The sequence below is a fragment of the Camellia sinensis genome, chromosome 7 (genome assembly GCF_055761805.1).
Source record: "Camellia sinensis isolate YWXY chromosome 7, ASM5576180v1, whole genome shotgun sequence".
Lineage (NCBI taxonomy): Eukaryota > Viridiplantae > Streptophyta > Magnoliopsida > Ericales > Theaceae > Camellia > Camellia sinensis.
Window position 1 is genome coordinate 129295705 of NC_138967.1, and position 126946 is coordinate 129422650.

Below are 126946 nucleotides of genomic sequence, written 5' to 3' on the forward strand. Positions count from 1 at the left end.
ATCTGTCTAAGATTTCATTCAAGCGCTCCTTTTCGAGTGGGAGTTTGAGGGGTGAACTTCATCCAGATGTTTGGTGATGTCTCGGCGGTTGTTCGATGTTTTGGGTTGTCAACACCGGGGCTTTTGCAGTGGGCGTGTTCGGAGTTTGGAGCCGGAAAGCTGTGTTCGACCATGGAAGTGGAGATGGCAGTGGGTCTTGGTCGGTTGTGGTGATGGTTGTGAGTCTTGATCATCCTTGGGTGTGTTCGATTGCAAGGAGTGCCCGGTCCCGACCATGGAAGTGGAGCTGGGTGTGGAGTTTCTCCAGCCTTGGAGCTGTTGGCTATGGAGTTTTCCGGCCAAGGAACTGTCTCGGCAGAGTGTTGTCAGGTGTGGGCTGCTGAAAAGCTTTGGTTTGGGTGGTGCAGAGTGCTTTTCATGCCTTGGTAGAGTGTTGTCAAGTGGGCTGTTGATAAGATTTGTTTTTGGTGGCATGGGCCTTGGTTTTGGTGGGCAGCAGAATGGGTGAATAAAATATTCGGGTTGATTAGTAGTGTGTGGTCTGTTGTTAAGAAGAGTTAGCTCTTAGGTGTTGTTAAGAGGTGTGTAGCAGCTTGGGTGTTTGGTGTTGGTTTTTTGTTTTTTGGGTTGTGTGGGTTGTTTTTGTGGGGATTTTTTTTTTTTAGTTAAGTCCTTAACTTTTTTGTTTAAAAGAAAAAATCGTGAGGCCAAGGGGTTGGTTGTATGGGTGTGAGTAGCACTAGTAGGGGTATTTTGTACTTTTCGAATCTCTCTCGATGCATGTCATCTTCCTGTACCTTTAATTTCATGCTGTTAATGAAATTTTTCTTTGCTGATCAAAAAAGTGCTCCAACGGAGGTTTTTGAAGCTTCATCAGAACACCGGTCTACCGGGCGGACGACTGGGCGGATGTTCGGTCAGTTGACCAGCCAATGTAAATTTTGCAAAAATTTTTGCCTTGAGGTGGTCATCTAGGGGGACAATCGAGTGGATGTCCAGCCAGTGTAAATTTTTCACAATTTTTTTCCTTGAGGTGGTCATCCGAGGGGACATCCAGTGGTGAAAATCTAACGGCTATGACTAGTGATTTGTTATTAGGCACATCCATCCTCAATCTAATGAAAGATTTGAGAAATCCTAGATTTGTTGAAAGATTTGGTGAACTATTGGAGCGGCAGAAAGTAAGTTTTTTCATCAAATTTAGATTTGATGAAACAGTTGGTTAACCATTGGAGATGGTCTTACAAAATCTAAAAGAGAGAGAAAGAGAATATTATATGTATATTATGTGTATACTTACTATTATGTATCTTACAATACAATGAAGATACCTACATATAGGTTAGGTAAGAGTGGGTAACAAGAAAGTTATGGAAATATCCTAATACGGTAAAACCTAACTACAACATCTAACATATATAGTGAATATATTTTTTTTTTTTATCAACCAAAGAAACTTCCTTAATGGTGAAAACCATACAAGAGTACAAAATACATCAGTAAAGGAAAAACAAATATAACTGCACAAGCATCACAGCAAGCCACTATAGATCACAACAATGTTAACACTGCAAGGCACACCAACTCATATGCACTGCAGCTACCCACTGCTAGTGAGATACCAACAGCGCAACAACCACAATAGCTATAGAACAAAACGTACCCACCTATCCTCAGTCAGACAAAATCAACACCAACCATTACAAGCAAAATCTGACCTCCCTAATGTTTGAGACAAGGTCATGAACAGAAAAATGGACACCTTTCAAACTTGATTTCGCCCACATTGTCACCCTTACCTTCACAAGCTCCTCAACTTTAGCAAAGTTTGGTATATGGTCATTAAATACATACTCATTCCTTACATTCCAAATAGATCATAACATGGCAAAAGGTAATATCTTCAAAATCTGTAATTCCAATTTTCTAAACTTCACCCTCATCCACCAATTCAACAGGCCCTCCACATTTGCAGGTGGTACCCAACTAATTTCCCACCAATCCAATAGGGTTGACCACATCTTCCATACTTGGGGGTAGTGAATCAGCACATGAGATCTTGTTTCCACCTCAGATTTGCAAAAAGGGCACATGCTATCTTCACTACATCTAATGACCCTAATGTTGGGTAAGAAAACTGTTGTTTTGACCCTACCTTTCCAAGCTAACCAACCAAAGAATTGTGCTTTTAGTGGAGCTGCATTTTGCCACATCCACTTGGCTACTTTTAGCCTAGGTCCACATTTGGCTTCACACAAATTCCTGACTGATGCAATAGAAAAAAGACCTGAAGAAGCAGCCTCCCAAGACAAGTTATCAAGGCTATTTAAGCTAAGATCTGGTGCTTTTGATAGCCAGCCTTGTAATCTAGCAACCCCCTCCTCTTCCCAAGCTAGAAGAGTCCTTCTAAAATTAAACACCCAACCTGTAGATCTCTATCTTCTTCGAACAAAATCCTTCAAGGTTCCTTCTTTATCCACAGATAAGCTATACAACCTAGGAAATTCCTCCTTAGTTTGAATGTTCATATGCCACATGTCAGACCATAAATGAATTCTACAACCATCCCCAATCCCTATCTTTATATTACTTACATAAAAATCATGAAGGGAAGAGTTAGACCTCACTACTTGCAATATGTCACTCCAAATCCTAGATACCTTCCTATCTTCTTCAAAATTTCAATCAGGTAACCATCTTCCCCCTTGTGATCCATACTTGCTAATTAACACTTGTTTTGACCAAGCTTTGTCATCCACCCCATACCTCCACCACCATTTCAATAACAAAACCTCATTCACCTCCTTAATTCTCCTAATGCCTAACCCTCCTTGCTCTTTTGACATTGACACATCCCCCTATTTAACCATATGCACCTTTCTCTTTAGATTTGACTCTCTTTCCCCCCCCCCCCAGCGGAAAGAAAGAAGCTTGCAACCTATCGATCACCTTGGCCACTCCTTTTGGAATTAAATATAAAGACAGATAATAACATGGTAAATTTGACAATACCGACCATATCAAAGTCAACCTACCAGGAAAAGACAAAAAAAAAATTTCCATGATGCCAACTTGAACCTGATCTTATCAACCACTGGATTCCACATCTCTTGCTTTTTGGGCTAGCACCAAGAGGAAAACCTAAATACTTTAGAGGTAGCTTTTGACTTGTACAATTTAGAATAGAGGCAAACTCCTAGATCTTCTTACCATACATTCCCACACCACACACTACACTCTTGTGAAAATTAATCTTAAGCCCTGATATCACTTCAAAACATCTAAGTATCCTTTTAATAACTATAATTTCCTCCACCACAACTTCACAAAAGATTATAGTATTGTTTGCAAACTGAAGATGAGAAAGTTTCAACTCAGATGGCCCAATAGAAGCACCCTTTAACTGGTCTATCTCCTTCACCCTTTCTAATAGAATGTTGAGCCCTTCAGTTGCTATGTTGAAAAGAAAAGGTGACAGGGGATCACCTTACCTAATCCCTTTTTGAGGAGAAAACGCATATGTTGGAGACCCATTCACTAATACTAAAACTCTTGCCTTGGTTACACATGAAACCATCCATTTCTTCCATTTATCACCTAACCCAATGTTGGACATCATATAAAATAGATAGTTTCAGTTCACAGAGTCATAGGCCTTCTCAGAGTCAACTTTCAAAACAACTCCCTTCTTTTTTGTATTCTTCCACCAATCAACCACCTCTTTTGCTATCATCATCCAATAAAAAATATTTCTATCTCCTAGAAATGCTGATTATACTTTACTAATAACATCTGGTAATACCTTTCTAATTCTTCTTGAGAGCAATTTAGCCAATATTTTATAAGCAGAACTAGCCAAACTAATCTACCCATAATAACTCAAACCATTGTGACTATCCTTTTAGGAATCAAAGTTATAAATGAACAATTCAAGCCTTCACAATCTTCCCATTAGAATGAAATTCCTTCACAAGTTGAATCAACCCACCCTTCATGAACTTCCAGCGCTGTTAAACACATGACAAATTAAACCCATCTAGCCCAGGTGCTTTGTTTCCATCGCAATCCGTAACTGCTTCCCAAACTTCCGTATCAAAGAACTAAGCTTCAAGTATCTCCACAACCTTTGATCTACTCACTATTGGAATAGAACCTACTAACTTTGGCCTTGATGCCTAGTCTTCTTTGAACAACATAGAAAAGTGCCTTAACATTTCCTGTTTCACTTGATCAGGTCCCTCAACTCTAACCCCATCAACCTCTAGTGAATCCACCAGATTTTTGGTGAATCTTTTGTTAGCCATTAGATGGAAAAAAAAACCTTGTGTTTTTATCCCCATTTACTGTCCATTACAATTTTGACTTCTGCAACCATACCCACTCATTTTTCTTCCTCAAATTCCAAACCAAACTTCTAACCTCCCTTCTCATTGACACCTCTTGTGGTAGTAATTCTCTTCATTCAGGTCTCAAATCAAAATCACGTAATTCATCCTATGTTATCTTAAGCTGGTATCCACATTTCCAAATCCTGATTTCATCTTTTTAGATCACTCTTTGAAGAGTTCAATTTGCTGACAAATCTATACCTAACCCAACCATCAATCTTTGAGTCTGCCTAAGATTTCTACATTGTTTTAAGGAAATTAGGATATAGGGTCCAAGCATTCAAGAATCTAAACGGTCTAGGACCCTAATTCCTACCATCCTTCCTAAGTAATATAAGGTAATGAACTGATACATCCCTAGGTAAACCCCACAATTGAAACTTAAACTTCTCCAACCACCTTGGATCAATTAAGAATCTGTCAATCCTACTCCACCTCTCCCCATCAAGTGAATTGCACCTTGTAAAGCTTCTCCCTACCATTGGTAAATCATCCAATTCCATTTTTTCAATGAAGTTACCAGACTCTCTCATCCCTTTATCCCTTCTAGATACTCCTTTTCCCTCAGATAAATACCTGATTTCATTAAAATCCCCTCCAGCACACCAAGGTTTTTGGAAATCATTTTTAATCCTTACAAGTGTATCCCACAACTTACCTCTACTATCAACATCATTGGGTGCGTAAATATTTGAAGTCACACACTCAAAAAGATCAGAAGTCATACCTAAGAGCACTATGAAATGCTTGCTGCAGCAACACTCTGACATCATAAAAACTTCAGGGTTCCAAACACACAATAAGCCTCCAACACTCCCATATATAGTGAATATATATATATATATATATATCATATTCACTAACACATTCTAGGATCTCTTTCTATGCAAGTATCTTTTTTATGGCTAAATTTGTCGCCGATCTCCATGTTGAGTCTCAACTAACATGGACTGACAATATTTCTCCCTGGCCTGGCTTGTTTACCCAGCCTAATCATAAAACCTATTTATCCATGTTTCTTTCAAAAGAATTATGTTTATGAAATCCCAACAAAATAGCTTGTGTATTTGCTGATAAATAAATAAATAAATACCCTGCAAGTGCATATCCCACATAATTAGCATACCTAGCATCTAAAATCATACAAATTCTATCTCATCAACAAGTCCAAGAACCAAGATAGAGTAATATGACATTACATTTAGGTTTATTACTACCACACACACACACACACACACACACACACATGTATATATATATATATATCATTTCTTATACAACTATAGGTAGCTGAATAGTTTTGCAATAAACACACTAATGTAGTAGTATATGACAACGTAGACATAAATGACGGGAATTAGAAATCATCTAAAAATTTATTTTTTATTTTTTAACTTATTGGAAGAAACAATAAGTTTGCCATTGACTGTAGGAGGGTAATCCAGCATACTCCAATCTCAACAACTTGAACTCGATCATATCTAACTGCACACAAAATATTGATGGAGTCAAAGTAAAACAAAATATACAATTCCTTAGAAAATATTGTTGGAAGATGCATGGAGATTTTATAATTACAAAAAGCATTTTGAATTTAATCATTTAAGAAAACAAAATTCAAAATTTTTGATATGGACTTTTAGATTTTTCATTTGAGAAGTGATTTGTGAAAGAGACTAATGAATAAAATAAAAATTCAAATAATTTCTCTTATTGAATTAATATGTACAGGTACCTTTTGATTAGTTTTCCTTTTCAAAAAATTTTTAGTAAAGGGACTCAAATCTTAACATTATGTTTGGATTTTGAATTTTGTTGTGAGGTATCTATTATATTTGACTACATGTTCAGATTTATTGTCAAGAGTTTTTTTATGAAGGGAAAGAACTAGAACGTATCATGTCTATCTTATGTTATGTGTTTTGTTATGTTTTCTTACTACTACTACTACTACTACTTCTTCTTCTTTATTATTTTTTTATTTTTTAATGATTGGAATGATTAAATTTCTACATAGCATATTTGTCAAGAGAAAAAAAATAGATTAAATAAATTTAGTTTATTTTACTTCATTTTCTTCTTCTTCTTTTTTTCATTTTCTTTTTATTTGAATTCACAATCCCTCCACAAATTCATGATTTTTTAGCATAGCCTACACTGAGAGAGTTAAACCTGAACTCAAGTTGCACCAAGGTAGCAGAGAGTGTCCTAATAGGAAAATGGTTTGTTGCCTACCAATGATTCTACCAATTACTTGTCTAGATATATATAAATATACATTAAAAAGTTGTTAGTGTTAGGAATTTAGCAATATTATAATAGGGTATTTGATACAAATTATTTGAGTTATTTGCAATATACATATTTTTTATTTTAAAAATGTGATAGATTATTTAGTGAACATTTTATTTATATATATTACAAAACCAAAATAATTTGAATAAACTAAAAGCGAAAGAAGACTATTTAGGAGATGGAAGAGGGACCCTCCACAAATTCATGAGTTTTTTAACATAGCCTACACTAAGAGAGTTAAACCTGAACTCAAGTTGCACCAAGGTAGCAGAGAGTGTCCTAATAGGAAAATGGTTTGTTGCCTACCAATGATTCTACCAATTACTTGTCTACATATATATAAATATACATTAAAAAGTTGTTAGTGTTAGGAATTTAGCAATATTATAATAGGGTATTTGATACAGATTATTTGAGTTATTTGCAATATACATATTTTTTATTTTAAAAATGTGATAGATTATTTAGTGAACCTTTTATTTATATATATTACAAAACCAAAATAATTTAAATAAACTAAAAGCGAGAGAAGACTATTTAGGAGATGGAAGAGGGAGTGCTTTTTTATTTTATTTTTATTTTTTGTTATCAACTTTTAGCTTACCAGTTACACCAAACATACAGAATAAAAGGAGCTTCTACAAAACTTCTATTTTGGAGTGCACCACATGCAAGTTAAGTTATTTTTGGTGATTTTAATACAACTTTCAGTCATAAGTAGATGGGCCACGATAAATCATAATTAAATATCACTTTAGATATAACTAATAAATTTTCCGGTTAAACCAAAATAACAATTACAGTAAGTCATAATTAAATTATAGCCAACATTACAACGAGTTATAACCAACACCAAAACGCATCATAATCTAATATCACTTGAGGTATTATCAAAAATTTCTTCAGTTATAACCAAAATAACATCTATAATTAATTATAAGTAAATAAGTCATAACTAATGACTACAAAAGTCAGGCATATAATACATCATTTGTTAAAGTGTTATATAGAATTCCGTTATAAATATTATGAAATATGTATATATATATATAATATTCGGAAATTCTATGCTTTGGTTTACACTTTTGTGTCTTTGATTATGACCTGTTATCTTGTTAGTTATGACACATTGTGATATTGGTTATGAAATTATTTCGGTGATGATTTAAGAGTTGTTTGGTTATACCTAATGTGATGTTTGGTTATAACTCAAAAGTTTTTATTTATTTATTTTATATATATATATATATATGATTCCCATAGTATTGAGTTATGTCGTTTGTGATAATCAAACTCACAAATAACATAACTTGTATATGGTAGCATTACCCTATATATATATATATTTTGGGTAAATTAAGATGGTAGTCCCTGTACTTTACCTCTTGCGCCATTTTAGTCTTTGTATTTTCAATTGGCTCGATTTTGACCCTAAATTTATGATTTTATCTCAATTTGATTCAATTACAACTCTTAGCATTTTTTAATGAAAAATACACATATAAGTATCACGTGCCATATTCTTAAGGGTAAAATTACAAACTTACTCAACTCATTTAATTAATCTCAATCAATTTAGTGATTTTCCTTATAAAAAAAAAAAAAAAAAAAAAAAAAAAAAAAAAACTAACAATATTATTAATTGGGCCAAATTAAAATAAAATTTAAAATTAGGAGTTAAAATTGAGGTAATTGAAAGCGTATAGACCAAAATGACACAAGTAAAATATAGGGACCACCATCGTAATTTTATTTATTTATTTTTTTTTAATAAAGGAGGATATCAACTAATTACATTCAGCTTATAAAATCATAACTAGACATATGATACACATTTTTTTTAACGTGTTTATTATAAATTTTTCTTATAAATATTATGAAATTTATACATATATATATATATATATTTATAATAAAGGATGATCAACTTACTTTACTCATCTAGCCAATAAAGGTTAGAGAACTCTTCTTCTTCGATGTCAAAATCACTTTCATCCACGGTTGCGCATTCCTAAAAGAAAAGAAAGTAAAATACATATAAACAAAAAATAAATATGAAGCACTCCAGTTTAGTAGCCTCTTGTAAATGTTCAAAGATAAAAGAGTTCATCAACTGACAAAAATAATTAACCGTAAATCAAGTTGAAAAAGAAAGTCAACCTCTCCTTTCAGAAGTCGTTCCTCTAAATACTTATTGAGATCTTCTGTCCAAAGGCCTTCATTGCCACGTGTACTTACAAATATCTGTGACATGCGTACTTGTCCCAAAGTAAAGTTGTGCATATCCGGACACCTCTTCAGAACAACTCTGTTTAATGATGGCAAATTAAAATTATAGTTTGCATTACAAAAACTGTTGAGGTTTGGTAGATCTTTCAGTATTAGCCACACCAACTTTGGGAATTCAATCACATCAATCACTTTCTTGAGCCCATCCTCTGTTGCTGCAATAACTTCTTCCATCACTGGACAAGACTCCAAATAAAGTACTTTAAGTTGTTGAAGAGCCATGGCGGTGGAACATGTGAATAGATTTCTCAAGAGGGAACATTTCTTAATTGTTAGGTATTGTAGGCTTTGAAGGCCCAGAATTCCATGGGGATCCTTGTTCCACAAACATGTCAATTGAGGTAATCCATCCAATTCCATCATTCTTACTTCAATTAATGGCCTAACATGTTGTCCTTCTCTAACATTTAGCCCCTCAAGTTGAAAAACCTCTGCCACCTCACTACAATTTCTCACAATTAACTTGTCCAGATTCGCTACGTCCAAGAATTTTAAACTTATTTTGCTAGCCTGAAGATTCCAAGGATGTATCTCCCTTGAGTTTACACAATTATCGAGAACTAGTGTCTTCAACTTTGGGAAAGAAACCTGCAAAGATTCATTTAGTCATCTTGTTTTATAACATAATGAAATAGGCTTGCATATTGGAATTCAACGTCAGTGATGATTGATGAGACATGTTTCTCATATTGATGAGCCAAAATTTTATTTTATGTGTGGATTATGAATTTAAGTAAAGATTTTAAAAAAAAAATTGTAAAAGCAATGTCAACAAAATATAATTTTTTTTTTATTTCCCATTGTCTTTCCAAATTTCTATCCAAATTTATGATCAAAATGTTCAAAATAAATAAATAAATATATATATATATATATATATAGATTTGTATATTAAAAATGATAAATCATGTAAATAATGATTAGCAAGTGACACACGCAATGCGTGTGCAATTCAGATAAGTAAGAATAAAAATAAATAATAAAAAAATTAATATCATAATATTTATGTTGCCTAAGTGGTAAGATTGTTCTTAATGAAACTTAAAGTCTTGGGATCAAACCTGGGTCATGCTTTTGAATTACAATTTTTTTTTTTAATTTTAGGCTAGATAAAGCTACCACAGCATGACTTGAAGGCTTGACTAAACAAGACAAAAAATGAGATACAGATATCTCATAAAAGGTAGGTCTCACGTATATTTGGAGGTGTAAATCCTTGTTATTTTTAATTATTTTAAATTTTCTAACATAATATATGATATTTTCTAAATTTTTGGGAGTGTGGTCGCCTCCCTCTACACCCCCTAGATCCATCCTTGGGGATCTCACCCTTTGTAAGATATCTATATTTCATTATGTGTTTAGTTTTTTGAGTATTATTGCTTTATTCCATTTATAGATTAAACTTAACCTTTTGTCTCCTAAAACATTGTATGGGAACCGAGTTTTGACGATTGCAGAAAGACCAAGTACATACTTGGAAGCTTATTATGTGAACATCTCATTCGCCCCATCTTGCATCACTCGGAAGCCGAACATCCTAGTCGGTCGCAGAACTAGTTAAGCAAGGAGCCAAGTGGGAATTGATTCATGACGGAAGAAGCCGAGTGAACATTCACAGGGTGGATTGAAAGTGGGCCAGACCCTGAGGCCCACAGAACAAGTATATATAAAGGAAGGACAGCCAAAATAGAGGTATGGGTGACAAAATCCAAGAAACTTAAAACTTAAGCAAACGTGAGATATATACTGACTTATCCGTCGAAGTGCTAATTCTGACACCACCGACCGGAGTGTTCATTCCTTTTCAGGTGATTAGCTGAGGATTTCGAGTGTCACATTGGATTCAAAGAGTATTTCCAAACCACATCACCACAATTGGCGCCATCTGTGGGAATTACTCCAGCACATCCATGGCGGGCGTGAAGGAAGATCCTCTAGCAGTCGCTGACGACCTTAGACCACAAGTTGATACCACTCCAAGCAACCTGCTTGGACCAGAAAACGTTAACGCACGAAGAGCTTTGAACTTCGACTCAGCTGCCCTGACCTCACCCTCGACATCAGCACGTGAGACAATGAAAGAAATTATGGATCAAGAGAAGCAAAACGAACAGAGGTTGGAGAACATGATGGCAGAGAATGAGCGCCTTCGACAAGATTTAGCCCTAGAGGTGGCAAAATCCCAACAGGTTATGAGCCAAGATCCGGAACGACCTCTGAGAAAGGATCATCGATGACCTCGAATTCGGAGACAAGACAATAGCACTGATTCTAACTCGTCATCCCTAGAATCCAAAAAGAAATGACGGGTCATGGTCTCCAGTTCTTCCGAGGGGAGTCCGCGTCCAAGGACTAAACGAAGAAGAAATGATTCAGACGAAGAGGATCAACATGACCCCTTTGTGAGACGGATCGCAAGGGTGGTACTACCCAAAAAGTTCAAAGCTCCTTCGTTCACCCTGTATGATGGCAAATCAGACCCCACCGATCATATCCGTCATTACAAGCAAGCCACGACACTGCATGCAGACGACGAGGCCCTCATGTGTAGAATATTTCCCAGCAGTTTGGGACCATTGGCCGTCAGATGATATTATAAATTGGAGCCGGCATCCATTAAGAGCTTCCACCAGCTCCAAAAATCCTTCAAAGCAAGGTTCATCACCAATGAGGTCCAGCCGAAGCAGGCCGATTCTCTCTGGGCAATGCAAATTCAATCAGGGGAGACCCTACATGCTTATTCGGCGCACTATTGGGAATGCTTTAATCTCGTAGATAATCCATGCAACGACTCCATGGCCATCACCGCCTTTAAAATGGGGTTACACCCTGATAGTGCCCTCCGTAGCTCCTTGACCAGAAGGCCTCCAAAAACAGTCTGGTTGCTAATGAAGAAAGTAGAGGAATACTGCAAAGTGGAGGATGACGCCCTGCGGGTTAAAGCCGGGCACAAGGCAATCAAGACGGCCCCATCTGAGATCGTTTAGCCGATAAGTTCTGTACCCTCGCAGAGCCCTGAACGACGGAGTCGGTCTAAACGTGACAGAAAATGAGATTCACGCCGACCAAACGAACAATGTCCGCCATGAGCTAGTGAACAACTTCAAGTGGATAGCAGGCACACCAGGCGCGCGGAGAAGAAATATACAGAGTTGTTGGAGCCGATTAGCACGGTTATGTCTAAAATTCAACATCTTTCGTTCTTCAAATGGCCATCCAAGATGGCCGGACCACCTGACACGAGGAGACGGGATTGACGGTGCGAATATCATATAGACCACGGACATGATACCGACAGGTGCTATGCCTTGAAAGATCATCTTGAGGAGTTAGTACAAGACGGTCGGCTTAAGCAACACGTCCGGAAGAACAGTTCCACCAACACAATTGCTTTACGACAAGAATCACCTCCACTCGGTGTAATCCATATGATTTACACCCTACCAACAGCTTCCGCGGTGCGTACAATTCAGTCGTATCCCGACCGCCTGAGGCAACTCACACCAGCGAAACGGCCCCATGAAGCACTGAGTATTTCTTTTGATGATGCTGATTTGGTCGGCATAACGCTCTAGCACATTGATCCCTTGGTCATTGAACCACGCGTAAACCGATTCACCATTGAACGTGTTCTCATTGATATGGGGAGTACTTCAAAAGTTATGTACTACAAGACTTTCATCAAACTCGGCTTCACTGACTCAGACCTGTCCCTGACTCATTACCCGTTATTCAGTTTCAACGCTAATTCAGAATACCCATTGGGCAAAATCACATTACCAGTTCGGGCGGGCTCCCGATTAGTGGATGTTGAATTTTTGGTTGTCAAGCTTCCCTCGCCGTATAATCTCATCATGGGACGAACCTGGCTGCACATCATGCAAGCTATTCCAAGCACCTACCACCAACTACTTCACTTCCCTATTGAACACGGCATTGAACACATTCGTGGTTCCCAAAGCGTGTTTATCTTCTTGTCGCAAAAACACCAAGAGAGCTAGAAGTGAATTCTATTGAGGTATTGGATTGGGAGAGCCTCGACAATGTTGGGCGGCTCCCAAGTGAAAAGGCAACGGAAGCCTTGGACCGAGTTGATGGGAACCCTGACAGGTTCTTCATGGTCGGCGCCTCCCTAAATAAAGTTGACAAGCAATAGCTGATTTCCTTCTTACTCGGCAACTTGGATGTATTTGCATGGTCGCCGTATGAGATGTCGGGGGTGGATCCGTCCGTCTCTTAGCACCGTTTAAATGTTGACCCCAAAAGTAAGCCGATTATTTAGAAAAGTCGGCGGTCCGCCGCAGAGCATGCTGCTACCGTTGTTGAAGAAGTTGACCGGTTGCTTGATGCTGGAGCAATCCGGGAAGTGACCTATCCTACATGGCTGTCAAATACAATGGTGGTAAAGAAGAAAAATGGGACTTGGCGCGTTTGTGTGGATTTCACGGATTTAAACGAAGCTTGCCCCAAGGACTGCTTTCCCCTCCGCAGAATAGACCAACTTGTGGATGCCACGGCACACCATCAACGTATGAGCTTCCTGGATGCCTACAGGGGCTACCATCAAATTGCCATGCATCTGGAGGATCAAGAAAAGATTGCATTCCTTACCCCAAGAGGAACCTACTACTATAAGGTTATGCCTTTCGGGCTGAAGAATGCAGGGGCAACTTACCAAAGATTGGTCACTACCATGTTCAAAAAGCAACTCGGCTATACTATGGAGGTGTACATTGACGATATGGTGGTCAAGTCCAAAGAAGAAAAAACTCATCTAGCCGACCTGGAAAAGACATTTGGTATTCTGCGCAAGTACAAAATGAAGCTAAACGCCTCCAAGTGTGCACTTGGGATCGGATCTGGCAAATTCCTTGGCTACATTGTTAACCACCGTGGAATCGAAGCCAACCCGAGGCAAATCACAGCAATTCTAGAACTTGGCTCTCCTCGGTCGATCAAGGAGGTTCAAAAGCTGATGGGGATGGCTACCGTACTCAACAGGTTCATCAGCCGATCCACAGATCGCTGCCGACAATTCTTTCATACCCTTCGGCAAACCAAGGCTTTCGAATGGACCTCCGAGTGCGAAGCTGTTTTGAGCGGTTTGAAGACTTACCTCCGATTAGTTCCACTTTGGACAACACTTTGGCAGGTGATCCTCTCATTTTATATTTGGCAGTTTTCGATCAGGCTGTCAACGCCGTACTATTAAAGGAAGAACTTGGGGAGCAACGGCCAGTGTATTATGTAAGCAAAGCAATGGTTGACGCCGAAACACGTTATCTTCCATTGGAAAAACTCATCCTTGCTCTTGTCATGGCAGCAAGAAAACTGATGCACTACTTTCAGGGGCATACCATTGGGGTATTAACGGATTACCCCCTTCGGTCAGTACTTCAAAGTGCAGAGGTGTCAGGGCGCATTTCGAAGTGGGCTCTCGAACTCGGCTAGTACGATATTCAATTTCTGCCAAGGACCTCAATCAAGGGACAAGTGCTTGCCGACTTTGTCGCCGAATTCACTGGAAGCCTTGCCGAATTTCAGTCTGATCAAATTCAACCTAAGCCGAATTGGAGGTTATACGTCGGGGACTTATGGCAACTGTACTGTGACAGGGCATCCAACTAACGTGGTTGTGGGGCTGGCATTGTGATCATGGCTCCCGACGGGTCAATAATTGAACAGGCAGTCAAACTCGGCTTTGAAGCATCAAACAACGAGGCCGAATATGAAGCCTTGCTAACCGGCTTACGAAATGCACATCTCCATGGTGCTCAGTGGTTACTTGTCTTTTGCGACTCAAAGTTGGTCATCAATCAATTGAAGGGAGAGTATGCGGCCAAAAACGACCGTATGGCAGCTTACATGAAAACGGCAAATTCCTGGCTGGCCAAATTTGACCATCATGAATTGAACCAAATAACTCGTGATCAAAACACACATGCAGACGCCCTGGCTTGCTTAGCCTCTGCCATTAACTCAGAGATTAAATGGACAATTGAAGTGGGATTCATCCCTGAGCTGAGTATTGGCCCTTCTGAGGCAGTCCAGGTCAATGTCATAGAATTAGGTCCGAGTTGGATGGACCCTATCGCTGCATTCCAATCTTCCGAACAACTCCCGCCAGATAAGAAAGAAGTGCACAAGCTGCGAAACAAAGCACTGCGATACTACTTGGATCCGCTAGGAAAGCTCTACAAAAAATCCCTCTCCGGTCCATACCTAGAATGCGTCCATCCAGATAAAGTCAAGGAACTCCTGGCTGAAATAAATGAAGGAAGTTGCAGTGCCCATTCTGGCAGGCACTCTTTGGCTCATCAGGCTGTGACTCAGGGCTATTATTGGCCGAAAATGAAAGCTGTAGCCGAATGTTATGTCAAGAAATGTGAACAATACTAGAAGTTTTCCCCTTTAACCCATTTGCCTGCTAAAGAGTTAAACTCTATAACCAGTCCTTGGTCGTTCGTCCAATGGGGACTTGACATCGTCGGACCATTGCCTCGCACCCCGGGCAACAAGCGATTTTTGATTGTCGCGATGGATTATTTCACAAAATGGGTCAAAGCGGAGGCATTGACACACATTCGAGATAACGATGTTAAGTGTTTTGTATAGAGAAATATCATAACACGATTCAGCATTCCAAGGGAACTTATTTCTGACAACGGTACCCAGTTTGATTGTGGTGTCTACTGAGAGCTTTGCAGTAAGTACAGAATTCGGCCCTATTTCTCCACCCCGGCTTATCCACAGAGTAATGGCCAAGCCGAAGCCTCCAACAAAACCATTTTGGACGGCCTCAAGAAGAGGCTGGAGAAAGCTAAAGGCAGATAGGTCGAACAATTGCCGAGTGTATTGTGGGCTCATCGCACTACTCCGATACGGTTCACTGGGGAAACGCCATTCGCTTTGTGCTTTGGAAATCAAGCAATCATCCCCTTGGAGATCAGCCTCCCAACCTTGAAATCAAAAGCTTTTGATATGGGCCGAAACGACATGATGTTGGCATTGGATCTAACTCTGATTGAAGAATGAAGAGATCGTGCCCTTGTGTCCATGGCACGATACCAGCAGCAACTCGCTAAGTCATATAATCAACGAGTTCAGCTACGCCGCTATGTACCAGGCGAATTGGTTCTGAAGAAAGTGCTTCCAGTTGCCAGGAATCCGGCTGATGGAAAATTGGGTCCCAACTAGGATGGCCTCTATCAGATCGACTCAATCACGGGAACAGGGGCATATCGGCTCAAAGACATGTCTGGGAGGAGTCTGCCACGCCCTTGGAATTCCTCGCATTTGCGTAAATTCTATCATGGAACCCAACTTGTGGGGCATGATACCTGTTTTGAGTGATTCACTATGTATACATTTCGCTTTTGCAATACAAAGTTTTCTATTTACTCATTGTGAAACTCAATTCAAAAGTCTCCCGAATAAAGACTCCGGATTCGGAGCGCCCTTCGTGCATGACACAATTGGCCAAGATTAAAAAGCCTTCTAATTCGGAGCCCCATCCATGCAGGTCACGTTTGAGCCAAACAAGACTACGGATTCGGAGTTCCCTTCGTGCATGACACGATTGGCCAAGATTAAAAAGCCTCCGAATTCAGAGCCCTGTCCGTGCAGGTCACGTTTGGGCCGAATAAGACTCCAGATTCAGAGCGCCCTTCGTGCATGACACGATTGGCCAAGATTAAAAAGCCTCCGAATTCGGAGCCCTATCCGTGCAGGTCACGTTTGGGCCGAAAAAGACTCCGGATTCGGAGCGCCCGTCGTGCATGACACGATTGGCCAGGATTAAAAAGCCTCTGAATTCGGAGCCCCATCCGCGCAGGTCACGTTTGGGCCGAACAAGACTTCGGATTCGGAGTGCCCTTCGTGCATGACACGATTGGCCAAGATTAAAAAGCCTCTGAATTCGGAGCCCCATCTGTGCAGGTTAGGTTTGGGCTGAATAAGACTCCAGATTCGGAGCGCCCTTCATGCATGACACGATTGGCCAAGATTAAAAAGCCTCCGAAGTCAAAGCCCCATCCGTGCAGGTCACGTTTGGGCCGAATAAGACTCCGGATTCAGAGCGCCCTTCGTGCATGTCATGAGTGGCCAAGACAAAAAAGCCTCCGAATTCGGAGCCCCATCCGTATAGGTCACGTTTGGGCCGAACAAGACTCCGTATTCGGAGCGCCCTTCGTGCATGACACGATTGGCCAAGATTAAAAAGCCTCTGAATTTGGAGCCCCATCCATGCAGGTCACATTTGGGCCAAACAAGACTTCGGATTCGCAGTGCCCTTCGTGCATGACACGATTGGCCAAGATTAAAAAGCCTCTGAATTCGGAGCCCCATCCGTGCAGGTCACGTTTGGGCTGAATAAGACTCCGGATTCGGAGCGCCCTTCATGCATGACACGATTGGCCAAGATTAAAAAGCCTCCTAATTCGGAGTCCCATCCGTGCAGGTCACGTTTGGGCTGAATAAGACTCCGGATTTGGAGCACCCTTCGTGCATGATGCGATTGGCCAAGATTAAAAAGCCTCCGAATTCAGAGCCCCATCCGTATAGGTCACGTTTGGGCGGAACAAGACTCTGGATTCAGAGCGCCCTTCGTGCATGACACAATTGGCCAAGATTAAAAAGTCTCCAAATTCATAAACCTAACCGTGCAGGTCACGTTTGGGCCGAACAAGACTCCGGATTCGGAGCGCCCTTCATGCATGACACAATTGGCCAAGATTAAAAAGCATCTGAATTCGAAGCCCCATCCATGCAGGTCACATTTGGGCTGAATAAGACTCCGAATTCGGAGCGCCCTTCGTGCATGTCGCGAGTGGCCAAGACAAAAAAGCCTCCGAATTCGGAGCCCCATCCGTGCAGGTCACGTTTGCACCGAATTCAGATGCCCGTCATGGATTTCACGACTGGCCGAGTTAAAATGACTTCGAATTCGGAGCCTCATCACTAAACGACACTTTTGGGTCGAGTTGTCATTATAATTCGACCCGCGTGTCTTATGTAATTAACAAGCATAAACGCATTTGATGGAAGATAGAAAAAGATTGATAATATGTTTACACATTAAATGAAATAACATGCCGACATGTCAAATAATTCGCTACTAATCTACGACAGAGCGTTACAATATGTTTAAATTCTATTTGGCTTCCCCTTCGTCGTCGCTCTTCTCAATTTCAAAAGCCTCAAAGGGAAGTGACAACTCTGATATAATGTCGACGCCGAATCAACACCTTTTTCTCGAAGAGCCTCTGCCGTGGCGAGCTTTTCCTTAGTCTTCTCCATCCCAACTTTCCGGCCATCGTGGAAGCCTTTTTCATAAGCCCTGCCCTTTACGGCCTCCATCGCAAACATGCTCACCGTATCACGGTCGGCAAGTGCATAACTAATAAGCCGTTGAGTCACTCTCTCTTCCACAATCAAGTTAGCTTGTCCGGTTGGTTGTGTCTGAGCGACTTTGACCTTCCTCAGCTCACGCTCAGCCGTTTCCGCACGAGCTTCCAAATTTCGAATACGTTCATCTTTTTTCTCTATTTCACGTCGCGCGGCATGAAGGCGCATGCCGATTTCATAGGTGGTGTACAGCCCTTACACCGCTCCATAAATGCCCTCTCGAAACACCTCGAAGTCTGGTCGACCAACCATCGACTACTGGACTTCTGGCGGAAAAATCTATCGTGCAAATTCGACTACCACGTTCGGATCGCGGATGATGGAGTCTGCCTCCGTCATCGGTTTGTTCTTGACGAAAACTGAAAAGCTCAATGGGCGTGGCGGTTCACTAGCCTGACTTCGCGAACGAGGGGAGCTCTCCCGTTGGCGCTTCTCCTTCCTCGGTGACCTGCTTCATCGACACGGAGAGTGGCGCCTCTCACATGCTGCAGATGCCCTACCTCCCGTACGGGGAGGTTCACCACCTCGATTCATTGCTAAGTCCAGCTCAGCCAGCTTTCTACCCTCTTCCTTACTGTTAAAGAATAGTCTAGTTGACATTCACACTCCTCCGACCACGTCTGACGGACAGAGATAGTTACTTTTTGCCACACAATTGGAATCTCCTACTCCATTTTTAATCACTCAGGAGTGCACTGCACTCCCGAGGTGACCTCATCAATGCGCGCACTCCATAGGCCACCGACATTCAGCGTTCTAGTTCATAACGGGGCAAGGGTAGATTCGTTAATCTTAATGGCTACCCTTCCAGTATCTTTGCAAACTGCAAAAATACTGAAAGTTCTCAAAGACCGCTTGAGCGAACAAAGGACCGCTCGAGCGAACTGACCAAAATCTGGGCAACAATTCTATTGAAAAAAACAACTCACAACCTGTTCCAAACGCAACAACGACATCTGAACAACCAAACTCAACAAGAAATAAAATGAATAAAGATATGAACAACCATTCAAGAATAGGAATCTTGGATCCAAAACAATAAACGGGTTGGGTCTAAACCAAAATCATTATAACCTTCCACCCGTAAGGAATTTCGTTCCTGAAATTTAAACAACGCCACAACACGCACATACACAATCACAACCACAACGATGCTTCCCAAAAGCCATAACACCACAAACTACTCAACCATGACCACCTCCTTCTCAATAGTAATGCGATAAAGTAAAATGAAATTCAAGCTATAACCACGCAAGGAAACTCATCAAAATCACTTACGACGCTAACACGTAACAAGGTACAAATAACACTTCAAGCGAGGAAATTCAAACACACATCACACTCAGTTATTTCAAACCCAAAAGCACCTCCACTCATAAAACCACCCTAAATACTCTATTCACTCAAAATCTTCATCTTTCCCTTCACATGACAACGTAGACATTTCCAAAGCAAAACCTCTCAAAAGGCAAAATTTTAACCCACAATAACCCAACTACGCCGAGGAACACAACCACACACAAAAGAGAATAAAACCATTCCTAGTACCCATCATGAATTCTAAGTTACAACTTTTACTATATAAACAAAGCTTGCCACAACAGGCACACCAAAATTCTAGAATTGAAAACAACCAAGACCCATCATAAACTTTTGTTCCTGTTTGTCTTGTTTGCCACAAAAACAACACCACAGTTACGCCAAGACCCAAACCACAACATCTACAAGACAACTCCCGAAACCAACCTCGTGCTACCCGCCCACACAAATTCAAAATCTCCTTTTTACCTAGGTGCATTACACAAACCCACTACCAGTTTAAAACAACTAAATTTCCAACAAGAAAAGTTTTAGTTCCCAATTTCCTTTCCAAAAGACTTCAATTGATAACGCTCCCAACCATCACTCGACCAATGACACAACCATTTCAAAAATAAAATGGTAATCTTGTTACGACATAGAGATAGAACACGTCAAACATGACAACAAAAAGTTAAACAACAATAGAAAATCACCCGAAAATTAAATTCCATTACCACAATGATGACATCCATCAACCACCCGTAACTACACCCTTTCTAGCAAAATAAGTTGCCACAATCGTCTCCACCTAAGGACTAACAACACTGATCAAAACGCATACCCGGATAACACTCTGAACAAATGATCTTAAGATATACACAAGATTAAAAACACCTGAGGATTAATTCGCCCTGCTTCACGAGAATACCAAGAAAGGACTACACTCACTATGCACTGTGCTAAATTTCTACCCTAGGTATCGGTCACTACCTTGACTTTCCTCAATAACAACACACTTGAACTCCTTATCATCCACTACCTCAACTCACCGCCTTCCCTCAAATCCAATGCCTCTTAGAATTTCACCTCATGAACCTAAAATTCGCACTTCACAAACTTAACTAATCATGAAGGGGTCTAAACAGCTCAAATACTAACAAACCATCCACACGTTCTTATAAAGAAAGGACAACTTAACCAAGCCAAAGAAAGGAGTTTGCACTCAATCTCGAACTTACAAAGGATCCTGTCAACCTAGGACAAAAGGTCACTTTAACACGTACTCGGCTCTTATAATTACTTTTAATACTTCCCTTAATTCTCCTAGTTTCTCACTACCACCCAACTCAAAATACACCTATGATATGAGCTGCTCTACTACGAACTATCATACCTCTTGATTCTAATCAAACAAGGAGTCAACATCCCGGGATCACAACCCTCACTGCACAGATATAAAGTACTCCTATTCCACAGACAAAGCTTGCAAAAAGGACTCTACATTTAGTACAAGAAACACATAACCAACCACATCAACACACTCTCGCATACTGCAATATATGATAACTACCACAAAACGAAACTAACTGCCCTTAATAGACTAGGAAGAAATTTCCAAAAATGAAACTCAAGCCACCTTCACGTCAATCACTCTTAACTACTCCAAACACCAATACTACCAACTCCTAATAACCTGATAAGGAATTCTTAAAGATGTACTAAGGACACTGATTCATCTAACTCACTTCTTGGTATGATAACAACAACACCTTACCCTACACTAACCCATTAGACTCAAACACTTAATCTATGCAACCACTCTCCTCTCTTAGCACCAAAACAACAATATTACAACACCAAACACTCCTAGATGTGGTTCTACAACCTCTCCCACACCCTCTTAAGTTCAAAGTGAACTTCTCGAGGCCAAAACAAACAACTCCCCTTCGCAGAACAATATACACCCCCCAACGCAAATCACATACAACCACACCACACCACACCACACTGAAGACTGATAAGGTCCATGATAGGCTCACTACCCACACCAATCCACATGCATCCGACAATAACACTGCTCATGTCACTACAAGACACAACCATCCTACTCTCCCAAGAAGCCTCCACTGCAATAAATTAAAACTTATACTTTTATCCTAAGCCAATAGCCAACATTAACTAAACTGAACATACTCACTGGTATAACTCCACCCTCACAATGTCCCAACTAGTCACAATGACCCTCAAAATACCCGTCTTTCATAACCAACTCTAACGTCCACCTATTCTAAATCAATTTCAACCAAACACAAATTATTTAACATAGCAAACAATCTCTAGTCAAAATAAGGCTCTCTGACCATCACATTCCCAAGTCAAAATGCAATAGTTCATACCCATCAATATGAAGATTTTCAAATTCCACAACTCATCACATTAAGGAAAACTCAAAATCACTACCTAACTCATAAAAATAAACAACCCACCATACATACGTATATAAACAAAAGTCATAATATTACAACATTCCACACTTTACAGGTTACAAAACAAAACGATCACATAATACTTACAACCATTTGCCCTCCAGTCACAAAACAAGGTATAACCAAAACTAACTACCCAAAACAGCCATGCCTCCGCCAACACCACTATCACCTTTCTAACCAGACTGTCAAGACTGGTCATTCTCAACCCTCGAAACACTTCCAGAAATCTGACACCAAGAACAAGAGCAACAGACGTGACCCAGTTGGCCACACTTGAAACAAACAGGAATCTTCCCACTCTGAGGATAAAAGTTCGACCATCCAAAGGCTCTTGAAAACTGGCTTACTCGATTTTGGTATTGGCATCGCCCCTGCCTGGACAGATAAGGTTGAACCCGACTAGATTGCGAAGCACCCAAAGAAGTCCATGATTGCGTACAAAAATGCCTAGTATGACCTGATTGATTACAAGCATAGCAAATAGGTGGTCCCCGAATACGTGACTGGTTCGAAGTTTGAACTGTTAAGGATCCCAATGACTGCTCCTCTTGTGAGCACTCGATCACCCCCAGTCCTAGTTGGCTAGATGATCTCGTTAGTGTAACTATTGGTTAGGGCAACAACTTTGCCCTTCTCCTTTGGTTCTTATTAGGTCTACCATGACTCCAAATTACAGGAGTTGCTGATGTGGCCTCCTTCCCACCCTGCCCCATGACCAGGACTGAGGCCTTCAAGTGGGCCGCCGTTTCCACAAGTACACGATAATTCCTATGCTAGGACCTGACAATCATTCCCCAAACGTCATCACATAACTTACTCTCAAACTCAGTACAATAGAGCTCCTCAGTTTCTACCAACTCCGGAGCAAACCTCGACAGTTTGGTAAACCATGCCTCAAATTGTGCCAAAGGTGTAATACCTTGGCGCAACTCTAGAAATTGCTTCCTCAATTCTTCCTGTGTGGAAGGAGGAAAGTCGTCACTTCCTTGCCTAAACATCCTAATCAAAACAAACATAACAAATTTTAGCACACTTCTAATGGTGCCCCCCAACAAAATCTCATACACTCTAGCATTAAAAACACAATGCATTCCACACAAGTGCTTAGCCACAAACCGGTTGTGGTAAGAACCACTTCCCACGTACCCTAAGTATTCTAACCCGATACGCTCTAATACCAAGTTGTAATGTCCCAAAATAAATAGACATTCCACTCCATTATAATATTGCTAACATGCAGAACACAACAACAACATGATTATACAACATCGCTTCCAATACATGCCTCAATACATTCTTTTAGTTCTATAACATGAATTGCACCCATAATGAATAAAACTAAATTATTAGAAGTTAATGCCTTAAAGGCTACACATTTCTAGGGCGTTGCCCTATTACAGCAAATGAGTTGCAACTCAATACAAAGAAACTCGTGGCTTAAATTACAACAATAACCAAGAAAGCAATGAATATGAGCCTCAAGCTCCAAGGCCCTCCCAAGACATCACCTTGGCAGAGGCACACCAGTTCACCTAAAAGTGGTTTCCCTTGTAGGGTGAGCATAAAGTCCAATAGAAATAAACTTAATGACATAAAAGAAGCATAACAATGTCATACGATGTATGCATATGAAATGTCATGATAAAACATGCAATTTTCCCTCTTTGAAACAATGTAATGCAAGATTTTCAAAACATCTTTCCAAATCAACAATATTCTTTCCAAACAATCAAGTGGTAAATATAATGAATAAATCTCCTAAGCCAGTGTTCATAATAGTAACTATACAAGTCACTATGCCATTTTTATCGGTATTAACCGGAAGGCTCGACACCTACCACACGGATTTTAGGTCTTACACAAAGGACACCCAAGCCAACTTAATTCTACTTTAACACCCCCTCATAGCTTCACCATTTTATTTCTCCTTTCAATGATACAATACATGTATCTCAAAACAATAATACATTTTTTGAAACATTGAAATCTTCAATTGCAAATTCATGATATGTACAATGCAATGTATGATTTGTAAATATTTCCATTCCCTAATCCGCATGCAATTTCTACAACTATCAATACAACCCTCCACCAGTTGCCAAAACAATTATCTCTAATAATATTCCAAAATCATAACCAAATCGGAATCCCAATAATTTATACAAAAATCTCATGATTCCAAAAACATCATTCACACTCCTCACGTGTCTTGTGAATCTCCACCGAAAATATAAAATTTTCTCAAAACCATTCATATCGTTTCCAATAAAACCACCATTTCAAAGAAGTAAATAATACTCGATATTTTCTTATAATTTCAAAACATTTCTCAACCAAACCTCATTTCAACCAAAATCCCATAACGATTCTAATTCCATTCATATTCATAAAAGCATCAAAAACCCTAGTTTTTTTATTAACCTTTGAAAACCCATTAAAACCAAACGTTTTCTTCAAAAATACATAACACAACAACCACTAGGTTATCAATCCCAAACCACAACTGAAAATAAGTGTTTTTTTCCCATATTTGTGCATTAATAAATATATATATATATATATATATATATATCCAAATCCATTTTTTTTTAAAACTCATAACTAACAAAAATAACATATAATGAAGCTAAACAACATGCAGACCGTTAAGAAAATCCCTACCTCAACTCCAAAAGAGGAGAAAGCCCAAACGCCCCAAAACTCAACGTTGACGAAAACACGAACTTTACAGTTTAAAATGAAGCCCTAGGTGAGCTCTACCTTTTTCTCCAAAGGACAATGGTGAAGAGATCAAAGGGCGAGGGAGTATGGTTTAAAGGTGAGTTTTAAAGAAAGAGAGAGAGAGAGAGAGAGAGAGAGGGAGAGAGAGAGTAGATCTAGGTTTTCGAAATGTTTAGAGAGAGAAAGAGATGAAAAAGTGATCCAAAAGTGACTTTTACAGACTGATATACGCGCAGATAGCTTGAGCAACCAAAACATCGCTCGAGCGACCAGACACAAAAAGTGAGACTATTCGGGCGAGCAAGTTACCTCTCGAGCGAACAATGACACCCTCTCAAAAGTTTTGTAGACAGAGGCTAACCGCTCAAGCATAAGAAGTGAAAATCCTAAGTGATTCATGATTAGATCAAGATTAAAATATTTCATTCTCAATTATTTAAAACACACAATCTAAATCATCAAGCATTTACGAAAGTGATTTAGACTGTTGTTTTCGGAATAAACAATAAATCGACACAAATGATTTTTTCGTGGAAAAACCACAATTGAAGAACCTTCAATTATAATCAAAAACCACGGGCGAAACGCCACTAATCAATCCACTACTGAAGAAAGAAAGATTACAAAGATAACACACAAATTACCCAACTCAGTCAATTTGTCTTCAAACCTTCTGTAACTCTTTCACCAAGCCTTCGTCTCGGAACTAATTAATCTGAAGTTTGAATCCACAACTTCACTTGTCGAATCAACGACTACGTACAGAATCAAACTCCTTTGAAACTCCACGTTTGAATCTTCAGAATCCACTGAAGAATAACACTCTTGTATGTATTCAATCAATCTCCTTGATATGTGCTTGTCAATTCATGAGTTTAATACTCACTCAATTTAACAAGGAAAACTCACAAAAATACTCCAGAAGAAAACCTTAGAAAACCTCAAAGTAGATCAAAAAAACCTAATCCTAGTTTTGGAGTAAAACAAATACTTATAGAAATCCTAGACTGTGAAGCTCTCTCGAGCGAAGCTTCTCTCGCTCGAGCGAGAACCTTATCTCGCGTGATTTCTATAAGTGGCTTCGCACGAGCCACGCAACCTACGCTCGAGCATACAATCAACTCTTTCAGGTTTTTATGCAGACGTACTTCTTTGCTCAAGCCACGCAAGCTTCGCTCGAGCGCACATTCATCCCTTTCAGGTTTTTGCCAGACGCAGTCTTCGCTCGAGCAAGCAAGACAAAACAGCACAGAAATTTACAACTTAATCACCCAAGTTTGTTTGCGGGATTGACAAGACTCAGGGACCTAACAATCTCCCCCTTTGTCAATACCCGGACAAAACTTTCTAACACAATGTCCTAAACAAACGAACAAACTAAACAAACCAACTATAAAACCAGAAAAGGAAACAACTACCAAACCAATCTTGATGGGAAAACAATCTGCACAAAATAAACAATCTGCACAACATAAACTTGGAGAGAATTGTTATTCATCATAATAAACCATCAAGACTTAGCAAACATAACTATCTACATCTAACAACTTAAATTCCAATATAAACAATATAACATGTTGCCCATAAGTCCAAGTGCTGCCTGCAAAAACATCATGAGTATCCCATATACATCACCCCAAAAAGATAAATCCTGCCTGCAAAAACATATGAGTATCCCAAACATATATACCCCCCAAACATATACCCCAAAAATCAAACTCCCCTTTTTTGGTCTGGGAGTGACCCAAAAACAACAGTCACATACACCTTCACAAAAACTATCCAAGTAAATAAACCAAAACTATCCAAAAAATCATAGGCCAAAAACTAAGAATGAGAGGAAGATGGCTGCTGCAACTGAAGTATGGAAAGAATCTGAGCAAGCATGGTACTCTGCTGATCAAGTCGGCCGTCAAGAGTATCGAGTCGGGCATCCAACTGATCAAGGCGACGAGTGACGAACTGCTCAAACTACTACAGCTGGCCACGAAATGAACGAGGACGCATCTCAGGTAGATCAGGTGCACCTACTGTGGCTGCATCAACCTCCTCCTCCTCTGCGAGTGGATCATCACTTGTATCAAATATCCCAACCCTCGACACACCCCCTTTTACATGTGCTTGACTCTGAGAAACGGTTAACTTGGTGATGGGTTTAATAGAATGAACAAACTCATCATCATCAAGAGTGGGAACACCAAGAGAGAGAGAAAATGAGCGAGGAAACACCCATATAGAAGACCCAAAGACTTACAACCCTCATAAACTGCAATCATTTTGGAAACTATCATGGCCGGGAGATCAATGGAAAACCTGTGATCGATGCAATACAACACATAACCCTGATCTTGGGTAATGTGTGAAGAATGGGTGGTGACATGAAGATTAGCACACACAATGATATTAAGGAGACGAAACCGAGGAATAAGCTCATTCTATTGAATGAGTGCCCCGGCGAACCAAGTCCGGTTACAACCACAAAGTTCAGATGCAACTTGATCAAAGTCAATACCAGAACGGGTAAGGAGAGGAAACCGAAAATCCGGGACTTCGGGAAGATCAAAAAATAACCGAAAAACGTCACAGGTGATGTCTATAGGTTTCTTCCTCACCCAAGTGCGAAAGGAGGAAGGAATTTCTTTGCGAATAGAATGTATGTTGCAATAAAATTCACAGACTAAACTCAGATTTTGGGGCCCGGAAAAAGACCAAAACTTGATCACCTCCTAGTGAGTCAAACAAAGAGCGGATAGGGAGCAACTCAAAGACACTAGACAGGACATTCCTTTCCAGATGAACTTTCCTGGAAACATAAAATTCCTTAAACTGTCTAGACTTTTCTTTGGACTCAAACTTTTCAGTATTGAAACTGGGGCAAGACACTGTGGTTTTACGACGCTTGGGGGGCTCAGCCACAACTAGACAACCCAAAAAAAAACAAGACAATCACAGAACCCAGTAACCCACAACACAAGACACCCAATAACCATATCAGAAAACCCCCAAGAAAAAACAGAAGTAGTCAACAAAACACATTAGTCCAACATGGTTAGAAAAGCAGGGGAACTCATAACCTTAGCATAATATAAATGAAATGATAACCAGAGTTAGAAAAATAGCTAACAAGCACAGATGGAGCAATGTATGAAAACCATTAACAGTAGATAAAAAGATGCAATTAGCAATGCAATGAAAATAGAGCACATTATCACAGGTCAATATATTTAGAAAAAAAATCCCTAATTTAAACCCTAAAAAAAAACTAGCAAAATACGCCAAATCAGGAACCCTAGATGCAAGAAAGAGAGACACGAAACCATGATGAAATAACCAAAAACAATAATGAAGAGCCCTAGACATTAAGTCAAAAACAAAACAGACACAGCGATATACTGAGAACAAAATAACAAATAAAACAAAAACCAAAAAAAACTTACTAGTAATGAAGATGCCAAAGAAATGAAGACAAACACCCCCAAAGTGAGGGAAATTCAAGTGATGAAGCAACAATGGAAGAGTAAACGCCCAATGGGAGTGATAGAGACAACAAACAAAACTCAAGAGGGTAAAAAATGAAACGAAGAGACACAGTAGCAGTATTTAAACCTCGACAGGTCGCTCGAGCGAAGACTCTCGCTCGAGCGAGGACAATTATGTGCAAAAAGGTTCGCTCGAGCCAAGAACTTGTCGCTCTCGCCAAAAACGCACGCTCTCAGGTCTAACGTAGTAGCAGAAGTACACTCGAGCGAGGACTCCATCGCTCGAGCGAAGAAGAGAAAAAAAACAAAACCTAAAAAAAAAAAAAAAAATTGCTTTTTTTTTTCTAAAACAAAAAAAAAATAAGATACTCAATATCATGAAGCAAGACCTGCAACACAAGTAAATGATCAAATTTAGCCAAAAATCATACTAAAATGAAATAATCTACAAACCATGAAACCTGCAGACTTGCAATTGTGGCAATATGACACTTGTGATCATGAGCAAAGTAGATAAAATATAATCAATGATCATAAGCTTCATGAGAATGTAGAACTCAAAAATCAACATGAGAGCTCACAAAATGAAAGTGTGTGTGAGCAGTCCTTGAGAGGCCACTGAGCTAGAGTTAATCCTCGTAGTGATCGGATGGTTGGACCTCTGCCAAGAGTAACTAAACATTACAGAGAAAAGTCAAACCACTAAGAATCACGGGGTATTTTTTGAGTAAAAGTGGAGGCTTCCCCCTCAAACAATGAGTCCCTTATTTTTCATTTTTTTTTTTCTAACTTTTCTTTCTTGTGGGCACTCACTAGTAGCATTCACGCTCAAGAGTATGGAAACCAAACCAAAGAAGAATGAAATCAAAAAGGATGGCCTGGTTGGTGCCTCTGAGGTAGTCTTTTCCTAATGCCCGGACTTCAAGGAACTGAGGGAGAAACCGCAGAAGTGAAAAATGATGGTAGATGGTTATGAGACTCAACATCACCCATGATATACTAGTATCGGTCAATTCCACTGTAAAAGTATAAGAAACAGTATTAGTAGTCCATAGAGAACTTTGATCACTTGTGCGGAAACCCCTGCAACAATTTATCACAAGGATGTGTACAGAATGAGATCATGAGGTTAATGAGCATGGGCATTCAAAATGAGCTATGAACAAAGAACAATGTGATCTTGTAAGCAACATGAGTAGTGTACATATAAAGTTGGATGCAAGAAAAACAGGGATCCATGACAAAGAGATTATAGCATCCAAGCACACATAAAGCCAAACACTCACACCTACTCAAGAAACAAGTAACACCCTAGTGATCGAGCATGACACCCAAGGTCTCTCTAAGGAACTCAAACGGAAGAAGATCAAGGGTTTTGTAAAAATATCAGTTTTTTGATACTCAGTGGGAACATATTCAAAAACAACAAGGCCCTCTTCTACTAACTCTCGAATAAAATGATGACGAATGTCAATGTGTTTGGTGCGAGAGTGTTGGACAGGATTTTTTGAAATGTTATGGCACTTGTGTTATCACAGAAAAGTGTGAGAGTGTTCTTGTCACGACCCCATTCCGCCCCTAGAAGAATGGTGCCGTGATGGCCAATAATCCGAGATTACCAAAGGCCAACTTACAAAGATTCACACACAATCAGAGTATTACATATGGGGCTTACATATGCGGAAGCAATATATTTAAATCTAAGTAGTCCATAAGAGCTGTGCATAGATCAAATGAAACGACATACAACTTAGCATGGTTTTACAACTTGGATACAATAAGAAATACAAAATACATCTTGACCAAAAGGCTTCTCAAGCCGACATATACAAACACAATGAAATATAAGCTAAGAAGCATGATCTTCAAGATGCTACAAAAAAATACGAATCCAGGACACGTCGGCAAACACATCCAAAACATATCGGCAACACATCTAGACCTCATCGCCTTCTTGTTCATCACCTACATATATATGGAGAGGATGAGCTTGGATACTCAGTGAATGATATTAGAAATAAAGGTTTTGCATGATTGATATCCGAGATCTTTTCCAAAACAATACATATCATAACTTTACAAGTCAAGGGATGAATCAAGTTCATCAATCAAATCTTTCGAGTTCCTTGGGTGTTAATAACATCTACGTAATACCAAATGATGACATTCCGGACAAACAAACCCGCCCGTTCATAGACCGTCGGTGGCAAAACAATGGTGCAGTTGCATTATAGTCCCCTGGCACTGAGGACTTTTGAAGACAAGGGTGCAGTTGCATTATATTCCCCTGGCACTAAGGACTTTCAAGACAAGGGTGCAGTTGCATTATAGTCCCCTGGCACTAAAGACTTTTCCAAGAATGTCATCAAAACAAGATAATACTTGATATACAAAATAGGGATAATCATTCATGCTTGATCAAATACTTTTCAAAACAAGGCAAAGCAAAGCTTATCAAAACATGATAACATAGCTTTATTAAAAACTATCACTCACATAGTTCTTCGGGTGAGGGGGTTTCGAGCAAGGATTCAAGGCCTACAAACACATGCCAAAGTCTACTGAATGCACTTCTCAAAGCAAGTCCTACATGCATACAGATGATCTCGGGAGAACATGCTGGGGTTAAAACACTGTTTTACACGTCGAGAAGACATGCTGGGTACTAACCAGGTCTTGGCCGAGGTCCCACACCTTCACGCCGAGGTGTGGTCCCGACGGCCACATTCAAAAACGAAGTCGGGAAAATCTGGGTTTCCCTTTTAGGAACATGAAGAACATAAAGATGGAGAAGATGAAGAACATGCATGCTTAAATCATAACTTGTTATTACAAAATCTGAGATTTCGTGCTATGAGTTCGAAAACATGGACCTTGGTACCCATACTTGAAGATCATATGAAAACAAGCACGAAAACATGCATCTTGATACAAACTTTCGGATGAAAACATGGTTTTCTTCAAGAACACATGAATATCACTTTCTCTTTCTAAAACCGAACTTCAAAGCAATGCATGGTTTATGAAACATGCTAGATCATGCAATGCAGCTAGATGAACACAAGGAACAACAAGAGTAAGTCAAGAATCTAACCTCAATACACGAATCTAATGGTTTGATCTCTAGGAATCAAGCTCGAAGATCTACTAATCTGTCACTCTAAAACTTATTCTTCCTCCTAGAGCTTCTCTCTCTCTAAAAGGAAAGGATATGACACAAAATGATAGGTTCTCTCATCTGGTTCTAGGCTTAACCTTCTGCTGGGACACGTGGCAGCGACTGGTTGGGTTCCCTCAAAAGTGGCTGACAGACAAGACAAAAGCATGGCGAAAGGGTGTTCAACAAGTAATGCGGCATGGGCATTCTGGCAAGATAATGACATCGGTGACAACAACGGCTCTGACAGGTAAGGTATCATTGATCCTAGCTAGGAAGGACAACACTTGGCCTAGCTGTGCCACACCTCGGTCTAGGTCGTACCATTCCAGGAATAAGATCACTTGGGTTCAAGGATAACATCTCAGCCTAGATGATACACACCTCGACCTTGGTGATACACACCTTGGCCTAGATAATGACATCTCGGCCAATATGTCAGGACGAAGGTAGAGGTCAACCAAAGTGGTTCCAAGGTGGTTCTAGGCTCAAGGTGACCTCGGCTAGACTTACTAGGAAAGGAAAAAGACTAACAGCCAAATTCACATGAGTACAAACCAAGACAAGAATCTTATTCTAAGTAAAACAAGTCAGAATTCACTGATGCAAGCTTAGCAAAACAAGATTATACAGATGCTCATGCACAGGGTTAAGGCGGGGAATGAGGGTCACTACAATCTACCCTCCTTAGAGAAGTTTGGTCCTCAAACTTAATTTACCTTGCTCTACAAATAACTCCGGATAACGGATTTTCATTTCCTCTTCCTTTTCCCACGTAGCCTCCTTACCATAATGCTCCTTCCATTCAATCTTTACCATCGGTATCGACTTGTTTCTCAACTGTCTTATTTGTCTTTCAGTAACTCTCATCGGCTTCTCCTCGTAGCCTAGATCTTCATTAACTAAAACCTCGGAATAATCAATTACATGCAGTGGGTCTCGGATATAATTCCTCAACATCGAAACATGAGACATGTTGTGGACTTGGCTCAATTTTGGCAGTGGAGCAAGTCTGTAGGCAACGGGGTTGACTCTCTCGAGAATTTCAAAACGGCCCAATATATCGGGGTGCTAATTTACCCTTCTTACCAAATCTTGAAACTCCTGTCATCGGCGAGATCTTCAAAAATACATGATCCCCAACTTCAAATTCTAACTCCCTTCTCCTCTGGTCGGCATAACTCTTCTATCGAGTCTGTGCAGTTTTAATCCTCTGCTAAATGAGCTTAATCTTTTCAGTGGTTATTTGAACTAACTCGGGGCCAATCCAAGCTTTGTCTCCTACCTCGATCCAACATATCGGCGATCTGCACTCCCTATCATACAAAGCTTCATACGGCGCCATGCCAATGTTGGCTTGGTAACTGTTGTTGTATGCGAATTCCACTAATGGCAAATGTAATTCCCAACTTCCCTTGAAATCCTATACGCACAATCTGAGCATATCTTCGAGTGTCTGAATCGTTCTTTCCGTTTGCCCGTCGGTCTGGGGGTGAAAAGCTGTGCTAAACCTCAACTCGGTCCCTAAGGCTCTTTGCAGACTCTGCCAGAATCTAGAAATGAACTTCAGATCTCGGTCTGACACAATGGACATCGGCACACCATGAAGCCTAACGATTTCATTCATATACAATTCAGCAAGTCGGTCGGCATTGAATGTAGTCTTGACAGGCAAAAAGTGTGCTGACTTAGTTAATCTGTCAACTATAACCCAAATTGAGTTCATACCTTTTTGCGTCCTCGGCAAACCAACCACAAAATCCATAGAGATGTGTTCCCATTTTCACTCAAGAATTGACAAGGGTTGAAGTAGTCCTGCTGGTCTCTGGTGCTCTGCTTTCACTTGCTGACAACATAGACACTGGAATACAAACTCGGCTATTTCCCTTTTCATATTTGGCCACCAAAGGTCCGCTTCACATCTTGATACATCTTGGTGCTTCCTGGATGAACGTCAAATTTGGAGTTATGGGCATCCTGTAGAATCTTCCTTTTCAACTCTGGGACGTCAGCCACGCACAATCTTCCTTCAAACTTAAGCACCTGATTTTCAATGGTGTATCCTGGCCTCGGCTTGGCGACGAACTCATCAATTACTTTCTTGAGGAATTTATCCTCCATCTGTCTGGTCTTCACTTCCTCAATAATGGTCGGCTCCACTGAAATCATTGCCAGGCATGCCAAACCTCCAACTAACTTCCTGCTCAACGCGTCAGCTATGGAATTTGCCTTACCTGGATGATACTGGATCTACATGTCATAGTCCTTCAATAGTTCAAGCCATCTTCTCTGCCTCATATTCAATTCCTTTTGAGTGAACAAGTACTTCAGACTCTTGTGGTCGATGAAAACTTGGCAAGAAGTTCCATACAAGTAATGACGCCATATCTTTAAAGCAAAAACCACGGCTGCCAGTTCCAAATCATGGGTAGGATAATTCTTTTCGTTGGGCTTCAACTGACGAGATGCGTATGCTATGACTTTACCTCCTTACATTAACACACAGCCCAATCCCTTATGTGAAGCATCACTATAAATCTGAAATTCTTCCTTGTCTGACAGTAAAACAAGTATCGGTGCCGTAACCAACCTCGTCTTTAACTCTTGAAAAGCAGACTCCCTATCTTCAGTCCATTCATACGCCACTCCTTTCTGCGTTAGTTGCGTCAACGGCACGGCAATTCTTGAGAAGTCCCTCACAAATTTCCTGTAATAGCCGGCCAAACCCAGAAAACTACGAATCTCGGGCACGTTGGTCGGCGTCGGCCAATTCACAATAGCTTCAATTTTACTCAGGTCAACAGAGATTCCTTATTCGTTAATCACATGGCCCAAAAAAGAGATGCTGGAAAGCCAAAACTCACACTTACTATACTTGGCGTACAACTTTCTGTCTCTCAAAACTTGTAAGGCTAGTCTCAAGTGCTTCTCATGCTCATCACTATTCTTGGAATAGATCAGTATGTCGTCGATGAAGACAACCACAAACTCATCTAGATACGGCTGAAAGACTCTGTTCATCAAGTCCATGAATGCTGCAGGGGCGTTGGTCACCCCGAAAGGCATTACTAAAAATTCGTAGTGGCCATACCTTGTCCGAAAAGCAGTCTTCTCAACATCCTCGGCTTTGACCTTCAACTGATGGTAGCTCGACCTGAGGTCAATCTTAGAAAAGACTCGTGCCCCTTGTAGTTGATCAAGCAAATCATCGATCCTCAGCAATGGATACTTGTTCTTAATGGTTACCTTGTTCAGTTCCCGGTAGTCGATACAAAGACGAAGTGTACCATCCTTTTTCTTGACAAATAGAACTGGTGCTCCCCATGGTGAAGTACTCGGCCTAATAAATCCCTTATCCAACAATTCCTGTTATTGAAGTTTCAATTCTCTAAGTTCGGCTGGGGCCATTCTATAGGGTGTTTTAGAGATTGGTTGGGTTCCCGGCATAACGTCAACAGTAAACTCTATTCCTCTATCGACTAAGTGGCCAGGCAAGTCATTCGGAAAGACGTCGGGGAATTCCTTAACAACCGGTATGTCGGCTAGCTCAACACTTCCATTCAATTCACTTAGTATACTACACAGATAACCTTGACACCCCTTTTGGATCAGTTTAAAGGCTTTCATGGATGAGATCAAGTAAGGTGGGGATATTACTCTCTTACCCTGAAACGTAATCTCAGCTTGGTTTGGGGGTTTCAATGTGACACTCTTGGAGACACAATTAATGGATGCACGATTTGCTACTAATCAATCCATTCCCAAAATGACATCAAAGTGAGTTATGCTCAACGGCATCAAATCAACTAATACTTCTACATCCTCAATCACAACAATACACGCCCTATAAATGGATGCAATAGTTATATTTCTCCCAGATGGAGTAGACACAGATAATACATAATCAAGGGGTTCTAGTTCCCTATTCAACTTCTCGGCGAATATAGTAGATACAAATGAATACGTAGAACCCGAATCAATCAATATGTATGCATCTTGAGAACAAATTGGAAGGGTACCTGACACTACTGCCTCGGCACTCTGGGTGTCTCCTGGCACTAATGCAAAAACTCTGCCCTGCCTCGTCTGTATCCTTCCGACGTTGGTTTTCTGTACAGAGCCCAAGGTGCTTCCATTCCTCTTTCCATCGTCAGCCTTTGTCTTCGGGTAGTCCTTCACACGATGACCTATCTCGCCACACTCGTAGCAAGCCCCTGTTGCCCAACGACAGACCCCAAAATGTGGCTTCCCATAACTCGCACACATCGGCTTAGCATTACCGTCCTGATTTGAGTTGCTGGAACTGTCCACGTTTGCCTTCTTCTTGGTGTTGAACGGAACTCGGCGATTATCATAATTCTGCCTCTTCCTCTAACTCTCTCCTGGATTCTGGTATCGGTTTAAGTTAGCTTCCGCCAGGATGGCCTTGTCTAGTACTCCAGCATATGTCTGCATATTAAGCATGTTAACCCGATCTTGTATCGGTCCACGCAACCCACTTTCAAACTTCCTCGCCTTTCGGTATTCGTCATCAACCATGTGAGGTGCATATCTCGCCAACTCAGTAAAGGCACGGTCGTATTCTGCCACTGTCTTGTTCCCTTGTGTCAGATTCTGGAACTCCGTGGTCTTTCGATCTCGAACACTAAGGGGGAAATGTTTGTTGTAGAACAACTCCAAAAACTTGGCCCAAGTCAAACCCGGATTACTTTCTCGGACCATCATCCACCATCTACGAGCGTCGTCGTCTAATGTGAACGCTGCCAGAGATACCTTCCGAGCGTCTGTACTGGGAAAGATTTCAAACAACTTCTCCATTTCCAAAACCTATGCCTCGCCTTTCATCGGTTCTATACCTCCTTCGAATCTCGGCGGTTTCATTTTCTTGAACTCTCTGATCAGGGTTATTGTGTCGTTCCCATACAAAGCTTGCTGTGGAGGCACTTGCGGCACTGGAGGAGGTGGAGGTGGAGCAGCATTTCGGCCATTCGTCTGCTCGGCCTGGGTAGAAGTAGTACTAGTATCCTGTGGCCTAGGTTGTCTCAGCTCACGAACCAAACCTTCGACCAACCTTTCCAGTCTTTCCAATCTATCTTCGGAATGATCTCGGCCAACTGGAGGTCTACCTCTTCTCATGATGCTAGGAGGATGTAAAATGTGACTTTAAAACAAACCGAACAGGTAATATGTATGCAAGCAACAAATGGTCATGCCGGGATGATGCACATCTTGTCAAGTAGCAAACAATATGATGCAATTCTAATATCATTCTAAGGGAAATCCTATGCTCTTTAGGACTTGAAGTGTGGGAATAACGTACTATAAGGAACTCGTGCTCTGATACCAATCTGTCATGACCCCATTCCGCCCCTAGTAGAATGGTGCCGTGATGGCCAATAATCCGAGATTACCAAAGGCCAACTTACAAAGATTCACACACAATCAGAGTATTACATATGGGGCTTACATATGCGGAAGCAATATATTTAAATCTAAGTAGTCCATAAGAGCTGTGCATAGATCAAATGAAACGACATACAACTTAGCATGGTTTTACAACTTGGATACAATAAGAAATACAAAATACATCTTGACCAAAAGGCTTCTCAAGCCGACATATACAAACACAATGAAATATAAGCTAAGAAGCATGATCTTCAAGATGCTACAAAAAAATGCGAATCCAAGACACGTCGACAAACACATCCAAAACATATCGGCAACACATCTAGACCTCATCGCCTTCTTGTTCATCACCTACATATATATAGAGAGGATGAGCTTGGATACTCAGTGAATGATATTAGAAATAAAAGTTTTGCATGATTGATATCTGAGATCTTTTCCAAAACAATACATATCATAACTTTACAAGTCAAGGGATGAATCAAGTTCATCAATCAAATCTTTCAAGTTCCTTGGATGTTAATAACATCTACGTAATACCAAATGATGACATTCCGGACAAACAAACCCACCCGTTCATAGACCGTTGGTGGCAAAACAAGGGTGCAGTTGCATTATAGTCCCCTGGCACTAAGGACTTTCAAGACAAGGGTGCAGTTGCATTATAGTCCCCTAGCACTAAGGACTTTTCGAAGAATGTCATCAAAACAAGATAATACTTGATATACAAAATAGGGATAATCATTCATGCTTGATCAAATACTTTTCAAAACAAGGCAAAGCGAAGCTTAGCTTATCAAAACATGATAACATAGCTTTATTAAAAAATACCACTCACATAGTTCTTCGGGTGTGGGGGTTTCGAGCTAGGATTCAAGGCCTACAAACACATGGCAAAGTCTACTGAAAGCACTTCTCAAAGCAAGTCCAACATGCATGTAGATGATCTCGGGAAAACATGCTGGGGTTAAAACATTGTTTTACACGTCGAGATGACATGTTGGGTACTAACCAGGTCTTGGCCGAGGTCCCACACCTTCATGCCAAGGTGTGGTCCCAACGGCCACATTCAAAAACGAAGTCGGGAAAATCTAGGTTTCCCTTTTAGGAGCATGAAGAACATGAAGATGGAGAAGATGAAGAACATGCATGCTTAAATCATAACTTGTTATTACAAAATCTGAGATTTCGTGCTATGAGTTCGAAAACATGGACCTTGGTACCCATACTTGAAGATTATATGAAAACAAACACGAAAACATGCATCTTGATACAAACTTTCAGATGAAAACATGGTTTTCTTCAAGAACACATGAATATCACTTTCTCTTTCTAAAACCGAACTTCAAAGCAATGCGTGGTTCATGAAACATGCTAGATCATGCAATGCAGCTAGATGAACACAAGGAACAACAAGAGTAAGTCAAGAATCTAACCTCAATACACGAATCTAATGGTTTGATCTCTAGGAATCAAGCTCGAAGATCTACTAATCTGTCACTCTAAAACTTCTTCTTCCTCCTAGAGCTTCTCTCTCTCTAAAAGGCAAGGATATGATACAAAATGATAGGTTCTCTCGTCTGGTTCTAGGCTTAACCTTCTGCTGGGACACGTGGCAGTGACTGGTTGGGTTCCCTCAAAAGTGGCTGATAGACCAGACAAAAGCATAACGAAAGGGTGTTCAACAAGTAAAGCGGCATGGGCATTCTGGCAAGATAATGACATCGGTGACATCAACGGTTCTGACAGGTAAGGTATCATTGATCCCAGCTAGGAAGGACAACACTTGGCCTAGCTGTGCCACACCTCGGTCTAGGTCGTACCATTCCAGGAATAAGATCACTTGGGTTCAAGGATAATATCTCGGCCTAGATGATACACACCTCGGCCTTCGTGATACACACCTCGGCCTAGATAATGACATCTCGGCCAATATGTCAGGACGAAGGTAGAGGTCAACCAAGGTGGTTCCAAGGTGGTTCTAGGCTCAAGGTGACCTCGGCTAGACTTACTAGGAAAGGAACAAGACTAACAGCCAAATTCACATGAGTACAAACCAAGACAAGAATCTTATTCTAAGTAAAACAAGTCAGAATTCACTGATGCAAGCTTAGCAAAACAAGATTATACAAATGCTCATGCACAGGGTTAAGGCGGGGAATGAGGGACAACAGTTCTGTTCTATCCCATAATCATAAAGCATTTGCTTCATCCATAACATTTGTGCACAATAACTCCCTGCAGCTATGTACTCAGCCTCAGCAGTCGAAAAAGAGACGGCATTTTGCTTTTTACTATGCCAGGAAACCAAATTATTCCCAAGGTAAAATCAACCCCCGGATGTACTCTTTCTATCATCAGCACACCCTGCCCAGTCGGCATCAGAAAAACAAGTAATTTCAGCTGTAGTATCAGTAGAAAACCAAACCCCATACCCCAATGTCCCATTCACATATTTGATGATACGTTTGACCGCAAGAAGATGAGACTCTTTAGGACTGGCTTGGTAACGGGCACAAACACCTACACTGAAGGCAATATCAAGACGACTGGCTGTGAGGTAAAGAAGACTCCCTATCATACTCCTATAAAGGGTAGGATCAACATCAATACCAGATGAATCTTTAGAAAGGTGAAGACTGGTGCTCATGGGAGTGCGAGCATGTTTGACAGACTTAACACCAAACTTTGACATAAGAATTTTAGCATACTTAGTCTGAGAAACAAACATACCCGAAGGAGACTGTTTAATTTGAAGACCCAAGAAATAAGACAACTCTCCCATCATGCTCATCTCAAACTCATGTGTCATGCAATCCGAAAAATATTTCACAAGATGATCAGCAGTGGATCCAAACACAATATCATCAACATAAATCTGAGCAACAAGAATATGAGACTTAGTATGTTTCACAAATAGAGTCTTATCCACACTACCCCTTTGAAAGTCATTATCAAGAAGAAAGGTAGTAAGTCTATCATACCAAGCCCGAGGGTCTTGTTTCAACCCATACAAAGCCTTGTCTAACTTGTAGACATGATTTGGACATTTAGGGTCCTCAAACCCTTTTGGTTGCTTAGCATATGCCTCTTCTTTCAAATACCCATTCAGAAAGGCACTTTCCACATCCATTTGATACTTTGAAGCCAAGGAAACATGCAACACCAAGTAAAATAAGAATAGATTCGAGACGTGCAACTGGGGCAAACGTCTCATCATAGTCAACACCCTCTACTTATGTGTTCCCTTGAGCAACCAACCTGGCTTTATTCCTAACCACAATACCATTCTCATCAGATTTATTTTTAAAGATCCACTTGGTACCTATCACATTCATGTCTCTAGGTCTGGGAACTAGAGTTCAAACATTGTTACGTTCAAATTGGCCTAATTCTTCATGCATAGCATTGACCCAACTATCATCTAGCAAGGCCTCTTTAAAATTCTTAGGTTCAATTAATGAAACATAACACATATGTGATACCTCATCCTGAATCTGTCTTCGGGTTTTCATTCGATCCGATACATTTCTAATCACCTGTTGAGCTGGATGATTCAGTTTCACCCTTGCTGATGGTTTGAACTCAGGACTTGCGGCGACAGAAGCATCAGGAGTGATGTCTCTTTGTGCACTCTTTGGACTTTGACTTACCTGTGAGGATGGTGTTGTCTCAACTTCTTGTGCTTGGACCTCAACTTCTCTTTGACTTTGTGGTTCAGTATCCAGGATTGGAGACTCACCATTGTCATCCTCATTTGTTGCTGGAGTAGGGGGACCTGTGTCATCTATAACCACATTGATTGATTCCATTAAAGAAGAAGTTCATAGGTTATAGACTCGAAAAGCCCTACTAATGGTTGAATACCCTAGAAAAATACCTTCATTACTTCGACAGTCAAATTTACCCAAAGGCTCTCTATCTTTGAAAATGTAACACTTACTCCCAAAAGTTTTGAAGTATTTTACATTAGGTTTCAATCCCTCCCACAATTCATATGGAGTTTGTAAAGTGTCGGGCCTTAAATACACGCGATTTATGACATAAACAGCAATATTTAGGGCTTTAGCCCAAAACTTTGGAGGAAGTTTCTTACTAAGGAGCATGACCCTAGCCATCTCTTGAACAACCCTGTTCTTCCTCTCAACAACTCCATTTTTTTGTGGAGTAATAGGTGCAGAAAATTCATGCTTAATTCTACGCATATCACAAAAATCCAAAAACGAACTATTTTCAAACTCACGACCATGACCAGTTCGAATTCTTATGATACGCCCAATGGAAACACCCTGTTCATTTTGGATTTTAAGAACTAGAGCCTGGAAAGCATCAAACGTATCAAATTTTTCCCTTAAAAAATTTACCCACAAAAATCAAGTAAAATCATCAACAGTTAAAAAAATATATCTTTTACCTTCGATGCTTTCAGTGCGAGTAGGACCCATTAAATCCATGTGAACCAATTCAAGAGGACGTTTGGTTGTAAAGTTGTTCACCTTTTTATGAGGGGCGCGGGTTTGTTTCCCAAGTTAACATGGTCCACACACATGATTCAGATTCTTACCCAATTTAGGTACTCCTCTCACAAGCTCTTTGTTAGCTATCTTAGTTAGGTCTTTAAAATTCATGTGACCTAATCTTTGATGCCACAAATCAATGTTACTTATGATGGCTGAGTGACAAGTGAGATCATTAGTAGTAACAATCCCATAGCAGTTATCAGATGTGCAAACCCCATGCAAGACAGTATTTCCCCTTTTATCCAAAATTTCACATTTATTTTTTGAAAACAATACTTCATGATGGGAATCACACATTTGACTAATGCTCAAAAGATTTTCTTTAAGACCATTAACAAGTAAAGCATTTTCAAGCTTGGGAAGACCAGGTACACTTATAGAGCCCTTACCAATGACTCTAGAAGTGCCACCATCTCCAAAGGTAACAATTCCACCTTCATATTTTTCAAGAGAGGTGAAGTAGGATTTGTTACCAGACATGTGATAAGAGCACCCACGATCAAGATACCACATGTGTGAGTCACGTGCTTTTAGAGCAGTGTGAACAACTAAACAGGTCAAATCATCTTTTCTCACCCAAATCTTTTTGGTCTTAACAAAATCAGGTCTTATGGTCTTGGTAAATGTCTTGGCGTTGTGAACACCCTCATGAATCTTGGTATTCCGCCTAGACATGTAAGGTTGTCTCCTAGCCCAAAAAGTATTCAAATTTCTACCCTTTTGAGACACCTTACCAAACAATTCAAAGCAATAAGGACGAATGTGGCCATACCTACCACAATGATAACAAATAAAAACAGGTTTTACCTCCCTTTTGTTGATCTTACCCCCTTTAGGTGGATGAAGAGAGGGATCACCCTGGTCTGCCTTCAACTTTCCCTTTGCTTGAGTCTTCAGGTCATGTGATGTAGAGGCCTGTCCCTTGTGAGCTGTTGCACCATAGCCTAGCCCACTTTTGTCACAACCCATTTAATGAGACCCGGGGATGTTTTCTAATGATTTGGAACCTTTGTTCCACATGGCAATTTTGGCTCTAGCAATTCGAAGTTCTTCATCTTTCTGACAAACTAACTCTTCAATTGTAGCTTGTGACATCTCAAGGCTTTCAAGCTTCTCTTCACATGTAGAATACACTTTCAGGAGTTCATTCCTTTTAGTTTTACAAGATAAGAGTTTCCCACATAGGTCTTGTCTGTCACTAGAGATCTCTATGACATTCTGCTTTGCTGTTGCAAGTTCTCCTTTTAGCTTAACATTTTCACTTTCATATGCTTTGAGCTTAAGAGAGAGTTTGTCATTGATTTTGGACAAATTCAGAGATTCCTCGTAAAGCTTTTCGTAAGCTTGTTGTAGTTCATCACCATTAATCTCATCATTGTCTTCTTATGTTTCATCATCTTCTTTTTGTTCCTCATTCTCCTTGACCTCATCCAGTCTAGCAACTAAGGCAGGAAAGGTGATAGATGGCGGTGAAGATGAATCTCCTCTTTCATGAAATTGGCTCAGAATTTCCCATGCATCTTTAGCCTTTATGCAGTGAGCAACCCGTTGCTGTTCTTTATCAGAAATTGCTCCACGAATAGTAGTCAGAACTCTCTGATTGCTTGGATTGTCAACACTTTCAACATCCTCTTCAATGGTTTGCCAGCCTTCTAGATCGAAAGCTCTCAGAAACGCCCTCATTCTAATCTTCCAATACAAGTAGTTACTCTCATCAAAGGTGGGAGCATGATGCAGGTTCTGACCACGAGCTAATTCTGCTGGCTTTGGAAGAGGTTGAGTGAAAGTGGACCAAAATGCCATGAAAGCACTATCCCCGTCTTCACCGGATTCAGGTTCTTCGGGTTCTTGCTCCGACCCGCTTTCATCATCCCAAGTCACTGTGTAGACTTTCTTTCGATTCTTTTTCGAAGGACATTCAAGGGCATTATGGCCAAACCCTTGACATTCATAGCACTTGACCCCTTGTCCCTTTACAATCTTCTTTTCAGTTTTTGGAGCAAGTTTTGGTGGAAAAGTTTTGGGTTTTTCATTACTCTTGTCTTTTGAAATAGGGTCTCTGAAATTAGGCTTCTTTTTCTTCTGAAATTTTTTAAACTGTTTAGTAAACATAGCCGTCATCTCAGACTCTAAATCAAACTCAGTCTCCGAAGTTTTTGCAGTCTCATGAGCACTAGTGAAAGCCACACTATCTTTTCATTTTTTCTTTGAAATCTGATGGGCTTCATAAGTCTGCAAGTTTCCAACCAACTGATCAAGCTTGAGGGTATCAACATTCTGAGCCTCCGCAATAGCTGTCACTTTTGATTGGAACCTCTCGGGTAAAGACCTCAAAATTTTTCCAACAACTCTAGCTTCAGGGATTTTTTTACCGGATGTGAAACAGGAATTCACGAGTCACTAAGTTTTTCATAGAAATCATCAAACGTCTCACCATCACGCATAAAAAGAGTTTCAAAGGCGGAGGTGAGACGTTGAAGTTTTGACCTTTTAACAGAAGTAGTACCTTCGTGAATCGTTTCAAGAATGTCCCAAGCCTCTTTTGCTACCTCACATGTGCAAATACGACGAAATTCTTCAGGTGTGACAGCGCAAAAAGGGAATTGAGAGCCTTACTATTCCAACTCGAGTTTTGGTAATTGGTTGTGTCCCATTTATCAAGGGGTTTAGGAATATTAATACCATCAACGGTGACAATAGGTTCACTCCACCCATAAATCACGCAGTGCCAAACTTTCTCATCAATGGATTTTAAAAACGCTCTCATACGAGCTTTCCAATAAGAATAGTTTGTACCGTCGAGTAAAGGAGGTCTATGGGTCGAGTAACCTTCACGAATTGAATCCATATCACTAGTAACAAAAAAATCACACTCCTAAAGTTTTGATAAAAACAAAGAGTGGCCTGCTCTGATACCAATTGAAAATCCTAAGTGATTCGTGATTAAATCAAGATTAAAATATTTCAATTCCCAATTATTCAAAACACACAATCTGAATCATCAAGCACTTACGAAAGTGATTTAGATTGTTGTTTTTGGAATAAACAATAAATCGACACAAACGATTTTTACGTGGAAAAACCACAATTGAAGAACCTTCAATTGTAATCAAAAACCATGGGCGAAACGCCACTAATCAATCCACTACTGAAGAAAGAAAGATTACAAAGATAACGCACAAATTACCCAACTCAGTCAATTTGTCTTCAAACCTTCTGTAACTCTTTCACCAAGCCTTCGTCTCGGAACTGATTAATCTGAAGTTTGAATCCACAACTTCACTTGTCGAATCAACGACTACGTACAGAATCAAACTCCTTTGAAACTCCACGTTTGAATCTTCGGAATCCACCGAAGAATAACACTCTTGTATGTATTCAATCAATCTCCTTGATATGTGCTTGTCAATTCATGAGTTTAATACTCACTCAATTTAACAAGGAAAACTCACAAAAATACTCCAGAAGAAAACATTAGAAAACCTCAAAGTAGGCCTAAAAAACCTAATCCTAGTTTTGGAGTAAAACAAATACTTATAGAAATCTTGGACTGTGAAGCTCGCTCGAGCGAAGCTTCTTTCGTTCGAGCGAGAACCTTATCTCGCGTGATTTCTATAAGTGGCTTCGCACGAGCCACGCAACCTATGCTCGAGCGTACAATAAACTCTTTCAGGTTTTTATGCAGACGCACTTCTTTGCTTGAGCCACGCAAGCTTCGCTCGAGCGCACATTTATCCCTTTCAGGTTTTTGCCAAACGCAGTCTTCGCTCGAGCGAGGACTCTTTCGCTCAAGCGAACAAGACAAAACAGCACAGAAATTTAAAACTCAATCTCATAAGTTTGTTCGCGGGATTGACAAGACTCAGGGACCTAACAAGAAGGATCGCTCGAGCCAAGACCGCTCGAGTGTAACAAACACTGCTCGAGCAACGAACACAACCCTCCCAGTATCTTTGCAGACTAATAAGGGAAGTTCTCAAAGACAGTTCAAGCGAACAAAGCACCGCTTGAGATAACTGACCAAAATCTGGCAAACAGTTCTATTGAAAAAAAACAACTTCCAGCCAACGCCAAACGCAATAACAACATCCAAACAACCAAACTCAAGAAAAAATAGAATGAATGAAGATATGAACAACTATTCAAGAATAAGAATCCCGGATCCAAACTATAAACGGGTCAGGTCTAAACTAGAATCGTTATAGTTAATTTCTTCATTAGTTTATCTTCATTTTCTAGGCATATCTATTTAATATTCATTTTCTAGGCATGTCTATTTAAGTTAAGATGGTAAAACAAATCAAATTATTTCAACTCGAAATATGATATCCAATATTTAAATATTTTTTTACTTATCCAAAATTTAAATAATCTTTTAATGAACTCCAAATCAAGATTAGGCAAATTACAATTTTGGACATAATTTTAGCCAAATAAAATCATATTAAGATTGATATTCAAAATAAAATATAGTGTTAAATTTAGAATTCATACATATTTTTGTTTGGGTAATATTGTAATTTCCATCGTAGGCCCCGAGCATGTCCACCTTCAAATTATTTTACTTTTATTTGGATTTGGATAGAAAGAGAATATTCAAATAAGTTTCAAATTTAAAATTGTAATTGAAAAGGAATTTTAATTTTTTTTTTTTTTGGGTGCACACTTTCTCATGGACAAGGTTAATAAAATAAATTAGGAAAATCAAACCTGGTGGTTGAACAGGGGTTGTCCTTCAAATCTTGTAGGCCAGTTGTAGAAACTTTTAAGGCTCACCAACTCGGAAAGTCTAAGAGTTGTTAGTTGAGAGAACACGATGATATCATTACTGGTGGTTCCTGTTTCTTTTTCTTTCTCCGTGACTATTGCTTCCATCTTTGGACAATTGTCTACCCTGAATGTTTCCAGATTTTGCAGTCGTGGGAGCATATTGAACCGAACCACATGAACCAATTTCTCACAATTATAAACCTCCAAATCTTTCAGTCGGCATGACTTTGATTCGTCTTCTGAGGCTATGAGTAATCGCTTCTCCCATATCTCTATTATGTTAGGCAATTTCGAAATTACCAAATTCTCCAAGACGGGGAAAGCAACCTGTAAAGTAATTTACAACACTTGTAGTTAGTGACTGTTACAAAATTGTGGATAAGCAACAATTGATAATTGTAACAGTTTCCAAATGCGTGCTCTGATTATGCATGAGTGGAAACGAAAAGCAATAGACAAGCAAATTTATAATTGCATATCTCCATATTCTTTTCAAATATTTATTATATTGCTTAATTATTCACTATGCACCTTTTTGTTATGACCTCTTCACATTGTTTTCCATCATTCATCATTATTTTTCTATTTGCCTTAAATAATTTGTGTTCCTTAATCTTATTTGTTATTTTTTTGATAAGGAAAATTATACTGTAGATCTGAGTATTGGACTTACGAAAAGGAAGAAAATTTTATTTTAAAAATTCACCACGGTGCCTTGATAATTTTTTATATCGATAGTTTCTTATTTAATTTAATATTCATTTTCTTGGCATATCTATTTAAGTTAAGATGGTAAAACAAATCAAATTATTTGAACTCGAAATATGATATCCAGTATGATATCCAATATTTAAATATTTTTTTAAGGAACCCCAAACCAAGATTAGGCAAATTACAATTTTGGACAAAATTTTAGCCAAATAAAATCATATTAAGATTGATATTCAAAATAAAAATATAGTGTCAAATTTAGAATTCATACATATTTTTGTTTGGGTAATATTGTAATTTCCATTGTAGGCCCCTAGCATGTCCACCTTCAAATTATTTTACTTTTATTTGGATTTGGATAGAAAGAAAATATCCAAATAAGTTTCAAATTTAAAATTGTAGTTGAAAAGGAATTTTAATATTTATTTTTTTTTGGGTGCACACTTTCTCACGGACAGGGTTAATAAAATAAATTAGGAAAATCAAACCTGGTGGTTGAACAAGGGTTGTGCTTCGAATCTTGTAGGCCCGTTGTAGAAACTTTTAAGGCTCACCAACTCGGACAGTCTAAGAGTTGTTAGTTGAGAGAACACGATGATATCATTACTGGTGGTTCCTGTTTCTTTTTCTTTCTCTGCGACTATTGCTTCCATCTTTGGACAATTGTCTACCAGATTTTGCAGTCGTGGGAGCATATTGAACCGAACCACATGAACCAATTTCTCACAATTATAAACCTCCAAATCTTTCAGTCGGCATGACTTTGATTCGTCTTCTGAGGCTATGAGTAATCGCTTCTCCCATATCTCTATTATGTTAGGCAATTTCGAAATTACCAAATTCTCCAAGACGGGGAAAGCAACCTGTAAAGTAATTTACAACACTTGTAGTTAGTGACTGTTACAAAATTGTGGATAAGCAACAATTGATAATTGTAACAGTTTCCAAATGCGTGCTCTGATTATGCATGAGTGGAAACGAAAAGCAATAGACAAGCAAATTTATAATTGCATATCTCCATATTCTTTTCAAATATTTATTATATTGCTTAATTATTCACTATGCACCTTTTTGTTATGACCTCTTCACATTGTTTTCCATCATTCATCATTATTTTTCTATTTGCCTTAAATAATTTGTGTTCCTTAATCTTATTTGTTATTTTTTTGATAAGGCAAATTATACTGTAGATCTGAGTATTGGACTTACGAAAAGGAAGAAAATTTTATTTTAAAAATTCACCACGGTGCCTTGATAATTTTTTATATCGATAGTTTCTTATTTAATTTAATATTCATTTTCTTGGCATATCTATTTAAGTTAAGATGGTAAAACAAATCAAATTATTTGAACTCGAAATATGATATCCAGTATGATATCCAATATTTAAATATTTTTTTAAGGAACCCCAAACCAAGATTAGGCAAATTACAATTTTGGACAAAATTTTAGCCAAATAAAATCATATTAAGATTGATATTCAAAATAAAAATATAGTGTCAAATTTAGAATTCATACATATTTTTGTTTGGGTAATATTGTAATTTCCATTGTAGGCCCCTAGCATGTCCACCTTCAAATTATTTTACTTTTATTTGGATTTGGATAGAAAGAAAATATCCAAATAAGTTTCAAATTTAAAATTGTAGTTGAAAAGGAATTTTAATATTTATTTTTTTTTGGGTGCACACTTTCTCACGGACAGGGTTAATAAAATAAATTAGGAAAATCAAACCTGGTGGTTGAACAAGGGTTGTGCTTCGAATCTTGTAGGCCCGTTGTAGAAACTTTTAAGGCTCACCAACTCGGAAAGTCTAAGAGTTGTTAGTTGAGAGAACACGATGATATCATTACTGGTGGTTCCTGTTTCTTTTTCTTTCTCCGCGACTATTGCTTCCATCTTTGGACAATTGTCTACCCTGAATGTTTCCAGATTTTGCAGTCGTGGGAGCATATTGAACCGAACCACATGAACCAATTTCTCACAATTATAAACCTCCAAATCTTTCAGTCGGCAGGACTTTGATTCGTTTTCTGAGGCTACGAGTAATCGCTTCTCCCATATCTCTATTATGTTAGGCAATTTCGAAATTACCAAATTCTCCAAGACGGGGAAAGCAACCTGTAAAGTAATTTACAACACTTGTAGTTAGTGACTGTTACAAAATTGTGGATAAGCAACAATTGATAATTGTAACAGTTTCCAAATGCGTGCTCTGATTATGCATGAGTGGAAATGAAAAGCAATAGACAAGCAAATTTATAATTGCATATCTCCATATTCTTTTCAAATATTTATTATATTGCTTAATTATTCACTATGCACCTTTTTGTTATGACCTCTTCACATTGTTTTCCATCATTCATCATTATTTTTCTATTTGCCTTAAATAATTTGTGTTCCTTAATCTTATTTGTTATTTTTTTGATAAGGCAAATTATACTGTAGATCTGAGTATTGGACTTACGAAAAGGAAGAAAATTTTATTTTAAAAATTCACCACGGTGCCTTGATAATTTTTTATAGTGATAGTTTCTTATTTAATTTAATATTCATTTTCTTGGCATATCTATTTAAGTTAAGATGGTAAAACAAATCAAATTATTTGAACTCGAAATATGATATCCAGTATGATATCCAATATTTAAATATTTTTTTAAGGAACCCCAAACCAAGATTAGGCAAATTACAATTTTGGACAAAATTTTAGCCAAATAAAATCATATTTAGATTGATATTCAAAATAAAAATATAGTGTCGAATTTAGAATTCATGCATATTTTTGTTTGGGTAATATTGTAATTTCCATCGTAGGCCCCTAGCATGTCCACCTTCAAATTATTTTACTTTTATTTGGATTTGGATAGAAAGAAAATATTCAAATAAGTTTCAAATTTAAAATTGTAGTTGAAAAGGAATTTTAATATTTATTTTTTTTTGGGTGCACACTTTCTCATGGACAGGGTTAATAAAATAAATTAGGAAAATCAAACCTGGTGGTTGAACAAGGGTTGTGCTTCGAATCTTGTAGGCCCGTTGTAGAAACTTTTAAGGCTCACCAACTCGAAAAGTCTAAGAGTTAGTTGAGAGAACACGATGATATCATTACTGGTGGTTCCTGTTCCTTTTTCTTTCTCCGCGACTATTGCTTCCATCTTTGGACAATTGTCTACCATGAATGTTTCCAGATTTTGCAGTCGTGGGAGCATATTGAACCGAACCACATGAACCAATTTCTCACAATTATAAACGTCCAAATCTTTCAGTCGGCAGGACTTTATATTTGTTTGGGTTTTTCTTTTATACTTTTGATTTTATTTTATTTTTTTGTATAAATTATATATTATATTTAACTATTATAATTTATTGAGTTTTATTATAATATCAAATATTATTATTAATAATAAAAAGTATTACCATAAACAATTGACCGATCTGGCCTATTCCCACTCTTAGCATGACAATATTTCTTGAATACCCGTTTAGATAATATTATTTTAAAACATTTAGTTGAAAAAATAATAATAATAAAATAATGAATAAATAAATAAAAGTTATAACCAAATACTACATAAGGTATAACCAAAGATTTTACAAGTCATAACTAAAATAATGTCATAACTAGAGATACATATGATCTCATAAATCACAACTAAAATAATCATTTTAAAGGGTGTGTATTGTAGAATTTTCTGACTTAAAAACACATTAAATTCCACCTAGAATATTGAAATTAGAAACTTATAGAATCTCCTAAATAAGAGTATATTTTTTGGTGTCTAGGCTTGATGGTAATGTTTGAGTTTGAATCCCATTTACTATTAGATTTTATAATAGAAATATTAGAAAATCATAATTTAAATATTGTAATTCATCCAAAATGATGTGGCAAGAAAATTATGTCTTATATGACTAGATTTGTGAAAAATTAAAAATTGACACTTAATAGATCATTCCATTATTGTTGATCAAATTGAAAGAACCTTTTTAAGAGTCTCAAAAGTTTTTTATAGCATAAATGTTAGAACTTCAGAAATTTTCAAGCTACTGTGTGTATCACAACTCAGTTGGCATTTTCCATTGATACAATATATGGCTTTGTCTACTGTTGAATTTTAATTGTCTAGTTTGATATAATATTTCTCATATTATAATTAATCTTATATCGATTTAAAAATAAAAAATAAAAATCACACAAGCATGCTGGCATAAGTTTTTTGCTAGGTTAATTTACATGTCAACATAAATTTGAACTAGTTTGGAAAGTCACATTATTGTATATAGTTAGATGGACCAATATTTCTATGTAATGAGTATTTTTAACATTTAAAATAAAAAATTTACATTACTGCTTTGGGGCTTCATCTAAATTTTACTTCATATAGATTATGGGTAGGGGGCTAGGAGCACATTAGTTTTGTTTAGTAGCAAATCTAAAAGCAAACCAATCCCTAAAACTTCATTTGGAATACTTGGTGACAAAAAATAAATAAATTTGATTAATTAAATATGACTTGGAAATGAAATAATAGAAATAATTGATATTTCTCTTCATTTATAGAGGGAAAGGAGAAAGAGTTTTAACAATCTAATTTTAGTCTCCAAAATGAAGGGAGAAACATTTAGGGACTAATTTTTTTTAAAAAGTCAGAAAACATACTTTTGTATCAAAATGTAAAAAATGTGGTAAATAAAATACAATTTAAAAGAAAACAATTTGGGGCATAAGATATTCACTTTCTTAGATAAATTGTGGTCAAACGATAAAAATAATTTATCACTAAATATCTAATTTCATCGCTAAACATACAATGACACTTTTAGCAACTTAAATATTTTGTTCTTAAAAATTAAGTTTATTCATAATTTTTTATTTTTAAAATCTTAATTTGTTGTAATTATTTCGTGCTTGCCACGGTGTGACCAACCATTTGGTGATTTTTTTAGGGATTAACAATTTTGATTTTTATTGAAAATACCCTAGCACTGTTTGATTCTATTCCTAATGCATAAAACATTTTATAATAACTAGATATAATGGATTAAAGCAAATAAAAAGGGTATAGATAAAGCATACCTTTTCATTAAACAAAAATTGTGCCTGGGTAGAAGAATTTCCTTCAGATGTTGACATCTTCTCCACTTTGGGGTAGAAGCTTATGAGCTTGGGTAGATTCCAGAGACGCAAATATTTCAACTGACTGAAATTAATTAACTGACTTGAGAGTTCATCTTCATCTTTTTCTTCTTCAATTCCAACTATTGCTTCCATCATCTCACAATCAAATATTCGTAGTCTCTGGAGTCGTGGAAATCCTCTTGCACAGGACAGGGAGAAGAGATATTTCAACCTACAATCTCGAACTGTTAATTCAATTAAATTATTGAAGAACCCTGATGGAGCACCTCTGTCATGCAGCACCTCTTGTAAACCTTCAATTTTTTGCAAATGTAGTTGTTCGGCTCTCATCAACAAAACGATTAACTTGTCCATTAAGGAAACACCCGCAAGTTTACACGACTTTGAATAAGTTCTAAAAAAAGAATCATAAGTTCCAGAAAAATCAAATTCCTTACCCATTACTATTTTAAATCTGAACAAGTTTTCAAAGCAGAAGTCCTTGGGCAATAGCATGACATTTGGTATCTGAATCTCTAAAGTGGTTAATTGCGTCAATTTCCCCAACTCATCAACATTCACTTTGACACTTTCCTTTCTAGAGATATACTCATCATCTAAAATGTATAATTCTTCCAGGCGAGACAAATTGGATATGAAACCTTGTGGAATCTCTGTGAGCTTTTTACAATTTCCCAGATCTAACAACCGAAGACGAGTCAATTGTCCCATCTCTGATGGCAAAACCTCGATATTAGAACCTCGAAGGCTAAGTATTTCAAGGTTATTATTTAGATCCTTGAGTATAGCTATGTCTCCCAACTCACAATCTTCTAACCATAACATCCGAAGGTTAACCAAATTAGCAAGAGATAATGGAGGCAACATACAGATTCTATTCAATTCTAAAATTGTAAGTTTCTCCATTCCACTGAAAAACCTATCTGGAACATTAAGCAAAGCATCGCTACGCCAGTCCCATTCCAATACTATGGTCAAGGTGTGGAGTTGTGGACATACCAAATCATCCGGAAGCTTCGGAAGCTCAAGAGTGTTGTCAAACATTAATGACATTGCTGAGGAAGATTCGCATGTATCTTTCTCGGGCCACTTTTTGTCACCATGTTTTACTAGAATTTCCTTGCCATCATCTTTCGCAATTGAAAGAGCAACATCTCGAATGACATCATGCATTTTGACAAATTTTTCATCTTCACCTTCTAATAACAAACAAGCATCTTTGAGGATATCGACCACTGTAAGTACTCGACAGCTTGCTCTTCTTAGTGTATTTGTGTTTTGTCCAAGCAAACTTCTGGCTATGCAGTGTCTTGCCAACACTTCAATTGAAATATTAGCATCTTCAGGAAAGAAACAACATAGCAAGAAGCATGCTTTTGCATCAGTAGATTCTAACCAATCATAGCTTAACTTTAAGGAAGCATACACCTTTGGGTCAATTCCCGCAATATTCTTTAGCATGGAATCTTTGAATTGATCAAGTGCATCTTCCCAAACATATTTTTTCTTATCTTTCAATGTGGCTCCAACTGCAAGTATAGCGACCGGCAAGCCTCCACACTCTTTACAGACTGCATCAGCTATATCATGGAGTTCAGGAGAGTCAACAGAATTTCCCACCTTCTTCTTGAACAAGGCCCATGCTTCTTTCTCTAATAATACTTGCATTGGAAAATATCTATCAACTTGCATCTTCTCCAACACAACTCGGATTCGAGACGTTATCAAAATTTTGCAACCTTTGTTTCCATCTGTGATAGGAATACCTATTGTCTTCAAGTTCAATTCTTGCCAAATATCATCCAATATAATGAGATTTTTCTTCCCATTATTCAATCTATTCCACAGTTCATTTGCTTTTCCCACTTCTGTTTCCCCTTGTAGTTTCATACTCAAGCGATCAGCGAGTTGCCCTTGAATATTGCTCACATTTGCGTCTTGAGAGACAACTGCCACCACGACATCATCAAAAAGTCCATTTTTCACTTGTTTGCCAATCTCTCTGACCATTGTTGTCTTACCAACCCCTCCTGGTCCATGTACTCCAATCATTTTAACATCGGAATCTTGTAATGCCGCCATGATGTTATTGAAAACCAATTCTCGCGAATCAAAATTTGCATAGCTTGCACTTGATGGGAATTGAATTTCTTGAGCAAATGGCTTAGGATGTGCAACCGTGCTAAAATTACCACTCCGAGTGAGATTTTTTACTTCTTCCATCTTGTTTTCGGCTTCCTTGCTCATATGGTAGCGCGAGATGTAATCCGGACATGAGAATTTAAAGCACTGCATGTTTTCGTTAATAGTATTGTCATCCTTAATTTTCTGAACTCTTTCTTCCACATTTGCTAGCCAGCTTAAAACAGGTTCATCAACTTCTTCACCACGAGTAATGGCCTCATCAACTTTTTTTTCAATTTGTTTTCTCTGCTCTTCAAGGTTTTTAATTTCAACTTCCAAGCTTTTCAGCTTCTTCTTGTACTGAAAAAGAAAACCAACATGGAGCACCACTAATTGGATCACTGGCTCAACTATTTTCCCTACAATTGTATCCACTACAGCTTGCAGGGTATTCATTTTCAATCCACTTTTTCCTTCTTTCTTTCTTTGACTTTTTTTTTTTCTTTTTTTTCTTTTTTTCTTTTTTTTTAAAAAAAAAAAAATATTGAAGATGAGAGTAGTTTGAGATTCGAATTTTAGAGGATAAAGCACTATCAATCTGTATCTGCAGGTAAAACAAAAAGAGAGATATCAAAAAAGAGAAACAAAAAATTGAAGATAAAAATCTCTCTTTTGCTGATTAGGAAAACAAAAATGAAAAAGATATTGGCATTAACTAAGTAGAAAAAGAAAATGGATATGGTTGCTATGCGTAATCTATTTTGATGATTCGAATTATTCATATGATAGGATTTGTCAAACATATTATTCATAAAAAAATCAAATTAATTAGATATTTGAAACCCATAATCAATCTTAATTATTTTTTAAACAATTATCAAAATCTAGCTAACCGTTTATTTTTTAAAAAGGAAATATGGTCTTGTTGTTGGGTTTCAAATGTCCAATTAACTTCTTTTTTTTTCATGGACGATCTACTCAACGAATCCTATAATATGAACGGTTCGGATTATCAAAATAGGTCTGAGACAAGCCCTCACCATGTAAGCCTTTCTTTTTGTTTTGTTTTGTTTTGTTTTTTTTTAAAATTTAAGTTCACACAATTACTTTCATGACACAAGTGAATGTGAATTTTCAGTTCTTAGAATTAACGTTTTTGTTAGTGTCCTAAAAGAAGGTGCATTGAAGAAAATATGGCCAAAGATCTTTTATTTTCTAGCTTGAAGATGACCAAATGTTTTCTTCATTTTCAATGAGATTTAGCTTTCCTCGAGTTGGCCGTTGGGTCCTTAGGATTGAAGTAAACCTCTCTTTTCTTTTTTTCTTTCTTCATTTGGAAGAGATTCAGGTTTTCAAATTTCACCTTTATGCTTGTTCACTAGAATGAATAATGAAGCAAGGGATGAGAGAAGCCAAAGTATATTGAAATAGAACCTTTAGTTGCTAAAGGAAAGAGATGAAAGCTACCTTGTTACAAATGATTCAAAGAAGGGACCACTCAAACTTAATGAATAAGTCCATGTACACTTGGCGATAACTTGTTAGATGAGTTTAATGTAGCTGGTGAGTATGAGTATAGCCTACGAAGCAAGCTTTGAGTTCCGTTGCATTGCAAGAGAGTAGGGGCGAGATTACCATACCAAAGAAGGTCGTAAGCACTGGCTCGACATTGTGAGATGGAGCAGCTTATTAGACTACTCTTGAAAGTAAAAGTGTCTCATGTATTTGCTTAAGGAATTATTGCTTCAAATAATCATCCTCAAGAATACAACATTGCTTCTTTCTTATCAAAGGCTCTAGCCCCGTATAGGGTGGAGTGCTTGTGGTAAGTGTTGGGTATGCAGAAAACCTTCAGTAGAAAGCCCAAGCCTAGGAGAGTGGAGGACGGGCCCCCCGCAACGCACCAGAGGCATCATTTTTTTGGGCCTGTACTGTTAGTATCAACCCTATAGGCATTACCCTATATATTGTATCATTATTCACATTTTAGGGTTAGAGAGAGAGAAAAAAAAAAGAAAAAGAGGTTGCTGTTGTTTTTCAGAGAGTGGAATTAGTGTGGCTCCCGAGGACATAGGCACGTTGCCGAACCTTGTATATCTGTGTGTTTTGTCAATTTCGTTTTTCTGTGATTCATAGGTTTTTCAAGATCCATATGGTTTAGGGCTGTGTTTAAATCCCAGCAGTAAGCTACCTTGGATACATGATGTGCCTTGAGATGGTCATCTCCTATCCTTTCGTCGGTAGGGAATCCGCTCTTGGGTCCCTCTTATTTACTTTCTTTAAAGCTTGCTCGATGCAAGCGGACCCAGCTTGAAGGAATGGGTTCTAATTCTATGACCTACTCTTTTATTAAGTTTTGTCTTTCGAATTAAGCTTACAATTGAGGTTAGTAAGAAGCCAAGTGATCAAGAGGGAATGACCTGCTTTCCTTAGCCTTTACCTTAATAATGTGCCTAACTCGCTTGCTTTATTTTAGAGGAATTCGTTCACTTCAATTTAGTGAATGCTTTCTACTATCCCTTTTTTACCGATTTGTCTACTCCTGTTTCGCTCACTCCTACTACAAATCGAAGATTTTAGTTCAACAGTTGTCAGAGGCTTTATGCTTATTCCGGGAAATGAAGTACGCTTTGGTGAGTGAGAGGCAACCAGGTATAGGAAAAGGGGCGGTTGGCTTAGTAGCGAGTTGTTAGTTTTTGAAGGAGTGGTTCCTAGAGGTTCAATGCTTCTAATTGTAGTGCGTGTCATGTAATAAAAATCCTTGAGAAAGCATCTTCATTCTGGATACAACTTGTTTCTTTCCAAGTGCCAACTTCCTTTATTCTAAAATGTGGGTGCTACTACTTAATAGTACTCCATGCCATGTGACCATTGCGACAAATAGACTGTTTGAGAGCCTTGCAAGAGTTTCAAGAGTTAAAGACATGGGAGCTTCTTTCAATTTCCCTACATTCTAGCTGAAGACGATACTTTAACTTTACTTAAAGAGGGGCAGTGGTAGTTCGAGTAGGAGCTGGTGTAGAAATAGCAATTGAGGAATATCGATTGGTGGTTGGCATGATCAATATGGAGCCAAAGGCGAGGGTTTCCAGCAAGCTCCCTTCTCCTGTTTTCCCTTTAAGTTACATTGGTATGAGTTAAGAGTCCTTTCCTGCAAGAACCTGGCACTTTCAGAGCTATATTTTCATTGCTTTCAGCTGTATTTTTTTTTTCTTGCAGCAAACGAAGTGTGTAACTGAGAGGTGGACCGCATGCCACAGTAATGAAAGACTACCAGTGATATAGTGGTAATTGCATTCAAAACGGACAAATTTTAGCAGCTCATAATTCAAATAAACGTCGAGGCATGGAAAACTCTTTTTTTTTTTTTTTTTGAGGGGGGTTATCCATACTGGTTTGCGAAAGCAATGGGTGACTTGCTCCATAGAACTCCCCAAAGAATTTTGTCCCTAATATTCTCTATTGACAAAGGCTCTCAGGTGCGCTTAAAGTCTTATTGCCTAGTGTAGACACCCCATTTTTTACTGGTCTTAAGAGTTGAGCGCTCTACGAAAAGCTCCTAATGAAGCAACCACAGGTCGCTCCAAATAACAAGTTAAGGATAGAGAGACCAACAAATCTTCCGTACACCCATTTTGTTCAAAATGTTTTCTGGACCCTCAAACCTATTTTCAAAATGTTTTTAAGGCAATTGGCACCTTTTTATTCATTTTGGCCATTCTACGCAACATATTTTTCAAAAATTGTTGATCCACTTTTCCAAAAGAGATAGCATAGAAAGACCTAATGAACAAGAAAATAGGAGAGACCATTCAAGAAAGTAAGCCCGATAAGATCCGGTTTGGTTGAACAACTTCTTGATGACACGTTGTATAACTTTGGTCCATGGACGCGTGTCCGGGCCTTTTCTACTTTACCAAACAACTTTATGAGGAAACACGCTAGGCTATTCTACATCGGCCAGACAAGTCTTATTCGGCACAACCTATTTTGACGTCAGCCAAACTATTTTCTTTTGAGGTGTCCCAAGGATCTTGGAGTATGCCATATGAATCCATGGGATCTAGTGGAATATTCCAAACCCCTAATGCCTATAAAATGACTCCATTTTTTAAAGAAAAGTGTTCCAAAAATTTTATACAATATCCCCAGTCCCTAATCCTTCCTAATCACTCCCTCTAAATATAATTACACCAAGAGAGAGAGTTTGGTGAGAGTTTTGGATTGCTTTCTACATTCCTTTGCTTGGACGATTTTTGAGCTAGAAGACCTCTATTAATCAAAAGGAGCTTGAGTTGGATATTGTGATCAATTTGGGCCTTATCTCTGCTAGTCTAGAGGTAATCCCTACTTCCACTCTTGTGTTCTTTATCTAAATCTAGCTCTACTCTCTCTTTTGATATTATTTTGGCGATTTTTCGAATTATTGATTGAGCTGCTGTTAGTTTAGTTGGATTCTCTCATTCTACTCCTTTTTCGATACTTAGTGGAGACTTGTATAGAGGCTCTGGCTAAGCCCAAATTGCTTTCTTTTTTGATTTCATGGGTTAGAAACCCAAGCATAGTTTACTCTATGAGAGGGGATAGATTCTCTCTACCTGAACCTATTCTACATGGATTTGAGCGTTTTATGCTTCTTTTTATAAGAGGATGAGAATATTTTCTTCTCTCACTAGAGTTTTTTCCCTTTTTACCATTTTTAATTGTCTTGATGATGCAGAAGCCTGGATATGGCCTTCTCTTCGAGGATGGATTGGATCTCCCCTCTCACCACTATCTTTCATGGATTTGGTTAGCTTATACTCATTTTCATGTTAGAGGGTAAGAATCTCTCTATCCTCGTTGGAGTTTTCTTTATATTGTCTTGTTATTCTCTTAACCCCCTAAATCATTATACTGTTGTGTGCGTTGGGATTGGTTTTTTTTTTTTTTTTTTCTCTCTGCCCTTACTTTCTATTTTCCTTACTCATTTTACTCCTTGTTAGATTTAACTTGGACATCATCATAATTACATGATTAGCATAAGAGCATGCGTCTGGGCATGGACCATTATTTTCTAATTAATTATGTGGTGTGTACTTCATCGTTTCTTATGTCATCTTGATAATGTCCAAAGCCACCCATTCTGTATGGATTTTGCATTAGATATCGCATCTAGGATTATGCATTCTCTATTTAGATTATTTTCTATTACGCTTGACAGGAGTACTCGGTGAGCATCTCTAATGACTTATTTGCATATCATTTAGTCTAGCATATCTATGATCATGCATTGTTTTCTAACCCTTTATGCTCTTGGCATGGTGCGAAGGATACCTTGGTGAACTTCTTTCACCTTTGCATCTCATCTGTGATTGCTTCTTATTATGTCTAGCATGCTATCATGAAGCTATGTGCTTATTTGCTATATCTCTATGACTGCTTGTTGTATGGAGGTCTCATTGCCTAAGTTGGAAGGGTTCCGATCTTTTCATATAACGAATATCTTGTCCCTTTTTATGAGATTTCTGCTTCTCAAACTTTTTTCAAAATGGCGAGAGATTAGAGTATCGCAAAGTAGGTAATTTGGTCTATATTTTTCTACCACATATAGTAAAGATAGCAATGATAATCTAGCTATATGATGATATCATGTTAATAATTCTCATATCATGAACTAATAGAAGTCAATCTTTGATCGGGTGAGCAGGAGTATTCAACTCATGACCTTCTACCCCCATACCTAAGTTCTCGAGCCAAGACACTCTGGTTATGACAAACCATGGCCTCCTGGCACGAGTCTTGGGTTTTCTAGTTTTTTCCAAAAGATTAGGTGGTGACTCTAAGTCTAGTAACGTAGTCCATTTTTGGCATTTTTTGTAATTAGCAGATTTTCTATGGATTTGCCAGTGTTGAACTCTCACTACGTTCCACATTGCACCCGTGGGACCAAACCGAGGGTACATACTGTCGGTTGTGCTCGGACCCCTCGTTCAGGGAGATCCTATACCTAGACGTTATCTTAAGATGAGGTCTCCACCCTAGCTGCTTTAGTCTCAAATAAGGTGCAAATTGAGGTGAACACACTAGACCGAACACCTCCCTAGGTCAAGAGCTTTCGGCTTTTCATAAAAGAGCACCAGGTCGCAACACTGGAAGACTGTGCTGTAATTCTTAAAAGGTGTGTTTGTTTGGATGGATTAGATAAGAGGGAATTGGAATTCACCAGACTATTAATCCTAAGAAACATTGTTCCCGGACTATGTGGTTGGATTGGATTTGTATCCCATGTTTGTTTAGTCATAGATTAGATGTTAGGAAAAGACTATTTGGTTGAATAGGATATGAATCCTATGTTTATTTGGGATATTATAGAAAATAATAAATATTCAAATGATTATTTTACCCTTTTCAATTATTTACTAAATAATAACAATATTAAACATATCTTTAATATTTTAATTGTTGTTAACTAGATTAAATAAACATTTATTTTATTTTATTTTTTACACAATTAAATAAAACATCTATTAAAATTTAAATAATGAAATTACATAAAATATAAACAAAATTTTAAAATAAAACAACAATAAAATATCTATAAAAAATTATTTTAAAAAATTAAATAAATAAAACATCAATAAAAATTAAATAAAATTATTTTATTTTTAAATTGAGACATTTAAATTTTATTGAATTTTACTAAATATAATATATAATTAAATAGTAGAAAATCAAACTGGTCATTTCACTACCTAATCCCATATTCTCCCTTATCTCTCCATTTGTGTCCCACCCCCTATGGGACACAATAGTCCAATGGATTTGGAACTATTAGGGACTAATAGTCCAATGCCAAAAATTTGAACCAAACAACGAACTATTAGTCCGGATAGACTAATAGTCCAATCCCACCCCTCAATCCCTGAAAACAAACACCACCAAAATATTCTGATTTATTTGTATGGCTAGTCACCAGTGACACAACCAGAGGACTAAGTAGCGCCTCAATGGGAGTATCGAGATCCTCTACGATAGTGTAGTACCAAGACCAATAAGAGATAATGGACTTCATCCATTTGGACAAAGGGCTTCCTCTCTGCTATGTTCACCTCCTCCATACCTAAAATAAGAAAATAAAAACTTGCAGTTCTCTTTTCTTAATCCAGGTAGAAGGGCAGATAAGCTTGACGACTGAAAGCGTAAAATTCAAGGTAAGCAAAGTACAGGTTGAAGGCAAAGGACATAGGAAAAGCAAGCAAAACAAAGGATAAGATCTCTTTTGATGAGATTTTTTATTAGTATCACCGTATTGTTTAAAACAATATCAAAATCATGTTCAAGTAGAGACTGACTACATAGATAGGCTAAGTGAGTGCTTAACACTTTCCTACTTAGTCACTCAACCCTCCAGGCCCCCCACCCCCCTCCCCGGGAGCTCATAATCTCTGGGTATAATGTCTATCTTTGGAGGCTCGTATATATGGTTTCCCAAAACCTATAATCGGGTGGCGACCCCTAAAGCAAACAAAATCCTCTCGGACCTCTAGTTCCCTACAGGAAGCCATTCGTTCCCTTCTTATGGAAATGGCAGCCCCAAAAATCCCGCGTCCACACTATGCATATGGTAACTATGGTAGAGTGCAATACAATCAGTGTGTTTGGTTTGAGTTTTATGAATTAAGTTTTTTGAAAATTGATTTTTTTGTTTTCATATTTTTTTTGTTTTTAGTGAATATTTTGAAAATTTTAAACATTTTTTTTTTACCTTTTTAGATGCACCTTACTTAGATGCATCTAAAAAGTAAAAATTTTGTAAAAAAATATTTTAAAAAATTAATAAATACATAAAAATACAAAAAATGTACCGAATTCTTGTATTCTTTTTTGTATTTTTGGTATTTAGTGAATTTTTAAAAGATTTTTTTTACAATTTTTTTACTTTTTAGGTGTATTTATGTTAGGTGTGTCTAAGAAGTAAAAAAATTGCTTAAAATATTTAAAAAATTTAGTAAAAACAAAAAAATATGAAAAATAAGAAAGTAAATTTTCTGAAAAGTATTTTTTAAAAAATGAAAATAAGAAAGGTGATTGCAATTTTTCTCACCATAGACTGAATGACATGAATTTTTGGTCTTATGTTTGATGGTTTATGTGAAAAAGTATTAATTGAGAATCAAAATATTTTTAAAAAAAATATAAGATAAAGAAGCATTCGAAACCACCTTTATGAGTTTCAAATGGATAGATTTCAAAAAAATACATGGGATAAAAAAATATTAAAAATAAACTATTGAGCACAAATTTATTGTCTGTTAAAGTTTCTAGACCATTTAAATATCAATCATAATTTTTTAATTTAGAAAATATTTAAAAGTGCACGCAATAAATAACACGAAGGATCCTCTACAGTGTTTTTTTTCTAAAGTTTTCTGAAGTGGTATATTGTGTGGTTGAGATTTAATGCTGAAAAATTGATATGACTTGTCATTAAATTTCAACCACACAATATACCACTCTAAAAAACAGGATAAAAAAACTCTAGAGAATCCTTGCTCAATAAATAATGCACACAAAATAAACCTGTTTGTCTCCATTTTTCACTTTTAAGTGCACAGATATATCTCATGTACCTGTTTGTCTCCATTTTTAATTTAAAAGTTCACAGAGAGGTGACAGGTAGACGTTTTTGTCCCAATTTGATAATTTAAAAATGCACACATAGATTTATTTGTTCCAAGTTTTTAATTTAGAATAATGCTTGGGATTCTTTTTTGGGTCATCCCTCACCCCCCTTTGTCACGTGGCGGGTGGTGATTGGAGGAGCAGAAAAAAAAAGGAAAAAAGAAAAAAAAGGCGATCAATGAGAGAGAGGAGATCAAAGGGGGTGGGAGGAAAAGGGGGATGAATCATTATTATTTAATTTAAAGGACGGATCCCAGATAGGTTTAAAAGTAGACAGACAGACAGACGCTTAAATAGACTTATTAAATGTGCACAAATAGACCCTCTATAGGTTTAAAGTGCACAAATTGACTCTAGATAGATTTATATGTCCTCATTTTCAATTTGAAAGAGCACAAATAAATTTGAGATAGACCTATCTTTCTTTTCTTTTCTTTTCTTTTTTATTTTTTATTTTTTATTTATTTTTTATTTTTCATATTCAACTTTGAGTTTATTTAAAACTTCAAACAGCAACTCCAAAAATATAATTTTTATTGAAAGCTGGATAGTAGCATTCAAGTTATGAAAATTTGAAATTTTAATGCAAAATACACACAGAAAGTTTCTGGAGGTTTGTTGTTATGAGTAGATGATCAGTAAGATCATGAGAAGAAGATTCAGGGAACTAAGACTGTTTTCGTCGAAGAGTAAAGGCGTGTCCACGTGAGTTTAACAGATTAGTGCCTGAATATATGGACTTAAAAATCTAAAAATTGGAGTTATGGCCCAAACGTCCATAAATTTGTATCAATCATTTTTAATATTCATTTTAAGTATTTACAATTTTTGGGTAATATAATTAGGATCTTATGATAATTTATTCAACTGACATTTTATGGTATGTTGTTGGTTCATATAATTTATATATATAAAATCTACCTATAGAGAAAAAAACAAATGGCATTTCCATATACAATTAATAGCTATTACATAATAAAAAAAATGTTAGAGATACACATATATATATATATATATATATTCATTTCTACGGAGCTCTCCTGAGATTTGGAGAAAATATAGTAATCACACAATTTTGATATAATTACAATGAATTTCCTGAAAATTTTAATTAACCAAACATTTAGACTATTTTTCATTAATAATTCGTTACTCATATACATGAAAAAATAATGTTGTAACCTCTTTACACTGAAATTTATATATATATATATATATATATATATATTTATCTGGGTGATTTTGTGTTATTGACATTAGTTTTGGTCAATTTAGCCTACTTAAAAGAAAAGTCAGTATAATTATATCAAAATTATATGACTTAATATATTTTGTCAAAATTTCAAGAAAGGTTAATATAATTTACCACTGCAATATCTACACATATTTGACTCACTTATGGATAAAGTCTACAACAGCTAGAATTAGCATTGGACCAAAAAAAAAAAAAAAAAATGGAAAATGAACTTACCTAGATTTTAACCTCTCAATCGTACAAATCCAACAACATCAACCTTGCTCAATCCCGAGTTATGGTGAGAGAGATCAACTTTGAATGAAGGGTGTGCAAAAAGAAAATTCTGTAGAAACACAAAAGAAAAATCATCAAGGAGAAAACACTTTACCTTAATCCGGTATTGATACCAAGAAGATATACGAAAATATTCACATAAACTTAAAAGAGCACATAATTTAAAGAAATATGTCTACAAAAATATATATATATATAACTGAGATCCCAAGATTTTAGCACCATGTGAGATTTTTTTACCAACAAGATTCACAAGAATATCCAAAATCAAATTTCTTCATCTTTGCATAGCTTAATGTCTTACCAAACCATAACAACAAAAAATAAAAATGAAAAATGTAAAATATAGCTAAGGGATGTGATTTAGATTGATCCTACACAATTGACAATCAAACACCAATGATTTAACATAGAAAAAACTACAGCTGGACAACTTCAATTGTGATTAAAAAATAAAAAATAAAAACCACACACACCACAACCCAAGAAGGATGAACAAATCCACTAAGAAGAGAAATGAAGATTACAAGAGATCACACGAAGCCTATCCACTTACGAATCAACACAAGCTTAACCAGAGACTCTACTCAATCTTCAATGCCCACACTTTATCTAGTATTCGCCCATCGACGAACTTGAATCCACAAGCTCCAACTCAATCCAAAATCCACCGGTAGAACACTAGAAAAGTTGATCCGTCGAAAGCCTCTTGATGTGAACAAGTGAAACCATGAGTTATGCAAAGATCTCAATAATACATCAAGAGAAACTCATCAAAACACTCATAGAAGTCATCCCCTATTTTTGATGTCTTCTAGACACACACACACACACACACACACACACACACACACACACACACACACAGAGAGCTAGACGTGATAGATCCAGAATTGGCGGTTTAAAGAGGTTATTTATAGCTTAACAAAGTCGCATAGACTATTAGCACGCAGGAAAGACCCCTTGAGTAGTGTGTCTAGTGAGGTGGTTCTAACTAGCTTTAAACAGCAATGATGACCAATGAACCTATCACTTTGCTCGAGTGCACAAACCATTGCTTGAGCAGTAAATCAAGCCTCGTAGTATCTCAGTATCTCAGTCTAAGAAACTACAAACTTTACAAGATCTCTCGAGGGCACAAATAGTTGCTCGAGCGGTGAAGCAAGGCTTGTCAAATCTCAGTCTACAAGCTGAGATACTACAAGGCTAAAATATTTGCTCGAGCGCATCTTCAGTCGCTCGAGCGATCCTTGAAGACTTGAACAAGCAATTCAATGGCTCTAATTTTGAAGACTGAAAGATCGAGTATGGATTCATGCTAAAGAGGAGAGTTGGCTGTCAAAATACTCCACACAGGCATCAATAGATCTAGATGTTATGTCATCTCCTTTTGAAACTAGTGCATCTGCACTCGAAGTGAGCGAGAATGGCGACAAACTAGTTCCTATCACCAACTATGGCTACCTCGAACTATGCTTCCTTATCAGCTTGCTCTTCGCCTATATTAGAAGGACCGACACCCAAAGTCTCACCCTATTGTGAGCTTAGTTTTAAGAAGTGGTACGCTTGGTCAAGGGTCTGGTGGGATAAGCTTGATCATCTTCCTATGAAGAATCGACTCCTATGGTAGAAAGTATCTTATTGATGAGACAGCCTCGACAACATTGATAAATCATGAGTGGAAGGTCAATTGTATCCCACGAGCAATGCAGGAAAGAACAAGCCTTTGTTCTTGGTTGATGTTGGTGATATTTGAGGTGTGGTCAATGTTGGCATAGATAATGAGGTTGAGAAGGCAAAAATTGGGAAGAAGGTCAATATGCTTTATATGTGCCCCGGGAAATGAAGATCTAGGTAAACCACACAAGTAGGTTGCAACAGAATCATAGTCCTTGAAAAAAACACTGTGAAAGGGATACTTAGAGAGAATGTCACGAGTGATCCCTAGTTGATCAGCAAAAAAATCAGGGGAGATGGAGATCTTATTGCCCCAAACATAAGTTTTGAAAGAGGGAGAATCATCGTCAAGAGCATGCATGTTGCAATAGAACTCTTGAACCCAATCAAGATTTTGAAGGCCAGAAAAGAACAAGACTTTGCCCCCGCCTAAGGGTGTAAACCAAGAACGAATAGGGAAAGACTCAAACACCTTGGGTTGCACATTCCGTTCAAGATGAATAGAATGGTTATGGTACCAGTTATAAAAGAGTTTGGATTGCTCTTCAAATGAAAATTTGTCTTTGTAGAATGTTTGAGGGCATGCAATGGATTTATGTCTTTGTAGAATGTTTGAGGGCATGCAATGAACTTACGTTTGTGTTGAGACATGATGACTCACTAAGGGACCACAATACACCCCAACAACAAATACCAACCCAATCAAGACAACCCATAGACAAAATGACAAGAAGGACCCAATCTAGATCAACCAAACACACCCCAATAACAAAAACAACAAACAAGATACTAAAATAAGCAAAAAAAATCAACAAGATAAACTAATAAATTACAGAAAAAGTAAGAAAGATAAAACCCTAGATCTAAGGAAAAAAACTGAAATAAGGCAAGAAGAAACAGTTTACAAGTTAATAAGAAGGAGAAATCAAGCTAGATTGGTGAAAATCTTGAAGAATCGGCAATGGAGAAGAATAATCGCACCAAATGAAAGAGATATTGAGGAGATTAGGTAAAAAAATTATTTGAAAAGATGGCTACAGAGATTTATACCCCGAACAGACCACTTGAGTGCACATTTTTTCACTCAAGTGAACAATGAAGGCATGCGGGGATTGCTTGAGTAAACAATTCACCACTCGAGTGCTAAAAACAAACTTTCAGGATCTCAGAGGTTGCAGAGAACATACTGAAAGATGTGAATCATCGTTCGAGCATAACAAACACCGCTCGAGTGAACATACCTTAGCTCGAGCAAACAATAAGACAACTCGAGTGCAGAATTCCAGGCTACAAGGTCTCAAAGTCTTGAGAGCAAATATTGGGAGCATCCAAACATTGCTCAAGCGCACAAATCACCGCTTGAGCGATTAACTAAAAATCTCAAAGCCAGAGTATCTTCTGAAATAGAGACAGATGAGCAGTTTTTTGAATATTGTGACACAATGATGATACTATCTGCAAAAACATGAGACATTCAACTTACAAGGAATACATAATGAACATGGAAGCAAATGCAAACAAGGTTGGTACATACAGATAGTCATAGACCACACATGAAAGCGATGCTTAATAGTTAACATGATATCTCACAAAAAAAGTGTGTGTGTCCAATCCTTGGACGTCCACAAACACTAGAGTCAATCTTGGTAGTAATCGAATGGTTAGACCTCCTATAAAATAATCTACATTGGAAAAAGTCAAACCACTAGTGATCAAGGGGTATTTGTTGAGTAAAGACGAATGCTCCCCCTCAGACCATGGATAAACAATTTTTTCCGCAATCATAGGTGGTTTTCACTCTCAAAAGTATGGAAACCAAACCAGATATGAATAGAAAGAAATGAAGAGCTAGTTGGTGATTTTGAGGTAGCTTTTTCCTCATGCCATGAGACACAAGTATAGAGGGGAAAGCAGTGGAAGTGCAAGAAAATTGAGGCAGGTTAAGAGACTCAACATTACCCAAAATATTCAAGAATAAATGTAAACACCATATTTTTTCTTGACCTTAAGACTCTGACACTCTTCAAAAGCTCCTGATGATGAAAGCAAGAATGCGCTATCTCAAGCTTAAGTTTAAACATCGGATGAAGAAAACCATCCACCCCACACCTGTTTTTAGCCAAAAGAGTTTTCTAGATCTTCAAAACCATTTTCAAAAATAATTTTCTAGAAGTTAAGATACCTTTTCAAACATTCCATCCATTTTGTACTTCGTGCTTTCCAAAATATTAATCTATTTCAAAATAAACAAGTTTAGAAAGTTGGAATGAGTGGGAAGGTGGGAGAACCTTCAAGAAATGGGTCTAGGGACAATTTTATGTCCGATCGAACCTTTTTCGTGCAGCTGAACTGCTTTGCTTGGCCAGACAATTTCAAAAAATGGTTCCCCGAACACTTTTATGTCCAGACGAACAATTTTATGTCCAGTCGTACATTTCGAGCAGCTAATAGATAGTTTTTGAAAGGAGGTCCCCTAGTATCTTAGAATATGCCATACATATTTTTGGACACTTTGGCATATTTCAAGGCTTTTTTTGCCTATTTAAAAATACCCTTGTGGAGAGAGAAAGGGCTAACATTTTTTACTCAAGAGTAATTCATTCTCACCCTCTCTCTCTGTCTCTCTCTCTCTCTCACACATAATTCTATACACATACTTGGGATCTTCTTCATCTCTTTGGCTTGGAGGCTTCAAGCATGACATCACTATTGGCTTGGGGGAGCTTGGAAGAGAGTTTATGACCAGCTTAGGCCCTATATCTACTAGACTTTAAGGTAATTTCTACTTCCATCTAGCATTTTTTTTTTCTATTTCTTTCTATCACTTTCTCTCTATCCAAACACTTATTTTATTAGTGTTGAGATTATTGATTGGGCTTGAGGTTACTTAAGAGTCTTATGATGACTCGGATTTTAAATTCACATTGGATTGATGTATAGTGGTACCCGTCACCTTAAAACTTGTATGGTTGTCGGACTCTTGATATTGATGGGTTGGCAAGTGAACTTCAAATATTATAATTAAGGACCCTTGGGTGATGTTTGGAACCTTGATTGAAGCCTTAACAAGATATATAGATAAGATTAGATAAAAAGCCCCAAATTTGAGTTTGAGTTTTTGACCAGCTGTCACTCTTTTACCCTTTTCTCCTTCCATACTTTGAATTTGAATGTGAGGCTGGAACCATTGGAAATCTTGTTTCCGGGGCTTCAATTTGGATACAAGAACGACCTAGAACGGTGTCCCGATGAGAGAGTTATACCTGTTTGAAGTTTTCATATCTGTGCTAGAAGTAGCTCCACACGAGCGGGAAAAGCGGCGCACGTGCGGACTGTGCGAATTCAGCAGCTTAAAAACGGGATTTTTAGATCATTTCTTACATTTTATTTTCCCCTCTTCTTTCCTCTCATTCTAGGTCCGAAAACCTAGCCCTAAAAACCTTGATTTCCTCCACTTTTATCAACAAATCCACCATGGATCTTGCATCAATGATGGAGAACAAGAGAAGATCAACATTTTCAACTGATTGAAGCTTGGATTTGTGACGGATTCTCATCAAAGCTTCGCTCCTTTGCTTGATTCTTGAGGTAGGGGTCCTAGTTCTTCCTCAATACTTCCATAAATAGATAGATTTATGATATTTTGATTATATGCATACAAAACCTACATTTTTTAGCACATAGAGTATATTATGAGAATTGGGGGTTTAGGGTTTGAGATGTTAGGAGTTCAATTGATGGGTTAAAATGGTGGATTATGAACCCTAGGTGTATAATTAATGGGAAAGTTGGAATAAAAAGTAATAGGTTAAGAAGTTTGAATTTTTCTTGAAATTTCTAGATTTTTTCTTCAAACCCTAGGTTGATTCATGATGATAATCAATGATTTGGCCCAAATTGAAAGTAGAATCATGAAATTGGTAGGTTGAATTGTATATGTACAAGTTTAATTAGAATTTGGTTATGTTTGAAAATTATGTTTAAAATTTGCGAATGAACTTTGTTATGAGCATTGTAAATCATGTTATAATGAGAAAGGAAATTGGGTGAAATGATTTATTAATGATATAGATGACATAAACTCGGTTATGGAATGTTGAAATGGGAGTTAAGAATTCCTCTTGAATTATGTTGAATTATATTTAATGATGTTGAGTTGAATCATGTTGCTTAGGTTGAATTGTGATGATTATGTGGAATTGTATTGATTATGTTGATTTTGGTTTTTGTGATCTAAAATGTAGAGTTTCCAAAATGGGTTTAATCTCAAATCAATTTATTAAATTCCTAGTGGGCTTGTTTAGTTATTCAACTCAAGAGGATGATTCAATGGGGTTTCTTTATGGGGATGGGAAATGTTTGGTTTTTGGTGAAAATCCTAGAAATTTAGAGATTTTTGGGGAACATAGAAATGTTCATAAAACTCCTTTCTTTCTTTGAATAAAAGATGAATGGGTGTAAATTCCATAATGTGTTTTGCAAGAATGGTAATCTTTTAAATATATTGAGTTAGAGAAATGGTTTTGAAAACTTCATGTGTAGTCCTTGATGAGACCATGTTGTTATGACTTGTGAAATGAGGAAGTTGATGGTATATGGTTAACTTGGGAAAGGATGTTATGAACCATGGAAATTTTTGCATTTGCATGTCATTCCATTTATTATTGTGCATGGTGGTTCTAAATCAAAGAGATTTGCATTCATGACAGAAAATGATTTGTATGAGAAATATGGAAATGTGTATGGGGTAAATACGTTGGTAAGTCCGAATAGGGGGTGTAGATGAATTTGATAAGTTGGCCTGAGTGTCTATAGCGATCCCGGGTTTACCCTTGTTGTACAGTGATCCGGACATGTGTCTGTGGATGTTGGTAGTTGATTATTATCTTGTTTACATCCTTTTTACTTCGTATTTGAGTTATAGGATGTGGTGGGCAGGTTTGTTACAGGTTGGTTGAGTTTAGAAACCAAAACTAGTTGCCCAGATTTTGACCTGACCGCTCGAGCGGGGGTTTTGGCGCTCGAGCGGGAGTTTCACCCATCCAGTATTTTCCTGTGCAGTGTTGGACGCTCGAGGGTGGGATTGGCCGCTCGAGCGGGATTGTGCGAGTGACGCTCGAGCGGGGAGTTGGAAGCTCGAGCGGAGACCTGGTTCTGTAAAAGTTCTGGGAGTGTGTATCCGCCGCTCGAGCGGGATTGTTGACGCTCGAGCGGGAGTTTGTGAGTTACGCTCGAGCGGGGTGTTTGACGCTCGAGCGGGGCGACTGGGTTTAAGTTCCGAGTTTTGACTTTTCAAATCACTTTTTCACTTTCTCTTCTCTCTCCTACTTTTCCAAAAACACCATTGTTGAGCCTCTCACTCTAGAACTCTACCTTCTCTCTAGGTTTTGATCTAGTAGAAGTGATTTGCTCATCTTTGGCCTTTACAAAAAAGTTGTTGATCGTCGAGGGCTACCTTCTAATCTGAAAATTTCAGGATTTGGAGCACGTTGGGTTTTGTCATCTTCTCCTTTGGGGCTCCGGATTTGAGGTAGGGATATCCTACTCCTCTCTATGGATTTTGTCTTTAAATTTTAGTATTTTGAGATGTTGGGGTTGGTTTGGTAATTTTGTGAAAGTTTGGGGCTTTTGTGTTATTTTACAAAAGTTGGGGTTTTATCTATAATAAACCTAAATGCACGTTTGGCATAGAGAAGTGGAATAAATGTTGAATCATTGATGAAAATGGGACCTAAGGGTTGAAATGTTAATTATGGAAAATGACCTAATTACATTGTTTGATTAATTGGAATAATTAATTGAGAGAAATGAGGAAATGAAGTGGAATTGTTGAGATTGGGAATGTATGGGGTTAAAGGGTGTAGTTGGATTATTTATCGCTCACCTAGTTGAAATGTTGATTATATATCCATTGTTGCATTTATTTTTTGTATAGAGATAACTGCTTTGGGCTATCGGTGGAGGATAGTCGTGATTGTTGTAGACAATGCATGATGATTAGGCAAACTGAAACTAATCAATGGAATGTGTCATTGAGATTGACGATTGAAAGAATACATTAAATTTATGTATTGTGTGATGATGTGTATAATTGTTGTTTATATGCATTGTGTTGTGTTGGAGGAGATAAGGGATGTACTCCACGGTTTAGGGGAAGATAGGGGATGGACCTCTAAACCGGATGTGTTGGGAGGAGATAGGGGATGGACTCCATAGATAGAGCTCATATGCTTATCTATTAATGTGTTGACAGAGCTCATATGCTTGTCATTGGAAGTGTGATAGTGCTCATATGCATATCTGTGGAAGTGATGATATAGCTTGTATGCTTATCTGTTGTTATGTGATATAGCTAGTATGCTTATCTAATATGAAATGGGAAGTGTTTGATATGAGTTATTGTCTCATATGAGTTGTTTGGCCAGGTCCTGAGCCATGGTTGTAATTTGAGAATTTGAAAGGAATTGGAAAATGAATTGTAATATGGACTAGTATGTCATGAAAATGTAAAGTGTGATAAAGGAAAGTATCAGTGTTGACCATCTATCAACTGCTAATCTTTTAGTCATTGTTCATATTTGGTTTAGTATGTTTCTACTGGGCTATGGCTCACCCTATATGGGAATATCATTTTCAGGTACAGGTAGCATGCCACCTCCAAGGACGTAGCTTGGGAGGCTAGAGGCGGACACACTTTTGTTGTCTTATTTTGATGTATTACATGTAAATTCAAGCCAAGGGCTTAATGTGTAATTGAGTTAGTACTCTTTTGTTGTAACCAAGTGTTAACTTGGAAAGCTGTAAGCCTTTAGGGCACTTGCTTTTGTCGTTAACATGTAATATTTTTTGTAATGAAACTCTGATAAAAGGAAGAATGTGGAACTTTTATATATCAATGCATGTCTCTATTGATGGGTTTAATGTTGTTATTTTGAGGGTGTTACAGTGTCCAGGATGAAAGACCCGAAAGCCGCGCGGATAGGTATCGAGCCTTCCGGTTAGCACCGGTAAAAATGGCAGTTTGGTAGTGCTCATAGAGACTACTTGCAGGCACCAGCCTAGGGATTACCAGTGTCGTATTTACCGCCCCTATTGAATTAATATTGGAAGTTTGAAATTGATGAAATCACATGATAATATTGAGAACATGGCGATTTTGAAACAACGTATTGAACTGAATATTTTTCCTCATTGATTACCCTTGGCATAGCATTGCATTTACATTTACTTTTGTGTTGAGGAAAAAGCATAACTATATATACCTTGTGAGAATTCTCTACAGAACATGGAAATTAATTTTAAAAAAATGTTTGGTTTTCAAAAATGTTTTGGGTGCCCACATCCTGCTGTATAGTAGCCGGCAAATGTGGGGGATGGTTTTAAAAAGTTGAAAAAAATGGTTTTTGAAAGAGAATGGCTTTTATGAAAATAGTTTTTTTGGGAGTTCACTTCCCGCCGTATAGTTGCCGGCAAAAGGTGGAAAGTGTTATAAATTGGGTGCCCGCTATCCCGCCGCAGTAAGTCGGCAAAAGGTGGATTGTGTTGAGTTATGTGTTGAGAAGTGTGTTGAGTTGATCATGTTATTTGTAACTTGTGATGGATTTGTGAAATTGCATATTGATGTGTAATTTGGTTTAAAGAGGAAATGTGCATGGGCATTATTTGTAAAGAATGGAAACCAAAAATGGATATAAGGATTATAGACTATGATGGTAAACTTAATGTAGTAGTTGTGTTAATAAAAGTAAAGTGTGAATGTTATTCGGTAATTAGATAATGGATTGAATTGAAAGGGGTTATTAAAGTTGTGTTATCTTGAAATGAAACTTTGCAGGTGTAATTAACGGTGTGAATTGAGCATAGGAGAATTGTTGGCGAGTCAAAAAGGAACCTGAACTTGAAAGTTATGGGGTTTTAAATTAAAAATGAAGAGTAGAAAAGAAGAATGAAAGGAAAAGAGGAGTATTAAAAATGGAAATTAAATGAGAAATATTTTGGGAATTGGTTAATAACCTTTAATTGATGTTGTTTCTTAAATACGGTTGTTTCACAAGGATCTATGGTTTTCTAAAGTTAAGGGATGATTTTTAATGGCTGAAGGTTTTTCTTAAAAGTGTTTAAATAATTTTTGAGAAAAAGGTACCTTACTTATGATATTTGAAATTATGAAATGTCACCCTACGATATGGTATCACCCTACATGCATGATCATTTATATCTGTGTGTTAGTTATTGATGTAGAACTATGAGATTCCTACTGGGCATTAGTGCTCACCCTGTTGTTGTTTTATCTTTTTACAGGAAGAAAGTTTGGATTATTTGATTGAAGATTTATGGAGTTCTTGAGTCCATTTTTATAACTTCATAGTAGATGTAAAGGAAGTGGATTTTGTATTTGCATTTATTTATTTGTATCACAGTAGGAGATTGGCATATATGATTGTCATTGTAATATTCATTGAGAGAGAGAACATGTATTATTGTATTTCTATTACTCAAGTGTAATAGATATTTGTATATGTAAAAAAAAAAATATGGACCTAAATTACAGGTCTGGGTAATGTTTTCGAGTAATAAAAATTCGGGACGTGACAGGTCTTAGCCACATCCTCTATAGTTTGTTGGTGTATTCCTCTTTTTCTCTACTTTCTCTTGTATTTTCTAGGTTGCTAAACACTCTTGGACAACCCTTTTTTTTAATTCATTTTAAAGTTATTTGAGGCCTGTATAGGGACTTTGGCCAAGTCCAAGTTGATTTTCTTACTTTCTATCTCTCTAGAAGTCTAGGCACGACTTCCTTTTTGGGAATAGATTGGGTCTCCTCTCTCAGATTATCTTTTCATAAATCTGGGTAGCTTATACCCATTTTCATGAGTGTGAGGGGTAGAACCTCTCTATTCTTATCAGAGGTCTTGTTTATTTCTTTGTTTTCTTGCTTTCTATCTCTCTAGAAACTCGGGCACAACTTCCTCTTTGAAAATAGATTGGGTCTCTCTTCTTAGATTGTCTTTTCATGGATCTAGGTAACTTATACCCATTTTCATAAGTATGACGGGTAGAAACTCTCTATTCTCATCAGAGTTCTTGTTTATTTCTTTGTTTTTCTTGCTTTACATCTCTTTAGAAGCCTAGGCACGACTTCTTCTTTGAGAATAGGTTGGCTCTCCCTTCTCAGATTGTCTTTTCATGGATCTAGATAGCTTATACCCATTTTCATGAGTGTGATGAGTAGAACCTCTCTATTCTCATCAGAGTTTGTGTTTATTTCTTTTGCTTATTATCTTGTTAGAAACCTAGGCATGGCTTCCTCCATGAAAATCGATCAAATCTATTCCCTGAAGCCATTGTCACATGGGTTAGGGTAGTCTATATCTGTGTCCATGAATTAGGGGAGTAAAACTCTTCGATTTTCATTAGAGTTCATTTATTTGTTAATTTATGTTGATATAGATACTCTACGTATTGGGATTTCTCTTCTCTCTATCTCCTATTTATGTTTTCCTTCTCTCTCATTTCCTTACTCGTTCCCTTAGCTTATCTCTATCTCTTTTGCTTAGATTTTGTTTATGTTCAAATTAGGGGTGAGCAGCGGATGTACCGATCCGCCAAAACCGACCGAACCGAACCAATTCGCCGCATTTTGGACGGATGCGTGATGACGAGCGAACGGTTGCGGATTGATTTTCTCCAATCCGCCAATTTGGCGGACGGATGGCGAATTTGAGATTTCTTTGGCCGCAACCGAATCGCCAAACCGCGAGCACCCCTAATAATTTATAAAATTTTATGTTTTCAATTTGTTTAAATATTTTGTTTGTGTTTTCAATTGAAAAAGAGTTTAAATATGCTGTTGAAAAAAAAATTTCAACTTGAATATATTTTTTGAATTGAAAAAAATAAACGTATTATTTATCTATATTTTTTGGTTTTTAAATTTAACTCTAAAAATAATAAATAGAAAATATGATATATGTTGGTTGGTTTTTGTTTTCAAAAACGTATATAAATGTAACAATATAGAGACATACAATCTCTACTACTGCTCTGTTCATGGTTTTGGTGGTTTGAATTGTTATTATATTTTAAGAACCATAGATTGTAATACTTTATGTGGATGAATCATGCTGTAATTGTAATATGTGGATGAGGTATGCAGTGATTGTGATATTCTAAAGTTTCAAACTTTCTTTTCTTGGATGAGACATACAGTGATTGTAATACTTTTTTAAGTCATTGACTGTAATACTTTTTTTTTTTTTTTTTTAGGAAGTGCACAAGTTGAATTATGTTGAAAATTTATAAAATTTTAAACCGGCAAACCGATTCACATCCATCCGCCAAACTGCCAATCCGCTCAATCCACATCCGCCGGATTGGCAGACGGATGCGGATTAATTTTTTTCAATCCGCCAATCTGGCGGACGGATGGCGGATTGGAGGTTTCGTGGCCGCAACCGACCCGCGCCCACCTCTAGTTCAAATGACATTCACATGATTTAGATTAGGTCCATGCATTTGGGTCAAGTTTATTGTGTTTTAGTAGATATTGCTATCATTAATTATGTGGTGTGGATTTGTTGAGATGATTCACATGCCATTTTTAATAGTAACCGGGCCCATAGGATCCATTTCATCTGTGTTATTTTCATTTCATAGAACTCTACATCTAGAACCATGCAAGTTCTCTAACTTTTCTTTTTTGTTGCACTTGGCTTGGAGTACTAGGTGAGCGATTTTCACTCTTTTTCATATCACACTTTAGATTATCACATCTAGGATCATGCATATCTTTCTAACCTTTTGCGCTCATGGCATGGTGCGGAGGAGTACTAAGTGGCTTTCTTCCTTTTCTTCTGTATGTTGTGTGTGTGTTTGCTTCCTTACTATGTCTAATATGCTACCATGAGGGTATATGCTTATGTGTTATATCACTATGCTTGGCCATTTTTTGGAGGTCATATTGCCTAAGTTTGGATAATTATAATTTCCTCGTGTACGAGTTATCTCTCTTTTTTATGAGATTCTCGCTCTACAAAAACCTTTTTGAAATATGAGATATTGGAATAATCCAAAGTTGGCGATTTGGTTTATATTTGTTTGCTCCACATAGTAGAGTTCGCATTAATAATTGGGTTATATGATCATGTTGTCGTAATGAGTCCCATATCAAGAATTAGCAGAGGCCAATCTTTGATCGGATGAGTAGGAGTGCTCAATTCATGACCTTCCTCACTCATACCTAAACTCTCGGATTGGATCCTTTGGTTGTGATGGGAGTGGCCTATATTGGTAGGAATTAGGGTTTCCTAATTTTCCTATAAAGATTAGGTGGCGACTCCATGTCTCGTGATTGGTCTTTGTTTAGCATTTCTATTTGATTATTGGGTTTTAGCAGATGTGCTAGACTGAGACCATTGCTATTTCACATTGCACCATCTTCTTTTTGATTGTGAAACGAGACATGTAGGGTCGAGCTATCGAGAGTGCTAGATACCCTCTGGGAGATCCCACAATAGGTCAATTTTCCAAGAGAGGCACAAGTTACACTGATAGAAGTCCATAGAGATGTTTGATCTCTTATATTGAGATTCTTACAATTTCTTAACCCAAGGATGTGTATAGAATGAGATCATGTAGACATAGAGCATACACATTCATTATGAGGTACGTACAATCACAAATGAGTCCTTGTTTGCAAATAGAGTGTATTCAAACATGTCTGTGTGCAAAGGAGAAGAGAATAATTGACAAATGAGATAATATCATCCAAGCACACAAAACACAAAACGACTCACATGCACTCATGCAACAAGACACATTTTAATCAATGAGCAATATTCCCAAGGTCATACGAAGGTATTCAAACCTAAAAAGATCAAGAGGTTTTGTAAAAATGTCAACATTTTTATGCTTAGTAGGTACATGCTCTAGAACTATGAGACCCTCCTCAACCAATTCTCGCACGAAACGATGACGTATGTCAATGTGTTTAGTATGAAAATGTTAGACAGGGTTGCAAGAGATATTGATAGCACTCTTGTTATCATAGAAGGGAGTAAGTATGTGTTGGTCAAAGCCATAGTCGTGCATCATTTGCTTCATCCAAATCATTGCTGCACTATAACTACCCGTAGCAATGTACCCCGCCTTGGCAGTCAAAAAAGAGATGGCATTTTAATTTTTGCTACACCATGTGACCGATTGCTCCCAAGGTAAAAACACCCTCTAGATGTGCTTTTGTGATTATCAAGACACCTTACCTAATCAGCATTAGAAAAACCATAAATATCAGCGGTAATGACAAAAGAAAACCAAATCCCAAACCCCAAAGTCCTATTCATATATTTGATGATACGCTTAATAGCTAGAAGGTGAGATTCTTTAGGGCAAGAATGGTAATGGGCTCACACCCCAACACTAAAAGCAATATTAAGTTGACTCACGATGAGATAAAAAGAGACTCCTAATTATACTCCTATAGAATGTAGGATCAACATCAATGAATCTTTGGACAAGTGAAGACTAGTGCTCATGGGGGTCCATACGTGTTTGGAAGACACAAGACCAAACTTGGTAACAAGACTCTTAGCATACTTGGTCTAAGATACGAACATTCTAGTAGACAATTGCTTAATTTGAAGACCAATAAAGTATGATAACTCCCTCATCATGCTCATTTCAAATTCATGTGTCATGCAATAAATAAATAAATAAAAATTGTCTAGAGAGTCCGAAGTAGATCCAAACACAATATAATCAAAATAAATTTGAGCAACAAAAAATAAGCCTTATTATGTTCACAAACAAAGTTTTATCAACACCATCCCTCTAAAATTCATTATTAATGAGAAAGATTGTCAACCTATCATGCCAAGCCCGACGGGCTTGTTTCAAACCATAGAGAGCCTTGTCTAGCTTGTACACATGAGATGGGTAATGTGGCTACTCAAAACCCTTTGGTTGCTCAACATAGGCCTTCTCTTTGAGATAACCATTCAAGAAGGCACGTTTCACATCCATTTAAAACAATTTAAAGGCAAGAAAGCATGCAATGGATAACAAGATAAGAATAGATTCTAGATGTTCAACGGGGGCTAGTGTCTCATCATAGTCAACTCCCTCAACTTGAGTATACCCTTGAGCAACCAACTTGTCCTTATTACAAACAACAATACCATTATCATCAGATTTATTCTTAAAGATCTCATGGGTGCCTCAACAATACATCACTTATGAAAGTTCATCATTTTTTTCAATGAAAATCCCAACATTTGCATAAGTTTTTCACAAAATGAACTTTTTCCTAATTTCCAAAATCTAGGGTTTTCCCAAAAAATATATTTCTCTCATTTTCAAAAGATGTTTTCCTCAATGGACTTCCAAGATTCTCACAAGTTCATAAAACAAAGCAATTTAAGCAAAATCATGAGAGAAATCACTTTTTCAAACACTTCCAAACTCAACAATCCAAATTCCAAACTCCCATCACAATACTCACATCAAAATAAACCAAGGCATGCTAAAATCATATATATAACTCTAAAAAACTCTTTACCTGAAATTTGGAGAAGAAGGACGAGAAAACCCTAAGATTTCGTCGGTGTTGAAAGCTGATCTCCACCACACAAGATGTAGCCCTTGAGAAGCTCTCCAAGATTCATAAGGAACTAGTGTCAGATCTCCAATGGATTTGGAGAAATCAAGAATTTAAGAGGGTTGGTGGGTGTTTTCTAGAGAGAGATTAGAGAAAAGAGAGTAAAGTGATGTGTAGAGAGAGAGAGAGAAGAATGAAAAAGTGAAAAGAGAGGGTTATTCCCTCAAATTTTAAGTGATTAGACACACTTTATGAACCTGACTCCAAACAAACCGCTCGAGCGGTGGACCATGCGTTCGAGCAGTTAATTTAAACTCCCAAAATCTCTTCCTTCTACATGTGGACTGCTTGAGCTATAAAACCCTCGCTCAAGTAGTGAAATCACATTCCCAATATTTCAGGCTTCAGAACAAAGAACTAAATGGGCAAGTTTACCGCTCGAGCGACTAGAGGATTGCTCGAGCGAACTTAATATTTTTTTTTCAAGTATGGCTAAAATCAACCTTAGAGTATTCCCACTATTCTTGAACTCATTCCAACACCCAAAGACCCAAGTTAACGTCTCAAAATATAATTATGGACAAGAATGAATAATAATAAGGAGAAGAGTAGGTGACAACACGTGATTCAAAGGGTTCAAAAGTGGTAAGGATCCTAATATGGAATAGAAATTTTGAATTAACATTGTTAAGTTGTTGAAAAAAAACTCAGGACATCACAACCTCCCCACCTTAGGGAATTTTGTCTCCAAAATTAAACTACTCCTCTCACCGACAATTCAAGATGACGTCAAGCCCAACCAAAAAAGAATTTTTGAACAACAATGATAGCATTAACAATAAAATCACAACAACAAAGCACTTAACTCGAGAATCAGAACTTCAACGATATTTCATAAAGATCATCATGATTTCAATAGGGCCATAGCCACAATATCAACAACAACTAATACAATAATCATAAGCATAAATACTCAACAACCATTCTCATGCCCAAAAATGACAAGCATTTAATAACACTTAGTTAACGATTACAATGTTCAACTCCTAAAACAACATTAGAGAATACAAAAATGTCAAATCAACTAAGTGTCCTCAAACAAATTCGGGTACTTAGAGCAGACTTCTGTCTCTCATTCCCAAGTTGCTTGCTCAAACCTGTGTGCCTCCATAATACCTTTACTTACAGTATAGTCTTGCCCCTCAACATTTGTTTTCGGGCATCTAGAATTTGAACTATTCTCTCCTTATACGAGGCATCCTCATCTATGACTAGGTCAGCCCAATCAAGTACATATGATGGGTCAGGTTCGTATTTCCTAAGCATAGAGATATGAAACACGTCATGAACCCTTAAAAGTTGTGGTGGTAAGGCCAAATGGTATGCCATTTCCCCAATCCACTCTAGAATCTTGAAGGGTCCAACAAACATCGGAGACAATTTCCTCCTCTTCTCGAATTTCATCAAACCCCACCTCGGCGAGATTTTAAGAAACACAGGGTCATCAATCTCAAAGGATAGAGGTCGTCTCCTCTTATCGGTATAACTCTTCTATTGACTTTCAATCGTAGCTAACCTCTTTTGAATAAGAGCAATTTTCTTAGTTGTCTCTTGAACCAACTCCGAACCCAACATTGGTGTATCTCCCACCTCAACCCAACAAACAAGTGATCTACAATGTCAACTATACAAGGCCTCAAACGGTGTCGTCCCAATACTCGCCTGATAACCGTTATAGGCAAACTCAATCAATGGTAAGTGTTCCTCCCAAGACCCCTTTAAATCAAGAACAGAAGCTCTAAGCATGTCCTCCAGAATATATACATTGCGCTCAGATTGCCCATCGGTTTAAGGGTGATAAGCAATGCTAAGCATCAATTTAGTTCCCAACACCTCTTGAAAGCTTTTCCACAATAGGACGGTAAAAAGGATCTCTATCCGAAATAATAGTCACTCAAACCCTATAAAGTCAAACTATATCTCTAATGTACAACTCTGCTAAATAATTAACTCAGTTGCCCGTGCGCATAAGGATAAAGTGTGTAGATTTGGTTAACCTATCAACAGCCACCCAACTACAAAATCTATGTTGATATACTCTCATTTCCACTCGGCGATAGGCAAGGATTGCAACAAATCTGTTGGTTTTTGGTGTTCGGCCTTCACTTGTTGACAAGTAAGGCACTTTGAAACAAATAAGGCCACACTTGCCACACTACTCATGAATTTCTGACTCAAGGTGTTGGCCACAACATTGGCCTTCCCTAGATAATAATGCAACTCGAAGTCATAGTCTTCCATAAATTCCATCCACCTTTGTTGTCGCAAATTCAAATCTTTTTGGAAAAATAAGTATTTTAAACTATTGTGATCAGAGAAGACTTTAAACTTCTCACCATATAAATAATGCCTCTAAATCTTCAAGGCAAAAATCATCGCCGCTAGTTTTAAATCATAGGTAGGGTAATTTTTCTCATGGGTTTTCAATTATCGTGAGCCATAAGCCACAACCTTCCCTGCTTGCATCAACAAATAAACAAGCCCATCTGAGGACACATCACAATACACGGTATAACCCAAATCCCTTTTTGAAATTATCAAAACTAGTGCATTAGTCAATCTAATTTTAAGTTCTTGGAATGACTTCTCACAAGCCTAGTTCCACACAAACTTGATACCCTTTCTCGTGGGTCTAGTCAACGATGCGGCTAATCTAAAGAAGTCCCTCACAAAACATCAATAATACTTGGCTAACTCCAAGAAACTCCAAATCTCAAAAGCATTATTGGGTTGTTCCCAATCTTGCACGACATCTATGTTAGAAGAATCAACAGTTACCTCTCTCCCGACACAACATGACATAAAAATTTTACTTTCGTTAGCCAAAACTCGCATTTCTCAAACTTAGCATACAACTTGTGCACCATAAGCAAGTCAAGTACTATCCGCAAGTGCTCCTTGTGCTCCTCATCAGAGGGTGAATATATGAAAATGTCAACCACAAAGACAACCAAAAAAAGATCTAAAAACTCTCAGAAGACTTGATTCATCAAATCCATAAATGATGCTCGTGCATTGGTTAAACAGAATGGCATGACTAGGAACTCATAATGGTCATAACGTGTATGAAAGGTCATTTTCTAGATGTCCTCTTCCTTAACCCTCAACTGATGGTACCCTAATCTCAAGTCTATCTTTGAAAAACAACGAAACCCCTTAAGTTGGTCAAATAAGTCATATATTCTGGGCAGTGGATATTTGTTCTTAATGGTAACTCGATTCAATTTGCGATAATCAATACATAACCGCAATGACCCATTCTTCGTCTTCGTAAAGAGAGCTGGCGCTTCCCAAGGCGATGTGCTAGGGCGAACAAACACCTTATCTAATAATTCTTGGAGTTGTATCTTCAACTCATGCAACTTGGTGGGTGCAAATCTATACGGTGCCATAAAAATTGGTTTGGTGCCCAACAATAAGTCAATGGAGAACTCAATCTCTTGGTGGGGTGGCAACTCGGTAAGATCTTCAGGGAAAGCATCCAGGTATTCGCAAACTACCATCGGCAAGTCACCTTGAACTATGTTACCCTCATTGGCTGAGGAAATGACAAATAGGAAACTAGGCTCTTCCCGACCCTTAAGGTTATACAACGGTGGGATCAAACTATCACCCCGATCATATAAGAAATAAAAACAATCCCCAGTTGGTGTGCATACAAACACTCTGTGGTATTAATAATCTATCATGGCCTGGAAGTGAATAAACCAATCCATATCCAAAATAACATCAACAGTGGGCATGTCTAAGCTAATGAAATCAAAAGAGAGTTAGTGATCTGCAACCTCAATCTCGCGAAAGTGGCACACTCGTCCCAATGCCACTCTACCCCTAACCGATGACTTAATCCATAATAGAGACTCTAGCTGATCAATCTCTAACCCTAAAGCAGAAGCAAAAGCAAAAGATATAAAGGAATGCGATGTACCTGTATCAACACACTAGCCAAGGAATTGAACATACTAAAATTACCTCTCACAATAGAGGATTCTGGCAATTGATCTGGCGTGGTAACAACATATACACACCTCTATGGCCTCTAGTCAACCTGTTTATCTCTCGAAGCATAGGCCTATTGCACTGACTAAGCCAAAGTGGCTCCTAGAATAGCTTGTAAGTCCTGGGCTGAGTGAGCTTGATGGTGGCTTTAAGTTTACTTTGACCCTGATATGCTAGGTACGCCTCCCAATTGTGGGCATGCTCTCTTTATATACCCAGACTGGTTACACTAAAAGTACGTAGGTCTCTACCCCTTACTCCAAACTGACTCTAAAATCGGTTAGGTGGTTGTGGCAGTAACATTTGTTGTCCTCTTTCCTTCTACAGTTAGGCATTGGCCTTGTGGCCCAGCTGGCCACACTTGAAGCAAGTGACCCCTCCCTGAGCACTCTTCATTGGCCCAATACTAGGCAACAAAAAACTGGATCTGGTTTGCTGTGACTGAGGCTAGGATGAAGTAAAGCCTCTCTGCCTCTTGCTAACCCTGGAGTCCCCCTAAAACTCATGTCCCCTAGACCTCGAACCCCTGAAGTCTCTCATTTTTAGCCTAAACAATAAGCTCAACATGCGTCGCCGCCTTTACAAGGCGGTCATAGTTCCGGATCATGTTCTCGGCAACCTTGAACAAAAATTTTGTTCTCAACCTTTTCTCAAATTCTATGCAACAACGTTCATCTGTTGCAACCAACTTCAATGAAAATCGAGACAAACTAGTTAAGACTGCTTCGAACTCGACCACCGACATGTTTAGTTGATTGAGCTTCTCAAACTCTTACCTCAGTTTCTCCCTAGAAATGGGAGGTAAGTACTTGTCCTGGAAAGCAGTAACAAATGATTCCCAAGTCATCCCAATCCTGCCTTTGGCATACATCCACCATTGGCCCACATCTCCCTTTAAATAGTAATTTGCTAGGATCACCCTAAACTCGCCATCATCAATGTGAAGCATCTCGAAGATCTTCACCGTTTGCTCAAGCCACTCATTTGCCTTCTTTGGCTCTAGCCCACCGTAAAACTCCTTCAACTTGGCTCACAGAAACTCTCAAGTGAGAAACCCCGCTCTCGTCACAACCGCATTCTCTCAGGCTTGGTTTCTGACCTCAAGATATTCATGGACTCTCTAAAGGCCCTTACCATTTCTCGGGCTAGAGCGCCCATAGCATCTTGGCTCGCTTGCCCCGGGACTCCTACTTGTCCCAACTCAGCCAATTTTGCTTAGCTCACTTGCTCAGCCACATTAGGTTGGTCGAATCCCTCCTCTTGCACCAAAACCTTTTGGACCGGCACTTTGTGAATACCTCGGCGAGACCTACCTCTCCCTCTACCTCTACCTCAACATGTTCTTCCTAACATCCTAATTAAGAACAAAACACAAACAAATTTAACACGTAATAGGTGTGTTTGAATTCGAGTCTCACACATCCTATCACAACGCTTAATAAAGGTTTTCATTTATTCACATAAACACTTCATTTCATTCCACGTAAGCACTTAGTCACATAGTCACATACGAATTACGTCCTTAAGATGATATTTGTCCCATGAAATTCCAAGAATCCTATTAGAATGAGCATTGATCAAGTGCCCCTTTAATAAGACTTCAAGGGATTTAATAGGTGCAAATAACATCTTAAAAGTTCAATCGTATACCCATTTAGTCACATAAACATGTTATCACATAACACATAAAACATGGAATATCTCCTGATTAGCGAAATGAACCCATTGTGGTAAAATCATTTCCTGCAAGACATAAGTATTCAAACTCAGTAGTTCTAATACCAAGTTCTAACGCCCCAAAATAATTAACATATAAAAATCCTAATTTAGTCCTTTTTAATTAAATAATCATGAAACTCTAGTCATCATTATACTAATCAAATCTCTATAGTTGTATTTCTTGATATGTGAGAGATTTACAAAAGAGGTCACATGCAATTACATATTCAATCACCTGTAAGGTATGAATCTATAGCACGTGAGACAAATAATATAACAAAAGAAACAAACACAAAATACAAGTTTTAAGACTTAAACCCGGTTACAAGTAAATGGTTTACAAACCTATACACAAAAGCCCTTGGCTTGTCAAAAATATAACAATTAAGCAAAAGAGCCTTGCGCTCTCAAAAACATCCACTCGCCTTCACCAAGGCAGAATCACCACATCCTTTCCTGCATAAATTCACTAGGGGTGACCACTAAACCCAGTAGGAAGATCTCAATAAACTATATATGTTTTAAGCAATCTTATAATATATATGCAATGCCATGCCATGCTCCAAAACCATGAGTTTTATCCTTTTGAAATCATATGCCATGCTCTTTTTAATATGCAATCGCCATTTTATCGCCATCGGTAGTTTTATCCTTTTGAAAGCATTACCAATCGCCATTTTATCGGCTCTTAACTCGAAAAAAAATTTGGAACCTACCGCACAGGTTTCTGGACTTTTACCAAGGACCTCAAGCCAACTTAACAAAAACCAACTACACTCCTTATCCGGACTTACCAAATGTATTTACCCCAAAACATTTCAAGTTCGAAGGTTTCTCAAAACCATAATTTGATTTTCCAAAACCATAACTTTCAAAAGCTATGCAATGAATAAAAATGGAATGCAAATTTAATATATTCTCAATGAGCAATTCCCAAAATTAACAACATTCTCTCAATGTTAACACAATGTTCAACATTTCTTAAAATCATCACAATTACCGATACTTCACAAATATCATCCAACAATGTACATATGATATATGATAATATTCCATATTCATAATCAATGTCAAATTTTCATAATCCAAACATATTTCAATCACACTATCAAGGGTAATTTCTTAACAACACAACCCATCCATCTCATGGGTGCCCCAACAATACATCATTTATGAAAGTCCATCATTTTTCTCAATGAAAATCCTAACATTTGCATAAGTTTTTCACAAAATCAGCTTTTCCCAATTTCCAAAATCTATGGTTTTTCCCCAAAATAAACTCTCTCATTTTTAGAAGATGTTTTCCTCAATGGACTTCCAAGAGTCTCATAAGTTCATAAAACAAATCAATTTGAGCAAAAGTATGAGAGAAATCACTTTTTCAAACACTTCAAAACTCAAGACACCAAATTCCAAACTCCCAACACAATAATCACATCAAAATAGACCAAGACATGCTAAAATCATATATATATATATATAACTCTAAGAAACTCCTTACCTCAAGTTTGGAGAAGAATGATGAAAAAGCCCTAAGATTTCGTCAGTGTTTAAAGCCAATCTTGACTGTACAAGATGTAGCCCTTGAGGACCTCTCAAAGATTGATGAATGAACTAGAGTCAAATCTCTAATGAATTTGGAGAAATCAAGAATTTGAGAGGGTTGGTGGGTGTTTTCTAGAGAGATAAGAGAAATAGAGTAGAGTGAAGTGTACAAAGAGAGAGAGAAGAATGAAAAAGTGAAAAAAGAGGGTTATTCCCTCAAATTTTAAGTGATTGGACACACCTTACTAACCCAACTCCAGACAGACCGCTCGAGCAATGGACCATGCGGTCGAGCGGTTAATTTAAACTCCTGGAATCTCTCTATTCTGCATACAGACCACTTGAGCGGTAAAACCCTCGCTCGAGCGGTGAAATTACACTCCCAGTATTTCAGGCTTCAGAACAAAGAACTCAATGGATGGGTTTACCGCTCGAGTGACTAAAGGACTGCTCAAGCAGACTCAATATATATATATATATATATATATATTTTTTTTCAAGTACAGCTAAAATCAACCTCAGAATATTCCCAGTGTTCCCAGACTCGTTCCAACACCCAAAGACCTAAGTCGACGCCTCGAAATACACTTCTAGGTGAGAATAAATAATAATAAGGAGAAGAATAGGTGACAACACGTGATTCAAAGGGTTCAAAAGTGGTAAGGATAGTAATATGGAATAGAAATTTTGAATTAACATTGTTAAGTTGTTTAAAAAAACTCAAGACATCACACTCCCGCATAGTAAGAGTTTCAAAACTAGTGGTGAGCCTTTGAAATTTTGAATGTTTAATAGAAGTTGTGCCCTCATGAATTGTCTCAAGGATATCCTTAGTCTCTTTTGCTACCTCACAAGTGCAAATACGACAGAATTCCTCCGGTATGACGAAGCAAAATAGAAAATTAAGTGCCTTACTATTCCAACTAGAGTTTTGATAATCATTAATGTCACATTTATCAATTGGTTTAGGAATTGTGACATCCTCAATGGTCACCATAGGTTCACTCTACCCATGAATGACAGAATAACAAACTTTCTCATCAATGGATTTTAAAAAGGCTCACATTTGAGCTTTATAATATAAGTAGTTTGTTCCATCAAATAAAGAATGACGATGGGTGGAGTTACCCTTATGAATTGAATCCATATTCACAAATCACACAAGATCACACTCTTATAGCTATGATAAAAACACAATAAAAGAACAGTGATCCGCTTTGACACTAATTGAAAAACCTAATTATGTGATTCATGATCTATGACAATAAACAATTCACCAAATTCCCAAACAAATGGACAATCTAAATCATCAAGCCAAGAGGGATGTGATTTAGATTGATCCTACACAATTGGCAATCAAACAGTACTGATTTAACGTGGAAAAAAATCACAATTGGATAACTCCAATTGTGATATATATATGTATATATATATGTAAAAAAATAAAAAATAAAAAAGACCCAAGATATATGGTATATATTTAAATTGGTTTGATATGAGTCTTATGTAAAATAATTGTAATTTATAAATATATTTTTTAGGTTTTTTTTTTTAATTTTTTTACAATATTGCTTATAAATAAAAAGAAAATTACAAATCAATGGAACAATAAAAATATAATTGCACTATAGATGAAATTTTTCGAGGTGCAATTATAACACACAAGATAAATTTGCACCATGCGTAGGAATGATTTGCACTATATATACAGAAAACTTATACCATCAAGAAAATAAAAATACTTTTTCACGCAAGTTGGTGTGTAGCTGCACCTTAGGGTGCAGTGAGGAAATGTCAGGGAGTTTGAGCTGATGGATCAGCGGCAATCCTTTAAGTGGTACACTAACTTTACTAACAAACTAACAAATCTACTCTTAGAATGTTGACAATTTTTTTTTTTTTGTAATTTTTGTAATTTTCCCCCCAAAAAAAAAAATCTCAATAATTGTTATGCGCGATGCGGTTTAGATGGTTTGAGAGTAAAATTATAAACTAAACTGTGAATGGCGGATTGGCAAATAACCAAACTACGATTTGGGCGGTTTGGAGAGTTTCAATTTGGTAGTTGACTGAAAAATATTTTTAAACAATTATCAAACATTTGCATAATATCTAACACTAATTTGCATAATATTTTTTATATACATAATACAAACTAATTTTACAAAATATTATATATATAACTACTAATTTGTAACAAATTTTACATTTTGAATCTCTCATACTCATTTTTATTTTGACATTTTATTAAAAATTAAAATATATATATATATATATATATACATATTAACTATTGTATAGAGGAACGATTTCAAAAACAGAATATAAATTTCACAATTTAATATGAATTTAATCCATGATTGACAAATAGATAGATGTGAATTTGTGCTATTTTGGACGGTATACTATTTTGCACAACTCTAAATACGAGTAAAGCAGACAAAAGCACGTTTCACACCATTTGGATCAGGCCGTGGGGATGCGTTTCACGACTAAAGCGTGATTGGAAAAAGTAATTTTGTTTGCTGAGCCGAGTTAAAAAACCACTACCGCATAGAAATGGCAATCTATACCATATATATTAAGTGAAAGGGGTTTTAATCTTAAAATTTGTGGGAGTTTCAATCTTTCAATCTAAAATTTTAAATTTTTTGATTTAAAAAAAAAATCTTAACATTTATTAACTTCTCTCAACTCCCAAGTCTTATCATTATAATAATACTTTAATGCATTAAGAACAAGCATAAAAAAAAATTATTAAAAAGTCCAACACATATGATTATTATCAAAATATTAAACTTTAATATAATATAATAATAAAAAAAAGACATTTAATTCTTTGAAAAATCCAACACATATGATTATTATTAAAATATTAAACTTTAATATAATATAAAAAAAGAAATAAAGAAGACATTTTAAAAAAAAATTAAAATCACAATTCACATATATAGATAATTGTAAATACAATCCGTGTCCAACACATATGATTATTATTAAAATATTAAACTTTAATATAATATAAAAAAGGAAATAAAGAAGACATTTAAAAAAAATTTTAAAAATCTCAATTCACATATATAAATAATTGTAAATACAATCCGTGCATAGCACGGGTGATATGCTAGTGATTCAAAAGTATAAAGTAGAGTTTACTGGGAGATATTTTCAAAAATTATTTTAAATGAATTTTTGTTTATTTTTGCTAAATTTTATTTATATTTTAATTAATTTTATAATTTTATTTTTTTAGATACATCAAGATTAGATGTATCTAAAAGTAAAATAATAATAATAATAATAATAATAATAATAATAATAATAATAAACTAAAATATGAATAAAAAAATTCGCTAAAAACAAACGAAAATTTGAACAAAAAATGTACACAAATTTTCATTTAATTTTTTTTTTTTTTTTAGTATTTTTTAAAATATTTTAGCTAATTTATTTTAGTTTTTAGATGCATCTTGATTAGACGCATCTAAAAATTACCCCAAAAAAATGATTAAAATATGTAAAAAAATTCACTAAAAATAAACAAAAACTCATATAAAAATAGTTTTTAAAAAATCAAATCAATCAGACCCTAGCTTTTTCCAAAAAAATGGTTTTCTTTTTGGCTTTCTTGGCCAAATTATGTTTTAGTGGAAAGTGAAACCCCTTAAGTGCTGCCACAATTTATAAAAGTGATTTAATAAAAATGTGTAAGTCAAATAGAAATTCACGATAGTCTATTTATAAAAACTTTAAAATTCAAAAAAATATGTAAATTTTTGCAAACTTACACAAGTCATTTAAAAATAATGTATAATTTAAAGTACAAAAATACATAATAAAAATATATACATATGATATGCAATGCACGCTTAAAAGTTTTCCTATTAAGAAAAGAGTTAGGAAACATTAGTATTTTAACAAATAAATTGCATTCATATAGGGTATCTATCTGATACTAAAATTTTTGAGTGTGCAATGCATAATAAAACTAGGGAGGCAGCTCAGGCGGATTTGTTCAGGTTGGTAGGTTATTCAAATCCAATTTGAGTTGTGCTGAGATCTATTCAGGCCCGTCCAGGCCCGAATTGTAACCCGAGGTCATCTATCCAAGCTCGTCCTGAGTTCAACTCGCATTGCTCGAGTTGCCTGAATTGTCCGAATTGTAAATCAATTTAAGATTTTTTTTCCAGCTACATTATTAAATTATTAAATTTTGACTCTATTTATATTTTTTTTATATAGAAAATCATTAATACCATCAAAACAAATAATTTATATAATGTAAGAGAGATCTCGCTGTAGCAGTCTTTACAATTTATGCGTGAAAATAAAAAAAAATAAAAAATAAAAAGTAAAAATTTTATGCTATTTGTATATATAATATATATTCAATATGATTTAATAATCTAAATTATTTTAATATCATTTAATGATTAATAATTTATATATATTTAATATTTTTATATATCTATATATGTATAATTCGGATTTTAAGTTGCTTTTGGGTTATTTGATATCTTTATTCAAATTTGTCCAAATTTAATTCGAGTTTCTGAATATTTGTCCAAACTCGTATCAAATTTAAAAATATCTTATCCAAACTCTAAAAAAAATCAAATTAGATTCGGGTTGTTCGGGTTGAGCCGCCCACGTTACACTCCTAAATAGAACCGGCTCTTTTTTTTTTTTTTTTTTTTGTGGAAATTTGTGCGCGCAGCAGCCCAAACAAAGAAAGGAAATCAGTTTGCCCTAACCCTTCTCTCACTCTCTCTAAACAACCTAAGGCCTCTTTAGCTTCCTGAAGAGTCGGGGCACCACCAAAGACGAGTCTCGGCATCGGCTCACCGATCATCTGCTCCTCCACACTGTCGGCGAACACCCGCTCGTTGAGCTCTCAACACGACCTCTACCCCGCCGCGTCGATCTGCGAAGCCGTCAAGGCGCTCGATTCACGTCATCAGAAGACGAAACGACCGCCGACGCAGGACAAGAGGGGATCGAATGAAGCGAGCAGCGACAAGGGGCGTGGAGCTGCGAGCGGCGGTAATTTCTCCTCTTCTCTTATTCTCTTCCATTCTCCTCTCTTTTTTTTATGTGACAGATTTACAATTTCAAATATATTGTGTTCATTTTTTTATGTGTTTAATTTTTGTTTGTTAAATATTAAATATTGTTGTTTGTTAATCTGTTAGGATTAACAATCTGTTTGTTAATATGTTTGGGTTGAACCATCCAATGGTTTTTTTGTATGGGTTTTCATTTTCCTTATCCCAGAAAAGAAAATCATCCCATACTTTTCTTTGATGGGTTTTCATTTTGCTTATTATTTTGGCTGGGCTATATTGTAGTGAATTATAACTTGAAAAATTGTTGAAAATTTGTAAAGTTTAAACCGCCAAACAGGTAACGTTCATCTGTCAATCTGTTCAAGCCGCATTTGTGAACTAAGCAGACAAATGCGGATTGATTTTGGGCGGATGGAAGATGGGATGTCACCCGACCCAATCCAAACTGCGAGCACCCCTAAGTTACACACTTCTGGGAGAACTTACGACACATTTTATAGGTTAATTTATGAGATTTTACACTAAGTTGTGATTTTTAAAATTTTTATGAATTAAATTACATGAATTTGTGTTTAAGTTATACGATTTTGTGAAGTGATTTACATATGTTTGTGAGAACTTACGGTAATTTGTGATTTTTTAAATTTGTGATTTTTTAAATTTTTATAAGTTACGTGATTTTATGACATGACTTACTTGTGCTTGTGAGAACTTAAAGGGTTGCATACTCAAACACTTTACAATGGTTTGTGAGTTATTTAATATAATGACATTCAATTTTCATTTATAACTCTACTTTTGAATTAAATGTGAACCGTAGGTTAAATCTTAACAAATTAAATTATTTTAACTAATTTTTTGCATAATTTTAAATTAAAAATAAATATTTTTTACAAAAATACAAAACAAGATCTATATTTTTGTTTAAAAAAAATTAACCAATCAACGTATTCGTATCGCAGTAATACTCATACACATACTCGTGTTTCATAGGTTTAAGTTCAATAAGACTTAGGTCTATTTTGAGAAGTCACAATTTTAATTAAAAAGTCGCAATAAAAAAAAATTTAACTTTCATCACTATTTTATTTATTTTTTTGGTAAAAGCCTCTTGGTATAAAATTAAAAAATGACTGAAAAAAATTAATCCTACAAACAATCTTTATTCCTAATTTACGGGAAGCCAATCACTTCACAACAATCCAAGCAATTAAAAGCATATCACAATGCTGTACTTTTTCTCTCTAAAATGGCTTCCCCATGTCAGTCTAGGTCTTCACCAAGAAACATAGCAAGCTCAAATCTCAACAATCGATCGACTCTATTCCTTTGCTTATAAAATAAAAATTTTCTAATCAAGAATTATATATTTGATTTCATTTTGAATTATATTGATTGTTTTGAAAAGACAGTTAAAAGTTAATTTTTTAATTTTTTTAAATTTTTTTTACCATTTTATGTGAGAGATAATGTGATTTAAAATGGATTAAAAGCTGACTTTCGACTTTTAACTCATGTTTCCAAAATGGGCTTAAATTTGAAGAATTTTTTGTTAAGACCTGTGAAGTGTGAAGTATGGATACTTTGAAAATGTTACCGTACGCGTAAAGATAGAGCTGCAAGCGTACTACATATTCAACATACGTGTCGAGTAGACTTTATATGTTCTTTTGGCAATTAAGTACTCTATGGCCATGTTTGTTTGGATGGACATGAGCTTGGGATTTGACTAATAGTCCAATAAAATTATTAATCCAATGTTTGGTTAAACAATTGAAGTACGGATTAATTATTTTAAACTTGACTATTAGTTAAGATAGGATACATAATCCAATAGATTGGTAGTCCTAAGACTATTAGTCATGGGAATACTAATCCAATCCGCCCAAACAAACATGGCCTATGAGTACTCCGTGGGTACCCTGTGGGTACAAGAACTAATGAGTACAAAAAGGTATATATGAAAACATCAATGGGAAGAGGCTAAGGAAAATACATCATCGCGAAAGAGCATATCCCATTTTAGTTGGCATACACTATCATGTGCAAAGACCAAAGGCAAAACGAAAATGGAAGAGTTGCGAAGTGCCAGCAAACTGGCAGACAAATAAAATGAGATCAAACAATTCAATCCCCCAACAAAACCCGCCCTGTATCTAAAAACAAAGTAAGCCTAGGTACACCAATAAAACTAGAAAAGCATAATCATACACCATAAAATCTATCTCAATTAAGGACTAAAAACTAAAAAATAGAGAGTACATGGAATAAAATTGTCAACACAACTTATTTTTCTATAACATCAATTTATTTATTTTTTTAGCTTAAAATTCTTAAAATAGTTTTTGTTTTGTTTTTATTTTTTGGCTCAAAAGATAAAGAATTTTATAACTTGAAATTTAAAAGAACTGTACTATATTTAAAAGAACTTGAAATTGGTAAGAAATCTAGCAGTAATCTTTATCGTTTCCGGCTTTCTATTTGCAATGCCTATATCTTGAGTGTTACAACAAGAAACTCTACAATATCTAAATCTACCAAAATCTCAAACAAATTTGATATGATCAAACAAATAATCCTTGCAGCAAAACCAAATAATCAATTTGACACCCAACTGATATGATCATTTTCTCAATGTTTTCCTCCATCGTCTTCCCTAAAATGGAATCAACAACATTCATTTCAACTCACCAATTGCTTTCCCTTCTTTTTGGTGTTTGTTTTTTTTCGTCTCTTTTAATGTATATTTGTGTGTATCTATTCTTTTTCATGCTAAGAAATTATGAAATGCCACTAGGTAGTCAAAAAGCAAATGAAAGCAGTTGAAACAACAGATATCTATTCATAATTATATATTCAAACAACACTAAGAAATCTTAAAGACATACCTCTTTCTTCTCCAACCAAGCTAGTTTTTCAAAGCACCCTTAACCTTAAGTTGATCAATGAAAAGGGAGCTAAAGAACAAAACACAAACAGGAAACTCAATCTTCAAAGGTATAGAGAGAGAGAGAGAGAGAGAGAGAGAGAGAGAGAGAGAGAAAGAGGAGAGTAGTATGTAAACTTGGTTTGAGGGCTTTATAATTTATACTGATAAGGATGTTGGTCAAGTGTCTTCCAGAATACAGTTGCAATATCAATATGATGCTTTGAGTGCCAAGGAAGCAATAGATTGGTATTTACCTACAAAATTTATTGACAGTCAAGTTATATGCGTCAGGATCAAGTTTAAATCCTGAAGTAATCTCCTAAAGTGATCCATCTGACGGTCGAAATTAAACCTCACCAAAACGACGTTGTTTTGGTGAGTAATTTGAAAAAAAAAAAAAATAAAAATAAAAAATCAGATCTATTTCTTGTTCCTGTGATTGTGAAGCAGAGCATTAGAGAGACAGAAAGAAAAAATATTTCTTCGCCGGAAATCATCGTTGTTCTCTCTCTTTCTCGATCGAACCATCCGATTTCGCACCGAAATCGACTAACCAGAGAGCAGGGCAAGAAGGTGAAGTACCTGACTTTATTTAAGGTTTATTATTCCTTTCTATCTCACTTGTGTGTGGGTTGTGTGGTTTGAGTTACAGAGTCTCTCTCTCTCTCTCTCTCTCTCTCTCTCTCCTTTGGGACTCTGAGAGATCTCTCAATCTCAAACCCATCTACCCAAGTTCAATTCCTGAAACATTATTGTTGTCTTTTGTGGGTTGTGAGGTTTGACTAATTCTATAGATACATATTCTGATATATATATGGGTAGTGAAGAAAATATATATATATATATATATATATAGATATGAGTAGTGAAGAAAATATATATATATATTTGTATACACAAAAGCATTCCCTGAATTGAAAACCAAGTTTTTCCAGTAAGGTATTCAATCAATGCATACAAACCAATACATGTTTGAATTTTTGTTAGGTTTGTCAATCATTTATTTGTATTAAATCAATGCATACAAACCAATACCTGTTTGGATCCTCCTCTTCTCTCAACCCTTCTCTTTCCCTCTTTCTGTCTCTCTAATGCTCTGCTTCACAATCACAGGAACGAAGAAGTAGATCTGTTTTTTTTTTTTTTTTTTTTTTTTAAATTACTCACCAAAACGACGTCGTTTTGGTGAGATTTAATTTCAGCCGTTGGATGGATCACTTTAGGAGATGACTTCAGGATTGAAACTCCAGAGGATCCTGACACAAGTTATATATGCCACTTTCTTTATTAAAAAGTTTCATATTTTGTTGAGAATAGAAATCTCTATCTCGATAATCAAGTAGTCACAAGGTAAAGTGCGCAAAGTTAAAAATGAAGTGGCAATGGGTGCCTTGATTTCAAGTCTTTGTAATTGAAGTTTTTTTTGATAAAAACAAAAAACAAAAAACAAAAAACAAAAACAAAAACAAAAAAGTGGCAATGGTTTCCTTGAAAATAGAAAATTCCCTCATTCTTTCATGATGTCATAACACGAATTCTGAAGTAGTTTTAGAATCTATTACAATTGCTCCATTTTTGAAATTCTTAGCTTGATATCAAAGCATAGGAAAAAGCAAAAACTATCATGGTTATTCTTTTGTAGCAAAAGAAGTGGAGGCAAAGAACAATTCTTTCTTTTTTCGCCACAACCCTGCCTAACTTTATCCTCTTTGGTCCAATACAATAACTACAAGTAATCTAAAATGTTTCAAACAATTTCTACTTTACATCCCACTTATGCTGTGTTTGGTTAGGGGATTTGGAAAAGATTTAGAAAGGGAAATGGAAAAGGTAGGTGAAATGTGAATAAATCATGCCTATATTTCACATAGTTTCACACGCCTTTTCCCTTTCCCTTTCCATTTTCAAATCTCTCCCCAAATCCCCCAACCAAACACACCATTAGAGTCAAAAAAAAAAGAAGAGAGAGATATGTAAATCAGAAAAGAATCTTATTTTGCTTACTTTAAAGTTTTCAAAAATAATTCTTTGAGTTTTTAATTCATATTTTTATATTTTTAAATCCATTTAATCTTTATATATTTAAAAAGTATAAATTTTTTATAAAAATCTTTAAAAATTCATTAAATATAATAAAATATGAAAATGTACTTAATTTTCATATTTTTAAATTTTAAAAAAAATTCTCACAAATATTTTATTTTTTAATTGTATCTAAAAATTAAAAAATTACATATAATATTAAAAAAAATAATTTACTAAAAATAAAAAATATATGAAAAATAAAAAACAAAACACTTAATTTTTTAAAAAATGGAGATTACCGAACAAATGAGATTACCAAATGCATCAATTCCTTTATTTTCAATCTTACAAAATTTCTTTAAATCACAAAAGGGAACAAATGAGATTACGGAATGCATCAATTCCTTTCTTGGCACAAAATTCATTACATTACTTTCTCTTATTCCAATGATGCTGTGAGCCTCAAGATAAATCAGCCCACAAAATGATATGCTTACAAATAGAACATTCAGGCGTCCATGTAATCATTACAAATTCAACTACTCAAAACAGGAAAGAAAGATTTACCTTGTTTTGTGAAGCATTAATTTCAAGACAAATGCTATTTCACTATTGGTTGTATTTAGAGGTATTTAAGGACTTAGCTGAAATTTACTATACACACAACACAATCACCATGATTAGAAATACTAAAAGCATCATTTGAAAAAAAAAAAAATATATATATATATATACATATGTTAAAGCATATATTTGATTAGGGAATCTTCATACTCCAATTTAAAGTACTTCTTACAGCATGGCGTCAAAACGTTCAACCTTCACTTTTGGTGTAGGGTTTAAATGAAAGGCTTTGATCTAGCTTATCTAAAAACAAATTATACCTGCCACCAATGTTGCATATGAAGCTACAATAACAGTACAAAACAAGAATAATTGTATATGGATTACGCTATTTAGTGAATGATGAAGTACCTTTCAATATCAATACACAGCATGCCTTGGGGTTCTCCCGCGTGACCATAATGACTAGTAAATCATCAACATCCATGTACCCAGCGGCAAACTCGACTTCACTCCTGTCAATTGACCTCCTAACATTACATTCTCAACTCAAACCCAATTGAGGACTATGTTACCATTTAGGCCCCGTTTGGGCTGGGTCCGAGCCCAACCTGAAATCCTGGGCTTGAACTTAGGTTTGGGCCATCATTTTGAAGTTCGGCCCGGCCTGTGGGCCCGCTTAAGGCCCACTCAAGGCCCGGCCCGACCGAGATCCAATGTCTTTTTTGGTGAAAAATAATAAAATTTAGACAGAAAAAATAAAAAAAAAAAAAAAAAAATGTTCAGACCCATCCAAACCCGGTCCATGCCCCAACCCAAGGCCTAACCCACCGGTCCACCCAAGGCCTGAATATCCCTGGGCCTGGGCCTAATTTTCTGGCCCGTGGACGGCTCGACCCGGCCCAAATTTTAGCGAGAGCTCACGTGGCCCGACATGGGCAGGATCAGGCCGGCCCAGGCCAAATTTACACCCTGCGTATCTCCGTTTGTTTCTTTATTGGGTAGTCTCATTGAGAGGTGTCAAACACATATAATACACACATATCCATTGAATATATTACTTGACACACCTACTTCATTTTTTTTGTTTTGTATACTCAAACATACCTATTATGTATCTCAGTCTGAACAATATTTTCTTTCACTACAAAGATAAAATTCCTTTCACTAGGGCATTTTTTTTTTTTTTTTAATGCTTAGCATGATTTTAAAATTAAGCTATAATTTGTACGTTATTTAATATAATGACATTTAACTTTAGTTTATATCTTTACTTTTGACTTTAAATGTTAATTATAAGTTGGATCTTAACAAATTAACCATTTAATCAATTTTTGCATTACTCCAAATTAAAAATAAATATTTTTTGACAAACGTACTAAGCCATATCCATATCTTACTTCTTTTTTTTTTAAATTTTATCGTATCAACGTACCTGTATCATATCGGTATCAGCAGCTGTAACCGTACATGTGCTTCATAGTTGAGCAGTAAGGATAAAATACGGACCAGTAAGGCGACCAAAAGCCTATCCCTACTTCAGTTATTTGTTGGAAAGATCATCTTCTGTAGGATTGTAGAAAAAGAAGCAAAGAATAGCAAACAGAATTAAACAAGCAATCTGAGGACCAATGAGGAGGCAATGAGTAGAAAAAGCATCAACTCTTTACGGTGACAAAAGAAGCAAAGAATAGCCAACAGAATTCAATAAGCAATCCGAGAACCAGTGAGGAGGCAATGAGCAAAGAAAACATCAACTCGCTGATGTCAATGCCTGCAATGTGTGAAAATCTCAAATCCTAGACAACGTTTCGTTTAAATATATAGTGGACCAAAAAATTGATTGGAAAAAATAAGTTCAGTTCTGACTCAACTAAGTCCTTCCCATTTTTTGGATCTTCCATTAAAAATAAAATAAATAAAACTAAGCTTTCCATGGAGAAAAACAAGTTACTAGCAAGATGCAACGGTGAGAGGTAGGCTAACCCTATTCAAAAAGTAATATGCTCCCATATTTGCCAATTCGAAAAGTTGATGTAAGAACTGCAATGGCCCTGGCACAAAGTGATCTTGAAACATTTTTAAGCATAGCTAAAAAAGGGATATCAGTGTTCGTTCCAAAATGCCAAATATCCATATCTGAAATCCAAGGTCAGGGCAAATGAAGTGGCTCATCCTGGCAACAGTTTTATTCCAAATTTGTATCTCCAATAAATTAAATGATCCATCTAATTTTTTCATTACATCAGAAATTAGCTTGAGTTTCTTCTAATAAAAGTAGGTGGACATGACACCATAAAGCAAGAAGGTGAAGATCCATCCTCCCATTGTCAAACTAAATATCACCGCTTACCATACACTAGATATATTTGGAAGGGTTATTTATTTATTCATCGTTGCGCGTGTGCCAAGCATCTCTAGAAGGGTATTTTGTTGCGAGTCTACTATATACCACAACCTTGAAATACATCTTACAATCTTAGTCTTGTTCATCGTACATAACTGTAGAACCGGAAAATTAATAGAAAGAAACACGCAATCAAAGGGAAAATTTCTAGTCAGAAGATTCAAGTAGATAAATTGACTACAAGGAAAATCAAATTCAGAATTGTCAATTTGGAGAAAAACTACTTAAACATTTAATTATTACCTGTTGATGCAAATGGTGCTCCCATTAATAGATTCCACCATAATAGCAAATCAAACACACAACCACTAACCTAAAACAGGAAAAGATTCACTAAATTGAAAGGGTGACCAGTAACAGACCTCGGAGGGAGAAATCCTTGAGGCTTATTTGACAAAGATTACTAACATTGTGGGATTAGCTTACTGCAAATTTAAAATGCAAAATAATTCAAGGCTTGCAAGTTGGTAATCAGGCCCTGCTCCTGCAAGCGAGGCACATAACTCTCCATGGCATTGCTACAAGCTGTCTGGTTACTTATCACATTTCCACATTCTTTGGTAACATTTTGCATGTCGGGGAGAACCAGTGGGCAGACTTGGCCAGGTAGTAAATGATTCAAAAAGAAAAGAAGATAAAGGACTTATCTGTTGGCATTGGTATTCCCAAAATAAAGCAGCAATTAATGAATGATTTTAGATTTTAGAGACCATGCGGGTAGAACAATTAAGTAATGCTTAATAACTTGCTTTAAGGCAGAATGAAAGCAAATGCCTTTTATTTTCTTGTATCTTTTCTCTCTTCACAAAAAGTTGCAATTACATATCATTACAACTAAAATAGCCTTCCCAACTAATACAAAACAGAACTCCTAATGAAATTCTCTTTTCTTTTCTTCTTTTCATCTGCAAATGCATACCTTTGTTTGCACTGCAACTAGAAAGTCCTCTAAGCACACTATTCAAAGAAGGATCAACCTTCCCAGCCAGCCACTGAAAGACAATACTTTTACAATCATCAATCATGGTGAACTGTTCAGACAAGACATGAGGCCCATGCAAACCTGAATTACCATAATCCTTCAAAGCAATTTCTCTTGCAGCATCTGATATAGTATTCTGGAAAACTTGGTTGCAACACTCGTTGACCTCGTCAATTTTTCCACAAGCAACTAGAAGCGTAGGAGAATCCATTTGTTGAGGTTTGATGGACTAATTGAGCCTGCAGGATCTGCTCAACAACTAACAGGCAGTACTTGGCATGAGCTGCATTTAAAGCAAGCTTTCAGAATATTTGGTCAACAGCCCTATAAGAATTAATAGGGCAGCAACAAATTTTAGGGCAACATACACATTGGCCAGGTACGGAGCAAATGAAGCCCAGCAATTAGTCGTAGTTATGCTCGAAACACTTTCAGCAAATGAATATTTTAATGTGCAGAGTCCTGAAAAATAAATGCACACTACAAGAAAAATGAGATTTAACGACGTTCATTTAACGACGTTTTTTTAAATGTCATCTTTTTCAATATTTAACCACGTTTGATAAACGCCACATTTTTTTAAAAATAAAACGATACCGTTTTCATAAGAGAGGACGTGTAAAAGCTCCTCCAAATGTCCAACTCTCCCACGCGCAAATGTACAACTCTCCCACGCGCGCTCTCTCTCTCTCTCTTCAAATGTCTTATTTTGGGTCTAAGGACCCAAAACACTCGCTTACTCTCTCACTCACTCTCTGGATCGATCTCACTCTCACTCTCACTCTCACTCTCACAACCCTCTCTAAACCCTAATCTCTCTCAACCGATCGAATCAACCTTCTTCAGCCCCGTTTGATCCAATCTCAGAGCGATTGGTGATTTATCTCATATCCAATCTCAGAGCGGTTGGGGATTCATCTCAGATCCAATCTCTAAGCGATTGGCGATTTCGATTTTGATTTCGAAGTTCTCTCTCTCTCTCTCTCTCTCTCTCTCTCTCTCTCTCGATTTCGAAGCTCCACCGCCTCCACCATCTGCACCGGCGAGGGGAGCGAGCACCATCGTCTACTAAGGTGAGCACCACCTGATTCCCGCATTAGGGCTTTGGCGATGCATTGATTGAAGCCTCGATCATCACCGCTTTTACATTTATTGGTAATTATTCCCAGAATATTTAAAAATAATAATTTATTTTCTATATTTTTAGTGTTGTGTTTGGGTTTACAATCAGTGTTTTGAAGGAGTTAAAAAAAAAAAAAAAAAAAAAAAAAAAAAAAAAAAAAAAAAAAAACCTAGTTGTAGTCATAGACAAATTTTGTTCTAAAAATCTGGTTCATTTTCATCATTTTCATTATTAAAGGACAGTGTTGATTTGGTTGTTGATTTTCGTTTGTGCAGAGAAGGATCGAGAATTGGGGTAAGCCCTAGAGAGAAGGCAGTTGAAGAGTTTCTGTTCTATATGTATTCTCTCTTCTGTGTAATTGCCATTCTATATATTTTTTTAATATAAATAAATGCTAGTCTCAATTCATCTGAATTGGTCAACTCTATATAACTTACAATTAGTCAGATTTGTATTTTCCAGCTGTGTTAGGAGAGTGAGCGTGACAAGCATGTATGAAGAGCATTCAGTGGCTTGTTGATGAATAAAAGGCATTTCTTACAAAGAAAACAGGGCATGCATTTTCCCATTTGGGGGGTATTTAGCTGGACTAGATAAATAGAAAAACAAATATTGCAAGATAAATATAATTGAGATGATGCTAGTGATGTATGGGTGATGACACAAGTTATAAATGCCAAATATGCTGTACTATTAGATTTTGTTTTTGTAATGCTTCAAACACTACATATGGCTGAGGTTGGTAGAATTGTATTGCATTCTTTGGCTCTCTCTTTATTTTGATTGTGTACTACTATACAGTATAATTGACATCTTTTACTTTTTCACAACAGAAAAGATATTACCAGTTGTCCGAAAACAGAAGGTTTACTTGAAGTCTTTTTTAACTTTGTTCTGATCATATATATGATGATGCTTGATATCTAATAGGGAGCTGATGAATTTAATTTTGGAGAAAGGGCATAGAAGAGTGCCAGTCTACTTACAAACATAATTGGACTTGTTTTGGTAAATTGTTTGTTTGTGCTTCATGTAATTTGAAAATAAATTGTTTATTTTGTCACTCTTTGGAGAATGATCATTTTTCAAGTGACTTTAGTTTATTAGTATGCTCATTTTTTAAACTTGACATGCTGTTTTAGAACCATCTCTGCTCATTTTCATTTTCTCTTACCCTCCTGCTTCACTCCGCCCTATCTAGAAAGCATATCTCATAGTTTGGAACCTTTTAGACTTTCATGCAGAAAAATTCTTTCTTTTGGTAAAGTACATGCAGATAAATTCTTGTGAGAGTCTGACATAAGAAGTTTTCTTGTGATTTTTACAGTGGAAAATAAGCTATAAAAAGATTTTGGCTCCTTATTTTGTTCTTGATGCAAAAGATGTATACACAAGAAGAGTTGAGAAGATATATTATGAATTTATTGCAGTATTATACCTTCAAACATAGTATTAAAACCTATGATGCATGCAAAAAAGAGGTAAAGGAAATTAAAATTTACTTTGATTTTGTTTGTGTGTTTATTAGCTAATTGAGTGATTAGTAGTTACGTACTATGGATCAATTAACAACCTTGTCCTTTCCAACTTGAGCCAGAATATAAAAATTTTAGGGAACATTGGGTTTATGATGCTTGATTTAATTGAGTGATATCTCAACTTGGCACATTTCCTATGTGCTTCATTTATTTTCTATTTATTTTATTGAAGTCTGATGTTGCAACATTGGGTTTATGATGCTTGATCTTGTTCCTTGACCTTTATTTGATGATACATCATAGATTGTGAATCCAGCTTTTATTAAAATTAATCTTGTGATGTACCAGCCTGCCAAGTCATCAGCCATCTAAAGATCTCCAAAACTGGAAACTGCTTTTACTCTGAGATGCTTTATTTCACAGTCATTTTTCTGTCATTTTTGTAACTATGCTCCTGTTATGTGTGATTTTATTTTACACTATCATTGCAGTTATGTTTCTTTGCACCCCCTATTTTGCTAATCTACTAATAACTTCTGGCAGTCTGAACTTGAAAACTTATCGTTCCTGTACTCAAATGCTCAAGATTATGCTAAAGCCAAGAGAAGAGTTGCAGAACTCTATAAGAAACATGAGAAGGAACTCATAGAGGTATATTTTTATTTGTTTTTGTGAAATTTTAATGAGAAGGAACTCATAGAGGTATAAGAAACATGAGAAGGAATAGGAGATCACCAATTTTACCTATTCTGCTGTATTGTTGTTCTTGAGTTAGGTCTCACAGATTCATTCAATAAGAATTTACTGATGAAATGGAAAGGAGGCATTTCTAGTCAATTACTGAATTTCTTAGTATTGTTAGAGGTTAGGATGGCAGTGAGTTGTCACCTCATGATTTACCATCAACGAACAAAATTTAAATTTAATCTGGTATTGAGGACAAAAAAGTTTTGCATTTGTTTCTTGAACATTATCCACCTTGACAGTTACTTTGGTAGCTCTGGAGTTAGTGGTGCTATACCTTCAACATTTGCTGCTCTACGAAATCTGCAGACAGTGTAAGAGCTTTCTGAACTATCCTTTTTGCATATCTGAGAAACTAAAATATTGTGTTCAGACTAAAATATTGTTACTCTTTTCATTGTGCACTTGAAACATACTCAATATTAATTAACATTTTTTGTCCTTTATTATAGTTTTATTGGTTATGAGTATTACCAAATTATATAAGTCCATCCTTATAATTTTAAATTTTTTTTTGAAAATTATATTACCTGCCCCTTGTTAACAATCATTTTGAAGGTAGAATCTCCATCCATCTCTGAGAACCTCCATTATTTTCATATAATTCTGATTTTTTCTCCAACCCGAAACATTGGCTTAGTATTATTAGAGGTTAGGATGGCAATGAGGCAGTCTTTGACCCCTACCCTCCTCCACCTTTGTTTAGTGAATATTGGACCTTATCCGCCAGACTCTCCTCTCCCCCATCCTCGGCCCTCCCCACATAATATAATCTAGTCTCCGACCCTACTTGCCCCATTTAGTGTTATGTCTTATATTTTTAGTATTGAATATTAATAATGTGGTTTTGATAGTTCTAGATGACAATGATTTAACATTGATTTAAGTGTGCGATCAGAGTCAAGGAAGAAAGAAAAGAGCTGCAATATACAATAAAACAGAGAATAGAAGAGAGAAAAAAATCTTCAAAATCATTTTATAATTATGTAATTTATATGTCAAGTTTTTTATAGTATGCATATTCGGGTCGGGTTACCCTCCCCAAATTCATTTTATTAGAATCGGGGAGGGTTGGGAACTGCTGGGTTGGGGATTTTTTTGCTATCCCTAATCAAAGGACTGTTTTTGGCATGAACCACAACTTGACTCGCCGATACACCTGTTTTTTGTGTAGGTCTTCAAAGGCAACATATGTGATGAAACCAATTTACGGAAGCACAGTTCCAGTGCTCAAAGGAGAAAAGTTCAGCATGAGAATATTGGTATGTTAAAAAAATCATTTTGCTTAGTAAATAATAATTTGCTGCCTAAAATCCTAAAATTTATCGAAAATAAAATTTGGATTATTAAAATGTGGGGTCATTTTTAATTTAGGTGGATCATTCGATAGTAGAAAGCTTCACTCAATGCGGGAGGACGTGGATAACTTCGCAGATATATCCAACGAAGGCCATCTATGAGGATGCAAAAATTTTCTTGTTCAACAATGCTACTGAGGCCAACATCATAGCCTCCCTCAAGATTTGGCAAATGGACTCTGCATATATTCATTCCTATCCTACTGAACTCATAATGTAAAAAAAAAAAAAAAAAAAAAAAAAAAAAAAAAAAAAACCACTTCTAATGCTCAATCATGTCTCTCCATTGCTTTCTACTTCAGATTGTGTCCTGTCATTTTATCATCATTTTGTGCAAAAAAAAGAAAAAAAAAATGTAGAGTAGAGCATGAATTTACCTAAATTTAGTCAATATATTATATATTTTTCATCTTTATAAAAGGTATTTTTTTGGAGTTAAATCTCACAGAATTAGCACAAAATTTTTTTTTTTTAAAAAAATGAAGTTATAACGGCGTTTTTAAACGTCACTATAGAATACCAACTGTTACATTTTGAAAATAAAAATGACCTATCACGGCGTTTTTAAAACGTCGCTAAATGAGTAGTGACGTCATTGTACAATTATGCAGCACATTAAAACGCCACATATACTGATGTAGCGACGCTTTTAAAGCGTCATAAAGTTACAGCGACGGCCGCATCTTCGGCGTTTGGTACTAAACGTCACAAAAACATTTAGCGGCGCTTTTGATAGCTATAGCGGCATTTTTTAAACGCCACTAAAAGCTCAATTTCCAGCAGTGGCAGCGTCAAACTGCTTACTACATACATCAGTTCAGCTAAAGGAAAATGTTTAACAGTGAAGTGTTCCAATAGCAGACATTTACTAAGCAGAGTTAGTACATTAGTCGTTAAGGACAATTTGATCATTTTACACAAGCTCACTTATCACTTCATAATTATTCATTGTGCACCAAGTAATACACAAGAACGATGCCCAAACATGCACCCAATGGATTGAAGGAGGACAAGTTGGGCATAAAAACAGAAAAACTTCAAATTCCCAATTTAAGCACATGCCCAATTCGAAGTATATTTTCAAGAGAGGGTTTTTTAAATCACAAGTGGGAATTTTCCCAGATTCCATTTTGTTTCTCCTCGCCCAAATTCCATACTTTGGCATGCAATGTCTCCTGAACTAATCTATGGACCAGTGCAATAACTCATAGTTTGACAGGGCATTGTGATATACCTGATAATTTTGGCACACTGTTATTTGCAGAAGGCATCAATGGTGAAGATGCTCAGAGAAGAAGTAAGGGTTGAGGGTCCACACTTGGGGAGATATCCGAAGATAATGTATTATGCTTTACTTCCAGTAAATTTGAAACTACTATACTCGTCACTGAGCTGTACTGTGACTCATGTAAACCTGCATCAGAGATATAAGTGTAACAACCCTCATTTTGACTTAGTCATACTTGCATACATTTATGGATGATCTTGTTCTAATATGTGCATTTGCAAATCTTGTCTTGTTTTGCTTGAATGATTGCTTGCACGCTTTGTTCTTGTCTGGTGTGTTGCCGAGGTCATCTTAAGCCTAGACACCTTCGAAACCTTTGTCACTTAGAACTATCTTGGAACCCCGTTGGTTGACATCCATCTTCACCCTGGCGTATTTGCCGAGATGCCACCATCTAGGCCGAGGTGCGCGTCCTCTAGGCCGAGATGTTAGTATCTAGGCGTTCTAGATCCTTGATCCCTGCATGAGTGATTTTGTTCCTGGAATGGTATGACCTAGACTGAGGTGTGGCGCATCTAGGCCAAGGTGTGGCACAGTTTAGTCAAGTGTTGTCCTTCCAAGCCGATGTCCTTGCCCCTTGATTGCCGGAGTCTTGTTGTTAGCCGATGTCGTTACTTGCTGGTGTGTTCTTGCCGCCTAGCTTGTTGAGTACACTTTGTCTTGGTCTTGTCTTGTCATGTCAGTCACCTTTTTGGATAGTGCCAATCAGCCGATGCCACGTGTCCTGACATAGGGATTAAGTCAGTGATTGTCGTGAGAAACATATGATTTGTATCAAGTCTTGCCTTTTAGAGAGAGAAACTCAAGGAAGAAGAAGGAGAAGTCTAAGCTAGAGAGAGTGAACTTCCAAGCTTGATCGTTGGAGCTTGAACCGTTAGATTCGAGTTTTGAGGTTAGAATCGTAACCTATTCTTGTTGTTCTTATTGATCATCTAGTTGCATTGCTCGATCAAACCTGTTCCGCACGCCATTCATCGATTTAAAGTTGGTTTTAGAAAGAGAAAACGATTTTCATGTGTTTTTGAAGAAAAGCCTCGTTTGATCCGAAAGTTTGCATTAAAGCTCATGTTTTTGTGTTTGTTTTGATAAGATCCTTGAGTGTGGGTACCCAGGTCCATGTTTTTGAATTCATAGCATGAAGTCTCAGCTGTTGTAATAGCAAGTTTTGATCTTTGCATTCATCTTCCTCATGTTCATGTTCTTCAAGTTCTTTATACTCATGTTCTTCATGTTTATCAAGAGGGAAACCCAGATTTTTCCCGACTTCGCTTTTGAATGTGGCCATCGAGGCTACACCTCGGCAAGGAGGTGTGGGACCTCGGCCTAGACCTGGTAGTTGCCCAACGTGTTTTTCCAAGAATAAGAAACTGTGTTTCAATTTGATTGACTTAGTTTTTGAAGAATGCCGAGGTCATTTGCATGTAAGCTAGACTTGTTTTGAGTAGTGCATTCAATAGACTTTGCCATGTGTTGTAGGACTTGGACTTGCCTTGACCCTGACGTTTGAAGAACTAGGTGAGTGGTATTTTTGATAAAGCTATGTTATCAATGTTTTGATGAGCTTTGCTTTGCTTTGTTTTTGAAAGATATTTGTTAAGCATGAATGATTGTCCTTAGTTTTGTATCTCGTATTATACTTGCTTGAATGACCTTCTCGGAAAGTCCCTTGTGCTGGAGGACTCTAAACTTTCGCAGCACCTCTCGTTTTGGAAGTCCCTTGTGCTGGAGGACTCTAAACTTTGGCAACACATCTTGTCCTGAAAGTCCCTTGTGCTGGAGGACTCTAAACTTTCACAGCACTCTCGTGTTAAAAGGCTACGGGCCTTTGTAACATAGGTCCTTTGTGCTAGAGGACTCTAAACTTTTGTAGCACCCTTGTTTGAGATGCCCTCTTGCTTTGTCTTGTTTTGCCACGGACAGTTTACCGCGTGGATACGTTTGCCGGAATGTTATTATTTGTAATATGTGATGCTAGTAAGTATCCCTTGAAGCTTTGAAGATTTGTTAGATGGACGAGGTCCATTCCTTGTTATATATAAAGTTTTGTTTTGTATTGTTTTGAAAGGACTTCGGCTATTATTCATGCAAACCCCTTTATTATTTATACCATTCACTGAGTATCCAAGCTCACCCTCTCTATATATATGTAGGTGATGAACAAGAAGGCGGTGATGCCTAGATGTGATTCTGGAGCTTATTTTGGGTTTTTGATTATGTTGGCTTAACCTGTAATTACGTCGGCAGTCTTGAAAATTATGCTTCTCGATTTGTAATACTTGTATGTTGCATACGTCGGCTTAAGAAGCCTTCTGATCAAGATGTGTGTTTTGTATACATGTTATGTCGGCATTGAGGATGTCGGCAATCCTGAAGGTTTTGCTTCTAGCAGTATTTCATGTATTTTTGTTCATGTCGGCTTGTGAAGCCCTTTTGTTAATATAAAGGATGTAATTTGTACTTTGCTCCGTTTGTAATTGAGTTGTAACCCATATGCTGATGATTGCTATTTCATTTAACTTATGCACCGCTCTTAGGGACTAATCTGTTTGTATAAATCGCTTCCGTACTTGTTAGCCCCATATAATTATACTCTGATGGTGTGTGGATTTTGGAAGTTGGCCTTGGTAATCTCGGATTACTGGCCATCATGGCAGCAAACTACTAGGGGCGGTTTGGGGTCGTGACAATAAGTCAAAACATATTATGTTCCAATGGTTACTTAAAAAATCAATCGTGGAGATCGTATTTAGCCTCGTACATTTGAGTTTATGTATATATGCAGGTAGATACATATATAGTATTTGTACTATGACAAGAAACAAAATACAATTAAAAGTAATTAATTTTGAAATTTCTGTGATACTTTCTTTGGGTTAATATTTATGTGATACTTCATTATAAACAAGATATTTTGCTTGTTTACCATTGTCATTTGAGGTTAGTATTGCATATTTGAGTCTTCTGCTTATATTTTGCTTACCTTACACTGTTTAGCATCTATAGGAATTAGTTGCGCTCCGATTGTTTTAGCGGAAAATATTTTTCAATGGAAAACATTTTATATTGAAATTTTCTATGTTTGGTTGCATTCTTGAAATTAATGCACTAAAGTTGCATTAGTGGTGGTAGTAGTAGCGGCAATGGGATGGAGGAGGAGGAGGTGTTACTGCTGCTGCTGCTGCAATGGTGATGGCGGCGATGGTAGTGGTGGTGGTGGTAGTGATAGGGTGGAGGTGGTGGTGTGGTGGCAGTGGAGGGGTGGCAGCAATGTGGTGGCATCGATGAAAGTTCAGTTCAGAAAACGTTTTCCGTCTTTTAAAAGTGAAAAACATTTTCCGCCCAAAAGGCTTGTTTCCATTGACTATGGAAATGCTTTCCATTGACTTTTGTTTTCCGTCATGTCAAACACCAGAAAATGAAAAAACCATTTTCTAGGAAACGTTTTCCGCCGAAACAAAAGTAGCGTAAATGCCAGTGGGATTCTCATACCTTATTAGATACTATTGAGTCCAAATGATCAATGAAATTTTGATGCCCCGTACAGCTCACTAAAAGAGTATTTGTAGCTAAAAGGTAAAGTACAAAGTTGTAACATAAACTCATCTTTCTTCAAACTTGTAGTCTATGAAAATCAAAAGTAAGTAGTAGTCTTTGCATTAAATTTCCCTAGCTATGTCTCATGGATCCTGCATGAAAGACACTGTAACAATTTTTTTTTCTAGCTCATTGAGATAAAATTAATGTAATTATGTTTTATCTAAAAGATAACAACAAATTGTTCAAAGTGGGTTGCCACGGTTGTCACTACAATATCAAGAAATTTTAAGAATTATGCAGTCCATTCCATAGACAAGCGATTCAGTTTTATAATCCAAATAACAAGACATTAGATAGATATTTCACTCTTGGCAATGTTTGCATTGTTAATGCTCCAACAAAATCAAGATGTTACAGCTAGTTTAAAAGATGCAGTCAAAGAAGAAAGACCTGGTGGTAACATGCTATATGGCAATCATCAAGTGAATAACAACCAAGGGCGGAACCAGGAATTCATTCTAGGGGCGGCAAAATTGGTGTCCCCTCCTACATTTCCTCCATTCCATTCCAATCAACATATCGGATATGGATCGGATTCCATATCAATTTCATTATATAACAAATTACAACACAATTTTTTACCAATTTTTTAAATAGTTATTTCAACCCAATCTGATCTCATAGTCCCTCAATCACAACTCAATTTCTATGAAGTTATCCCCAAAAAGATTCTTTTTGGAAAATAATTGATGACTACATATCAATTTCAACATATAACCAACAATTTCATCTAAATTTCAGCAAATAATCAAGGGTTAATTACACTTTGTCCCCCTCCGCTATTATTGAATATCACTTTACCCCCTCAACTATTTCTAAATATCACTTTACCCCTATCAACTTTAAAACCATATAGACCCTTAACTATAAAAATAAATAAACAAATATAAACCATAAAAATATCATTTTCTAAGTGGATAAAAGTGTTTATAGTTAAAGAGTCAAAATGTATGGCTTTAAAGTTGAGGGTTGTGGAGGCAACGTAATAGTTGAGGGGTAAAGTATGACAAACCCCATAATCAATGTATATAAGATAAATGGATAAATTACACTTTGCCCCCTTTGTGTTTGGTCAGTTTTTCCATGTTGGCACTTAATATTTTTTTTCCACTTTAGCCCCTCATGTTTCAAGTTTTTCTCAATTTACTGCTAAAGTTAAATTATATTCAAAATTAGACAGAAAATGTCACGTTAATTGTCACATGACATAAAATATTTTATTATATATAACTCACACCTCTAATACAAACCCGAAACACCAATATAATAATGTATTTTTTATATCATGTGGAAGTTATTGGGACATTTTCTATCTAATTTTGAATATAATTTAACTTTTGAAGCAAATTGGGAAAAACTTAAAACATAAAGGGCAAAAGTGGGAAAAAAATTTTAAGGGCCAAAATGGAAAAATAGCCAAACATAAAGGGAGCAAAGTGTAATTTACCCGAAGATAAATTTTTCAAAGATTTATAATGTCAGCTCAATTTCGACTCAATTACATTAGTATGTTTTGAAGTTCGAAAAAAATAAATAAATAAACAATCCCACAATGCATGGACAATAAAATGGTCAACAAGGGTGGTGGCTAGTAAGGAAATAAGAGTGCCATCTTTAGCAAATAGCCCAAAAAGTTCATGTGGTGACCATGTTGGATAACTAGTTTTTGCACAAGAAACAATTCACATTTGACCACAAAAATAATCAACAAAGCTACGGTCTAAGATTACACCAAAGGAAATTTGACATGTAACGCCAAAATATATACATTCGATAAATCCAATTTAACTCATAACATGATCTAATTCTCAACTATTTCATCATTAATATGAGAGAGAATAATAAATATTCCATTCATTAATGTAAGCACCAAATCCCCCCTATTTTCTATTCATGACTTTTCTAGTGAGATTCATAAAAGAAATCACATACATTCATACATTCACCATTTCTAGAATATGAATCTATAACAAGTGATAATAAGAATTTAGAGCAAGCTAAGTGCAAAATAATGCCCTATTGACTACAAGTTCCAAGGCCTTACCCGATTACACAAAAGTGGTGTTCACACCCAAACACGAATAGCCCCTGGCTTACAAAAAGAAAACAAATAAAAATCAAGCTTTGTGCTTCCAAAGATCCTCCTTGCCTTCACTTCGGCAGAGGTACACCGCAATATCCTGAAAATAGTTTCCACTAAGGGATGAGCATAAGCCCCAAATAAAGATAATCTAAATAAAGTGCATATAGTTTAACAATATAATGAGGTGCAATGCATATGAGATGCCAATGCAAAAAATTATAGGTTTTTTCATTTTGAAATTCTCATGCCATACACTTGTTCAAAAACATAACCAATTCAATCATCCATTTGATAAAATAAGGGGCGGTAAACACAACACAGGTAATGCTCTCAAAGCACTACCGAAACCACTTTACCGGCTCCTAACCGGAAGGAACTTGGTACCTACTCCGTGCTTATTTTCGGACTATCACCATGGAATGGACCTCACGCCAACTTAATTCTCAATTCTACACCCCTAACCGGATTCACAAAGGTATTTGCCCCATAACTCGACACATTTCAAATATTTCCAAAAGCCAATTTCTCAAATCAAATGCAAAAATTAGATCATGAGATTATGCGATGATCAATGCTATGCATGAATTTGTAAATATCTCAATTTATCTAGTTTTCATGTGAGTTCTACAACAATCAATACAACCCTCCACCGGTTGTCAAAACAATTATCTCTATTCGAAATGTAAATTTCAAGAGACAATATACACTAAGAGAATAGTCAACAATTCCCATCAATATCAACATATAAATAACTCTCAGAGGTCAATGTCTTCAATTTAATCAATGTTTAAAAGAAACGCAGAATTTCCAATGTTCTCAACAACAATTTACTCAATCTCATCCTCTTGAATACACAATTTCAATTTCACATTATTCATTAACCATTAGTTTCAACACTTGTAATTTCTCATAAATTTAACCATAAAAAATCTCAAATTCAAATTCAACATCTCAAGTTTTTAGGGTTTTATCAATAGTTGAGAATTTCTCATTTTAAAAATACATTCCATAATTCCATGAGTCATAAGATAATCATACTCAACTAATAAGAAACTTCTAAAAAGAATTTGAGAACTTTCCCTTTTTTATACAATAAATATAACCTTAATAAAAACTAAAATCTCTTCAAGTGTTATACTATCAAAATAACACATAATAATGCTAAAACACATACATAATATTTAGAAAATTCCTACCTCAAAAGCTAGAAGAGGAGATAGGCAAAAATCCCAATTTTTGATATTGCTGAATTTCGATCTCCACCGGTCAAAACATTGATAGGCCAGCAACTAGAAGTGACGCTGCTGCCATGGGCCAAGACAAGGGGCTTAACTTAGGAGCAGTGAGCAGTGGTTTGGACAGTGGGCTGGACTAGATGATGGGCCAGACAACAGACCCAGATAACCCAGATAACAAATCAATTACAGCTCAGTGACTTGGTGCGAGATTAGCGGAAGATGTTAAAGTTGTTGAACGGGATTAGTGGTAGTTGTTAGAACTATTGAGAGATATTGTATAAGGAGGGAGAGAAGAAGAGAGGAGGGAAATAATTTTTGTAATGAAGAAGCTTGGGATCTAACGTTTCCCAGAGTTGGAACCCAGTTTCAAATTAATATAATTTTCCATTGCTATCTCAATTTCAGTCTCAATCTGTCTCACTCTTTTCTCTCAATTCCCATTTTTATTACTCACCCTATCACTGGTATCAGAGCTAGCAGTTCCTCGACCATAATTTCTAATGACGGAGACTCGTGCACCGGAACAGAAGAGGATGGAGGAAACCATTCGTCAGTTGCGCGAGAGTGACGAACGTTTGGTTCGCCAACAGCGTGAGAGTGAAGCACGAACGCAGCTTGCTTTCAACCAGCTCAAGGAGATGATCATGGCTCTCACCCTTCGTGAAGATCAGAAACAACCACCGACGGAAGATCTGGGCGGAGATTCCGTAACCCCTCATAGATCTTCACCCCACAACTCTGGCTACGTACAAACTCGTTATGCCAAAATTGATTTTCCCCAATTCTCAGGTGAGGATCCTACTGGTTGGATTTATAAGTGTGAGCGCTTCTTTGAATTTAATCAGATTGATGAAGGTAGTAAAGTAAAACTGGCTGTGATGCATCTCACTGACAAGGCGATACAGTGGTATCAATGGTTTGAACGAACTCAGAAAATGCCTACCTAGGCTGAATTCTCTTACGGACTTCAACTGCATTTTGGCCCCAATGCTTTTGAGGATCCTATGGGGGAATTGACAAAGTTGAAGCAGCTTACGTCTGTTAAGCTGTACCAGGAGCGATTTGAAGAGTTAGCCAACAAAACCAAAGGCTTAACCGAGGAGTTCTTTGTCAGCTGTTTTGTCAGTGGGTTGAAAGATGAGATCAAAGCTGGTGTCCAAATGTTCCAACCTACTACCATCTCCAATGCCATAGGCTTGGCAAGGTTACAAGAAGAAAGCATTGAAGCCCTTAGTAGAAGAAATAAAATTCCCCAAAGATCATCCAATAGCAATTGGTCTTTCCCTTCCCCAACCCTCTCATTACCAAAACCCTTTCCCTCAAGTGGACCTAAACCTAATACCAAAACTCCAGTACCTACTAACTACAAATACCAACCAAACACTTCTCCCAACTCAACTCTAACCAGTACCCTCCCTTTTCCCATCAAGAGACTAACTCCCAAGGAAATGGAGGCTAGAAGAGAGAAAGGGCTTTGCTACAACTGTGACGAAAAGTATGTTAGGGGACACAAGTGCCAAAGGAAACAATTGTATTTGCTGTTTGGGGAAGATGAGGAATCAGATGCTCCGGAACAGGAATTACAAGAGAATGGAGATTCTCAAGTGAGTGATGACATGCAGATTTCAGTGCATGCTTTGTCAGGTAACCTATCATTTAGGACCATGAGAATACTTGGGAAGGTTAAAGGGAGGCCCATCACTATCTTAATTGATTCTGGCAGTACCCACACGTTTGTGGAGCCAAGTGTGGCCAAGAGTTCTGGACATTTAGTGGAACCCACCACAGATCTGCCAGTCACAGTGGCTGATGGAACCAAATTATGTAGCAAAGGACTGTGTAAGGCCTTCACGTGGGAAATACAGGGAGCCACCTTCACCACAGATGTGCGTATCCTAGCTATTGGAGGGTGTGACATGGTACTTGGGGTGCAGTGGTTGTCCACCTTAGGACCAATACTTTGGGATTTTAAGAACCTCCAAATGCAGTTCCAATTGGAGGGACAAGCCATCCTTCTTAAGGGAGACACTGGCTGCAAGGTGGAACAAGTGTCTAGCAAGCAAGTGAGCAAGGCTTTGCAGCAAACCAGCCAAGGTTACTTGGTTCAGTTGTACAGTATCACAGCTACACATGTAGAGCAGGTACCCACTGATATTACAGTCATTTTACATGATTTTAATGATGTATTTGTGGAGCCTAGTGCCCTCTCTCCTCAACGATTGATTGACCACCAAATTCCCCTAACACAAGGCAGTGCACCCGTCCATGTGAGGCCATATAGGTATCCATACATACAGAAGAATGAAATTGAAAAAATAGTCAAAGAGATGCTGGACGCTGGAATCATCAGACCGAGTACCAGTCCTTTTTCCTCCCCTGTGCTATTGGTGAAAAAGAAGGATCACACTTGGAGGATGTGTGTTGATTACAGAGAATTGCACAAGTTGACGGTTAAGGATAAATTCCCCATCCCTACAATTGATGAACTATTGGATGAATTGCATGGTGCCAAAGTGTTCACAAAGCTTGATTTAAGAGCTGGATACCACCAAATCAGAGTGAATCCTGAAGACATCTCAAAAACTGCTTTCTGAACTCACGAGGGCCATTATGAATTTTTGGTTATGCCTTTTGGGCTGACCAATGCACCCTCCACTTTTCAAAGCCTAATGAATTTAGTTTTTAAACCCTACCTCATGAGGTTTGTACTGGTCTTCTTTGATGACATTTTGATATATAGTAAAACTTGGGCTGATCACCTTCACCACTTGCAAACCACGTTACAATTACTGAGGACCAACCAGCTCTATGTCAAGAAGTCTAAGTATGCCTTTGGACAACAATCTTTGGAGTATTTGGGGCATATCATTTCTGGACAGGGTGTGGCAGCAGATCCAGTCAAGATTGGGGCTATGTTGCAATGGCCCAGACCAACATCCATCAAGGCATTGAGGGGATTTCTGGGGTTAACCGGTTATTACCGACGATTTGTGAAAAATTATGGGAAAGTTTGTGCACCACTTACCACTCTATTGAAGAAGGACTCCTTTGGATGGAATGAGCAAGCAGAAAATGCTTTCAACACCTTAAAAGCAGCTATGTCCTCCACACCTGTGTTAGCACTACCAAACTATGATAAGGACTTCATTTTGGAGTGTGATGCATCTGGCACAGGCATAGGGGCAGTCCTCATGCAAGATGGGCATCCCATAGCTTATATTAGCAAGGCTTTGGCACCTAAGCATTTGGGGCTATCAACCTATGAGAAGGAGTTATTGGCAGTAGTATAAGCTGTCCACAAGTGGGGACACTACCTTTTGGGAAGACATTTCACCATCAAGACTGACCATCTTAGTCTTAAGTACCTACTAGACCAAAAGATCTCCACTACGATGCAACAAAAGTGACTCACAAAGTTGCTTGGCTATAACTATGACATTGTTTTCAAGGCTGGGCACGAGAACAAAGCTGCAGATACTTTATCCAGACAGAGCTTGGAACAATTTTGCACAGTTTCAGCTCTTTCAGTTGTTCAACCTGAGTGGCTCAATTCTCTCAAACAGGAATGGCATACTGACCCAACCCTCAAAACACTCATTGAGGGCTTAACCAATGACCCAACCGCCAAACCAGGCTATTCTTGGACGCATGGGCTGTTGACCTACAAAGGCAGACTAGTAGTGGGCTCAAATGCACAGCTCAAGGAGTTATTTATGCAGGAGATACATGCTACCCCTTTGGGAGGACATTCCGGTACCAAAAAAACTTACCACTGAGCACGACGATCGTTTTATTGGAAGGGTATGAAGAGGGACATATATGCTTTTGTGGCTCAATGTGATAATTGTCAGAGGAACAAAACAGAGACAGGAGCTTCCCCTGGCCTACTGCAGCCCTTGCCCATCCTAGAAGGCATCTGGTCCGATATATCCATGGACTTTATGGAAGGACTCCCCAATTCCCATGGCAAGACTGTCATACTAGTGGTAGTGGACAGATTGTCCAAATACACTCATTTCATTGCCCTATCCCATCCTTATACAACTATGGAAGTAGCCCAAGCATTCTTGGATACCATCTACAAATTGCATGGCATGCCTAAATCTATCGTATCTGATCGGGACCCCATTTTCACCAGCAACTTTTGGCAGGAACTGTTCCGGTTACAAGGTACAAAACTGAACCTCAGCACCTCTTACCACCCTCAAACGGATAACCAAATAGAGGTGGTCAATAGGTGTCTTGCGGTGTACCTAAGGTGCATGACAGGAGATAGGCCCAAGGTATGGGCTCACTGGCTGCATTTGGCTGAATGGTGGTTCAATACCAACTACCACACTACTACCAAGCTGACACCATACCAGGTGGTGTATGGACAAGTACCCCCTTCCCACATCCACTATATCCCAAGGGTCTCCAATGTGGCTGCAGTTGATCAGTGGGGTAGGGATAGGGAAGCAACTCTAAAAATCCTCAAGGAACACCTAGTCCAAGCCCAAAATCGCATGAAGCAACAGGCAGATCAACATCGAACCGAAAGGAAATTTGCGGTGGGAGATTGGGTATTCCTCAAATTGCAGCCCTACAAGCAAAGTACATTACAATGCCGGTCTAACATGAAACTGTCCCCAAGATTTTATGGGCCATTTCAAGTATTGAAGAAGGTGGGTCAGGTAGCTTACCAATTGGACTTGCCCCCACACTCTAAGTTACACCCAGTTTTCCATGTGTCCCTGCTCAAGAAGAAGTTGGGAGCCTACACCACACCACAAGCCACATTTCCACCCATAGGGACTGATGGTGTCCTTGAACCTGAACCCATTGCAGTTTTGGACAGACGTTTGATCAAATATAAAGGTAGGCCAGCCATTCAATTGTTGGTACAATGGTCTAATTCATACCCAGAGGATGCAACTTGGGAGCTGTATCAAGATCTCCAAGCCAAATTTCCAACTTTCCAGCCTTGGGGACAAGGCTCTTTTCAAGGGGGAAGGAATGATAGGCCAGCAACTAGAAGTGACGCTGCTGCCATGGGCCAAGACAAGGGGCTTAACTTAGGAGCAGTGAGCAGTGGTTTGAACAGTGGGCTGGACTGGATGATGGGCCAGACAACAGACCCAGATAACCCAGATAACAGATCAATTACAGCTCAGTGACTTGGTGCGGGATTAGCGGAAGATGTTAAAGTGTTGAGCGGGATTAGTGGTAGTTGTTAGAACTGTTGAGAGATATTGGATAAGGAGGGAGAGAAGAAGAGATGAGGGAAATAATTTTTGTAATGAAGAAGCTTGGGATCTAAGGTTTCCCAGAGTTGGAACCCAGTTTCAAATTAATATAATTTTCCATTGCTATTTCAATTTCAGTCTCAATCTGTCTCACTCTTTTCTCTCAATTCCCATTTTTATTACTCACCCTATCACATGATAGGCCAGCAACTAGAAGTGACGCTGCTGCCATGGGCCAAGACAAGGGGCTTAACTTAGGAGCAGTGAGCAGTGGTTTGGACAGTGGGCTGGACTGGATGATGGGCCAGACCCGGATAACCCAGATAATAGATCAATTACAGCTCAGTGACTTGGTGCGGGATTAACGGAAGATGTTAAAGTTGTTGAGCGGGATTAGTAGTTGTTGTTAGAACTGTTAAGAGATATTGTATAAGGAGGGAGAGAAGAAGAGAGGAGGGAAATAATTTTTGTAATGAAGAAGCTTGGGATCTAACGTTTCCCAGAGTTGGAACCCAGTTTCAAATTAATATAATTTTCCATTGCTATCTCAATTTCAGTCTCAATCTGTCTCACTCTTTTCTCTCAATTCCCATTTTTATTACTCACCCTATCAAACATTCCCCTTGAAATGCTTGTCGAAATGGCCTTGAGAACTATGGCAAAAAAAATTAATGGATTTGTGTAGATTAAACAAAATGCAAGAGTTTTGTGGTTTGGTTAGAGAGTAGGATAGAGAGAAAGCCGAGTGAGAAGTAGAAGCAGAAGAAAAGAAATCAAGAAGTAAACGTTTGGGAAGTGGCTATTTTAGTAGGCTATTTTAGTTTTTGGCTATTTTAAGTAGGTTAAAATTTTTGTGTTTGGGAAGATGATTGGTTTTTTTTGTGGTTGGATGTGATGTTTGTGAGAGAAAAAGTGAAATGATTATGAGTTTGATGTGATATTTTGTCTTATTAGCTATTTTAGCTTATTTTGTCTTTTTGTGATTTTTAGCCTAAATTTGACTATTTTTTTTCTTCCCAAACACCCCCAAAGAAGGAATAAGGAAAATGAAGGGAATGGGGAGAGCAGCACCTACGTGTGGGTCTACCTTCTTGAAAGTTGTTCAATTTAATTTTTTTTTTTCTCTTTTTTCAAATATATATATATAATCAAAAGTATATTTTAATAACAATATATATCTTGTAACATAAATAATAAAAGGATATAATTTTTCTTTTCAAAAATATATATTTTGCTTCATGATACACACCATAAATATTCCTAACTCTCTCATGTTAATAAAATAAATAATGACCATAATAATAATAACAACAATAAAAGAGGTGATTACAAACAAGTTATGATTTAATCAATTGGGTCTAAAATGAATGAATTTAATCATTTATAATAAATCTCCAACTGAAATTAAAGTATAAAATAATTTAAATAAATTCAAGGTGATCCCCATCATTAACATAATTAAATATGAACTAAAACAATTAAGTTTGGGCTAATTAAATAAGACCTCAAAAATTAAATTTATATTTAGATTTAATACTCAAGACCCAATAATAATTAAAACTCAAAAATTACTGAGTGAGCCTCATGAAGTTGAAGTCGAAGTTGAAAAGTAATATAATTTGTTTTAACCAATTTAAATAACATGATCCACGACACCGCAACTATAATAATAATAATAATAATAATAATAATAATAATAATAATAATAAGACAATTAAATGATTTGTAAATTCATACCAATCCGACTACGATCAATACCCGAACTCACAAATTGGCCAAGAAAATTACTAAATAGATCATGAAAAATAAATAAATCAAATTTTATTCAACTCGTTACATAATAAACCAGGATCAAAACCTACTGTATATTCTATTTCACCTTCCTACCAATCCGATAGAAATTATAATTAGAGCAACTTAGCATTTTCTAAAAAATATAATAACCAGAAAATTTTTGAGTATGTCTCTTCTTATTCTTCAATCACCCAGTCAAACCATTCTTGATCACATACACCTAAAATTGGGGATTCTAACACAAAGAAAATGCTGAAGTTTTTTTGGTTGTGAAATAGATATCTATGAGGGTTATCCAAAAGCAGAGGAATGAGATGACACCCATCTGTGGTTCTACCCCTAATAAGAACATGGGTGAGAGCTTTTTTTTCTCATTAAATTGAGAACTCATCAAATTTTTTATCAAATTTAAAGTTGATAAAAATTTAAAAAGATAAAAATGTTGAAGATAAGATTTTTTTTCCCCATCAAATTTGATGAATAGGGAAATCTGGAATAAAAGGGAAATTTGGGATAAAAGGAATTTTTTTAAAAAAGATTTTGATGAAAAAATTGAAATAATTCATATCGAATCAAGTTTTGAAATTTGAAATCAAATTTGATAAAAAAAAATTAGTAAAAGGTTGGAGATGCTCTGATGAATTGAAAACAAATTATGACAAATAAACCAATAATAACCCGATACATGGAAATTTTTTTATCATGACCCAATTGACAATTTCACCAAAATTATACAAAAATAATAGATACAACAAAAGAAGTGGAGAATACTTACAGAGAAGCAAGAACGCAAAAAGTGGAATAATCAAAATATGGGACACTTCTCTCATTACACTTCTTTGTTACTTGTTATTTTGACAGGATGAATTAAAAATTGAGAAAATAACAATGTGATTATATACACACATGGACAAACACGTGTGTATATAAATAGAGGAAGGGGGGGTGGAATTCAAAAATGCTGAGTACTTTTGCAGTGCCTTCCCAACACATCTATTTGGTTCACGCAGGTGAGATTCTTGCTTTCTATGTCAATAGCATGTGTTTCTGTTGTAAAATATGATTTTTGGGGATTTTAATTTAATATTAAAGTGTAGTGACTTTAATTAAATATTAAAGTGGGTCCTAACCATTTTTTGTGTTGGGTCTAAGTGAGCCAAAAACCATTGGATTTTGAATAAGAAATTGCCAAGAAATTGCTTCATGATGTTAGATTCATGAATAAGATTTTAAAGAGTATTTAAATCTTTTTTCTTGGCTAAAGGCTGTGAATCCTTTGGGCATCCATACTTTTCATTTTGTGGAAAGGAGCTATGGATGCTTGGTATTTTAATGACTAGCCTTAAAGGCTGGAGGCTTTTCCTCTCTCCCCTATACATGTATAAATTGAGACCCTCCTGTCAAGTTTCAATATAGAAATTTTTGTTTCCATTTTACAAGTCAGTTTGCTTGATAGTTCCTATTGTGAGAGAGTGCTGCCATTGTTTTGTTCGCTAAGCTAGACAGATAGTGCTTCTGCCGTAGCTGGTTTTGACCGTCGTATCCTGCGAGACAGACGCCGGGTTTCCTCAAGCACTCGACCCGTGAGGCGGCGAAATCTATTTTAAGGAAACTGCTTCCGTGCAGGCTTCGGTTTTGTCTCTTTACCCTTTATTGTTTTTTGTGTATTTCTGTTGAAATTTAGTTGTAATTATCAGCATATGTTCTTGGTATATAATTTGTTTTCTTCATAAATCTATTTATTTAATTTCACAATTTGAACAACAAGTTTAAAACAGATTTTATATATCTTTTCTATGAAATTGATCGAATAGATTTATATAGACTATTAGGTTAGCTTTATATAATGTTACTAGGAATTGTTGCGGAATTGCTCAGTATTTCAATAATTGTAAATTATGCAATGGTACTCTCTAATTGCTTAGTTTAAGTAGAATGCTCTATTATAATTTGCATACTTAATTGTATTAGTATGATCTTGTTTTATGCGTATGGTTCATCATTTCCCTACCATGATTTGCATGAATTTTAAGGTTATAAAATATAATTTATGGATGTTGCAATTTTGACATGCTAATTATTCTAGTCTCAATTTGTTACATGCTTATTATTTTCTAGGCTAGATTACATAATTTAATGTATTTGGAGTTATAGAGTTTTATGAATTGTGTACATGATTAATCTAAATTATCTAATTGTGTGCATTAATATGAATTATTTAATTGGGTGCATTAATCTAAATTATCTAATTGGGTGCATTAATCTGAGTTATTTAATTAGGTGCATTAATCTAAATTATTTATTTTGGTGCATTAATCTGAATTATTTAATTATGTGCATTAATTTGAATTATTTAATTAGGTGCATTAATCTGAATTATTTAATTGGGTGCATTAACTTTGAATTTGACTTATCTATTTGGAGTTATTAGTTTAAATGTTTATTATGAATTAATTTCATTCATGACTCATGAGTATTGAACTTTATTTTAAAGTTGTAATTTAATTTTGAAGTTACATATTGTATTTTGTTTTGGTACCTTATATTAGTTGGTTACTTATATAATTAATAGTTGGCTAGATGGTTTCGATTATTTATTATAATTAAATTTTTTAGATTATTTGTTTGTATTTTGTTGTGGTTTGCTACTAACTTTCTTTGTAGGGATACCAATGCGAAAAACAAATATAAAACCAAATGAATAGAATTTGGGATGTAAAAACAAAAATGTTTGGACTACTAACGTTTGTGTTGTATAGGAATACCTAAGCGTGGAAAAGCTTTTGGACTACATAGAATCTTTATGGATTGGCTATTTTATCAAAATGTTTGAAGCATGTTTGCTTGAGATGTAATTGATTTGTTTACCAATTTGTAGTAGCAAGTTTTATTTGCTTATATTGTTGTAGCAATGGTTTTACATTGCTTGTAAAAGTTTTGGACCCTGGTTTGCTTTAACCTAGTTCATCCCTAAGAAAATTTAATTCTTAATTTGTTTATCACGGACTAGGAGTCAACATGCTCTTAAAAGTTTTGTCAAAAGGTTAACTGGGTTTTAAGTGGGACCGATGTGACCCCTCCAGTCTTCCTGGGAACTTTCTTAACCATGTTCGATTCTAGGTTTTGTGGTGAGACTAATTTTTGAATTAATTTTTCTTCTAAGGGATTTTCTAAGGATTAAGTTTAATTTCTGGAAACACAGAAGTGATATTCTGGTGTAATTTTCAGAAATGGAAACTATCACTGATGCTGCTGCTGCTGCTACTGCTAATGTTAGTGGGGATTTGAACCCCGGGGCAACTGGATTGCCAAACCCTACTGCTGTGACCTCTGTGGTCACCCTGGTGTTACTCCGGCTGTTCCGGGAGGACCGCTTAGTCACCATGAGCGCCCAGAAAAATTTGCTGGGGAAAACTTTAAGAGATGGCAGCAAAAGATGTTGTTTTACTTGACCACGCTAAACCTTGCCAAGGTTCTGAGTGAGGATCCTCCAGCCGTGGCAGAGAATGAGCCTAACAGGCAGAAAGTCATGGCGCTTGACACATGGAAGCAGACAGACTATCTTTGCCGGAACTATGTGTTCAACAGCTTGGCAGACTCACTCTATAGTGTGTTTTGTTCCAAGAGCTCAGCAAAAGAATTATGGGAATCTCTGGACAAAAAGTACAGGACTGAGGATGCCGGGGCAAAGAAATTTGTGGTTGGTCGTTTCCTTGATTTTAAAATGGTAGATTCTAAAACTGTGATAAGCCAAGTCCAGGAGTTCCAAGTGATCTTGCATGAAATTCATGCTGAGGGGATGCCTTTGAACGAGTCATTCCAAGTTGCTGTGATCATTGAGAAACTTCCCAATGGTTGGAAGAATTTCAAGAATTACTTGAAGCACAAGCGCAAGGAAATGTCTGTTGAAGAGCTGGTTGTCCGACTCCAGATTGAAGAGGATAATAGAAAGAAAGGAGGGAGTACCTCCTCAGTAAAGGCCAATGTCGTTGAGCATGGCAAATCTTCTGGGATAAGGAAGAAGCCCCCTGTGAACAAGAGCTCTAAGTTGGGGCCAAGGGGTGGTGTTGCAAAGAAGTCGGCTTACAAGCCGCAGGAACCTGGTTATCGGTTCTTTGGGAAGTGTTATAACTGTGGTAACGAGGGGCATCGGGCTAGTGACTGCCGCAAGCAGAAGAAGCCATACAAGACCAAACCTCGTGCTCATATGGCAGACTTACAAGAGCACTCCCATGAGGAGGATGATATGCACTTGTCTGCCGTTGTCTCTGAGGTGAATCTGGTGGGTTCAGACCCAAGAGAATTGTGGATTGATACTGGGGCTACACGCCATATCTGCTCCGAGCAGAAACTGTTTACAACTTTCAAACCGGTTACAAACGGTGAGAAGTTGTTTATGGGAAACTCTGCTACCTCGATTGTTGAGGGGAAAGGAAAGGTGGTCCTCAAGTTGACGTCAGGAAAGGAGCTGACCTTGAACGAAGTCCTGTATGTTCCGGACATTCATAAAAATCTTGTCTCAGGGTCTCTTCTTAGTAAACATGGTTTTCGCATGGTTTTTGAGTCCGACAAGGTCGTTCTTACCAAAAGCGGAATATATGTGGGTAAGGGTTATATGTTGGGGGGTATGTTTAAACTCAATGTTATGACTGTTGTCCCAAAGATGAATAAAGGTGCATCTTCTTCTGTTTACATGCTTGAGTCTTCCAATTTGTGGCATGGTAGACTAGGACATGTGAACTTTGAATCTTTACGTAGATTAATCAAGTTAGATCACATACCATCTTTTAAGATTAATTCGAAACACAAGTGTGAAACTTGTGTTGAAGCGAAGTTGACAAGATCTTCGTTTCATTCTATTGAAAGAAGTTTAGAACCGTTGGATTTAGTGCATAGTGATGTATGTGACTTAAAATTTATACAATCACGTGGTGGCAATAAATACTTTATCACTTTTGTTGATGATTGCACTAAATATTGTTATGTCTATTTGCTCAAAAGCAAAGATGAGGCGATTGACAAGTTTGTTCTTTATAAGAATGAAGTTGAGAATCAAGTAGGCCGCAAGATTAAGGCTCTAAGAAGTGATCGTGGTGGTGAGTATGAATCTCCGTTTATTGAGACTTGTGCTCAATCTGGGATTATCCACCAAACCACGGCGCCTTATTCTCCTCAGTCTAATGGGATTGCTGAGCGGAAGAATAGGACGCTAAAGGAAATGATGAATGCAATGTTGATAAGTTCTGGATTGCCACAGAACTTGTGGGGGGAACCAATTCTCTCCGCAAATTACATTCTGAATAAAGTACCCCAGAAGAAGATGGACAAGACGCCGTATGAGTTATGGAAAGGCGTTAAGCCTTCGTATAAATTCTTACGAATGTGGGGGTGTCTTGCAAAAGTGGCGATTCCTACACCCAAACGGGTTAGGATAGGCCCGAAATCTGTGGATTGTATATTCATTGGTTATGCACATAATAGTAGTGCATATCGGTTTCTTGTTCATAAGTCTGAAATTCCAGACATACACAGGAATACCATCATGGAGTCAAGGAATGCATGTTTCTTTGAAGACATTTTTCCTTGCCGAACCCATGCAGGGGTTCTAAGGTCTTTGGAGCAATTTGATGAGCTTGCTAGTGAGGATGATCCTGTTGATGATCCAGGTGATGATCAAATTGAGGTTTTAGATGAGCCCAAACGGAGTAAAAGGGCTAGGACATCCAAATCTTTTGGTCCAGACTTCTTGACTTATATGGTTGAGAACGAACCTCAAACTTTCCACGAAGCTGTGACTTCTCCTGAGAGTCCTTTATGGAAAGAAGTGATCAAAAGTGAGATTGACTCCATCTTACAGAACCACACCTGGGAGTTGGTAGATTTACCTCCAGGTTGTAAGCCTTTTGGCTGCAAATGGATTTTTAAACGAAAGATGAAGGCCGATGGGTCTATTGACAAGTATAAGGCGAGGCTCGTTATCAAAGGGTACAGGCAACGAGAAGGCCTGGATTACTTTGATACATACTCACCTGTAACTAGGATAACATCCATTCGCA

General features: G+C 37.0%; 1 protein-coding gene and 1 long non-coding RNA gene across 4 annotated transcripts; one reads left to right on the top strand and one right to left on the bottom strand.

Moving 5' to 3' along the window:
• Positions 1 to 5568: 5568 nt before the first annotated feature.
• LOC114304381 (disease resistance protein At4g27190-like) lies at positions 5569 to 95115 on the bottom strand. 3 transcript variants are annotated; one of them, XM_082879374.1, is made up of 9 exons: positions 94944 to 95115; positions 64336 to 64444; positions 52014 to 54804; positions 48671 to 49057; positions 47424 to 47798; positions 46165 to 46551; positions 8844 to 9560; positions 8616 to 8694; positions 5569 to 5873 (listed from the first exon to the last, which is right to left on the bottom strand). In XM_082879374.1, the coding sequence occupies exons 3-8, from the start codon at positions 54654 to 54656 to the stop codon at positions 8617 to 8619; spliced, it is 4587 nt and encodes a 1528-aa protein (XP_082735500.1). In that variant the 5' UTR covers positions 54657 to 54804; positions 64336 to 64444; positions 94944 to 95115; the 3' UTR covers positions 5569 to 5873; position 8616. The 3 variants fall into 3 exon arrangements, with proteins under 3 accessions (XP_082735500.1, XP_082735502.1, XP_082735501.1); XM_082879376.1 differs by lacking the exon at positions 48671 to 49057; XM_082879375.1 differs by lacking the exon at positions 46165 to 46551.
• On the top strand, positions 91688 to 92743 carry LOC114288156 (uncharacterized). Its single transcript, XR_003638125.2, has 2 exons — positions 91688 to 92032; positions 92376 to 92743. It is a non-coding gene; the product is annotated as an uncharacterized LOC114288156 (long non-coding RNA).
• Positions 95116 to 126946: the final 31831 nt, after the last annotated feature.

Coding starts and splice junctions, on each gene's coding strand:
- LOC114304381 (XM_082879374.1), bottom strand. CDS start 54,656: ATGAATACCCTGCAAGCTGTAGTGGATACAATTGTAGGGAAAATAGTT. Junction 9,561..46,164: donor AACCCCTGTTCAACCACCAG/GTTTGATTTTCC, acceptor GAATCTTTGCAG/GTTTCTTTCCCAAAGTTGAA. Junction 8,695..8,843: donor AACGACTTCTGAAAGGAGAG/GTTGACTTTCTT, acceptor CTTTTCTTTTAG/GAATGCGCAACCGTGGATGA.